The sequence below is a fragment of the Pelecanus crispus genome, chromosome 2 (genome assembly GCF_030463565.1).
Source record: "Pelecanus crispus isolate bPelCri1 chromosome 2, bPelCri1.pri, whole genome shotgun sequence".
Classification (NCBI taxonomy): domain Eukaryota; kingdom Metazoa; phylum Chordata; class Aves; order Pelecaniformes; family Pelecanidae; genus Pelecanus; species Pelecanus crispus.
The window spans coordinates 70,218,098-70,347,177 of record NC_134644.1 but is presented as its reverse complement, the minus strand read 5'-3'; the positions used below and the strand labels follow the sequence as shown (position 1 = coordinate 70,347,177).

At 39.7% G+C, this 129,080-nt stretch overlaps 2 protein-coding genes across 4 annotated transcripts in view; one reads left to right on the top strand and one right to left on the bottom strand.

Annotated features, from left to right (window-relative positions):
- Positions 1 to 24,358: 24,358 nt before the first annotated feature.
- Positions 24,359 to 97,741, top strand: RECK (reversion inducing cysteine rich protein with kazal motifs). The gene is given in 24 exon segments (XM_075705544.1): positions 24,359 to 24,437; positions 28,433 to 28,491; positions 36,751 to 36,825; positions 40,692 to 40,728; positions 48,959 to 49,044; positions 51,382 to 51,429; positions 52,455 to 52,496; positions 54,123 to 54,137; positions 54,140 to 54,202; positions 62,351 to 62,384; positions 63,282 to 63,479; positions 63,853 to 64,120; positions 66,152 to 66,331; positions 67,289 to 67,501; positions 67,828 to 67,964; positions 70,158 to 70,298; positions 76,087 to 76,275; positions 84,052 to 84,174; positions 84,691 to 84,862; positions 86,929 to 87,121; positions 89,464 to 89,674; positions 90,993 to 91,066; positions 95,038 to 95,193; positions 97,521 to 97,741. Coding segments are annotated over 24 exon segments (3,009 nt in total). The 3' UTR covers positions 97,737 to 97,741.
- A 19,578-nt stretch (positions 97,742 to 117,319) lies between these two features.
- ADNP2 (ADNP homeobox 2) overlaps positions 117,320 to 129,080 on the bottom strand; it is a 25,483-nt gene continuing 13,722 nt past the window's right edge. For all 3 annotated transcript variants that reach the window (XM_075705830.1, XM_075705831.1, XM_075705832.1), the window contains 2 exons: positions 125,341 to 125,430; positions 117,320 to 120,822 (listed from right to left, as the gene is read on the bottom strand). In XM_075705830.1, coding sequence (XP_075561945.1) covers positions 117,775 to 120,822; positions 125,341 to 125,430 — 3,138 coding nt within the window. In that variant the 3' untranslated portion in view covers positions 117,320 to 117,774. The remainder of the gene's footprint in view (positions 120,823 to 125,340; positions 125,431 to 129,080) is intronic.

Sequence of the window (129,080 nt, the reverse complement as noted above, 5' to 3'; positions counted from 1 at the left end):
AATGATAAAGTGCCTGATCTTCCTTGTGTCCTGCAGTAGTGTTTGAATGAGTACCTTGCTGGTGTCTCTGATCTCTTGGACAAAATACCTAATGACAAAGTATTCCTTCTCTCTGTTCATATTTACATAGAAGTAACAGAGCTGCTGAGGATTTGAAACTACTTAAACAGCTGACCTCAGTGCATCACAGAACAGCAAGTAAAATCAGCTTGTGTTGGAGTGAATTGTTTCTGCAAAACTTGTTTTTAGACTGGTGTTACATTTCTGAAGGAAGGTGAAGAGGTAGACACAACAAAAAATGACATCTTGCCCTTCCATAACATTAATTTTGCCTCAGAAATGACCAGGCAGAATTACCAAAAAGCACTTCTTCCAGCACACTCTCCAAAATGGGAAGCCATAAGATATCCAGAGAAAGCCAAAAGCTATGTCAAAATGCTGTGTTCCTGTTTAAATTCTTTCATGGGATGTATGATAATTTGGCTGAGAACATGCGTCTCCCATGAGTGGCTAAAGGAAGGCCTGTCCTACCTGTGCAAGCAACCAGAATTCAGTAAAATCCTGAGTGCCTCTCGTACTACCTCCTAACAGAGCAAATGTATGGCCTGGAAATAGCATAGTAATGTTGCTGTCTACCAAGCTTAGGTTTTATTAAATAGTCTTCTATGTTTCATGCTTTGAGGGACTGAACCTAACAACTGAAAATCTGTGAACAGCAAACAATTACTGTAGTAACTCAGATATGAGGATGTTTTAAGATCATTTTAGAGGAGATGCTGAATTCGGGAGGTCTGCATGCTAGCTTGGATTACAAGTCAGTGAGAAGAGTGACAGTTTTGATTTTTGACATTGATCATCTGCCCACAGGGACTAACATACTTAAAAAACATCTACTTTATTGTGGGTTTAAGTTAAATATCTAAAAAACAGAAGCAGACAAGGTAAAGGGAGAATTGGTGATAAATTCCAAGTTTACTCTGAGTTGTTACAGCTTACCTATTGCTCTGGACGTCCCCACTTTAAAATTTGCATTCATGCATTTTTCCATGAGTCATGCATTCCCATTCATTTCTACACTGTGGGCCTGGGAAACTCATGAGTATAGTCCCAGTGGCCAAATTCTTAATTGGTACAGGAACAGAGTAAGGAATGGCAACAACATAAGTCTTTGATACCACAGTTGCTGTCTAATACTTACATGTTTCCAAAGAGTGGAATCAGGCTGTGCGTTCTTCCACTAATGCCCTACTGTGGAATGGGGTTTCTGACCTACATCTGCTTCCTAAGAGAGAAGCTTTTTGAAACTATTATCTTAATCTATGAAGATAGTGTTTTGATACCATTACCGGAAGGGTCAGTGAGATTCAGTTCCTGAACCTCTCTGGACCATTCTTCATGAAAGTGAGTTACCTTTTTCTTACCTTTTTTCAGGAAACTGCTTTGCCAATGCTTGTTTTGCAAAGATGGTGCTTCCCATGCTAGATGTTAGAAGGCTTTATATTTTTGTATTGGCAGACCTGAGCCCTTACAGAAAACCTCATTTCCATCTATTCATGTCTGAAAGATCCATGGACTGTTAGTGTCTTCACTGCAATAATATTGTCAAACAGCTAATTTCATTTCTTACAAAGGCTCCTTCTGCTAAGGCTAACGTGATCACAGTGGCTTACAGCCTCTTCAGGGTTGCTGTGCACATCGTCACTGGTACCATAGGTTCTCCTCAGTTCTCAAAACACTCAGAATAGGATTGAACTTGAAGGAGGGAATATTGTGAAAAAGTTTTACAAAATTTGTTTTTTAACTTCAGGTTGTGTTGTCAGTATGTACAATATGCTCACAGCCCTCTCTTTAAGTCCCAATCTTCTGGCTTGTTGGTGAAGAGGATTCTCCAGAAGGGGAGGCGGGTGCTTGCTCCGTTTTTTGTTGCTGTAGTTGCATGCAGGAGGCTTGAAGTACAATACTGAGGAAACTCATGGTAAAATTTACCTGAGTGCTTGCTTACAGATAATCTCAGTGTAACTGTACAAACAGACAACACATTTTGAAGAAAAGTTCCAGGTAAGTAACCTGTCTTTGTTCATTGTCCTGCTAGTCTTTGAGTTCCAATGCAGAAGAAAAATTTATATAGTTTAGGCTCTTAATGATTTCTTCCTTTGTAATGTGTTGCTGCAGCCATTTTTCCAGTTTCCTGTAGCCAGATGTATGTTTTGTTGTTTCCTCTTCCAAAGATACTGCATTCTGCAGCTGAAAATACTTTCAAGTTGTTTTAAAAAGAAAGAATTTATGCTGAAGGCAGTGTATTCAATACACTTCTTTAAAACTAAAAACAGGCAGTTTCTTTAGACCATTTGAAACCTGGCTCACGTTAAAGCAGCTTCTTTAATATGTGTTTCAACTGATTAAGTACTACTATTTTTCATGCCATATCGCTCCTTTTTAGAAGGTGGATAGCAGCTTGGTTCTTTTTTCATCCAGTGGATCTTCTCTGCTGGGAATAATTACATTTGTATTTTTGTGTTGTATTTTGTGCATATTTAGTGTTGTAGTATGCAGAAAGACAATTCCAGCTCCCATCTTGCTTGCTTGCTTGCTTCCCCCCTCTTCTTTAGCTAATGCAAAATTCTGCTTGCTAGCATATGTGTTGAGTCAGTCATGCTCAGCTCGCTCCCTGTCGCCCCACAGAAGAGGCGGCACCAATTGCATTTCCTGCTCCATGTGAGAAATACACTCGGAAAGCTGCTGGGCAGTTGGTTTGGTTTAGTAGAAAAGGTAATCTTTCTCTGCAATTTATTGAGCAACTGTCTCACTTTTTTTCCAGCCTGGCTCCTGGAGACTTTCTTCATAAGCAACCTTTATTGAGAAATTCTGTCCCAGTAGTAGGTCTCCCTCTCCCTGCAGTCCTGCCTTTATTGTTGATCAGTTTCAGTTGGCATCAGCGGTTGTATTATAAAAGGACTTCGGGCCCTTAGCATTAAAAACAATGTTGGTTTTTTTTTTAAATAGAATGTAACTTTTAAAAGCAGATTCTCCTAGTCGCAGCTACTTTTCTCCAGGCCTTTTCAACCCAAAGGAAATGTCAGGCTGCACTTTCCAGCTGCCGTGAATCTAACTGCTGCTTGTGCTATTGGATATTTGGTTGAGAATAGGTAATGTAGACACTGGCCTGCATCTGCTTCAGGACCAAATCCGTCTTCATATATGACAGCCCTCTAGAAAATATGCTGTACTGCCTTGCTGATAGTGATAAACCATGAAGCAGGGTTGTTTGGCTGCTTGTAAGTGGGAGTGCCTGTCAGGCTAAAGAACTTTCCATCTGCTTGGATGCAGGGAGAAAGATTTTCACAGACCATTTGTGACGTGAGCTCCCTTACTTCTGCACCCATTCACACAGAACACTTCACAGGTGATTGTTTTTGCTTTGGCCCTTTACTGCTTGAAATTTACAGGATGAAACATCTTTTTAGCAAGGCCTGTTATGACAGGACAAGGAATAATGGATTTGAACTAAAGGAGGATAGATTTAGGTTGGACATAAGAAAGAAATTTTTTACAATGAGGGTGGTAAAGCCCTGGAACAGGTTGCCCAGAGAGGTAGTGGGGGCCCCATCCCTGGCAACATTCAAGGTCAGGTTGGATGGGGCTCTGAGCAACCTGATCCAGTTAAAGCTGTCCCTGCTCACTGCAGGGGGGGTGGGCTAGATGACCTCTAAAGGTCCCTTCCAACCCAAAGCATTCTATGATTCTGTTGTATGCTTGAAGTTTGCAGAATGAAGTGTCTCTGTGTGAACTGTGATTCCAGTATCCTTAATGTTCAAAATCTCTCCTAGATTTTTATGCATAAAGCAGTTCAAAAATATACACTAAAATAGAGTAAACTTTAATGCTTTATTTCTTCTGTATTAATTTTCTGGTTGAAGTAACTTGTAATTGCAAGATTTCAATGTGTGACCCACAGAAGTAGACGTCTGTAATGCTTTATGATATCATCCTGGGAAATATCTAAACACTAGCTAGATATAATTTCTTTAACGAAATTGCTTGGGAGAAGAAGGAAGGGGGGTCACAAGACTAGAGATTATTCAGTGGTATCTTGAGTGAAAGGATCATTATCCTGTCATCCCTATTTTAACCATAAAAAGATAGAAAGCTATTCTGGTTGGAATTCTTCAAATCTATGCTTTAAATACTTTGTTTACAACAGTCCTTAAGAATACCAAAAAGACACAAAAAGAATCAAATCAAAAGACCAGTGATGGCACTTTGAAGTACTAGCTCGTTAGCTTCAATATGTACCAACATCAGTTTCCTTCAGTGTCCATCTGTTAGACATGATTCAGAAGGCAGCTGCGCCCTGAGGTAAATATAAAACCTATGCGATACTGCAATCTTTATAGATCTAAATTAGAGTTTCTCATTTAGAGGTTGATACAGTCCTGGATTACATGAATAGTTACACATGGCAACTGAGCTCCTGCAGATTCCATGTTTGATCAAAAAGCCAAGAGATTTAGAAGAAATTTGGAGATTTTTTTTTTTCCCCCTGCACTCCTGAGCTTTAGTTGAGTCCACATGCCTTATCTAAGTGGTATTGCAAAACTAGCTGGTCTGTGCAAGGCATAGACAGACATGCACTTGTGAAGCAGCAGTAGTGTTTAAGGAGCTTCCAAGACTAGCTCTATATTACTGATTCCTTTCCCAAGACATAACTGCTCAGGCAGTGGTCTAGTCACTGAGGTTTTTGTGTGTTTTGGTGTGTTTGTTTTTCCTTTATAGTCTTAAGCACTATTGGAGGTGATTTATTTAGGCCAAAGTTCAGGAAGCTGTCATCTCAAAATGATCTGTTTACCATATCTAAGCTGGAGTACAGAAACTTTACAAATGATTACAGATGTTTTACATATAAGTGACTGATTAGGTTATGGATCAATCCCTCAAATACAGACTTGTGTGCTTTTTCAGGGTCCCTGGCAGCCTCTTTCAAACTGTCTCCCCAGGTGAATCCTGACTCTGAGGAAGTAGGAGCTACAAGTCCTAGCAGTGCATGTGACTGTGGGCCTGAAGGAGGTGGCCAGGCTGAAGGGACATTGGCTCATCCAGTTTTCACAAAGGAAATACTCTGAAGAATTGATGGAAGAAATCAAAGCTGATTCTCAAGCAAAGTTGTTCATGCCAGGCCCTACTCAAAGAAATGCATTAGAAAATTTCCATAAAAGCAAGGAAGGGGTACTTAAAATCAGAGATGATCACGGAGAGGAAAGGAGGTGAGATAGCTGGCCATCATTTGGTGTTGCTTAGGCACAATTTAGTATGGACTGATGGCTCTTTACCCAGGCAAGTATCCCCAGTACCCTATTCAAAACAGCACTGAGACAGTGAGACACAGACAGAGAAATGAACTCATCTTCCTTGAGGAAGGCTTGGGAGTCACCTGACAAGCTAAGAAAAATCGTAGAAACAAAAGGATCATACCAGGGAATATAATGCAGGTATCTTTTAATCTCTCAATAAAGAAATGGCTGTGCAAGACCATAAACATGATCTTATACAATGAAAATTCAAGAGACTTGAAAATGGTAAATTAAATCAAGGATGAAAAATCAAGGCTAAGAAAGTGAGAGAGAAATAAACCAAGCTGTATCACTAGCAGTTCTCATGCCATCTGTGTATATGAGTAGGTGCTAGACAGAATTTTGCTGATGCATCCTATTTTGAAGGCAATATTGAAGATAACACAAGTATTGCATTGTCTGTACTGTTATTTTTGTTCTTTCATACAGAAAATAATCCCAGTATCAGTTTGTATTCATATGGACTTTGAACAACAACAACAAAAATACCCCAAAACATGGACTGTTGTAATCTAGGCAGCTAGAACACTGAGATATGGAGAAAGTACAACTCTCCAGTACAGAAAACAGGAGTGAAATGATAACCACTGAAGGAAAACGCGCTCCTTATATAGGAGGAAAACTATTATTACTCTTTTTATCTATCAGCCATCTCCAGTATAGTGAAAGGACATAAAGCAAGCTGGAAAATACTGATGTAGTAGATTATGTTTCTGCTGTGAATGTAGGGGATAAGTTCATGGAATCATCATAGAATGCTTTAGGTTGGAAGGGGCCTTTAGAGGTCATCTAGCTCAACCCCCCTGCAGTGAGCAGGGACAGCTTTAACTGGATCAGGTTGCTCAGAGCCCCGTCCAACCTGACCTTGAATGTTTCTAGGGATGGGGCCTCCACTACCTCTCTGGGCAACCTGTTCCAGGGCTTGACCACCCTCATTGTAAAAAAATTCCTTCCTTAAGTTATGCCTGATTATTCTGTTCTGCAGAGGACATCTTGCTGATGGCTTAAGGGAGCCAGAAAATGCAGTGAGCTTTGGCATCCTAGTCTGTGATAAGGCTTCTTCCCTTGCTTTCACGGAAAAGCAACTGATAGCTTTACCTTGTAGCAAGTAGTATTGGGCAGCTCTAACCTTTCTGTTAGCAGACGCAGTCCATGTTTTAGTCTTCCACTACATGGTCTGATTCACCGTGCAGTCACTTAGAAAAGGACCATAGTTAATTCATGTGGTACAAAATGTATAGTGCAATCGTAGCCAAGCAGCGTATCAGGGAGTGTGAAGACTGTATCTGTAGGTAGGACAGAGATTCGCTGCAGTCAGGAAAATTCCAGCATTGCTAATGTTTCCAGACTGCCCACTGTAACAGTTGTATGTTCCTGACTGGAAAAAGTAGGTTTTCCATTCAGGTGTGTGTTTATGCATGTGCAGTCATGTCATGCTGCAGTTAGCCAAGCTACCCTTATTGGGTCTCTTCTAAGTCAAGATATTCTATGATTCTACTTGTGACACAGTTTTTGAAGCATGAGCACAAAAAGAGAGCAGTGAGGAGCAAGGTTAAAAGACCCTCTGTGCTCCTGTAGGTCACAGATATCTATAGTGTGTTAATTCAGTTTTCATTTTATAGAGCTAGGAAGGACTAAATTTTTAGTAGAATATGCAAGGTAAGACCCATTTGTAATTTATTCAGCATGTCCATACTCTGCTGGTATATAGGTAGATATTTCCTGCTGGTATAAAGGTAGGTATTTTTGCTTATAAAAGCTTGATAGGCATTTTTTCTACAGCTGAAGCTGTTGAATCCATGCTGTTTGAATGTATTTGTGAGATGAGTGGTTGTCAGAATCACTGCTTGGTTCAGCAATATTTTGCTTCAGTGATCCTGAATGGCACCACATATCTTTTCCAGGAAAGATGTTTTATCATTCTGGAATATAGAGAAATGACATTGCAGGACTGCATGCTCATTAAGTCAGGTTGTTGCATGGTGTTATGGAAATCTCCATAATTGGAAGATCAGTGAAAAGCAATTGCTTCCAAGGTATGGGCGTTTAATTTCTATTATTCTGGTTAATGTATTCGATAAACAGATTAGTAAATATGAAGCTACTTTTCATATGTTTCTTGTGTAATTACAAATCTATCTGGATATGGCAAACATTTTGACATGGTTACTATATGATTTATTGTTTTCATGCTGTTGAAGATTTTTGGTATTTGGATTCAGGTTTTGTTGCAACAGACTGTGCTATTTAGATCAAAATGGGACACTTCCTTGCCAAAAAAACTTATCTACAAAGACACAGAACTGTTCTGTGCAGGGGATAAAAAGCATTCAGTTCTCGTAAAGTATTTTTATTAGTCTCAGTCTAGTTCTTCATTGCACTATACAGGCTTGAAGTTTGGCATTTCCCGTGCTCAGTTTTGTATTTGTCTGATTTACTGATATATTAAAAAAAAAAAAAGTTAATAGAGAAGGATGACTCCCTTAACTGACCAAGAAATCAGGTTGTAGCTAAAACCCTTTTTCCTTTCTTTTCCTTTTTTTTTTTAATGCCTTTATTCTCCTCGCTGCAATACCTGAAATTTTGTTTTCTGTGGATGTACTTAGTAAAAAATGGGAACAACTTACGTTTTCTTCTTTGACTGCCATGTTCAGACAACCAGTATTTGTTGCCTCTGTTCTGTTTTTTCTGTTTCCTTAGTTTCAAAGGCATGAGCCTGACAGTCACATAGGTAGATTGATTTAGTACCTGGAAGGGACAAGACAGGCTGCTCTGCAATGATGTCTGCCTCTGGTTTATGTGGCTACTTCATGTTAAAGTGCAATTAAACAGAAGCACTTAATTTCTTTGCAATAAGTTCTAAACCTTCTACAAACTGTAATACATCTATGGACCTGCCAGAAAATTTGAGCTAGGTCAAGTAAAAGCAGGTATGCAAACTGGTCATATGCTTTCTTTTTTTCAGTATCTGATGTGATACAATCCAATCGTACTTGTCATAAGCCCTATTGTAATGCTGCTAATTCTGGGTTTTTTGGCTATCATGGCCTGTCATAAAATTAGTCAAACTCAAATGCATCAGTTATATGTGCATATTGAAGCTGGACATGTGAAATAAAATGCATTTCTAAATATTGCATTTAATACTCATTGCAAAATCTAGCTGACTTGGAAAATAAGTGTTTCTTAATACTGATGGGGGAGGAGGGGGCAATTTTAAGTGATACCAGTCAAGAATTCTGAAACTCTTTGTAAAAGCTACTCTTTATTTCAATGATTTCTTTGCTTTAACTGAAAAAAAAAAAATCTCCCCTATGTTTAGGAATTGCTGGATTATTTTTGTACCTCAGGAAGTGGCTCAGCACTGCTATTTTTACTGCAAAACACTAGTAGATGTAGGTAGGTCAAGAGTTAATCACGTCTTACAAAATGTAAAAGCACCAAATCAAAACACTTCATCAAAACTTACATTATACTTGCGAAGCGTTCACATCTGAATTTAAAAACTTTACAAGTCTTGTTACATAAGATTATTCTACCTTGAAATAATTTGATACACATTTTCTTCATTGGAAGGAAGGTCAGATGTGATAGTTACTCAGCTGGTTTTAGTGATCTGCCTATGTATTGTATCAAAACAACCATGCTAGTTCACATTTAAAGACAATGAATTATGAAGTTGTCATGATAATTATTCTTCTGCCTTCCATATCTTATACATATATACCACAGGTGAAGTAAAATTGTAACTTAGTATTAGAAACCATCTCCTTTTCTCAAGTCATCTTCTAATTATTAAAGTGTTAATTAATGTATTCAATAGTGTATTGCTGCAGATACACTGGAGAGGATTACTAAAATTGCAATGCATTGCATGATTGAGTTGCAATTAGTTCATTAAGGTAGAAGGTGGACCTGGTCAGGGTGATACTATGCTTTCAATATACCAATGAAAGAGTTTTTCTGTTGGGCTTTTGGCTTGGTTGGTTGGTTTTCTCAACAACAAATAATTCATGTCACTTTTTTTATTCTTGTAAGTCTGGTTAGGGAACCACTCAACTCTTTTAGCTTCCTGTTTGGTCCTATGAGAATAAGAATATATTTGCTGGAACCTCAATTAATTATTGTTCTGCTGCAATAGAATTAAAGATTTTGGGAAAGATCATCACTGTTGGAAGAGGGAGAATGAGAAAGAACAGTTGTCAGCTCTACTTCCCTACTGAAGATCAAAGACACAAGACAGCAATAAATCTTTTAACTGAGAGTGGAAATCTACTATCTTTATTCTTCCCCAAAACTGAACAATTTTGCTTTAGGCATCAGAGAGACATCATTTCTTAAGAACTGAATGGCAGGGAATTTGTTTACAAAAACCTATTGTAATGTTGCACCTAGATGGTCTACTACCCAGAAGACTCACTGCACCACTTTAAAATCCTGAGACTATCTCCCATCTTTAATCTTATTGTAAAAGCTAAAAAGCTGCAGAGAAAAACAACCAAAGTCTTTAATACATTAATAAATCTACTTAAACTGTGCCCAGCTCTGAAAAGAAATATGTATCATTACTCAACAATTTGATATCAGGGGTTTTTTTAAGAAAAGGCCACAATGGAGAAGTCTGGAAAGCTCAGTGGCAAGGAGACAGTATTGCTGTGAGAATCTTTTCATCAAGGGATAAAAATATCATGATTTAAAGACGCTGACATTTTTAGTGCTATACTATTTCAACATGAGTGTACACCAGTATTATTTCCAAGTAAAAAGGACTATTTTTCATATATTTATGTCTTAATGAGAAAATCTTAGTAATGTCCTTTTAGGATTCTTTTTTTTGGGGGGCGGGGGGGTGAGGAGGAGGAGGAGGAGTTATGTTGTACTTAATTTTTGTTCAAGTCTATGATTTACTTGAAATTTTTTATAGAGAAAAGAACTTTTGAAGTATCTGAATTATACAGCTTTGAAGTATTTTTTTCTTACAAGCCTGTAATTTTGCAGATAGTTATCTCTCTGGTTTTGTTTGCTGTTTCTTAAAGAGCATTTAGAAAAGAACATGATCTATATGATACAGAGGATTTTTATTTCCTATTTTCAAACTGAAGCAACAAACATTTAAGCTCCCTTACATGTTATGGGACTGGAGAAAAGTGTCCATTACGAATCTGTCTAAAATTATCATTTTCATAGTTTATTCATTTACTTAAATTGTAATCAAAAACAATTTTACTTAATAAGTTGGTGAAACAGAAAACTAGTCTTTAGAATAAGACCTATGAGGAATTGATCTCTTTTAATAGAATACAATTCTTACTGATCAGTGACTTCCTAGTCATTGGTATAAAAGAGATGGTTTGATAAGAAACAGGGATTGTGGTTTGGGGTTTTTTGTCATTAAAAAACAAACTGCTGGTGTTAATTAGTAGCTTTACTGATAGAATTACTGATCCACTCCTGCCATACCGAATTACTTTCAAATGCAAGCATAGTAACAGAAGTTAATGAGAAGAATTTCCTTTTTGTTTTGGGGTTCATTACATCAGACATGACATTAAGAAATTCCAGTAGAAATTCAGCCTTGCTACCACAAAAATGAGTCACTGTATAACTACCTGCAGTGATGTACAGTTGATAATTTATGGTTGTTTAAATTTGATCCTTTTTTGTTGCAAGTGGTCTTGTATATCTACATATTAAAATATTTAGGTCAGAAGGTAATCCAGCAACAGCACATAGGCATTAAAAAGTAAAAATATCTTCATTAAGAATTGTGCTGCTGCATTGCTGATCTCAGTAAGAAATTTTCATTGTTTGAAAAATAAACTCTTTTGTAACAAATTCTGGATTAAAAATAACCTGTTCTCCTTGTAGTTAGTAGATCTGCCATGTGTTTGAATGAGGAAAATGTAGCATTTATTGGACAACTCGTGTTGCATACAAGACACTATATGATATATAGTCTCAGGAATCAATGTGATCAGAAGTCCTACTCTATTAATCCTAATACCTCACAATTGATAACGCATGGTTCATGATTTGTTCACTTGTACACAGAAAATGCTAAACAGGATAGAAAGACTGTGACAAAAGTATATAATAGCTGTTTGGTTGTATTGTACTTCACAAAAGAATGTTACAACTTTTAATTACCAGTGCTGATAGTTGAAGTGTTTATAAAATCAGTGGTCCAGAAGCAAGGCAGAAACCTAGCAATGATAACTTATCCATAAATTATAAATATTGCTACAAAGGATTCTTAATCTAAACTGCCTTTATTCATAACATTTTTTCAAACCCTTCCTGATCTTTGCCACTTGACATTTAAGATTAAATGATAACTACTGCACACCTATTCATAAGTGTGCAAAACTAATTCTTTTATATCTTTCAAGATCTAGGTCATTTTATTTAGCTATGTATTTTCTGTACTGTGCTTTCTCAGATAGACCTATGCTATATATTCTTCTGAAGAACATAGTTCTATAAATATATTTAACTCAAAGCACAGATATTTTCAAGATTTATTGTTGTCAGTCATACACTCAAGCATCTGCAGTATACATAACTAATTTTCTTGGAATTAATTCTGCAGGGTTATTTCTCACTTCTTTTGTAGTATCTGTAATTCCTTTGGTTTTCATTACTAGAACAGACTAATTTTATTAGCTTTTCTTTTTTTTTTCAAAAAATCCTTTATATTATGGAGCAGAGAGTAGTGGTGTTAAGAGGTTGCTGCAGTGGTTGACTGTGAATACAGTAGAGTGCCTGTGCTAAGGCAAAAGACAGTCATGGGAACTGACTGTTGAATGAACTTTTTACAAAATTTAAGCTGACTTGGTAAGATCTAGCAATTAATTTCACAAGAGCAAACAGAACTTCTCCTGCAACTATATAATAAGTGAAATAAAAAACCCTCATTTTCTATTTATTTCCTTTGAAGCGTTTGAGGCCGCAACTCCTATGATACGTAATCCCAGTTTGTTTCTACTATATCTTAAAATATAGGAATGTGTCACAGAAAATGGATGGGACAGATATGCAACAAGGAGTTTGAACTTCATGCTAGAAAGAGATGAAACCCAGGAGGTTTTGAACATCGGAGATGAGTCTTGACATTTAGAAAATGTTCTTAAATGCAGAGTGTTTCCTAGAGATGAAACAGTTTTGTTTGTTGCTGTCTTTTGTGGTGATTAGGTCTTATTCTGAGGTTGAAAACGTAACTTTGGGGGTTTAATCCCCAGAAAGGCTGAAAAATTTCAACAGCTTCCTTTGCTAGGTTTTTCTTCCAGAGCACGCTTCCAGGCAGTCACTTACAAAGGTCCAGCCAGAACAAAGGTGCTTTAAGCTGCTTCAGGTTTATGAGCACTTTCAGGTCTGCCATTTACAGCCAAAAGTCCTTTACAGTAGCCTCTACCCTGCTAGTGAAGGACCCATTCATTTCTGAGACATAGCCTGGAGGTCTGTGTGAAGAATCAGAGAAAAATAGGCCTGAAAAAGACTCCAGAAATCATCAAACCTTTCACACTCCTCCGAAGTGAGAGAAACCATATCCATGTGCTTGGCAAGCATTTGCCTAGACTATTTCTGAAAGATTTGCCAGACTGTTTATGGTGGATATTCTACAGCTTCCCTAGGCTGTAGAATACGCATTTCATTAGAAATGCATGTAGAAGCATTTCATTGCTTCACTACCCTTATCTTTAGAAAGCTTTTTTTGATGTCCAACCTGAATTTTCCTTGCTTCCGTTGTTGTGAAGGGAAATAAGGTATGTTTGCCACAACTTGTTCCTGACAAAATGCATGTTGACTCTTCCTTGCTTTCGCAGTGGTACTCAAAAATAATGTTGGATGATTTATTCCAGGGCTTCCTTTATTCCAGGGCTACCCCCCCACCCCAACAATCAAAACAAAATTGACTGGTATATAATTTCTTATCTCTTTCCTTTGTCCTTCTTCAAAAGAATCACTGCCCACTATCCCAACCTTTTGGTACATTCCAAATCCTTCACAAACTGTCAAAATAACACCAAGTCCCAACTTTGCTTCAGCTGTTTCTTTAAACACCTATAATGAGAGAATCACCTTGAAATACTTTTGAAGACAATATTCTACCTGTTTTCACTTTTTCTCACTAAGGGATATAGTCAGCTAGCTAGCATCTTCCAGTAATTTCACGGTTTTATTAGCATAGATGAAATAATCTGCCACTTCCTGTTAGAGCATTTCTGCTTTGCTGTAGAACTTCAGCCTTTCTACATACCTGATTTGGTATCAAATAGATAATACTGATTTATTAAATGTGATAATGCTAACTTCAAATCTATATGAATTAAAATTTCATTTTGAAATATTTTTTATCTTAATTTTAGGCCTTGCAGTAACACATTCCTGGACAAAGAACTGATCAGATGTTGGAAACCATCTTGGCACAAAATGGTATGTGGCACTAGAACTTCTTGATTACTTGATTTTCGTTGATGGCTTTGCCCATAAGCATATTGACATGTGGGCATTTGTTCTTTTCCTATGGATAATAATAATAACATCATTCACTAGTGGTAAGTCCAAAAAAAAGAAAAGAAAAAATAAAATTTTAGTTTTTCTAAACCTATAAGTAGACTTAGGGATTCCTTGTCAATGAGTTTGTGTTTTAGTGACTAATTAGCAATATTAGAATTGCACTACTAATATAAAATCTGTTCTGCAGCAACAATAAACACAGAAAAAAATAACAAATGTTAACTTAGCCAGCCAGAAAATCAATATGCCAGAATGCTCTTTTCCCTTATCTGCATTGCATTTGGAAGCATGCCCTCGGTGCTTTCTAGAAAGAGTGAGTTTGCTCTGTTTGTTGCATACCACGTTTTTAGGAGCAGGATGGAGTCTTTAGGCATTTTGTAGAAATGGTACCTTCAAAAATGCACGCTGTTGTTTAAGATGGTGTGTTTTACTCATATGTAAGGTATTCAGAAGCTGCAGCATGATTTACAGGGATACATGAATGATAATAGGTTCCTCTGGGAAAAATTTGGGGAATGCAAGAGGAAGGGCAAGGAACACATGTAATTCCTGCAATAGTGTACTAGCTCTAGACATGTGGTCTTATGTTCAGCTGTTGTTTTTTCCATTCATTCTTTTTTTTCCAACTTGTTTTACTTCCATTGTTGCATATTTTCTTCAATTTATATTCTGAGTGACTTCTAATAGGTATCGTAATTTATTTTTTCCCCATTTTGGTTTTCTAGAATAACTGTAAAATCCTTCACATCCTTTTCAAAGGAGAGGATCTCAGGTTGGTTATCATACAGCCAGTTAGTGATCCAGAGACAGTTAGCTGATCACGTGTCCTGGTTTTCTTTGGCTTGCAGATAACACATTAAAAGATCTAGAAGTGGATTATATTATTTGGTTCAGTGTTGGTTTGTGTGATAAACAGCTCATCCCCACAAACACAAAGGAGTGCAGAGGCACAGGGGCAGGTGGGTGAACCCCTATAGCCCAATAAGAGGAATGGAGACCCTGACCCAGCCTGTCCCAAAGCTGTCCTGGGAGAGCCATCAGCCTTGCTGTTCAGGTGTGAGACCCAAACAATGAACCTGTGGAGAGGCTGTCTGAATCACCTTGAGGTAGGGTCACTGTCGGCAGGGCTACAGCATATGACATGAGATGCAGCTGAAGAGCGTGTTGGGGTTGTGCTAGACTTGCCATGGCATGTTTAGGGGAGGAACCAAAGGTGGGCAAAGGGAGGGATCAAGGTGGTTTGGGGAGGAACCAGCATGCAAAAAGCGAGGGAAAAGGGGATTAAAGGGGCTGGTTGTGTATAAACAGGTGGCTGGTCATTATATTTAAGGTTATTATGCTTTGGTCATTACATTAAGGCTGCACCCTGTGCTGTACCAGCACAGTCTGTCCTGTCATCTCATGAAACTCCATTCTAACTATTTTCTTGGGCAAGGGACAGCATATTCTGTGTGCACCGAGGTCCAAGTGCCAGCAAGTGCAGCTGGGCCACAGGTGATGGGGCCCATGCATCTGTGCTGCAGCAGCTGGAGCAAGAGAGGATACCTACGTGAGTGCGTGATCACTGCTGAAGGTCAGGCTGGGTTTGTTGGCAAGTAGTCAAGTGGCCTGAGAGCTGGGTATGTGCGTGCCTTTCTGCAGGTGGGACTCCTAGAGGAGCTGGCTGCCAGAGCCAACCCCAGCAGGTCCAGGCCAGCTGCTGGGAAGACCCGTAAGGTATGGGGTTGACTGGGAGACCAGTTGGTATGTGTGTCTATGCAGGAGGCAACTGGGGAGAGGGAGGATACAGGACCAGCTACTGAATGCTCTGTGTGTCTAAGCCCAGTTACTGGAGGGATCCATGTGTGCCTGCGTGCTGGTGAGCGTATGGAGCAGGAGGTCCTCTACCAGCAGCTGAGGTGGGGCTGCAGGCTGTGGGAAGTCGCACGCCCAGGCGCTAGTGGCTGGGCAGGTGTGAGGATCCAGGGGCAGCTGCTGGATAGACTGCCTGAGCCCGGCTGCTGGAGGGATCCGCGCTGTACGTACACGCAGCGGTTTTCCACAGACAGACCTCCATCCTCATCAGCCAGGGAGGGGAGCAGAATGCAGCCATTGGTGCCATTTGTGTGTGTGTGCCCAGTGCTTCTTGCTGCGTTGTTCTGTTTACCCCTGCCCATGCCTGCTGGGACAAGATGCTGCCGCATTCTGCAGATCCCAAACATGTTGTTCCCATGAGATTTTTTAAATTTTTTTTAATGTTTTCCTCGCTTTCAGCAAAATGACCATATTAGCATTTTGCAGGCTTCCCTTCTGTTATTAATGCTATAGCTATGATATTAATTTAATTTCAGTTGTTGGCGTAGCAATTTGTTGTTCTGACTATTGCTGGATAGGTGTAGTCATAGTTGTTGAATAAATAAGTAAATAAACTTTCATTTAAAAATAGCATTTTCTTTAGGAATTGCAGAAGAATTTAAAGTATCATTTTAGGATTGTGTTCCACTTTTTTTTTTTTTCATATCTTCAAAGCTAGGATGTACAGAACAGCAAAACCCACACCAGATGACCTTCAGACCCTATAAGTATTTTAAAAATAAAATTTTGGTTCTGTTTTTGAAAATACTCTTGCACCTCTAAACATGCAAAATGTGATGTATAATAAAATACAGCTTGATAAAGTACACTGACACTTTCCCCTTCCCCAGCTTTCATCTTTTGTCTCTTCCTTATTTGTTATTTACTGAGTTAAATATAATGTTAGTAGTGCATGTAAGGTATATATCTATGCATAAAGGGCATCACTTATTTAATTTGTGACATCACTAAAGTATTACTTGATTTACCTATTGGGCACTAGTAAGAACACTTTTAAACTAAGATACTTCTTCATTTTCTCCTTTTAAGACACTATGAGTAGGACTCCATTATATTTTGAAAGGTTAGTTATTCTAAGGCTTTCCCTGAGCAGAGTGTAGGCACCCAGAGAGGTGAGGGGCTCATAGCTTTTGTCTTGGATGTCGATACCCATGTTCTGCCTCTGTTTGACTGGAGGAGCTGAGATTTGGAGGATGGCCAACCCACCAGGGGAACTGAGGGTTTAGGAAGAAGCAGGTGCCGACAGAACCCAGGAAGCTGGAGCATGAAGTGTATACAATGTTTACATGTTTCCAAAGCAGTCAATATTTTTTTTTTCCAGTTTCAATTTTAGTTTTACGTATCTTCAGTCTCGATTTAAGTCACTAAATTTTACTTGGATCTTGTTGTGTTTTGTGTGTGTGTGTGTATATATATGCACACATAAAATCTGGATATCAGTTATGAGAGAGATCAGGTGCTTAGTGATTTTTAAGGTCTGTTTAAGTTTCACTACCCAAGAAAAGTAAGTATGAGCATTTTAAAGGGAAACAAATTTTTTTTTCAGTCTTAGTTATCAAAGACAGTAAGAATTTAGCTATGAATTTTTGAATATACGGTGGGGGAGCTTTAAGATTATTCTTTAGGATCTGAATCTGATCTATTGTATACGATTTCAAAATTAACAAATTATTTTGCTATAGTGTATATTATTTAAAGCTGGCTAACAGAACTTCCATGTGATCCTCATGTCCCTGTGCAGTGATGGTGAGGAGAGGACCACTGCGCATGGAGGACCCCATGACGCACATCACTGTGTCCCTGAGCAGGTGCAGGCTGTGCTGCGCTGTGCTGCGTGTGGCCCTTGGCTGCGGGATAAACTCAGCCAGCTCACTGCAAGCGAGGAGCCTGCGGGCAGCACCCGTTCTCGCTAGCCCCGCTGCCTTGTCCCAGTGCGCTACTCCTTGTTCTCATCAAAAACCGTGACTCCCTCCGTTCTTCTCAGACACGTGTGGCTTTTTCTTTCCTAGGAAAGACATCAGAGTTCTCCAAGAACTTCCTTCGATGTTAAACTTAATATGTAAGTTATGCATATATACTTTTATTACAAAAAGTTAAACATGTTAGAATAAATAAAACAACTTTTGACATTTTTATTAAGGTATTTTGAGAAGTGTTCAGGATTAATGCACACTAGCAAAGTTCTACCCTAATTCACACATCACTCAAGTGTAGGTACAAATGGGAATAGGCATTGATCTGTAATTCACATAATTATAATGTCATCTTGACAGAACTTGATAGCTAATGTACGGAATAGCAAGAATAAAATAATTTTATTTTAGCTAAAACTGATTAGTTTTACCTAGTTTAACTAAAACTGATTTAAATAGTGTGACACAAACTGGTTGCAAAAAATGGAATTTTACGCCTTCTCCTTTCATCTGCCAGTCTACAATGATTTTTTTTCTGTTTTAAACTAGAAGTGACTGCATAATTGTCAATTAGCAGCATAAATGATTTCATACCACCCACACCCATTTTTGCAAAGCTTGCAGACTGTGTTCATACAGAAATGTATGTATAGCAGTGAATGAATTGCACGCAGTTCTTCAAAGATTACTAATTGAGAGAGTATTATAATTGCTAAAACATGGAGGAAAATGTATAAAGCTTTTTGGGTGCTTTAAAATATCTCACTGTAGGTGCAGGTTATGATTTAATTTTTAACACAGTTCCATAGTACAGCAAAACATAAAAATAACCTTTGGAAAATATTCCAGCACCAATTTGGTTTTTAAACACCATATGGAGAGGTAACTAATCCTATACACAACTCAATGATTCAGTGGGATAATCCACAGAAGAATTTCCATATGGCGTTCTCAGTGTTCTTTAACACATCCTTTTCTACCTCCAACCCATGCTTATGATATGCTGGCAGAGGCACTGCTGATACTGAAGCCTGAGTTGAAAAGTAAAATGAATATCCATTTTATCTGTATTCAAAGACATAGATGTGTGCTCACTTGCTAAATGCTGTTATTTGTCCTCTTGGATGGTGAGCCAAGGCCAGAAAGAAGATAGGATTTCGACTGGCATGAGCATGGCCCATCTCTACTAAGGTACAGGTGTGGAAAACTTTGTTTAGGCACATGAGTTTAGATTCAGATTTTAATCATTAGGATGGTTGAAGGATTCAACTGGATTGAATATGAATTATTCCATTTGAGATACTCTTTTTCCACATTTTGAAGGGATCCATTTTCTACTCCCCGAACTCCAGAATCTTCCAGTATAGTTCCCCTCATTTCCAATTTCTCAAACTGAAGAAAACCTTTTTTCTTCTATCAATCCCTTAGTGTTATTCCAGAAATCAAATTGAAGTGATCTTCCATCCCATTAGAGAGCCTTTTACATAAAGGTACTCTACACACTTGCTAGCAACTCTGGCCTACATATAATAGTCTTGAAGGCAGCAAACTGATACAGTTACAGTACTACATAACTCTATTATAGACAGTATACAGTACAAAGACTATAGAGCATACAACACAGTATAGAGAGTAAAAAGCATCTGACCAAATAGCATAAATGTAAATGTATCTTGGTGAGGGATTTTTTTAGGCATTGTTTTTAGCATCACCTTCTTTAACATGGAAGGACATGGTAATTAGGCTTTACTGACACAGTTTTTCTATGTCAAAGAGAATGAATGGTCTTGATCAGTCCATAACCTGTTTTTAAATTATCCATTTCATAAGCTCCATTACCAAGAAGTTCACTCAGCATTCTCATTGGAAGAGAAGTAGACATGTCTCTAATCCCATAACTGGTTTCAGGAGTTTAAAATTTAGACTGACAGGTGGCTTTAGTTTCAGGTCTTTTGCTCTGTTGAGAAAAGTTACACAATGTAAAGCAGAGCCAGATTTTTTTTTATGGTACCTTTTATGAACATCAGAACTGCCTCTTTCAGTGAACATGAGATCTCTCTCAAATTCCTTTCCAAAACTATAGAACAGTTTCTTAACTTATGCTCACTGATGATGACAATCTTATTTACTTCTTTATTACCTTCATAGCAAATTGTAATTAATTATATACTCCACATTTATTTAATCACTTTCAGTTGGCTATCCTTCCAGACTTGATGTATGCAACATTATTTGCCTATAGCAAGATTTTATGAACTCTAATATGCACCACATGTTCAACTTGCTTGCAATTAATTGCAGACATGTATTTACCATTAATGTACATCTTTATTAGCTTTAATTCCACATCTGTGTTGCTTTACCTACAACTTTCTTATCAGTGTAACTGCACACTGCTTCTGATATGTGTAATAGCAGCCACCAAACCTTGCTTTTGTATTTCTGTTTTACCTTTTATTATAATTGTTATGGGAAAAAAAACTACATTCTGGTTTGCTGTTTTTAAAAAAAAAGTGAAGTAATTTGAAAATAAATTAATCTTTCTTATTCATTATTTGGAAAGTCAGCTGTAAAATGCTGCCTGAGATCTAATGGAGAAAAAATGTTTGCGTGAAAAAAAAAAAAAAAGGTTTGCCTCTTTAAGAACAAAATCTCTTTGAAAGAGGTTTTGTTGGGGCAATCCATCCTTAGCCTGAAGAAACAGGCAACAGCCTCACTTAGTAGCCAGCAGCTTGTTAGGGACAGTCCCATACCTGGTCCCACAATTCCCATCAGTTCGCACACAGATGCATTTGAGGTAGCTGTAAAAGCCCTACCTAGTTCCAACAGAGAGAGGAAATAGAACAAGCCTCAGCAGAGGAAAGTTATTCAACATGCGCTAAAAATCTGGCACTGGCTTATCATGCAGGTATCTAGTTGTCGCTACACAGATTAGACAAATTAATGCTAATTAGGGTAAGTCTACAAATGTTGTAGACTTTCCAATTGTAAGGTGTAGATATCCTAAGAATTACAGCAAAGCAATTCTTTTTCTTTTAAATATTCATAGCTAAAATACAGCAGGTTTAGAAATTACCAAGAAGGAAAACACTACTGGCTTCCAGTAATGAGATAAAAACAGAAACAAAAGTTATAAAAGGTAAAAACAACCTTTTGTCTGATAAAGTACTGTGTTGAGAGGGGTAGCTGTATATGTGCACATAATTTACGTACATCTCAAAACAGATACAATAGTATGTTAAATTCAAATATAGGACAGTATATTTTCAGTCCAGAGAGTACTCTGCTGAAATATGACAATATGGTTCCCTGGATTTAAGAAAAATGTGGCATCATTTTACTTTCTGAGGGAATCCTGATCAGGTCAGACCGCTTTCAGTAAAATGTACGTTTGGATCAGTAATTCAGACCATGACTACACCAGAATCTTCACCTATTGCTGACAGAGATTTCAACATAATATACAGAGTAACATTCAAGCCTTTTAGCTTTTCAGCAATTTTTAGGATAAGGAAGCAGGATCAAATGTTGCTCAGAACAAAATATAAGAACTAATTATTCAAGCTAATACAAAAAATGTAGCTGAATGAGCAGATTTTATTATATTCTAAGAAACGAGAAATACAGCATAAAGTACTGCTTTTTCCTTAGCAGTTGACAGGAGCAGCAAAAAACAAGAGACATTTGCAGAAGGGTTTGTCTTATCACCAGACTTAAAAAGTATGCTGTCAGTATATTTGCAGCAAACTGCTTTACACTGAGACATTTGATTATTTCAAGCTCCAAAATTCCACTACTTATTTTTAAACATTGGGTAGGAATCAATTGCAGATGGGTTCTATTTTTAAAAGACTGATATGCATTGTTTAACTGGAAAACAGCAGTCTGCAGATTCAACATCCAAACTCCCAAGGAACAAAAGTCTTTGCTTTCTAGAACAATTAGGTTAAAACTTATACTGCCCTTACTGAAAGCCAAATTTTAAAAGCTTGTCTTATTTCAAAGTTCAGTTTGGTTCTTCAAAGTGAAGGAAATACTTTCAGTGGTCTCAGTTATTTATTCTGGAACTGAAGCAGTGACTTGGAGTGGCAATGCAGAGCCTTTAAATTATTATATGAACATCTTTTCTCTACCTGTTTGTTTGTGGGGTAACTTATTATTGATAATGACTTAACACATAAATGGCATTCAGGGGAAGCAGACTGCACAGCAGTTCACCCTCATCCAAAATTGAGCCCAATTAAACCATTTAGCGTAAGTGGGGAAAAATGCATCTAATCTGTTCAGGCCCCTTGTGTTTTCAGAGAAAGTAAACCAGCCCGCAAATTTGGCCACCTGGCTAATTTTGCTTTTGGATCTGCTGCCACCTCGTGGGCCCACGGTGACAATTAAGACCTGAGATAGTAGACAGAAAATTAACAAAAGTTAACCTTGGGTTTTGGGGGAAAAGCCCAGCTATTTAACTGACATGTAAGCCCACTTACATATAAGCATCATTTCTGTCCTGCTAGGAAAAGTTGGGTTTGGGGGTTTTTTTTTGGGGGGGTGGGGGGTGGTTTTGGGGTTTGTGTTTTGGGTTGTTTTTTTTTTTTTATAATCAGGTTACATTTGCCACTTTTCAATTTCTTGAATTCACAATTACAGCAGCAACTTTAATTTATTAGACTTCAAATTAAAATGCAACTAAATGTACTGTTACTTCTTATGGCTTTGCTCCATGAAGAAGTAGTACAATTTAATCACTCTATACTGGTCTATAGGCAGATAGACAAGATACAAGACTTTTTCATCTCATTGGAGTGTTCTCCTGTATTGCCTTGGGTTTTTTTCTGGACCATTTATGAATTTGATACTGGACTTAAAGAGCACTGGGTTCCTACAGATTCTCTAGGCTGCAGAAGACCATGGAGTCATTGATAGCTTAGTAGCTTGTCAGACTGTCTTTGGAGAAGGAGTTAATTGGGATGGATTTCAGATTGGAAAAAGGATATAAGCAGTTTGCAGGACACTGAATTTTCTGGGTTCTTCAAAATTTTCCTGTTTCACTATTGCCAGAAAATCCGATAATGGGATGCTAAGGTGCTCATCCAAGAATTTTGGAGTTGTCAGAAGCTGATCCATTCACCTTCGAATGGTCAGACTTTGAGGCAAAACAGTCACTAGCTATGAATTGAGCAGTAACTTAAGTTTGCTTTGACTTTATTGCATAACTTATATTTAGTTTCTCTTGAATTCTTAAAAAAAAAAAAAAAAAAAAGGGGGAGGGTCATTTGATCTCTACAGGGAAAAGACCAGTAGTGGCCCTACTGTACAGAGGTTTCTTCAGTTACAGACTGTTTTTCTAACTGTTTACACTGTGGACTGACTCTCCATATGTTAGATTGCCTTCCTGCTGCCAGGGAGGATAGGAGCATCTTGCCCCGACCCAGGCTGCAGTGTAGACACAGAAAACTGACAAACACCACGCAACCTGAACAAAAGATTGAAGAAGAGCAAAAGTGGTAGCAGCCTGGCAGAGCATTCCCGGTTCCCTCCCCAAACTGAAGCCCGTCACAGGCAACACCATGAGCAGACGATGGGAACTGCACGCCTGCTGCATGGGCAAGCAAGAAGGTACCCTGTCACTGGGAAGCGGAGACAGCTTCCCTGCCTGCCACCTCCAGCCGGGAGCTGCACAGCGTGCTCAAACCGTGTTAATACCTGCCTGAGCGCTTCTGGTAGCCTGGCCCGGAGCAAGCGCTTGACATAGAGTCAAGTGGCAAGAGGTGATGATGAATCCACAAGCTGCAGCCATGACGGCCTCCCCGTCTCTGTGCTTGGGGGGATGTCCTCCCAGCCTCGGGTGTCATTCCCATTCGGTAACCTACGCTTTGTGCCGTTCAGTTCATTTCTCCCAGACGGTCACTGGATACATAAAGTAATTTCAAGCAGAAAACAGTGTTATACAGTAGGCTGACAATCAATACTCTAAAAGTAACGTGTAGAAATATATTATTAATGCAACTGTTAGATAAATAAACTAACTCAATGGAGGTCTCCGCCTCCTTCACAAAAACTTTCCCCTACATGTTGTCTCTTCTCTCCTTAGCTCTCGTTTAAGCCGTACTCCCCCCCCCTCCCGAACGCTCCCTCCGGGCACGCCCTTACCGCTCCATGGGCCGGGGGGACAGGAAGGCTGCAGGGTACCGGCGCGGGCGGCGGCCGCCGCAGGGACCACAGAACCGGGCCCGGGCCGAGGAGGGGCAGGGGCAGGGCCGGGGCATGGGGCGGGGCAGGGGCCGGGGCAGGGGCAGGGCCGGGGCAAGGCAGGGCCGGGCAGGGGCCGGGGCAGGGGCAGGGCCGGGGCAGGGCCGGGCAGGGGCCGGGGCAGGGGCAGGGCCGGGGCAGGGGCAGGGCCGGGGCAGGGCAGGGGCCGGGGCAGGGGCGGGGCAGGGGCGGGGCAGGGGCGGCTCTGTGCCGCAGGCCCCGCCCCTTTCTGCCCGCCGCCTCTCCCCGCCGGGCTCGCGCCCGCTGGAATGTCCGCGGCGGCCCGGCGGCGGGGGCGGGGCCTGGCGGGGGAGCGGCAGCCAATGGGGGTGGCGGGAGGCAGCGCGGGGCTGGCGGCGGGCGCGGGGGGAGGGGGCGTGGCCCGCGTCAGCGCCGTCCGTCTGGCGGGCGGGGGTCGCGGGGCGGAGCCGCGCGGCGGGCGCTTGGCGCGTCAGCGCGCTGCGGGCTCGCGAGCGGGCCATGGCGGTAACGGCCGCTCGGTGGCCCTGGGCCCTGCTGTGCCTGGCGGCGGCTCCGCTGCTCTTCCCCGCGGCGGCCGGTGAGTAGCGAGCCGCGGAGGGGGGAGGCGGCTCCGCGGGTCCTTCTTCGACAACATGGCGCAGGGGCGAGGCCGTCCGCGGGGTGCCAGAAGCCTCGGGGCGGTGGCGTCGCCCGCGGGAACGGGGCGCGGCCCGGCGCCGCGGGTCCCTCCTGTCTCGCCGCAGCCGGGGGCGGGCTGCCGGGAGCCGGGGGAGACGGGGGGCGGCACCCCGGCACCCGCTGCCGCCCGCACCTGCCCCGCGGGAGCGGCGGGCCGGTGGGCGCGGGGCGGCGGCAGGTGAGGGCCGGGGGTGGCCCCCTGGGTGCCCGCGGGGCTCTGGCGGGAAGGGGCAGCGTCGCCTTCCTGCTGTCCGTCCGCTTCCCCCTGCTGCCGTCTCGGTGTCCGCCGCCGCCCCACCTCCCCGTGGAAAGCCCCCGCCTGAAACCCTGGGCCGACCGCAGAGAGGGGGCTTAAATAGCTGAGGTAGCGAGGAGCGGGTTGCGGGGGTACGGCCGCCTTTCCTACATCCCGCCTGGCAGTGTGATGAGGATAGACCCCTTCGTTTACCCCGCCGGGTTACATGACTTGGGGCTGGATTTGTGTCCTCGGCTGTCATGCTGGCAATAGGTAAATTCCCAAGGTTGTGGTTTGAAATGGAGAAGATCTGGTGTCTTCTGCCAGATGGATAAAACCTGACTTCTGGATTGCCATTTGAAATGTCAGAACAGCCCTTGTATTCCAGGGCTTGTATTCCTTGTGGTTTTGCTAATGTTTTCAATAAGAAAAATGGTGTTGAACAAGGTATTGAGTTTTTTAAAAAGTGAAGGCAAGATGTTTAATAGAGAGAAAGATAGTGGTACAATAGTTTCCTGCATTGCAGTTCTGATAGCAGATAACTTCTTGACAGGACCAGAAAAGAGTAATGAAAAAAGAAGGCAGCACAAGCACAGATACTGGCAAATAGCTTTTAATAAATAGATCATGTTGGTAATGCTGTTACGGGAATGGAAAATACAAAATATGTAATACTTTAAAGCAGAAGCCTGCAATCACTGAGACGTTTATGGGCATTTCATTGTTGTTCTATAGCTCCGATTTCTAGTGAGGCACAGTTTTAGGAAGGAGACAGTAAAAAGCTAGTGGAACGAAATATGACATATTCTAGCCCAACTTTCTCTTGATAAACCTACTCATATTGCTGAGATACCAGATCATATCAAAGAAGGAAGTGTAGATATTCCATAGTTGGACATAAATAAAATTTTGAAATGAAATCCACTAGAGAAAGTGGGAATGAGAAAGTAAGGGACTGACTGAAAGAGATGTCATAAGGCATTTCAGAAGAGGTTAAGTGGAAAGAGAACTGAGGAATTGTGTTTGGAATGGATATCGTTAATAACTTCCATTTCTGACTTAAGCACTAAATATCACTCTGGGCCAGTTTAATTTGCTGCTAATTCAAAATACCACCAATTGATTAAGATTTTGTATAAAAGGAAACAACCATAAAGTTTAGTATATTTTTACTTCATTGTTACTCTTCGGTATAATTGGTGAGACTTGACACTCAGCAGTGGAAGTGATTGAGAAGGAGAACTATCCTGGATGTGTGTTAGTACATCATAGGACGGTTGGGAGCCACTGAAAACTAATGGATAAAAGGCCACAGAGTACTGAATAATCTATGTGAAGGAGTATTTAATAAAATGTTGCCCAAGATATTAATGAACTCAAATTGTAGTGACATATGCGGTTAAACATACGCGTTGTCACCTAAGCCAATGTAAATTCTCTTTATAAGTTGGGAACTCTGAATTCTTGGGTCTCTTAAATGTAGCAGTTACTCGCAATAAAAATTTATATAATGAAAAATTTCTGGGACTCACGGTGAAACAAAACAACAAAAACAAGATTGAGTAGCCAGTATTTCTGTTTGTAAGTAAAGCCTATGTTTAAGTACATTTGGTGTGGGTTTTTTTACTTATGACAATTAATCTGCTGGATGTCTTTTCATTGTGAACCTGAATGTTTTCTCCAGCACTGTGTTAATGCGCTTGCAGTCTGATTACATAGGCACTGAAATTCAGAAACGTTTCTGAAAATAAGTGCAACTCTTGCCTTAAGAAAAACTGTCTGTTCTTCAAAGTTAATGTTTTTCATTGTTGTTACATATTTCTAATACCATGGCTTTAGAACAGGACTAAGAAAGTGTAAAGAAAAGCTTTTCAATTAAGTGAAATAATAACTGAAGTTTGAACATGGTGGAGCCTGCTAATGATGAAGTTGATTCTTGGCACAGATGGGCTTACTGAACATAGTGCAGGAAAACCTGCAAGATCCTGTATGTAGCCCTCAAATTGGAAAGATTTTTAAGCCATCTGTGTCATATCTCAATCCTTTTCTGCAATGGTAGAAAATTGGCAACACCCATTAAAGTCAATTTTACAATTTCATTCTTTCATTTCATCATATTGTAAGCAGGGTTTTGGTGCTGTCCTCATTTATTACAGGCATTTTGCTTTGTTTCTAATTATTAATGAAAACATTCACCAGTTACAAGTCCTACTTTGGTTTCTCTTCTTTCTTCTTCAGGAGTGATAGATTTCTGCATTAAAATATAGCTAAATCCTGTAGCAGCCATTTTAAATTGAGTGTTTCAGACAACCTTTTCAGTGATTTCCCTCCCTGCCCCCCCCCCCCCCCCCCCCCGGGTTCCTCAACATTTTCAGGCTGTAATTTTCTTTTCTTTTTTAATGTCACTTCAATATTGGAGAATTTTGGTTTTGGTGGTGGTGGATTCTTTTTGTTTTTAAATTGGCTGTCTTCTTGTAACAGCTATAAGCTTTCAGAAGAACAGATGAAAACACTTGTAAGCTGTGACACTATCAAGGAAGTCATGCCCAAGATCCCTCTTATTGGTTTGGTCAGAATCTAGTTAGTAACTAGGTATTGTGAAATACAACTTCATATGTGTGGTATTATTGTCCTGTATTGCTCTTATCTTGTATTGGTGTGATATGTAGTTCAGATACAGTTGAGCAGAAGTCTGTAACCATTAAATGATCCTGTGTGTGAAGATGTGCGTGAAAGTAAAAGCTTTGAAGGAAACCTCTGTCTGTTTTCTAATACACTGTTTCAAACACTGGGCAGTGAGCATGAAAATGAGTATCAAGGAGTTGTGCAGTTAATTTTATATTGGCCAAGCTTAACTCTGAATGAAGGAAATATTTGGATGTTACAGGGAACAAAGCACAACAAAGTGTAATGTTAAAAATGCTGCTTTAAACCTTGGTCATGACTTCTCAGTGCTTCCGTTCTCATTTGGTTTTCTGTTGATGTGTTCATATCTGTGCTTGCTCTATGACTTCCATCTAGTCAGGCAAAACCACTCTTAATCATCCATCACTAGTGAAGCAATTTACAGTTTTGTTCCAAGTTTTTAAGAAGCCAGACTTAAATGAGCAGCTGTGTTCACCTCTGTGTGAAAAGGGGTTCCTGCTCTGATTTCCTTTTTCCACCTGTTCCTAACTGGGTTCTTGCACTTTTCAGATTCTGTGAGATTATTCCATTTACAAAGGCATGTAGTCTTTTTGGAGTTTTTTGGTGGGTTTTTTGTTCACTTTTTATTACTCTATTCTTTTTTTTTTATTATTATTTCCCATGAGTGAATAAATTGAATTGCCTTCTGAAGAAATTTGGCAGGTGCCAAGCTAGTGCAAGTTAAGCAGCAGAAATGTGGCTAGAAGCAGAAGGAAGGGGAGTGAGGTCTCCTTTTGGTGGGAGTGAGTGTTCAGAGGTAATTCTGTGAGGCTCGATGCATAGATCTGCGTCAACTTAGGAACAAAAATTTTTCACGTTCTTTTTTGCCTTCTGGGAATGAAAATTTCTCACGGTTGTCTGTGGACCAGACAAATCATCCTGATAGGCCATCAAATGGGCGCTTCTGTTCAGAGGTGATAGTTAAGTGTTTCAGGTCGTTTAAATACCTTTTTCCCTCCCCCGCTTTTCCATAGGTTTGTCCTGTTGTTACCATGCAAAGGACAACTTAATGTGCCGTGATGTCTGTGAACAGGTAAGCTTGTTTTAAATTTGGTTTATCCCTCGGAGTTAAAGTCATGCCTTTAGACAACGATGTAGCAAGATTAGGGTTATAAGCAAATGATTTTCTGTGTGAATACTATGTGTGAATTGTGAGATGTAATATTATTGTTATTTAAATTAGAACTTAAACTTTTAAAACTGTAGTCCTCTTTCATAGTGGAAAACAGGTTCTGCTGAGGTTGAAGAGAAATAGATATACAAATCTGAGGTCAGGATTTGGTCAAGAAGTGATAAGCATGTTAGGAAATGGGAGGGGTGAAGATATTTTACCCAATTTCTGGATCTTGTGTGTTTCCAAGCGTTGGGGAATTTAGAATGAAGAACAAGATGTCAGTACTGTTCTTTCTTCCTGCCGGTTCTTGTTTCTTAGCTAAGTGTCTGAGATACTTACTATGATATATGGCTTTGTGAATCCAGCAAAAATCTGCTTACTTACTCTGTTCGTAAGGTAATAACAAAGAGATGTTTGTGCTAAATTCAAGCTTGGAAAATACTTTTCTACAATTTACGTTTAGATTTGTACCTTTGGATAGTATGTTGTACAGCTTTGTGTGCGTGTATTTCTATAAATTTATATACATAAAAATTTTACATCAGTAAAGCATACATACACACAATTTTTATATTAAAATTTTGTCCTTACATCATACCTGCCCCTTTTCTTGTCTTCGTTACCTGCTTTGGGGCTATTCAAGCACTAAACCTGCTTATGATTAAGTTTATATTTATCTGTGATTGTACTAAGAAAACTTTTAGTTTAAATTGCGCTTATTCCTCCCTGATATATTTATAGAATGCAATCAAATCCCCTTTCAGCTTTACTGTTGTTAGGCCAAACAAGGAAAAGTCTGGCAGTCTCTTTGTGTAAGATATTCTCTCAATTCCTATAATTATTCTCACAGCCCTGCCAGCATAAGTTTATCTCTTTGAATACAGATAAGCAAAACTGTACATGGTATTATAAACAAAAGTATAGCACTCAGTCTTAAAAATCATGTTAAAACTTACATGTAAGAGAAAGATGTCCATTCCTGAATATAAACAAATTTAATCAGCAGGTTTAATAGCTGCATTGAGAGGGCGTTTGGAATAATCTGTCCAGTTCTTGCTTCTGTTGCATTGGTTTGAAGTTCCCAGTTTATCATGTGAATTCCTGTTAGCTCTTCATGAAAGGCCTTGAGCTTTTTGCTGTCAAATTCCATCCCATTTGTGTTATTCCGGTTCTAATTATTCTGTAGGGTTTTCTGTGGTTTTTGTAAGATACTTTGATTTTGCCTCCTCTGGATGATCTCTCTCTACTCAGATAATCAGCATATTCAGAGTCTTTGTGGTGAGAGGTCTAGAACAAGTCTCAAGCAAGACTGGCGCCCCTCAAATTGTCCTATAAGGAGCTGTCTTAGTTACATCAGGCTGGTAGCATCATTTGCTGAATGATTCTTTGATATAAGCCAACAAACTGGCTGAAGGGGCTGTCTACTATTTTTCTACTGCCTTTCATGTTCTGTAACAACCATTTTGTGCAGCACGATTCAAATGCTTTGTCTTTGTTGGATCCAATTTGGAATGTATTATTTGATACTCCCCCCCTTGTCTTAAACATAAAATTTGTAGGATGAAGGTTTACATACATGGGAGGTGACTGTAAGGGAACAGAATTGGCTGAATGACTTGCCTTTTTCTGTCTTTCCAAACACCTTTTCTAAAATATTTGCCATGCACTTGTTGCCTTGTCTGTACCACCACACTGTACCATCCTGACATGATAATTTATTTAATAATAATAATAAAAAAGTTTTCCTCCTAGACTTGGTAGTTTGAGCCCTAAAACATTGAAGTTGCTTGCCAGGGGCATCAGGGAAAGAGAGCAGGCTTGTCCCCCATATTTCTGTTTAACTAATGCTTACAGAATGCCAGCAGCCAGGGTGCACAGACAGGAATTTGGGTGTTAACACAGATGTTTCTTGTGGAGAGGGGCAGCAGGTGGTGCAGATGTGCTTCTTGAGACTGTGTGCACCTGTTACGTCCAGCAGGACAGGCTCTGGCAGTGGCTGGGCCAACCACTCATGACACGTTGGAGGTCTTGACCCAGAGGGAGCTCTTGAGGAAGAATGTGTCCATCCAAGTCTTGGGCTGCAGGGAAAGGATGGTGTCTCACCTTGAGTCAATGGCACTTAAACTGTGTTCATGGAGAACCTGCAGGGGCAATAGCCTGAACTATGCATTGCATGGAAAGAAGCATGACCAGAAGCTGTGCTTAGTGGAGACTGAAAGTTTGTGACTCCTGACAGCAGGAACAAGTCTCTTGGCTTGTCTTTGGATATGCACTTACAGAATAGATTTGGGGCCTTAGAACAGGTGAGGAGGAGCAAGCTCCATCAGGGAGCCATCTTGGCCTAATCAACTGGTTGTAAGCAGTGCCACCAGGAGAAGGACTCCCTTCTGCAGGGGATGGAGGCACTCATCTGCAGATGAGGCTTGCTGTCTAAGGTGGTTTGGTTTTTAGGGGCTTAGATCTAGGATGTTGCGGAAAGTACAAGGTTTTTTTGACCCTCAGACTATTACCCATTGGCTGCTCATCTACATGGACACCAGTGATACTATTGAGGGAGGCCTTGCATGGGTAAAAGGTAACTACAGCCCAGGGAATAGGGTGAAGGGCACAGGAAACCCAGTGGTGTTCTGCTTCATCCTGCCAGTTAAGGAAAAAGGCTTGATTAAGAGTAAGGAATTCTGCTAACTAGTAATTCAGCTACATTGTGAGTCCTTTGAATAAGAAAACTTGGATTACAGATTTGTTTGTCAACTAACATGATTCAAAGATGTAATTATTTTTGCATTTTTAGTAAGTATTATTCCAAGCTTAGTTTCAGTATCATCTCCTTTTGATGATTATTTGATTAAGTCTGTCAGATACTGTAGCAAGGAATAAGTGGGCCTGGCTTTCTTTAATTGACTTTTTTTTCCTAAGTTTATTTCTGGGAAGTTTCACAATGATAAGGTTCCTGGCAGCATTCATCTCTGTACCACTCCAGAGATTTCTATCCCGATCCTCCTCCAAGCATACGAACAGTCCATCACAGTCCTCGGGAAAACATTTTAATGTTTCAAGAGGCTGGCTTGGCTAAACGGAGAAGTCATGAACAAGCTTCAATGCAAGAAAAGCAGTACAGAGAAAGCAGAAGCAGGGAAAGGTTATAAAAGAGGAATTTAGACAGTTTGCCCAGGCACGTAAGGTTATATTGGGAAAGACAAAGCTCAACTGGAGTTGAGACTTGCAGAGGATATCAAGGGCAATAATGCTATGGCAGTAGTTAAAGGCTGAAGAAGGAAAAATGTGCGACTGTTGCTGAATGCAGCACATGATTTTGTGTCAGCAAACACAGGTAAGGCAGAGGTACTGAATGCCTTCTTTCCTGAGTCTTTGTTCACAAGGTCTTCAAGTCCTCTGTGCATAGAGACAGGGTTCAAGGAGGAGTACTACCAGTAATAGGTGATGGTTGAGTCGGAAATTGAGAAAATTTGACCCATACAAGTCCATGGGACTAGGTAGACTGCATCTAAGGGTGCTGAGAGTGCTGGCTGGTGTCACTGCAAGGTTACTTTCATTTTTGAAAGGTTGTGGAACTTGGGAGAGGTCTCCAATGACTGGAAAGGGACAAACAATGTACCCATCTTCAAAAAAAAAAAAAAAATCCCAACCAAAAAAAAACGCCAAAGGACTAAACTACAGACTACCCCAATCCACTGAACTACAGACTAATCATCTTCTCTTAAATCCCTGGGAAATTCATGGACAGAGTCCTCTCAGAACACATTTCTGAGCATGCAAGGGGTAAATCATGCCTGACAAGCCTGATTGCCTTCGATAATAAGGCTACATTTCTGGATGAGGGGAAAGGAGCAGATGTCATTTGTGTTCACTTTAGCAAGACTTTTGACGCTGCCTCCCTCAATATTTTTGTATCCATTTTAGGATAATATGTTTTTGATGGATGGACAAATAGATAAGTAAAAAAATTGGTTGGGTAATCAGGCTCAGAGATAGGGGTTAGTGGGTCCTAGTGTGCCTGCAGGCTAATAAGAGGTGGAATACCAAAGGCGTCTGTCCTGGGACCTGTCCTGTTTAACATGTTTATTACTGACCTGGAGGAGGCAACAGATTCCATTCTTGTTGAGTTTTCTGGCAATACCAAGCTAGAAGGAAAAGTTGGTAATCTTAATGGCAGGACTGTCATCCAGAGGGACCTAGACAGATGGAAGGAAACAGGAACTTTATGAAATTCAGCAAGGACAAAGGCAAAGTCTTGCACCTGGGAAGAAGGAATCGCTTGCAACAATATGAGTTGGAGATTGATTTGCTAGGGAGCAGATTTGCTGAAAAAGGACCCAGGGCTACTGGTATACAGACAGCAAGCTGAACATGAGCCAGCAGTGTGCCCCAACAATAAAGAAGGTGTCCTGGGCTATATTAACAGGACCACAGCCAGTAGGTCTGGAGAAATTATTCTCCCCATTTAGTCAGTGCTTGCTGACCACATCTAGAATACTGTGTCCAGTTTTGTCCTCTCTGTTACAAGAAAGACATCAGTTAACTGGAACAAGTTAGCAGAGTCACCAAGGTGATCAGGGGGCTGGATCACATGCCCTCTCTGGAGAGGCTGAGGGAACTGACTTCAGCCTGGGGAAGAAGGAGCACCTCAGAGCAGCCTTCTGATACCTGTAATAAGTTTGCTCAGAAGACACAGCCAGGCTCTTCACAGTGGTACATAGTAGGAGGACAAGTGAAAGCAGTCATAAATTGAAACTAGAGAGTTCCAGCTGGTTGCAAGGCAGAACTTTTCCACCATGAAAACACAGAGGCTGTGCATTCTCCATCCTCACAGGTTTTTACAACCTGACTGGATAAAACCCTGAGCAACATGGTCTGGCCTCATAGTTGACCCGGCTTTGAGCAGGAGGTTGAAATAAATTATCTTCTGAACTCCCTTCCAACCTGAACTGTTTTTATTATTCTATGACCTCAGAAGACCCCAAATACTAATGCAGTTCTTCTCTTGCTCTCCTTTCTGAAACCAGTACTATATTCTTGTTTTTCTTTCCATGAGTTTACCGTGTTGCAAATTTAGAATAGAACTGTAATGTATTTCTCCTCCTGAAAGATCTGACATGCATTCATGTTTCAGTTATTCATGTGATTTCCAGTTTCATATCCCACATTAATAGGTCTGTTTCCATCCCTTTTGTTGCCCAGTTTCTTGTTTTAATTTATAAGTGTTTTACTTCATTGGACTGCTAAAGGAACAAGAACTAAAAACATGACTAATGTGGGACCAGTAAACAATTTAAAATGTGCTGAGAGCTCAACTTATATTAACACTTCCATGAAATTTTAGAAAACAAAACCAACAGCAAAAAGATTGATGAAGTAAAGGCATCTTGTAATAAACTGTTAAAATATTGCTGCTGTTCTAAGGAAATGAGATGAGCAACACTACAAAATGGCCTGAAAGACACCTGGGAAAAAAAGATAAATTTACGTGATTCAGAATTGTGTATGAAAATCAATAAGGTAAGGTAAGATTTCTTCCCAAGTATAGCTATGCAAAATAATTTAAGTTGGAAGAGTCATTTTATCTAACCTCCTGCTCAGAGAGATGCTAGCTTCAAAATTAAATGAGGTTGCTGAGGATCTTGTTAGTCAAGGTTTGAATATCCTCAAGGGTGGGCTTTCCACAGCCAATCTGGGGAATCTGTTCTAGTACTTAACTACTCTCATGGTGAAGATCTTGGTTTTTTTCCTTTGCATCCAGTCAGAATTTCTCTTGCTGCAGCTTGTTACTTTTGCAGCTCATCCTTCCACTGTGCAACTCTGAGAACAGTCTGACTTGTCTTTTCTATAATCCAGCTTCAGGTACTGGAAGACAGGAATTTAGATCCCCCCTGCTCCCTCTTAACCCTTCTTCAGTTTGAACAGATTCTTTTATCTTGGCCTGTCTTGGTATGTCATGAAGTCCAGCACCCTTTGTGGCCTTTCTACTGGACTGTCTGCAGTTCATCAATAACATTCTTTGCACAGGGGTGGCACAAAACTGGGTTTGGTATTACAGATGGTGGCCCCATCAGTGCCTAATAGAAGTCATCTTCCTTTAACCTGCTGGCAGTGCTGTTGCTAATCAAGTGCAGTGAACTGTTAGCTTTCGGTAGTGCATCGGTGCACTGCTGACCCATGTTCAACCTGTCATCCACCAGGACCCAACACCCTTTTCTGCAAAGCTACTTTCTAGCCAGTGAGCAACCATCCTGTACTGTTGCATGGGGTTATTCCATTTCAGCTGCAAGATTCTCTGTTTGCCGTTGAACTGCTGGAGTTTCCTGTCAGCGCATTGCTACAGCCTGTTGAAACGCACCTGAGTGGCAGCTTCACCCTCCAGTATATTGATGACAGCTCCCAGTTTAGGCTCATCTGTGTACCTGCTGAGGACTTTTTCTGTCCCATTGTCCGGCTCGCTAGTAAAGCCATTAACAGTATTAGTTTGACTCCTATATTATACCACTTCTACGTGACCAACACTTGGACATTAAACTACTGACTGCTGATCTTTGAGCCCTGCTGTCCAGGCAGTTTGTCACCCACCTTGTAGCCCACCCATCTCATCCATGTTTCACCAGTTTGGCTCTAAAGATACAGTGGAACACCATGCAAAAACCTTTTTTAAGTCAAGGTAGACAGCATACATATACTGTTCTCCACTTTTTTAATAAACCACTCGTTATGGGAAGCTATCAGGCAAAATTTGCCCTTGGTATGCCTGTGTTGACTGTTCCCAGTCGCCTTCTTGTCCTTCATGTGCCCTGACATGGCTTCTGCGAGGACGTGTTCCACAGTCTTCCTGCGGGGTGAGGTTAGGCTGAACAGCCTGTAATTCCCTGGGTTATCCTTCCTGCCTTTCTAATGGATATGATGTTTGTCTTTTTTCAGTCATCAGGAACCTCATCCAATCACCATGATCTTTCAAAAGTGGTAGCAAAACTGCCTTGCAATGACAATGGCTCACTTCTCAACATCCTCAGTTGGCATCCCATCCAGACTCATGAACTTGTGGATGTTCAGTTTGCTTAGGTGGTGCTTAACTTGATCTTGCTCTGCCGTGGGTAGTATTCATTCCCCTGTTAGTTTTGATAGTCTCTTTAACTAATCCAGGTTTTGTTCATCTTTGTTCCACAAAAATTACTTGTTTCAGGTTTTTGTGGAAGGACTTTAGTTGCCTAAGGTCATATAACATGTAGCAGAAGATTAATTAAGTAAATAGAGTTGTATAATGTTTTGGTATGGGTGGCAGAAATCCTCTATGTTTTTCACACTGCCTATTCAATAGAAACTTTTTGATTGGAGTGTTGAGGAGCAAATTCTCATTCATTTATGTCATGGTTTAACCCCAGCCAACAACTAAGCACCACAGCCACTTGCTCACCCTCCCCGCCCCTGGTGGGATGGGGGAGAGGATCGGAAGGGTACAAGTAAGAAAACTCATGGGTTGAAATAAGAACAGTTTAATAATTGAAATAAAATAATAACAATAATAATAATAATAATCATTAAAAATGGTGAAAAGGAAAACAACAAGAAGAGGAACAAAACCGAGGGGAAAAAAAAACAAGTGATGCAACAAGTCACCATCCACCAAACGATGTCCAGCCAGTCCCCGAGCAGCAGTCGCTGCCCGCCGGCCAACTCCCCCAGTTTGCATACTGAGCATGACGTTATATGGTATGGAATATCCCTTTGGCCAGTTCGTATCAACTACCTTGGCTGTGCCCCTTCCCAGTTTGTTGTGTACCTGGCAGAGCATGGGAAGCTGAAGAAGTCCTTGACTAGCCTCAGTATTACTTAGCAACAACTACAACATCAGTGTGTTATCAACATTCTTCTCATCCTAAATCCAAAACACAGCACTATGCCAGCTACTAGGAAGAATATTAACTCTATCCCAGCTGAAACCAGGGCAACTTCTAAATGTAAAAATTCCTCCTTCATAAAAAGAGGAACATATTTGAAAGACTATAGATAGATAAAAGAAAATCTTAACTTTGCATTGTTTACATATTAACTGTTAGCCAAAGTTGTCTAAGGGTAGATAGTAGTAAAACTAAAAACGATGAAACCTATTTTAAAAGTATTCAATGTGTAGTTACATTCTGTATGTTTTAAGGTGTGTTTTGTTTCTAACAGATTTTGTCTTCTAAGAGTGATTCCCGTTTGAAGCACTTACTGCAGCGAGCACCTGAGTATTGTCCAGAATCAATGGTAAGGCTTGCTAGTTTTTAATTAAAGAAAACAAAACAACTATTCCTATATTAAGAAAGTTTTGCTTGCAAAACATAAGGTTTTAAAATTACTTGTATTTTATTTACTCACTGAATTTTGAGCTGGTAGAACATATGTGTATGTCTTCAAGATTTTGCTTCCTTGCTATGAGGACTAAAAGAAATCTTATAATGAGATTTGATCTTCAAGGTAGGGTGTTTTTTGTTTTCTTTTGTTTTTTTTTTTAAAGCCATTGTGTATTACGCTACTTGCAATAAGATGGGACTTGACAATTTTGCTAGGTGTCCTGGTTGTGTAAGCTGTGAAATGCAATGAAAATCTGACCTGTGTTGTAAAAAATTGTGCTGGGTGATTGTCACTTGGATGTTGATGGCAGTGACTTAAATTAGATCATGTGTTGCAGATTGTATATGGGACAAAGCTGTGAGGTCTCGGTTCGGCTGAGGCAAGGAGACCCTCATAGCTGCCCTGAATGGTTAGATAGATCCTTTCCTCCTGTGTGTCAAAAGTATGTATTTTCAATTTTTTGTTTCTGTGGATCATCAGCTCTAAGGTCTTGGAAAGTTATAGACAGCTGATGGTATGAGTAAAACCTGTGGCATGAAAACATATCAAAGTGGTGAATAACATTTGTTTTGCTACTGGTTTTCTTTATCTTTTATTCCCTGATAGGAAGAGTAGGATCTGTCTGTATAGTAGAGGAGCCTGTTTTTAGAAGACAGGATTGGAGAGTATCTGAAAGGGGGAAAATGATTGACACTGATTTTTTTTTTTAACTCCCATTTACCATCTTTATAAATGGAAAGTTTGCTGTCCAGTGTGTATCTTAAATTAATAGCACTGAACTGGTAATATCTATAAACTTTTTAAAACACACCTAGATATAAAATAGTAACCGTTCAACTTAGTACCATATTTGCTGTTTTCAGATACCACTTGTCTTTATTGGAGAGGTGTTCTAGTGACATTCCACAGATGAGCAGATAGATTATGAATTTAATCAGATGGTCTATTTTCTGGAGCACTGGTTACATTGTGTTGTCTATATTCCTTCAGGTAATATGATAGGAAGGTTATTGCCTGATATTAAGTAATACAGTAACTGCCAACACAAGAGGCGACTTTATCTTAGAATCATAGAATCATTTAGGTTGGAAAAGACCCTTAAGATCATCAAGTCCAACCGTTAACCTTCTCATGAAATAAAGGAAGTCAACTGAATCAATGAGGTGGAACTAGTAGAAGTAGCAGCTCTTTACCCTTTTCTTTTGAGCTGACTTTAACTCTTATCTAAATTAAAGAGGGAAACTCCTACAAATATGGCAGAGGACAGTTTTAGATCATTAGATGCAGATCCATGGCAACTTCAGAAAGTCATTAATTCCTGTGATGACAGAATCGTTGCATGACTGTATGGGTTGCTGTTTCAGTGTTACTGAATTGGACTTTTCATTTTTGTCTCAAAGAGCATGTTCAACACTTTCATTTAAAGCCCCTTGTGGTGAGTTGACCTTGGCTGCACACCAGGTGCCCACCAAAGCCGCTCTATCAGTCCCCTCCTCAACTGGACAGCGGAGAGAAAATATGACAACAGGCTCGTGGGTCGAGATAGGACAGGGAGAGATCACTGACCAATTACTGTCACGAGCAAAACAGACTCACCTTGTGGAAATTAATTTAATTTATTGCCAATCAAAAGGTCAGAGTAGGAGAATGAGAAATAAGAACAAATCTAAAACCACCTTCCCCCCACCCCTCCCTTCTTCCCAGGTTCAACTTCACTTTTCTCTACCTCCTCCCCCTGAGTGGTGCGGGGGGATGGGGAATGGGGGTTGTGGTCAGTTCATCACACGTTGTCTCTGCCACTCCTTCCTCCTCATGCTCTTCCACTGCTCCCAGCATGGGGTCCCACCCACAGCAGATGGTCCTCCATGAAATTCTCCAGTGTGGGTCCTTCCCTGGGGCTGCATTTCTTCATGAACTGCTCCAGTGTGGGGTCCCCCACAGGGTCACAAGTCCTGCCAGCAAACCTGCTCCAGTGTGGGCTGCTCTCCACAGGGCCACAGGTCCTGCCAGGAGCCTGCTCCAGTGTGGGCTCTTCATGGGCTGCAGCTTCCTTCAGGGCACATCCACCTGCTCCAGCATGGGGTCCTCCATGAGCTGCAGTGTGGATATCTGCTCCAACATGGTTCTCTGTGGGCTGCAGGGGGACAGCCTGCTTCACCATGGTCTTCACCACAGGCTGCAGGGGAATCATTGCTCTGGCACTTGGAGCACCTCTTCCCCCTCCTTCTTCACTGACCTTGGTGTCTGCAGGGTTGTGTCTCTCACATATTCTCACTCCTCTCTCCCAGCTGCTGTTGCATAGCAGTTTTTTCCCCTTTCTTAAATGTCATATCACGGAGGTGCTACTAAAATCGCTGATGAGCTCAGCCTTGGCCAGCAGCAGGTCCATCTTGGAGCCAGCTGGAACTGGCTCTGTCAGACATGGGAGAAGCTTCTGGTATCTTCTCACAGAAGCCACCCCTGCAGCCCCCCCGCTACAAAAACCTTGCCACGTAAACCCAGTACCCTTAAGTACCCTTAAGACTTGTCACTTGCCTTCTTACTCTGCAGAATTTTCCTCTGATTTCATCTAATTAAGGTTTTCCCGGTGCTTGCTTAAAAAATACTGAATGCAATGACAGTGTACTAAAATACTAAAATGTAATCCTTCAAGGCTTTTCTGTACTCTTGTCATTTTAAGTACTATACTGTGATCATATTGTCTAAGTGTTGTAAGACTCCTTTTGTAGGAAGTTTAAACATCTAGCATAGTGTATCACAACTCCCATAGCTTTGAATTCTTCAGGCTTCTAACACAGCGCACCCACTGTAACTGTGATATGTACTTGTTTCTGACAGTTGAACTAAAACTCTTACCTTAGATGGAACTCTTCCTCTGCTGCCTAAACATCCTTCTTCCAGGACATTTGTAACTTTTATTGCATGGGTAACCTAAGTACCTGTGGCAGACCAGTGTCTGACCTGAGATTTATTTTATACTAGCCCCAGTGTAAAGAATCCCTCATAGTCAGCTTGGCTAGTAGTCTTGGTAATAACAGTAATGAGAGAGATAGGGACAGCAACTCTTTGGTAAGCTCTTCACCTTCTTTTTTCTGCCAAAAAAAAAAAAAAAAGCCACAAAACATTTGCAGAATTATTTTCCCTAATACCATCAGCCACTTAGGTCATCTAACAAAACCTGAGCTTAGGACCAGACATGCTTTGCAGTTGGGGTGAATCCAACAGATCCCTATTGTAACTTTTCATGTTAGTAATATTTACTTATACATCCTTCTTCCATGTATCTATCTTTCCCTGAAGCTACATTTCTCTGGTCTCTGGGGTACCTTAAAACCTCTTTTTTTTGTGTGTGTGTGGTTATATGTGTTGTTTGGGTTTTTTTTTTAAGCTGGTGGAAAGGAAAGCTAGGGCAATAAGCTTCTCCACAGGTCTTCGTGCTAGATAAATCTTTTTCTTTGTCTAAATAGTTGCTACTTAGTTCTCTAAACACTGGTGGAGAAAGTTGACTAGCTAGCATATTCCAGGTAATCACAGCATGTCGTGCACCGACAAAAAGCTGCTATTGATAACATAGTCTGTTGATGGCAGCCTTCTCGTCAAAACAAGTGGTCCTCAACTTATATCACATAGTTGCTTCTTCAAATGATGTCTTGGACATAAGAATTCTTCCATTAGGATATTTAAAACCCAGGGCAAAAATGCTGAAAATGCTGTTTTGTGTCTGCTAGAAACTCTTATTCTGTAGACTTACTTTTGCTTAATTGCATTTTACTTTTCAGGGAGAAGTGTGGGGTTGTATAAATTCTTCTTTGCCAGGTAAGAAGTACTAGTTTACTATTGAATTGTGTTGCTTTTTCACCATATGTATGTTTTGATGTTGTGTCTACCACCTGCACCTATAGATTTTTGTGATAATTTAACTTTCATTATGCTTCCCTTATAAACTGTATTTGATGTCTAGTTTCCTTTCGTCTAAGTGGGGTTACCTGGGCTTTTTTTTATTTTAACACTTCTTTTCACAGAGTGCCTCTGTGAGGTGCCTGTACATTAGTGCACACAGCATGGAGAGCAGACAGGAGGAATTAGAAGTCTACGTGCAGTTACAGGGCTACGATTTTATTGGGGTCACAGAGACACAGCAGGAAGGCTCCCACAGCAGGAGTGCTGTGATGGACAGGTACAGGAAGGACAGGCCAGGAAGGTGAGGAGTGGTAGTTGCCCTTTATGTGAGAGTGTAACTGGTGTGCATGGAGCTCTGCCTGGGGATGGATGATGAGCCAGTTGAGAACAGCACATGAGCATATGAGTGGCATAGTATGGGTATATCAACATATTAGTGAGCATTCCAACATAGTTGATGGTGCGGGTGTCGCTACAGACTGCCTGATCAGGAAGAATTAGTAGATGAGGCCTTCATACAACTGGAAGAAGTCTCATGTTCACAGGCCCTGATGCTCATGGGCAAGTATAATCACTCTGGTACCTTTTGAAGAGACAACACAGGAGGGCACAGGCAGTCTGCTTGGAAGAATCCCGTGGGGTTTGGCCCTGGAAAGAAGAGAGGTCCAAGAGAGCTGGTTGATTTTCAAGGATCACCTTATCCAAGTTCCAGTTACGGGGTTAAAAAAGCCAGAGCCTACCTGGAGTTCATCCTGGTGAGATATGTGAAGGGCAGCCAGAAAGCTGCCCTGTTTCTTTAACTATATCAGCAGCAAAAGGAAGACCAGGAAAAATGAGGGCCTGCTGCTGAATGGGACAGGAAACCTGGTGACAAATTACATTAAAAAGCCAGGGCCACCTTTGCCTCAATCTTTACTGGTAAGATGAGCCTTCAGGAATGCAGATCCCTGAGATCAGTGGCAAAGTCCAGAGCAAGGAAGACTTGCACTTGATGGAGGAGGATCAGGTTAGGTAATATTTAAGCCAACCGAACACAAGTCTATGGGACCTGATGGATACCCTTACAAGTGCTGAGGGAGTTTGCTAATGTCATTGCAAGGTCACTCTCAATAATCTTTGAAAGGTCATGACTATTGAGAGAGGATGCTGAGGACTGGAAGAAGGCAAATGTCACTTCTGCCTGTAGAAAGGGCAAGGAGGACCTGGGGAACTACAGGCTGGTCAGTCTCACCTCAAACCCTGGGAAGGTAATGGAACAGATCTTCCTGCGAACCATGTCCAGACACATCAAGGACGAGAAGGTGATTGGTTATAATCAGTCAGCATGGGTTTATGAAGGGGAAATCATGCTTAACCAACCTGATAACCTTCTGTGATGAGATGACTGGCTTGTTAGATGAGGGGAGAGCAGTGGATGTTGTCTAGCTCAACTTTAGTAAGGCTTTCAGCACTGTTTTTTGTAATATCCTTATACACAAACTGATGAAGCGTGGGTTGGATAAGTGGACAGTGGAGGTGGATTGAAAACTGGCTGAACTGCTGGGCTCAAAGGTTTGTGATCCGTGGCACAGAGTCCAGCTGGAGGCCAGTATCCCAGGGGTTGATGTTGGGTCTAATCCCATTTAACATCTTCATTAATGATGGGACAGAGTGTACTCTCAGTGTATTTGTAGATGATACAAAACTGGGAGGAGAGGTTGCTAGACCAGATAGTTGTGCTGCCTTTCAGAGGGATGTTGACAAGATGGAGAAATAGGCAGACAGGAACCTCATGAAGTTTCAGAAAAGGAAATGCAAAGTCCTGCACCTGGTGAAGGCCCCATGCTCCACAGCAGACAGGAGGCTGACCAGCTGGAAAGCAGCTTTGTTAGAAATGTACCTGGGGATCCTGGTGGACAGCAAGTGGAACATGATCCAGCAGTGTGCCCTTGTAGGCAAAGAAGGCCAACAGCACCCAGGCTGCGTTAGGGAGTGTGTTGCCAGCAGATCAAGGGAGGTGATCCTTCCCCTCAACTCAGCATTGATGAGACCGCATCAGGGATACTGTGTCCTGTTCTGGGCATCTCCGTACAAGAAAGATATGAACACGCTGGAGCAAGTCCAGCAAAGAGCCACTTCAAGATGATTAAGGGACTGGAACATATATGAGGACAGACTGAGAGAGCTGGGATTGGTTACCATTTTCAAAGAAGAGAAAGCTGAGGGGGGTGGATCTTACCAATATGTATAATTATCTGATGGAAGTGTATAAAGAAGGTGGAGCCATGCTCTTCTCAGTGTTATCTAGTGGCAGGAGAAGAGGCAGTGAGCACAGATTGAACCATGGTAACTTCCATTTAAACATAAGAAAAAACTTTTTTACTGTAAGGATGATTGAACAGTGGAAGAGGTTGCTCAGAGAGGTTTTGGAGTCTCCATCTGTGCAGGTATTCAAAATCTTATTGGGCAGAGTCATAGAATCATAGAATGCTTTGGGTTGGAAGGGACCTCTAGGGATCACCTAGCCCAACCCCCCTGCAGTGAGCAGGGACAGCTTTGACTGGATCAGGTTGCTCAGAGCCCCATCCAACCTGACCTTGAATGTTTCGAGGGATGGGGCCTCCACTGCCTTTCTGGGCAACCTGTTCCAGTGCTTCACCACCCTCATTGTAAAAAAATTTCCTCCTTATGTCCAGTGTAAATCTATCTTACTTTAGTTTAAAACCATTGCTCCTTGTTCTGTCGCAACAGGCCTTGCTAAAAAGATTGTCCCCATCGTCCTTGTAGCCCCCCTCTAAGTACTGAAAGGCTGCAATAAGGTCTCCCTGCAGCCTTGTCTTCTCCAGGCTGAACAACCCCAACTCCCTCAAGCCTGTCCTTGTAGGAGAGGTGCTCCAGCCCTCAGATCATTTTTGTGGCCCTCCTCTGGACCCGCTCCAACAGTTCCATGTCCTTCTTGTGCTGAGAGCTCCAGAGCTGGATGCAGTACTCCAGGTGAGGTCTCACTAGAGCAGAGTAGAGGGGAAGAATCACCTCCCTTGACCTGCTGGCCACTCTTCTTTTGATGCAGCCCAGGATATGGTTGGCTTTCTGGGCTGCAAGTGCACATTGTTGGCTCATGTCCAGCTTTTCATCCCCCAGTACCCCCAAGTCCTTCTCCTCTGGGCTGCTCTCAATCCCTTCATCTCCCAGCCTGTATTGGTATCGGGGGTTGCCCCATCCCAGGTGCAGGACCTTGCACTTGGCCTTGTTGAACCTCATGAAGTTCACACAGGCCCACCTCTCCAGCTTGTCCAGGTCCCTTTGGATGCAATCTCATCCTTCTGGCGTGTCAGCTGCACCACTCAGCTTGGTGTCATCTGCAAACTTGCTGAGGGTGCACTCAGTGCCACTATCTGTGTCATTGACGAAGATGTTAAACAGCACTGGTCCCAGTACGGACCCCTGAGGGACACCACTTGTTCTGGGCAGTCTGCTCTAGCTGACCTTGCTTTGAGCAGGGAGATTGGACTAAACAATCTCCAGATGTTCCTTCCAGCCTCGGTGATTATGTGGTTTTCTTTCTGATTTTTCTCCCCTTTGACTATCCTCAGTACAGAAAGTATTTCATAACAGAGTTTAGAATGGGGCCACAAACTTGAGTTTTGACTGGATCAGCGTCTCTGGTTTTTCATAGTGCAGCATCCGCAAAGTGTTTTCACACACACATGCACACACACGCAGACACACGCACGCGCACGCAGACATATGATGAAATAGTGCACAGCCCTCCCAACATAGGTGTTATCATGGACAGTTGCAGAATATTGACTGGATAAACAGATGACTTAGTTATTTTCTTTCTTAACAGCTGTATGACATGCCTGGCAGTTTAGTTAAGAATGCAGGTGAAAACCTGTTTTGCTTATGGGTTTCAGTGGCATCCTGTTGTAACACAATATATATGCTAAATAATTTGGGACTCTGCCTTATAATTTGCTGCTATATATATCCTCTTTGTATTTTCATTATAGTTCGTGTTTCCTCCTCTTCCATTCCTTCCCCACACCAACTTGATATTACTGATCTGTGTTAAAATTTAGAAATTGTTTGATTTACCAGTAACTTCATCACAATAGTTACCTTAAAATATTAATATTCTCACAGCTACCACCTGAGCTACTACTCTTTTTCACATTTGTTTCCACTTCCTTAAACCCGTCATGATGGTCTTCTATTTCTTTTATGGCTCATCCTCACAAAACCACACTGTAAGTCATGCTTTGTTGTCCTTGCCAAGACAGTGTTGCAAGCCTTAAATACTTAACACTAGATATTCAGGAATGTAAGTATTCTCCTAAAGAAAATTGTTTTTCCATGTTTTCTGAAGGCAAGTATCATTAGTTTGTCAAAGTCTGTTTATTAAATCCAGTAGGCCTACAGAACATGTATTATTTTTTGGGACTTGTCTGGGAAATTGAAGTTTCTTTATGACCATGCACACACAGTAGTTCAAGAAGCTGCTTACAAAACATGATCGAGGGACCCTCAGCTGGGGATGGGGAGAGGGGAAGAGCAAACCCAGCAACCTGTAATTCTAGATGATAACTATGTTCTGATTTTAAACTTTTATCATTTTCTGTAAGCAGACTGTAGAAGACTTCAAAGAGACAACAAAATTCTCACTTGGGCTTTCTTGCACCCTTCTTGACACATGCAACTGTTGAACAAGAGAAGCCTAGTTGTTTTTCTCCTTTTTCCATCTACCTTTTTGTTTTCCTCCTCAGTTTCCTTGGGATCACAGTGATCCAGCATTTCTCAGATACTTTCAGAATGTAGAATGTTTCTCTCATCACAAAATAAGTGTATCAAAGGTGACATTATAATTTTTCATGTTTATGCAGCTTTTTATCTGTGCTTCTGACTTCAATACTCTTGTGGAGACTGCAGTAAAATGTTTATAATAAGGAAGAAAAGTGTGTGTGTGTGTTGTAAGTCATCTCACTAATGTGATGTGGCTTCTGGAAACCTTTTGGAGGAGATGTGGGACAAAAGCTTGTGTTACACAACTAGATGATCTTCTGTAGTTCAGGGATCTGTATTGTACTTCTGTCAGTTAATTTGGTAAATAATCAGAACTATGGACTCCAGTCAATTAATTGTGCACTGAAGGTGTATTTTCATCTAGAAATGCATGCATTTTAATTACCTTGACTATAAAATTAACTTATAAATTGCTGTATTAAAATTGCAGTTCCATGTTTTTTTAAGATGTGACATCAATTTTTTTCTCTGCAAGCTTGTCTGCTACTTGTAAATATCCAGGGGAGAGGGTCCTTGCCAAGAAAATACTAACAATGGCTGAAACTTATCACCGTTCTTAATTTGGCATGCATTTGTAGCTTGCTTCATTCTTTTAGTACAGTTTATTTCTGGTAAAAGTATTTCTGAAAACCACAGGCTCTGTATTGCACAAAATATGGATGCTTGATTATTCAGTGGTGATTCACTCGTGACTATTCAGTGGTGACATTGCCCCTAAAGCTGTACAGCTGTATTTATCACGTGTATCTCCTGGATATAGCTGGTTATTGCAGCAGAGATTTCTGGAAATCTTGTTTTCATATCGCACGTACTTCTTTTATGTTTTTTAGATTGCTTATACCTTACAATAACAATCTTACTAATAAATATTCTATCAAACATTACTGGTTTGATTGAAGGCAGTCCATGTATAACTCCACATATGAAAGTTATGCAGAACCAACTGCTACATTATTTTAGGTCTAAAATAGAATGTGGTGGGTAGTTGATTTGGCAATTAACTGTACATATGTAGTTAAACATGTGCATGACTTCCATGTAGACATGCATTATCTTTTGGAATTAGTTTAAAACAATGCATCAAATTCCGAATTTTTGAACATTGATTACAAACTACTGATGTGTGCACAACAGCCATCTCTAATACATTCAAAAAGATGCTCAATCTCTGAAGAACTAATTCCATACCCCAATTATGGAAGTCAGCTGAATTTGCAGTTGTTCGTGGCCTTCACAGCTGCTTTGAACTAGTTTGAATTGGAAAGGTGAGCCAATACTCTGAATAGATGTAAAGAGGATTTGGAAAGTCTCCAAAAAGATCAGTAAATCAGTGGCCTACAGTGCTTCCAGAAGGTCTGGACCATGTACAGATGGTACACGGCCATTTCAAACTGACAGAATGCAGGCTGCAGCCAAAAGCTGTTCTTCACCTTTGCCTCTCTGCTCCTTCCACCTGCTATCCAGTCCTGCTACCTTGCTTGTGTTGAGCATTAAGGTTTTAATTTGTATTTTAATAAATGTAATTAATATTTTAATGTGCTGGGAGAATATGTTAATTTAGCTAAAGATTTTTCTCCTCTTTCATAAATTTACTAGTGTGTTAATTTGCCCATCAGAATGTCATGAAAGATTGATGTTGGTAAGACTTCCTATGCCATGTGTGTTTGTAAGGCTGACAAAGTGTATTTTAAAGGCAGTTTTGTTCATGATAAATTCCTACTGGTGATGGTTTTCCATTGACTGCAATGATTTTTAATGACTTTTTTCCCAGTATTTTTTTTAGTATTTGAATTTAAGCTCACTGGTCTCACTCCTAGCTCTTTCACTTCCCTTTTCTAAAGCTGGACGTTCCATGTCACTATTCTGAATAGGCATTGCTGCTAGGCTTAATTTGTGCATGTCCTAAAATACTGCTTTATTTTTTAAATATTATAAGAAAAATGAGCTGTTCACTTGAGCTGAGTAATTCCACCCCCCGCCCTAAGAAAAAAGAGTGTCAAGAGATTTGCCACAGCTGCTGGGCAGCTGCATAGGTTAAACTTTCCCTTTAATTATTTCTGTCTTTAAAGTTATGTGAGAAATAGATACAGGAATGCATTCTTCTTTCATGTGATTTCTAATGTCTTGAAAACATCAGAAAATCTGTATTTGTGAATATATAAGAGGATGAAACAACTCAAGGCAGCAATTTGCTTTTCTATGTAACTTTATGGCAAGAAATGAGGATAATGGAAAAAGAGAGACAGGGAGATGGGAAACTTTTATTGAAGGTAATTCTGGCTATGAAACCATGTTATTGCAGGGGATAAACTACAGAGGAAGTGTTGTGGTTTAACCCCAGTAGGCAGCTAAGCACCACACAGCTGCTGACTCACTCCCCAGCCAATGGGACAGGAGGGAGAATCAGAAGGGTAAAAGTGAGAAAACTCGTGGGTTGAGATAAAGACAGTTTAATTAAAAAATGGAAGAAAAAAAAAAAAAACAACAAAAAGAAAGGAGAAAAACCCCAAAACCAAGAAAAACAAGTGATGCAAAAGAAAACAATTGTTCACCACCAACCAACCGACACCCAGCTAGTCCCCAAGCAATGGCAGCCCCTGCCAACCTCTACCCCCTAGTTTTATTGATGAGCACAATGTCATATGGTCTGGGATGTCCCTTTGGCCAGTTGGAATCAGCTGCCCCCGGTGTGTCCCCTCCCAACTCCTTGTGCACCCCAGCCTACTTGCTGGTGGGTCAGTATGAAAAGCAGAAAAGGCCTTGACACTGTGTAAGCACTGCTCAGCGGTAACTAAAACATCCCTGTGTTATTAACACTGTTTTCATCACAAATCCAAAATATAGCCCCATACCAGCTACTGTGAAGAAATTTAACTCCATCCCAACCAAAACCAGTACAGGAAGCTTGAAGAAAAAGTAAGAAACATATTCTGCATTGACAAAGTGGGTAGAAAAATATGCTGTTGAAACCAACAAGAGGATGTGTCTGTAGGAGATAATTTTAATGAGGTTGTGTTTCTGTTGGCTTATATTTCAGAGTAGATAAATCAAATTACCAAACTCTGATACTTCCAGTAAACATATAAAACAGTTTCTATAAACCATCTTTAAACTCAGTGTATAGAAGGTACTTCATAATTGCCAAGTTCAGCACTTATTAAAGCACAGACTTGCTCTTTTCTTGCTTAAAGTTGGTTTGCAATGACTTCATAAATTCCAACAAAAATGTAATCTATAAATAGGCTTCTTGAATGAGAACAGGATTATCAAACTTGAAAAGTAACTGACTCACGGGGAGGGAAGGGAAAATGATGGCGTAGTTTCTCTTTCTACTGTAATATGTACTGTCATCTTATTTTCAAAGGAGTTTTGAAGAAGTCTGACGGGTGGGTTGGTTTAGGTTGCTGTGAGCTAGCTATTGCTGTGGAGTGTCGGCAAGCGTGTAAACAGGTAAGGCTTTCTAATTGTTTTTCTGTGGTTAATGTCAAATGTCACCGTGTTGAATTCATTTATGTATTACTGTTTATGAACTTCAGGCCTAATGCATTTTTTTACATCAAAATTAAATTATCACATAAAATCTTTCTAAAATTGCAAAATACGACTAGATATTTCCCAGGAAGTGCTACTGGTGATAAATCCAGCAACCAATTCCAAAAACCAAAACAAAGTATTTAGGTTTTTAAAGTGAATTTTCAGTAAAAAAAGTAAAAGTTCAAGTCTACTGAAATGAAAACCTAGTTTAATAAAAGTGGTGGGGTTTGTGAGGGGCAGGTTTAATATGTATTTTCAACTGTGCTGTAGGATTAGGTTGCTTGCTATGACTTCATGAGCCTGAAGAAGAAATTTTAAGACCTTAATTAAGGTCTTAATTAAGGCACACCTTAAAAAAGCTGTGCCTTTTTTGTACATTCTGATGCCACATTTAATTGCTCAGTAATGAAGGTAGAGTTAAGATGAAATCTTACTGTGTTTATAACTTTGACAGCATAGAAGTTCCAGTATGAGAGCCGGCGAGCTGACTGCAGGTGTGTCCTAGCACCAGTGCACTTGGCAAATGGAGCGAATCCACTTTGCTTTGCTTTGCAAACAGTAGGCACGTGATTGTTGCTGATGTGCTCTAGTTTGCTAATTTGTAGTAATTTATTGACTGAATCCATGAAGATTCTGAAGCTCTCTGGTTATGCTAAACTTAATTTCTTGATTTTTTTTTTGTCACAAGCTCTACATGAAGGTTCTTATTTTAAAATAATGCTGAGTGGAAGGTGACATGTGGCTGTTTCTAAGCTCTCTTTTTTTTACAGTTTAATGTTTAGTGATGCAACATTGTGGTTACAGCCCCAAGTAGATTTTTGTGCCTCTTAAGAGGTTTTTGTTCACCAGATGGAAGATAGTTGGTTTTGGTGTTAGTGTCACTGTTTTTGTCAAGTGACAATTTTAAGCATAATACATAAATTTAGCAATGACCTTTTTATTAAAAACCCGTGAAGCATTTTGTAATTTCTTTTTCCCAAATACAAAACATCTTCAAAGTCAAAGAGCGTGTAATTATTTATCATCATCCTTGTAACTCAGTTCTGGAGCACAGATGTACTTCATATCACTGTAGTATCTTGCACGTTACCTGTGTAATCTTAATCTTGGACCAGCAACCTACTGCAAATTGTTGTCATACAAAAAAAAGATGCTACCTTCACGCAAAAGCATATAGTTTAAACTATTTGACATGAGATGAGCAGTGAGTACACAAACTGAGTGGTGTGGAAAAGAGATGAGTGAGTAAACAAACTGGGTACTTTTCATGTTCTGAAAAGAAAATACATGTATCTGTTCCCAAATGCATTTCTTAGCAAAGTTTTCAAATTTATCCTAATGTTTAAGTGTTTTCCAGACCTGATAAAAACAATTCTGTTTATTGCAGTGTCCTATGAAATTCTGTTAATTTAATCTTATGATTGTTATCTCATTTCTCATTATTCTCAGAATCAGATGCTGTATTGTGTGATTGCAGACTCTGCTGTCTCAGAATCTTGGCTATACATTCCATATGATTTTTGTTTAAACTAAAATATAGATACTTGCCAAACATTGGGGGTAATGGGAAATACTTGGATTTTAATTTTGGTTCTTGAAACTTGAGGGGGCTTTGGAGGCATTTTGAAGAAGGTGATATGATAGGTCCAGGGCCAGAATTCACGCTGGTATTTTAAATTACTGGAGGCGGAAATAACTAATATTAGTAGTAAAAATGATTTTGAATATCTGTCCTATGAAAAAGGAGCAAGAGGTACTCTACAGAAGAAACTGATCTGCAGTTTGAAGGGAGAATTTCTGCAACTCAGTTTGACAATAGGAACTGTAGGACTGTACGTACAAGAGGGAGGAGAAGGGAGAGAGGTGTGTAAGTGGTACTGAGCATGCAAAATGGGGAGATTTCTATGCTCAAGTTCTTCCATTTCCCAAGTGTTTCCTGTATTCTGCTTTATCTGGTAATCCTTTCACAAAAACAAAGTGGCTTTGTGTGCTTCTGGTATCAACTAACTTGGTGCAGAAATATGAGGGTTTGGTTTTTAATTAAATGTTGTATTGACAGTCATGGTTTCTGCTTTTTTTCTTAAAGCTTTACATGGTTTCTTTACATGGATTCTTTCTACTTCCTAAGAAGAAAGATTTAATAGATCATGAATCCGTGGTTATCACAGTTAATATAAAGGTAGAATCGTCTTTATTTTGCAACATGATTTTATTCTTTTCTGCTACAAATGGAGAAATTTTTCTGTCTTTCAGGCATCTGCAAAGAATGATGTTTTAAAGGTGTGCAGGAAGGAATACGAGGTATGTGTATATGTGTCTGGATATATCTTATTAAAAATCAACTGGTTTATAAATTCTGTAAAAAGTGTCCTGTAGAAGAGGGAAAGTCCAGTCTTCTTACAGTCTTGTTTCTGGATATACTCATTCTCACCCAAATGTAAATTACCTGTCTCTACAGTATTTATAAAAGTACAGTTGTTTTCTGTAAGAAGGGCTTGTCTTTTTTTTAGACTTGCATATATCTTAATTTGAATTAAAAAGATGCAACTTTCAAAATGGAGACATGGATTCCAAAAAAGTTTGTTTCATAGGAGTTCTAATGAAAGTCAGCATTCATTGTGAGCATTCATTGTGTCAGAAACATTTTGGCTTCTATAGTGGGAGAGTCAGCTTAAAAGTGACCTAGAGAAATGAACTCAGGAAAGAATAACTTTAAGTATCCTATCCTAATGTAAATAACTTCAAATGAATATTTTTTGTAAGATCAGCAAAACTATGAATGCTTGCAATTATTTTTACTGTCTGCTCTTAAAATTAATCATCAGTAATTTTCAGAAATCTGCCTTTACCTATACTCTTTTTAACACGGTTTGTAGAAATACTATTCTGCTAGGACTTCTTTTCTTTCAATCTGTTTCTTAATTAAAAGCCAGATTCCTCCTCCCACCTTTCATCTCATTTCCTCCTGCCCTGAATTAGGTAGTCCCGCATAAATTCTGCTCATAATCAACAGTTCAGGATATCAGACAATTCTCTGTTCTCTTGATTTGGGCAGAAGTGTAGCGAGTTTCCTGTTTTTCCAGAAAACACTAAATTCTTTTTTTTTCCCCCTTTGGTCCTTTTATCTAAACAGTCTACAGAGTATCTTCCTAGACTCTTCACTGTTGAAGTTACCATAGCTCGTTCTCTTAAAAACGAATTTTTCATTTTAAGTAGTTCTGTCTCCTCGCATGCTATGATATGCTATACTGTCAACATCTGTAAGCTTCTCCTCTATTATACTGGTCTGTTTCCTTCTTTTTTTCTGGATTTCTGCATTGTTGTAGGAGGTTGGCCAATATGGGTTGAAGGAGAACGGGAGAGGAAAGGTAAGAGATTAAAGAATGACTACAAAATGGTGGTAGTCATCTTATTTACTTTTCCTAGTTCTTCTTTTTCCAGTTTTTATCTGGAATTTTGGAAAGTGGGTCCCTCTCTTTCAAGAGTGATCTTACTGTTACTGTACAGAAAACCTTCACTCCCTCTATCTGTGCAACACTAAAAGAGAAGGAGAGGGAGAAAAATGATGGAAGAAGGAATCAGTCTTCTGGTTGGTGAAGAGAACTTTTTAAATGAGCGCTAGGAATAGTAGATACAGATACTGTGTTAGAGACCAAAATTAGGTATCTGATGTGGTGGATCTTTAGTTATTACAGAATTTTTATGACACTGGGTTTTCCTATGTGTCTAGGCTTAAAGGTACTCATGAAAAATGGTACTTACAGTGGTCTCAAGAGACCCATTGCTTATGTAAAATTCAAGGAAGTTCCACCTAAGATAGGAGATTCCAAAAAATACTTCTGGAGGGAACCTACACTTTTTCACACCCTAGTCATTCTTTATCATTTTCTTAAAAAAGTATTTTTCATGGTGCCTTGGTGAACGTGTTCTGCTCCCTCTGTAGCCTGTAAGTAGCTTCTGTGTCCGTGACCTGTACCATACTTTGTATTTAGCTGGGTTGGCTGGGGAAGAAACTGAAAACTGGGAAGGGAGTGGCTAGTTAAAACTGAAACAGGTGACATAAGATCAGAAACAGCCTGTGAATCACACAAATGCGATGTCATACATACTGTGTTGGCCTTTGCGTTTAAGAATTCATACCTCATTCACTAAAAATGAGGATCCAATCTGAGAATTAGTTTATGATATAAAATCATAGTGCTTGCTCATCAGCTCTCAAGTCTGTTGTTGAGGTATTGAATATATAAGTACATGACATGTAAGTAAAAACTAGCTGAATTAAGACTATAAAAGTATAATTCCCTTTTTGTAATCACTCTCATAGCTTACCAACTTTCATAGCTTACTTACATACTCACATAAGGATTTCCCAAGGATTTTCACAAGCTTCTTACAATAGTTGACTGAACTGTGCATGGTGCTTTTCTGTAATCTTCTGAGATTAGGGAAGCAACTGCATGAGTTACCCTTCAGCTTCCCACTAAGTGAGCATGAAGAATGAGGTAAGTCTAGGGCATAGCATTCAGAGCAGTGAAAAAAACCTAAACTCCAAGCAGGAGGTGTCACAAAGTTTGAAGTTGCTAAGTGGAGTCTCAGGTTGTACAGTAGCAGAATCACTTTCCCATTGATGTGCCAGCTTTTCACAAGATTAATTTGAAGATGCTTTTTCTGCTGATCATATGTTTCTGGATTACTTTTACTGTACATATTTATGAACCTTGTGATTCTTCTAATTTGGAGATTTTTACACATTTTAGAAATGAATCGTATTGTAATAAGCTATTCATTTTTGATCAGTGCATTGAAGAGTGCGTGTCCTGTTAAACATTTTTTATTTTCAAGTAGCACTGCATACAGAAATTCTTGCTGAGTATTTTTGAGTGTTGCTGAAAGGTACTTTATTGGCTTTCTTTTGAAAGATTTTATTGTGGTAGTCCTTTTTCCCATCTTCTGCTTCTCAGATACTCATTTTGTCATCTTCATTTTTTCTCTAGTTCTATGCGTCTCAACTCTTTTATCTTTCACTACTTCTTCCAGCTTTCTGTTATCCTGTTCGTCTTCCTCTAAAAAGAAGGTAGGTAGTAGTCAAAGTAGTCAAAGAAAACAGAAGTGGAGACTGTATGGATTACATGTAGGATTTTCTGATTTTTCCTATTTTTAAAAGTTTTGTGTAAAGTTGAGGTTCATTTTTTTAAAAGACTGCATGGAATACATGCCTGGAAGAGTAACTGAAAATAGGTTATAAAGCTTGAAAGAAGCTGTAAAGGCTTTATTATTGCATTTAAGATTGCTTTTCTTTCTTCTGTGCATGGAGAGAGAAGTAAAAATTTCCATTAGATTGCAGCTCTTGAGTCTCTACACTGCGTACTGTGAGTTCACCTCTCTGCACATTAAATACTCCAGTTCTTATTTCATGTGTACTAAAAAGACATTCAAACTTCTCTAGTTAATTGCCATTATGAGAGCTTTGCTGCAGCTGAGTGCTATTAACATCTGCCAGGCAGTGGAAATATAATTTGCAGGGTTGCCCATTGTTTAGCTTCGTGCTCTTAAAACTATTTTTGACACACACTAGTAAACACTTTTGATGTCCTTGGAGACTGTTTAAAGGTATTTTTGCTCTAACAGATTTGAGCACTGTTTAGCTTAATCTGTTTTCTTACAGTTTTTAAGTACAGAAACTTCAGATGCAGTGCCTGTAGCTTCAAGTGCTGTAGTAGGGATTCAGAAAAGTATTCACTGTGCAACAGTATTGGCTTGTTTTATCTTCTAGGGTCATATGATCCTGCTTTATGCTGAGGTTTTAGTGAATGCTGACTACTGATTACCCCTTCTGAAAAAGGCAGTCAGCAGTTTTTAGCTCTTCTGCGACACCCTCTCTCCCTAGGAACGCACAAAGCAACAAGAGTAGGAAGAAGCATTGGAACAGGCTGCCCAGAGAGGTGGTGGAGTCACCATCCCTGGAAGTGTTCAAAAACAGGTAGACATGGCACTTTGGACAAGGTTTAGTGGGCATGGTGGTGTTGGGTTGATGATTGGAATGATGATCTTAGAGGTCCTTTCCAATCTTAATGATTCCTACTTTTTACTTTCATTAAAAATAATCCAGCCACCAAGCCAGGAAACATGAAATTGCTACTCTACCCTTAACTGGTTTAGTGGTGGACTTTGGTAACGTTAGCTTAATGGTTGGACTGGATGATCTTAAAGGTCTTTTCTAACCTAAACGATTCTATGATTCTGTAACTGAAGGAGCTGTTTAGGACATCGTTTAGGAAAAGGTTCCAAAACAGTTTTAATGAACGCCTAAGGTACATGGCTGTGTGTGGCCTCTGGAAATACTACTTAACGAATTCAGGGTGGACTCTGACCATATATTGCACATTGTAGCTAATATTATTGTCATCTTACCTTCTGGTGCTTTTTGTCTCTACTGTTCAAAGAAGGTTGATAGAACATTCAATAATCTTGCCAAAATTTAAGTTCCAGTGATTTTGTTCTACCTTACTGTGCAAGTATTCTCACTTCTTTACTGGTTTACATAATTGAGGAAAATCTTGGCCTTGTTAATTACTGCAAGTTTTTAAAGTTCTTAACAGATATGCATCATCATTTGAAACTTCAGCTGACTCCACTAAACTTTAGTATGTTACCTTCTGACTTTAACTCCTGTTGATAATTTCTAAGATTAAAAGAAGTCAAGCAGAGGTTAACAGGACTTTCATTACTGTTCTCATCAAGTGAAGCATTTTGTTTCCTAGTGTATTTGTTAACTGTAGGAATACTTCTAAATTAAGATGGCCTTAATAGATCCTACCTTAATTGGGTAGGATCTATATTCAAATATTTAACATGGTTAGGTTGCCCAAGACAACAGTACTAAACTTACTTTTCTGCCAGAGTTAGTAGAATACAGATACCATGATAGTTTTTAGGGAGGAAAATAATCTTTGATTTTTAGCAAAATACTCTTAAATTCTGGTGTGAAAGAACAGTTTCGCTGTCACTTTTAATTCAAGACACAAGAAGCAGCCATTTAGAAAAAATGTGCTTATAATATACAAGCATGTGTTCTGCTCTATTTGTGTTCATGTGCATGCATTTTGGTTTTTGAGCCGTTACCTGCAGCTGATGAGCTCCAAAAAGAGCGAAACCAGTTAGGTCCTGCAGTACTGGCTAAAATCTTTCTTCAAGGAGCTTCTGGTGAGGAAGACTGGACAATGTTCTCTGCTGGATAAACTTAATTTGCCTTTTTCAATTTCCGTAACACCAAAAGATCTTTGAGACTGTTTTCTTTAAGGCTTACACACACGGTTGTGTTGCCTGTCTCTGCCTGCCACTTTCCATTCCTTCTGCTTATAGTCTCACTGGCTTTAATCACCAGTTTCTGCAACATTTGGTTTTTAAAAAAAAGAGAAGTCTGAAAGATGAGATTAATGCACAAGTAAAACAAATCATTATGTTTGTGTTTTATGAATTTCAATATTGCCATCTTTGTTCACTTAATATTTTATTCACAAGTTGAAAATGGAGTATCAGACTCTGTGCGTGTACACGGTATTGCCTTTTTTCTTCATTTTCCCAGATCTTGCTGACTTAGTTCTTCCTTTAAAGAGAGCATCCTTTTCTGCTTTTTTGGTTTTTGTGGGAGTATTTTTGTTTTGTTTTTCCTTACCTATATCTGTTTTATCCTTTGCATTGTTTGCTCTGTCCTTCTCTTCTGACAGTTCACTAGCAGATACAGAAGGAAGCTTGAATGGGCAGAAAAGCTGCTGATTTAAATATTTCTTTACTAGAGATGGGTGTTAACCCTGTGTTCTGTAACGAAGTTAGGGTTAGTAATTCAAATCAGACTGACTGTCTAATGCTGTTATCAGCTTTATTTATGAGCAGGTGTCTACACACTAATTTTTGTTTTGTTTTGGTTTAAGATTCTCTCATGTCTGTGTAGCTACACTCCCCACGTGTGTACCTGTACTTTCTGGGAAACTGAACAATTATCCAGACCTATCCAGCACCCTAACTAGTACTGTATTCTGTGGTGGCTACAGGCACTACAGTTTCATGAAATATGGTGAGCTGCTTTAACAACTCAGTGCAGCTGAAGTTCTTCCTGTTCTTTCCTGCAACTGCCCTTTTTCCGCACACATTCCCTCCCACAGCTAGCCATACAAATATACTTCTCCTTATCTTATTCTGCCTCTGGTATCTGGCAGATCCTTCTAAAAGATGGCATCTAAAAGATGATTCTATTCTAACAGTATTATACTTGTTGAAATCGCTAATTTAAATTCCTGGGAGATGAGAAAAAGGAGTTTTCAGCAGGGTTACTGAGAAAAATCAGGTCATGGCAAGATGATTAGTGCCAGAGCTGGTATAAAAGCATACACAAGACTATACAACTGGGAACAGGGAGAGAAGAGTTGAAAACAAGGTATGGAAAAGAGAAGTAAGATCACCTCCTCTTAACAGAAATACGAGCATTATTACAGTGATTCAGCAGTCTGTGGAACTATAGTTTCAAAGTACAGAAAGAAGATTTATTATCTGGTTAGGGCATCCTGCCTGTGTAAAATTGGTGTGAAAAAATTGATACAAGAAGATGATTCTGTCTCAGCTTGAGCCCTTCTTTAGAGGACGAGTGTTGGTAGACACCATAATCTTCTCAACATTGTTTTGTGTGTAGTTACAAAATGCAATCTGAGCTAACAGGGCCAGTGACACGATTATCCCTGAACTGCTTTTTAATACCTTTTTTGTAATATTCAACTTTTAAATAACATGACAATTTTTAGCTGAGTTTATAGCAGCATTACATCATGATTCTAAGTATTGTTTGTGCTAACAGTATGGTCAAGTACTTAGGTATAACCATGACAGACACTTCAGCCTTCTCAGGAGCCTCTACTGTCCCAGTGCATTAATTAATAAAGTTACAATGTTGCTTACTACCTGGCTGGTTAGTATGCCAGTTCCAGTGCTTGATATAAGGTGAGTGTGAAGTCTTATTTCAGCAGCTTCTGCAGACAGTCAATTTTGGGTCAGAGTGATGTTGTGTATGGGAATTCCTATCTGACAGTTGTTTCTTTTTTCATACACGGAAGGTCCCAAAGAAACCAGGTGGCCACATTGAAACAGTGACTTTCTGATAACTGTTGTCTGGCATCCATAGAGAAGGATGTGTGGTGCTATAAAAATGACATGAGCCTTTAAGCAACAGTATAAATCTGTTCTTTACAGATGTAGGATGATGACTTTGTCTACATGTTCTGTTTCCAGGAGTTCTCAATCATCTGTGTTACACAGATGAATGGGTGACAGGATTTGCTTTGTGGGTAGTAAAGAGAGAAAATGTGAAGTGAATGTTGTGGTTTAACCCAGCAGGCAGCTAAACACCACACAGCCATTTGCTCATTCCTCCGTCCCACCCCACCCCCCACACACACAGTGGGTGGGGGAGAGAATCGGAGAGAAAAAAAGTAAAATTCATGAGCTGAGATAAAGACAGTTTAATAGGACTGAAAAGGAAGGGATAATAATAATACACAAAATCAATGATGCGCAATGCAATTGCTCACCACCCACAGACCGATACCCAGCCCATCCCTGAGCAGCGGTTTCTCTGCCCCCCCCCCCCCAACCCCCCCCAGTTTCTAATCTGAGCATGACATCATATGGTATGGAATAGCCCTTTGGTCAGTTTGGATCAACTATTCTGGCTGTGCCCCCTCCCAGTTTGTTGTGCACCTGGCAGAGCATGGGAAGCTGAAAAGTCCTTGACTAGCATAAGCAGTACTTGGCAACAACTAAAACATCGGTGTGTTATCAACATTATTCTCATCCTAAATCCAAAACACAGCACTATGCCTGCTGCTAGGAAGAAAATTAACTCTATCCCAGCCAATACCAGGATGGTGAATCAGATGAAAACTTGCTGCTGGGATGATAATGTTGCTGCAAATTCATTCTCAGTCTCAGAGAAATTATACATTGTCTGTGCTCTTGGGAGAAAAGATCTAAAATTTTGTAGAGTATATTAGAAGAATGCAAATAAAGTGTCTGAATTGTTACTTTGAGGTTTTGGGCATTGTTTTATATAAGGCAGACTTTGGAATTTTTGTGTGAGGTGTTCTCAATAGACCTGTGCTTTTATTCATGATTGCTAAAGTTATAAGTAGCTGGTGTTCATGGAAATCTAACTTATATTTTCAAGTTAGATTTGTGTTTACTCTATGAGAGTCATCATTTCAGTGCCAAATCTGCCATGGTTTACCCATGGTTTACATTAATTTCTGACTGTAAATAGAGGAAAGTGATGCTGCTCACTAGAGTATTGGGACTGTCTTTTGGGACTCTTTAAAATCTTGCGTTTGACTGTTAACATATTTCACTATCCAAAAATACATTATCAAGAAGATGGTATATAAATATGAGACTGTAGAAAACAGGATTGTGGCACTATGATTTACATGGCATAAAGAGTAATTGGCAAGTTGGAACTTGTGATTTAAATTGCAGCATAAAATAAAATCATTAATGGCATGATGCAAACTGAAACATGAAGGCTTGAAGGTTTTCAAATCTAAGTTAAAATGTGAGTCTTCTGTCTTTTGGAACAGTAAATAATTCTTTTGGCTCTTCAGGTTTTCATCAGAACTGTCTGTGCAGGAATGCTAATTCACTTGAATGCTAATTCACGCATAGAGAGACAATCTGTGTTCTGAAGTGCTTTTTCTTGAATGAACAACAGAAAAGAGGATTAATATAGCTATGAAAATGAAGAACAACATTTTAAAAAGAATCATGTTTTTACTTGAGTACTTACAAAACTTTCATGAGGAAAAAAAATTTTTAAAAAGGGAAAGTAGGATTATAGAATTCTCCAGTTCTCTAGTGGAATACATGTGCTTAATGAGTAGCACTTCAATGGAATAAGAAGTTGGGACTCTATAATAGTTACTGATTCTGGTGTCAGGATTTAAGATGTCTCTGAAAGTGAGTAGGTAACAGAAAGGGTGCAGAAAGTGTGGGTTATATACTAAAGCTGTCTAGTAGAGATGAGACTGGCTGTTTGTGCCGCTCCTGTGAATATATTCTGTATTTAGCCTTCCCTGTTCAGCATAACTGAACGCGAGCAAGCTGCTTGAGGGGAAATCCTCAGCATTCAGGTGTTGTAGTTACTGGTATTTTTATGAGTTAGCCACTGGGAGATTTGATCACTTTGCTATTTAGTTTGCTTTTCTTTGTAATCCTACCTAGACTGTAGCGGGGGGAAATAAGGATGCTGCCAAACCAGATTAATTGACTCAAATGATCTCCGAGAAGAAAGCAAGAATATGAATTGAAAAACAAACTCCTGTACTCTAAGCAATGTCTAAGACAAAAAGAAAAACAAAAACATCAAGATGATTCCTAACGCGTTTGTATTTTCTTCACTTTAAAAATGTAGCACTTCTATCTGTTCGCAGCAGTACAAATTTTCACAAAAATACCCCAAAGATTATTTGCGATACCCACTTCTCTGCAATGCAGTAAATACTAGTAACTAACATAGATGAAGAATCTAGTGAACTACTGAGTTTTAAGTTAGGTCTGCATTTTGAGGTCTGTTGTTATGTACTTCTCTACTATGTAGAGGTAGTAGCACATGTGATATTTTGCTGTACTGAAGCAAGATTTTAATCCCACAGTATGTTTGTGGATAAATATGACGGTGTTTCTGTTTTCTCTAGATGCAGTGTAAAATACACATTTGTTTAATGATGGGGATAGGGGAAATAAAGGAGATCAGGAACTTCATATGAAGATGGGGATTGTGTTTTGTCACTCTGTTAATGTATTTGAGCACTTTTTATGATCTGGTATTCTGACAAATGTGGAGGTCAGGTGCGGAGGGGATTCAAATTTCTCTTCTTTTTCACAATCATATAATTTTAAAGTCTTTGATAATTGGCAACTACATTTTGGAATTTCAACCTCATGACTTCATCTTTTCATGGAGTTCCGAAAAGCTTACATGCGGTATCTTTTTTTCTTTTTTTTTTAAGAAGAAATGTGCCTTTTTTCAGTGTGGGGAAGACTGGTTGTTTTTGGCAAGAGTCAGTAGTCTTGAGGGAGGTGATTCTGCCCCTCTACTCCACTCTGGAGAGACCCCACCTGGAGTACTATATCCAGCTCTGGAGCCCTCAGCACAAGAAGGACATGAACCTGTTGGAACAGGTCCAGAGGAGGGCCGCAAAAATGATCCGAGGGATGGAACATCTCTCCTGTGAAGAAAGGCTGAGAGTGTTGGGGTTGTCCAGCCTGGAGAAGAGAAGGCTCCGGGGAGACCTCATTGCAGCCTTTCAGTACTTAAAGGGGGCTTGTAAGAAAGATGGGGACAGACTTTTTAGTAGGACCTGTAGCGATAGGACAAGGGGTACTGGCTTTAAACTAAAAGGGGGTAGATTCAGACCAGATATAAGGAAGGAGTTTTTTACAGTGAGGGTTCTGAAACACTGGAACAGGTTGCCCAGAGAGGTATTGGAGGCCCCATCCCTAGAAACCTTCAAGGCCGGGTTGGATGGGGCTCTGAGCAACCTGCTCTAGTTAAAGCTGTCCCTGCTCACTGCAGGGGGGTTGGACTAGATGACCTTTAAAGGTCCCTTCCAACCCAAACTATTCTATGATTCTGCGATTGCTCTGTGGATTAGAGTCTTCTGAAACAAAACATCAGGGTGTATGTGTTCCCTTTCTGTCATTTGGCATGTTGTGTATCCCCCAAGTGTACCTTTTGGCTGCAGTTTAAGGGAGTTGATAGCATACTTTAGCTTTTAAGGAATATTGTTGTTGAGTTAGTTTGAGATTTTCTATTTGCATGTTTACATCTGTGCAGAGTTATTTTTTTCACATAGATGAAATTATTGCCATAAAAAAAACCCCACCCAACATTTTGGGACACCCTATTATAGCACGCTGTTTCTAAGTTTGTCCAGGAAAGTCTTCCTGTTTACTTACTTGAATATTTATCTATTTTATTATGAGTGCACACAGAATCCAGGTGACCCCTGATCTTTTAATTTCCTACTTTCAGTGTTTTTATAGAGTGTTTTTCTTTTAATCCAATCTAATTGGAACAAATAATAGCAAAGTTAGATTTATTAGCTCATTGTAAGAGATGACTGGACACAAATATTTATTTGACGTTTTCTGGCTTGTAACACTATTTTTGTTTTGATTTCAGAATGCTCTCTTTAGTTGTATTAACAGAAATGAAAGTAAGTATGTAATTAATAGTTTGGGGGTTTTGTTTTTCTTTTATATTGTTCTATCCTTTTTTCTCTAAAATGTAAGAAATTCTGTGGGTGTACATATACACAATGATATGGATTCAGTTCTATAGAAGGACAAACCACATGCATAAATTTTCCTGCTCTAGTGATAAGGGGATTGGGCTGTTCATATAATTTATATCAGTTTTTAATTTGTGTATCTGTATTTGTTTTTTCTGTCCTATTTTGATGATTGCTTAGAAGCTCGTGTTTTCCTTCTGCTTTGTTCATTTGATGTAATGTAACATTTAAGTAAGAAAATTAAATTCGTTTAAGTAACAAAATTAAACGTGTAGATGAAATCTTGCACCATGCAAGTGTTCTGTGCCTGATGTCTGTCTATATAAAATGAAAAGAAATCAGGGTCTCAGAATTAATTCTAGTAAATGTATTTCTCTGTATATTTAATAACATATCAAAAATGGGTGAATCACAATACTATCTGTCTGCTTTTTTTAATGGGTTTTGGGATACTACTCATTTATTTTTTTACTATTAATATTTGTCTAATGATTTGATTATAGGACAAGGCTGTTTACCTTAAATAAGAACAAAACAGCTGAAGATAACATTCAGCTGGCTTGCTGGTGTCTTGAACTTGAGTTCAAGACGGCTTTAGGGACTTTTTTCTCCAGCCAAACAAACAAATCTAATTTGGCTAGTTACAGATAGTCCCAGTCATTCTGTAGACAGAGATTATTTTAATAGAGCATAGAAGAATTTCTTAATTTTTTTTAATGGTAATACCTTGAACGTCATTGTGTGTGGTGCAGACGTTCATTTCTTCATTTCTCTGTGTAGGAACCCATAGATTTTCTGTTGTTTGTTTGTTTGTTTCCCCAGTGGGGTCAGTCTGTTGCAGTTATGCAGGTCATCATACGAACTGTCGGGAATATTGTCAAGCAATTTTTCGGACAGACTCTTCTCCTGGTCCTTCACAAATTAAAGCAGTTGAAAATTACTGTGCATCTATTAGCCCTCAGCTTATACACTGTGTGAACAACTATACACAGTCATATCCAATGAGAAATCCTACAGATAGTAAGTATAAAAAAAATCCTTCTTTACTGAAGGTTGTAAAAATACTGAAAATGTTTGAGGATTGTATGCACTGTTATATAAAATGTGTTTTTCTGTAAGTCTATTGTATAAATTGTATTAATGTATTTCTATTTGTAATTATACGACTTTATATAATGATAACTTTTGTTTTAGGTGCATTATTTATTTTTTTAATTCTACATACTGGTGGTTTAGTTGATTCTGTTTCCATTTAAAAGAAGCAATACTATTTGAGATTACTGGGGGGAGGCGGGGGAGGCCTCCTTATAGCACTTTTTCTTTGAGGACTGTTAAGTCATGCATCTTGGTGGTTGTATGCTTGATGATTAACTATTTTTAATTTTTTTAACAGGTTTGTATTGCTGTGATAGAGCAGAAGACTATGCATGTCAGACTGCTTGTAAGAGAATTCTAATGTCAATGAAAACAGAGCTTGAAATTGTTGATGGACTTATAGAAGGCTGTAAAACAATGCCTCTCCCTCAGGATCCACTTTGGCAATGTTTTCTTGAGAGTTCAAGATCTGTTCACCCAGGAGTCACTGTGCACCCTCCACCTTCAACAGGCCTTGATGGAGCTAAGCTCCATTGCTGTTCTAAAGCAAATTCTTCCACATGTAGGTCAGTATGTCTCTACCCTCATTTCCAGTTGTGAAAATGTTTCAGAAGCTGTCTTATATCAGGCCTTTGCCCGAATCCTGCTATGTACATCAAATAAAGAGTTTTGTGAATTCTTAGGAAAAATACAGGTTTAGGTAATCAGATGGGTGTCACATTCTGTCCAGTGCTTACTTTGTATCTCAAAAAATACTGTTCCATAGGAGAAATCACACTTTCCTCGTTTTTAGCACTGGCTTATTATAGCAGACGCACTAAGTTAGTGAAACCTTTACCTTACTTGTGGCTGTGATAGCCAATATTGCAACAAGGTGAAGAGGCCTTAACCAGATGCTAAAGAGAGCCAAGGGGACAATGAACTGCACAAACTCTCAAGTACCTGTTTGCTGCCTGTTAAAACCTTAGCAGTATTCCTTACTAGATGCTATTCAGATTTTTGTCAATGAAAAACAATTTAGGTTATTTAATAATTAAATAACAGAACTAACTATTCCGATATTTAAAAAAAAAAAAAGGTTTTCAGCAAATAGTTGCACCCTTGCCAAATAAGTGTAATTGGAGCATTTCTAGTTTTAGAGTGGTTATCTGTCCACTTTAAAAATAGATCATTATTGCATTTTCAATGCATCAAGATGTCAAAATAAGTTGCAGACATTGATTTTTTTGAGCTGTTAACTTCCTTTTATATCAATGTTTTCAGTAACAAAACAACAGATCCTGAATGCAGCAGGATCTTATAATGAGTTTAGTAGTAGACCCCTGGAGTTACATTATTTCTTAGAACATTGTAGCATAGGGCAGTTGATATAATACCTTTTAGTTGCTTGTTTTGACAATGAATTCTAAAAATGATCCTTCCCTCACATATACAGTAGACTTTAATAGTACAGTGAAGTTCCATACCTTCAGTTGGGATGGGAACAGTTGTAGTTTGTAGGATATTGCTGCAAACAAAGTGGCTTGGGTATTGCTGACACCAGGAAACATCTCAAACACAAGCAACAAACAGTACACCTGTTTCCAACATCAGGGCAAAAAGAAATGTATTTTGCTTGCCAGTTGTTTCTATCGGAGGAGAAGGTGTGTTTTGAAGTTGAAGGGTGGGATTAAAAGTTGTTCATTATCATTTCAACCTTAGATTTATTACAAGTAAAATTAGCTGGGATAGTTCTCACCTCAAAGCCATTAGTTCAGGTTTCCAGCTATTGCATTTTTATTGGATACTGCAGTTTTATATTCTGAAGTCTTTCAGTCTTACCAGCTGTCATGTTTTAACCCAGCAGGCAGCTAAACACCACACAGCCATTTGCTCGCTCCCCCCTCAGTGGGATGGGGGAGAGAAGCAGAAAAAAGGTAAAACTCATCGGTTGAGATAAAGACAAATTAATAGGACAGAAAAGAAAGGGAAAATAATAATAATGATAAAAGAATATACAAAACAAGTGATGCACAATACAGTTGCTCACCACCTGCTGACCAATGCCTAGCCAGTTCCCAAGCAGCAGCTGCGTGCCCCTGGCCAACTCCTCCCCCCAGTATTTGGTTCAGCATGACGTCATATGGAATATCCCTTTGGCCAGTTTGGGTCAGCTGTCCTGGCTCCCAGCTTCTTGTGCATCTCCAGCCTTCTCAGTCAGTACAGCATGGGAAGCTGAAAAGTCCTTGATTTAGTCGAAGCACTGCTCAGCAACAACTAAAACATCGGTGTGTTATCAACATTATTCTTATCCGAAATCCAAAACACAGCACTATACCAGCTACTAGGAAGAAAATGAACTCTATCCCAGCTGAAACAAGGACACTAGCTTAAAGATTTGCTAGCATTCTTATGCAAAACTGGAAAACTTGGAAAATGGTGAAGTGGGGTTATTTGCTTTGAGCACAACATTCGGATGCTCTTGCAGGCATTGTGGGCACTAACAGAGTCTTCTGCAGTGAGTGCAGGCTGTTGTGATCAGCAAAGAAATGATAGGCTCTGCTATATCTGAACAACTGCTGTTCTTTTGTTTTCTTCATCTATATTTCTTTTTTCAGAGAGCTCTGCACTAAACTTTATAGCACAAGCTGGGGCAATTCACAGAGCTGGCAAGAATTTGATCGCTTTTGTGAGTATAATGCAGTTGAAGTTTCCATGTTGACCTGTTTAGCAGATGTACGAGAACCTTGTCAGCTGGGCTGTAGAAATCTTACTTACTGCACTAATTTTAATAACAGGTAGGAGAGACACACTGAATATTTTATAAAGGAATTCCTGTGCTTTGATTTAAAAACCAAAATGTTTTTCAGGCTTATTTTGAGATTGTATGTAGTTGTCTTTCTGCAAATGTTTTTTTAGATAATTTAAAAATAAATAGTTTTTCTTTAGAATGAACTTTTGGAAATGTATTTAACAGCATAACAAAACTTAACAAGAATAAAAGCTAACCCATGAACTTGTAAAATGTCACGATGTATTAGCAACGTATTCCTCTATCTTACTGTATAGACAAGTAAGCATGATTACTGGGATGTTGTGTTTATAAATAAGGTAAAAATTCTTGTTAAATTTACGTGTTACTCTTTTTTTCAAAATTCCTTTTCTTTCAGAGATATTTCTGTGGTTTTTTACTCTATAGGGCAAAATGCATGATTTAAAAGTGGTGTCTTAATTAGTAATTGCAAGGTTACAAGTTAAATAGTTTGAGCTTAAAAAAGCATTTAAAATTTTGCTAGCTATTAGAGATCTCTGGCTTTTCTTTGAAATAGTATACAGTGCAATGAGTGTTATATGAGTAGTAGAATCACATATGTGGTAGATGCAGCCTGGGCAAATATAAATGATAAATCAACTTGCATTAGTGATTCACCAGAAAACATTTGCACAGATATTCAGGATATCTAAGATATTTGCTTTTAAGTCAACTTTCTTCAGGTAAGAAAAATTTAAGTGATATTTGATCTAAGAGGTAGAGGTGAGAAGGGACTTTTAGCCTCAAGTCTTAAAGAGCTTATTTTCCTTAAAGACAGAATTCAAATTGATTTTGATCTTGCTTAACTGTGGAAGGGATTAATTTCTTTTGTATCACAAAAAGCAAGCCATATCAATGTTATACAATTCATATGGTGAAAGATAAAATGTGTGGTGTTTTCTTCTTCTTGTATACGTGCCATATCTTAATTTCTTCTTTTAAGACCAACAGAACTTTTTAGGAGCTGCAATACTCAGTCAGACCAGGGAGCCATGAATGACATGAAGCTATGGGAAAAAGGGAGTATTAAGATGCCATTTATAAATATTCCTGTGCTTGATATTAAAAAATGCCAGCCAGAAATGTGGAAGGCAATTGCCTGCTCGCTGCAGATTAAACCTTGCCACAGCAAATCTAGAGGAAGTATTATCTGCAAGTAAGTACTGTGGGGGAAAAAAAACAGTTAAGAGGTTCTGCTAAGGGTTTTAATGAGAACAAAAAAGCTGCTGTAGGACTGTGTTTGACTTAACGTTAGGAAAACATGGCAAGGCAAACACGGAAGGAATATGAGCTTGCATAGTTGCAAATGTAAAATGTAGCACATATATACATATATATATATGTAAAAAAACACTCTTGTGAGGCAGAAGGGGAAAGTTGTGGATTAGGGGAAGCGAAGGATGTGGAAAGAAATCTTTTTCATATAATACCTTTTTTCTTCAAGTAGTGTTCATTAAGTTCTGTTTCTTTATTTATCTGAAGATCAGATTGTGTGGAAATACTGAAGAAATGTGGAGATCATAATAAATTCCCTGAAGGCCACTCAGCTGAAAGTATTTGTGAGCTCTTATCTCCAACAGATGACTTGGAGAACTGTATCCCTTTGGATACGTACCTGAGTAAGTATCAACATACCTTTGCAACAAAATTAGAAACGAAAATACTTGGAATGCTTATCACTGCTTTTAATAACTTTCATTATTTCTTTTAAAGAAAATTGTATTGAATTTGAGACATTTTATTTAACATATTAGAGAAAACAGGATTTTTCAAATTGCCATAGCTCGTTACATTGATTGCTTCTTGTATTGGGTGTATACAGCAAGGTTGTTTTGGTAGTAGTGGAGGCCGCAGGGGCTGTATGGGAAGATGTCAGGCACTGCACTGTGCCAGACACAGCCAGCTTGGCAATGGGCCCACTATAGGCCAAAGCTGAGACACTTAACAAAGTTTGTGGTGCCTCTGTGAAAACATGTTTAAGAAAGGGCAAAAAGTGCCAGACACATGGAGGAGAAGGGAACAGGAAGAGTGAGAAACAACAGAGGTAGTATCAAGGCCAGAGGAGCAGGAGGAGAGGAGGTGCTCCATGGCAGAGCAGATATCCACAAGGCAGCCTTGTGGAGGACCCCATGCCACAGCAGGTGGGTATACCCTGAAGGAAGTTGCATGCCATGGAGAGCCCATGTTGGAGCAGAGGAAAGGTGTGACAAGGAATGAGTAGCAGAGAAACTGGTGTGTACTAACCATAGTCACCATCGTCCCCCACTTCCCAATCCCCACTGCATCACTTGGGGCAGGGGCAGAGAAATCTGGAGTGAAGGTGAGCCTGGGAAAGGGAGGAAGAAAGACGTTGCTTTAATGTTTGTCTTCTTGTTCCCCTTACCCGAATCTGTAATTAGATATTTATTTTAATTTGCAACAAATTTAGTTAATTTTCCCCAAGTCAAGTCAGTTTTGCCCACAGTGGTAATTCTTATGCAATCTCCCTGTCTTTATCTCAACCCATGAGCTTTTCTGTTCCTGTTCTACCTGTTTTCTACCACCATCCCATTTGGAGTGGGAGGACTGGGTGGGAGTTTGGATGTTAGCCAAGGCTAACCCACCACAATTCTCTTTTGGGGATTTCATATATTCAGTGCATGTTCACTAATCTGCATCATCTAATAATCTGGCTTGTTGAATTTCAATGATTTTTACCCACTTGAAAATAGACTAGTTAATCTTACTTTAAGAAAATGCTGTTCTTCAAGAAGTCATCTCACATGCCAAAAAAGTACTATAATAATAAAACCACTAGCACTATTTATTTACAGGACAAAAGTTGGATCATGCTTGAGAGGACTGATCTCAAATAAATGTTACTTAAGCAACAGTATGATTTAGACCACAACTTGATGTACAAAATTACACTTCTGCCTGATGCATAAACTCTGTTCTTTAACTGTGCAGTTAGAATAACCTAATCCCAAATTAACTCTTGGGGCAATAGAACATGAGTTTAGTAGGTATATGGAAGAACAAAGTTTTTGTGATTCTGTTTTCTTCTAGCGCGTCTTATCCCTCAGTATGGAACACAATTGTATTCGTAAAATTTTGTCTTGGTTCTAGATTTCATTTAAATGCATCTTTTTACATTACTTTCCAAATCTGCTCTACCCTATTACTACTTTCTGTTGCATATTTATCTCTGTAGGGTTTAGACCTTTTTAGCTTCATAGGATTTATCCATCTTAGACCTTCTTCCAAATTAAATTTTGATATTTCTTCCTCAGACTCCCAGGAACTTTGAAAGTAGTAAAATTTTTGTTTAGTAAGAGCTGCAACTAAAAGCATGCCTAAACAAATCCATTGTTCCCAGAGAGACAATGTGTTGAAGTTTTGCGTGGTTCTTTCCATCTATCTACTGCTTTTCGATGTTGTCTTCCCTTCCCTTAACTTGGTTAAACATCAAGCATACTTTAAACCTCCAGTTTGTTAATCTTTGACTATGGGAATTCTCTTGATTAAACTGCTGGTCATTGTTGTTGGTATTTTTGTCATATAGATACAATTACTGGGGAAACAAGATAGAGGAAATATATTTTGCTTGTGAAGAATCATCTGGGTCATTATTTTCAGGATTGAGGACTAAACTTTTGAAATAAGTTAACTGCCTTGTCATGTCAAGCTTCTACAAGTATAGTTAAAAAAAAAAAAAAATTTCACAGAATTGTCAAAAATATGATTTTACTGAATATAAGAAAAGTCGTGCTTTACTGAATAAAAACAAACCTCATTTAAATCAATATAGGTGCTGTATATTCTGTTTTCAGGCCCAAGTTCTTTAGGTAACATTGTAGAAGATGTTACACATCCATGTAATCCGAATCCATGTGCAGCTAATCAGTTATGTGAAGTAAATAGAAAAGGATGTCAATCTGGAGAACTGTGTCTTCCATATTTGTGTGTGCCAGGTAAGGGTTTTTGGACATCTGTTTACCTGAATTTTGCTGATAAACATATGTTACTGAAATTTTGTTGAAAGTTTTAAAGCAAATTGCTGATATCCCAAAAGAACTATTATCACAATTATCTTGTGTTTTCAAAAGGTGTAGCCTACCTTCTAGCTCTTTCCATTTCTCGATGTGTTTCTATTTTTATTGTCCACTGAAACATAACATCTTATTAGAAGGTATATTACTTATTTTGCCTAAGAAGAAATAAATGTCCATACATGGTCCCTAAGCAGCAGCAGCCTGCCTGCTATTTAAAATTGCAAGCATGAAATACTGCAAATACAGTGCAGCTCACTGCTTCTGCAGACACCATGACATGTATTGCCCTGTATTTCCATACATTATTAGCAGTATCCACAGTGCTCTCCTTACTGGTGAAATAAATGGACATTGTCTTGCCTTGAAATTAATGAAAATCAGGCTGTCAGTCTTGGTAGGACGTTTTGAGAGCTCTGAGAATCTGATCAATTGCAGGGTGCAGTTGGATGTACATTTCCATTGGCAGAAATTCTGGTGTTGTATTAAAGTTCAAGATGGTATCTTACATGGAATTCTCCCAAACCCTTTTTCATAGGCCAGGTCAACTTCTCAAAATATCTCCAGCAGCTCATGGGTAACTAGTTCCAGTCTGAGTAAATTAATACCCAAACTTTTTCTTAAGAGCTTCACTACCTTTGCTACCTACACTACCAAGTCCACACTAAACCAATCAAGGGTAGACTAGACTAAACCATGTCCCAAAGTGCTGCGTCTACCTGTTTTTTGAACACTTCCAGGGATGGTGACTCTACCACCTCTCTGGGCAGCCTGTTCCAATGCTTGACTACCCTTTCCGTAAGGAAATTTTTCCTAATATCCAATCGAAACCTCCCCTGGCGCAGCTTGAGCCCATTTCCTCTCGTCCTATCGCTTGTTACTTGGGAGAAGAGCCCAACACCCACCTCACTACAACCTCCTTTCAGGTAGTTGTAGAGAGCGATAAGGTCTCCCCTCAGCCTCCTCTTCTCTAAACAATCCCAGTTCCCTCAGCCATTCCTCGTAAGACCTGTGCTCCAGACCCTTCAACAGCTTCGTTGCCCTTCTCTGGATGTGCTCCAGCACGTCAATGTCTTTCTTGTAGTGAGGGGCCCAAAACTGGACACAATATTCCAGGTGCGGCCTCACCAGGGCCAAGTACAGGGGGACAGTCACCTCCCTGCTCCTGCTGGCCACACTATTCCTGATACAAGCCAGGGTTCTGTTGGCCTTCTTGGCCACCTGGGCACACTGCTGGCTCATGTTCAGCCGGCTGTCAACCAGCAGCCCCAGGTCCTTTTTGGCCAGGCAGCTTTCCAGCCACTCTTCCCCAGGCCTGTAGTGTTGCATGGGGTTCTTGTGACCCAAGTGCAGGACCTGGCACTTGGCCTTGTTGAACCTCATACAATTGGCCTCAGCCCATCAGTCCAGCCTGTCCAGGTCCCTCTGCAGGGCCATCCTACCCTCAAGCAGATCGACACTCCCACCCAACTTGGTGTCATCTGCAAACTTAGTGAGGGCACACTCGATCCCCTCATCCTGATCGTTGATAAAGACGTTAAACAAGGCTGGCCCCAAAACAGAGCCCTCGGGAACACCGCTTGTGACCAGTTGCCAACTGGACTTAACTCCATTTGCCACAACTCTCTGAGCTTGGCCACCTAGCCAGTTTTTTACCCAGCGAAGAGTACACCCGTCCAAGCCATGAGCCAGCATCTTCCTAAGGAGAATGCTATGGGAGATAGTGTCAAAGGCTTTGCTGAAGTCCAGGTAGATGACTGTTGTGGTTTAGCCCCAGGCAACAACTAAGCATCATGCAGCCGCTCGCTCACTCCCCGTACCCCAATGCGATAGGGGAGAGAATCGGAGGAGTAAGAGTGAGAAACACTCCTGGGTTGAGATAAGAACAGTTCAATAATTGAAATAAAGTAAAATAGTAATGATAATAATAAGAATAAAATAATGATGATGATAATAATAATACTAATATACAAAGCAAGTGATGCACAATGCAATTGCTCACCACCCACAGACCGATACCCAGACAGTTCCTGAGCACCGATCGCTGCCCCCCAGCCAACCCCCCCCAGTTTCTAATCTGAGCATGATGTCACATGGTATGGAATAGCCCTTTGGCCAGTTTGGATCAACTATCCTGGCTGTGCCCCCTCCCAGTTTGTTGTGCACCTGGCAGAGCATGGGAAGCTGAAAAGTCCTTGACTAGCATAAGCAGTACTTGGCAACAACTAAAACATCAGTGTGTTATCAGCATTCTTCTCCTACTAAATCCAAAACACAGCACTATACCTGCAACTAGGAAGAAAATTAACTCTATCCCAGCAGAAACCACGACAATGACATCCACGGCCTTTCCTTCATCCACCAGGCGGGTCACCAGGTCATAGAAGGAGATCAGGTTGGTCAAGCAGGACCTGCCTTTCATGAACCCATGCTGGCTGGGCCCGATCCCCTGGTTGACCTGCACATGCCTGTTGAGTGCACTCAAGATGAACCGCTCCATAATCTTTCCCGGCACCGAGGTCAGGCTGACAGGCCTGTAGTTCTCCAGATCCTACTTCCAGCCCTTCTTGTAAGATGGGTGTCACGTTGGCAAGCCTCCAGTCATCAGGGACTGCTGATAGATGATGGAAAGTGGCTTGGCAAGCTCCTGTGCCAGCTCCCTCAGTACTCTCAGGTGGATCCTATCTGGCCCCATAGACTTGTGAGTGTCCAGGTGGCGTAGCAGGTCATTAACTGCTTCTTCCTGGATTATGGGGGCTCCATTCTGCTGCCCGTCCCTGTCTTCCAGCTCAGGGGGCTGAGTACCCTGGGGATGACTGGTCTGGCTATTAAACACAGAGGCAAAGAAGGCGTTAAGTACCTCAGCCTTTTCCTTGTCCTTGGTGACAATGTTTCCCCCCACATCCAGCAAAGGATGGAGATTCTCCTTGGCTCTCTTTTTGTTGTTAATGTATTTGTAAAAACATTTTTTATTATCTCTTACAACAGTGGCCAGATTGAGTTCTAGCTGGGCTTTTGCCTTTCTAATTTCCTCTCTGCATGACCTAACAAGATCCCTGTACTCTTCCTGAGTTGCCTGCCCCTTCTTCCAAAGGTGGTAGACTCTCCTTTTTTCCCTGAGTCCCAGCAGAAGCTCCCTGTTCAGCCAAGGCCAGTCGTCTTCCCCGCTGGTTGGTCTTAAGGCACACGGGGACAGCCCGCTCCTGCGCCCTTAAGACTTCCTTCTTGAAGAACGCCCAGCCTTCCTGGACCATTTTGCCCATCAGGACTGCCTCCCAAGGGACTTTCCCAACCAGTGTCCTGAACAGGCCAGTCTGCCCTCTGGAAGTCCATGGTAACAGTTTTGCTGCCCCTCTTCTTTACATCACCAGGAATCGAAAACTCTTATCATATCATGGTTGCCAAGTCCAAGACGGCCTCCAACCACGACATCTCCCACGAGTCCTTCTGTGTTTGTAAACAGCAGGTCAAGTGAGGCACCTCCCCTGGTAGGGTCACTTACCAGTTGCGTCAGGAAGTTATCTTCCACACACTCTAGGAACCTCCGAGACTGTTGCCTCTCTGCTGTATTATATTTCCAGCAGATGTCCGGCAAGTTGAAGTCCCCCACGAGAACAAGGGCTAGCGATTGTGAGATTTCTGCCAGCCACTTATAGAATGCTTCATCTATCTACATCCTGGTTGGGTGGTCTATAGCAGACTCCCAACAGGACATCTGCCTTGTTGGCCTTCCCCCTCATCCTTACCCATAAGCACTCGACCTTATCATCACAATTGTTGAGCTCTAGACAATCAAAACACTCCCTAACATGCAGAGCCACCCCACTGCCTCTCCTTCCTTGCCTATCCCTTCTGAAGACCTTATAACCATCCAGTGCAGCACTCCAGTCATGAGAGTCATCCTACCAGGTTTCTGTGATGGTGACTAAGTCATAGCTATCCTGCTACACAAGGGAATGATGATGATGTCTGGAGATGCAGCAGTGCGCAGCTGACTGTACTTCTGCTGCTGCTTCAATGAGTGATACTTTTAATGTAGGTGAACCTCACTAGAAAGGCATTCATGGTCATGTGGGAACTACTTTTTTAGAACATAGGTGTTGTCTAACTTCTGCACCATGAGTAAATGTGAGCTGACTGGGGAGAGAGCCTCATGTAGAACGAGTTTCACCTATCTAACTTTGAAATGGCAGGCTTGGATGGTGTTGATAACAAGGGTCAAATCTACAAAAGGAGGTGGGAGACTGTATGATGTCCAACTTCTACAGCCCCTTCAGTGTTTGTTGGCACTACACCAGTAGTGCTTGCCACAATTTTTCCCCTTCCCTTAAAGCAAAAGGTATCATTCAGTGGCATGAGGGATCACCTATGGTTCTTGAAGCTTGCACGAGGGCCACACTGATTTTTAAACTGAATTGCATGAAGTAGCCTCCTTTCTAGAGGAAGTGAATACAGAACATTGCCATAACTGTCTCACATCAGTTCCCTGAGCCTCTTTTGTTCCAGTAGTTCTGTGGCTGATCAGCAGTTTCTCCAGTGATTTTTAGTTACAAAGAAGAAAACTGGGGTTTTCTTCGCTCATACATCTGCTACAATTGTGCTCTTCTAAAAGTGAGGATAGACTTCAGCTCATTCTTTTTGTGAGCCTAGGGATTTGGTTATGTTTCTATGACCCTTACAAAGTATTTTTGTTTTTCTGAAGAGCTGAGCATTATTACTATAGAGGTTGTATTGTCTTCGCTTGCTGCAAAAGTCATTCAAATTGATCTGAAAACATGCTTACCAGCACTTTTGAAGAGACAGTTTACTTCCTCTAAAGGTTGGAAGATGACTTTTATGTTTGAACTCAGTCTTTTTATTGGTTTAAAGTTTTGAGGGTTTTGTTGCAGTTTATAAGGAAGAAATTTTTTACAGTGAGGGTGGTGAAGCACTGGAACAGGTTGCCCAGAGAGGTAGTGGAGGCCCCATCCCTAGAAACATTCAAGGTCAGGTTGGACGGGGCTCTGAGCAACCTGATCCAGTTAAAGCTGTCCCTGCTCACTGCAGGGGGGTTGGGCTAGATGACCTCTAAAGGTCCCTTCCAACCCAAAGCATTCTGTGATTCTATAACTTCTAGGGTAATTTTAATCTACTATTTCTTTTATTATTGTTTCTGTGCAATTTTTAAAAACATTTTTCTTCTTTTCCATTCTTTTCCTTTTTTTAGATCCAGTTTTCCTGCTTTTTCTCCCTTTCTCCTCTCTTCATGTCTACTTATAAGTGTCCTTCAGTATTGACATAAGAGGTGCAAGTAGGGAAGGAAGACACAATGAAATATGTGAGAGAGGGGAAATGACTCAGCTTTGCTTGTACTTTAATTCAGTTTGTCTATTGGAGAGAGTGAAGCATATGTGGTATTTGTTATATCACATACGTTTCATAGTACTACAGAACTGTGGAAAATAAGATTACTTGAGAATTGTTGGCATTACCAGCCTTTTTCTCTGAAGTGACATTTCTACAGGTGCTTCAGAATATTGTCTCAAGCAAGTATCTTCTATTTCTGCTACTTGCTGCCTCTATGAAGGGAGTGAATTTGTCTAAAGGATGAGAACAAGGCTGCTTTAGGAACACCTTAGCTTTTTCACAAGTCAGAGTAGTAGTTATTTTTGGTAGTTGCACTTGCCAAAGTATTTACTAAATATGAGCTAAAATTTCTCCTTGTATATAGGTTGCAAACTGGGAGAAGCCTCAGATTTTATTGTCCGTCAAGGTACACTTATTCAGGTTCCATCCTCAGCTGGTGATGTTGGTTGTTACAAGATTTGTACCTGTGGACACAGTGGATTGCTAGAAAACTGCATGGAAATGCGTTGTGTTGACCTCCAAAAATCATGCATTGTTGGAGGACAAAGAAAAAGTAAGTATTACAACAGTAATTATATCTTTATACAGCACCTGTTCCTTAAGTAATGAATTTTGAGGTAGATATGAAGACCCAGAGGATCTGAATGCAGAGTTTATCAGAAAATAAAAAAGTTAATGTTTGCATCCATATATATAATACTTGCTTAGTTCTTATATATGCTGGAGGGTTACATTATTTAAATCAATACTGAACTGCGTCTGTCTCAACCAATTAAAGTCCTGTTTGAAGTGTGTTCTTAGTACACCGTTTTTCAACCAAAAGGTCACTGGCATGCCTCACATCCCCTGTATTTTATGGTACTTGAAAATAGGTGGCTTCCTTTCTGGTGCAAGAACTTGCTGGTGGGAGCTCTGAGGATTGAGGAGGGAAAAAGTTCTGAGAGGAGCCAGTAGGCAGCAGGGATGAAGCAACAACAGCAAAACAAATTGATCTGCTTTAAGCATGCTGTAGTTCTGAGGTTTAAACACAGTGTAACTGACTATAAACGGCTGCCTGTTTCCTGGATTCCAACTTCGCCTGTACTCTCAGTCTGCTTTTAACAGCATTGGATATCCAGTGACCAATAGAGGTGTCTGAGGAAGAGTATGAGAAAAAACAGAGGATTTAATTATGTTTTCCATTAATATTCTACCAGAATCTGTTCTGTGGTTCAAACCACAGACCCCTTGAGCAGGGGTTGGTTTCTTTACTAGCCCCAAATGGTTTGGGGGTTTTTGGTTTTTGTTGGGTTGGATTTTTTTTTCTTCCATGGATTTTAAATATGGGTTAAAAAAAGTCAGAAACTTTTATCATGAGCTGTAACCTCTGGCAAGAAGTTCCACATGTTAAGGTATGTGTGCCTAAAAACCCTCCCTTTTTTTTTTTTTTTTTTTTTTTTTTTTTGGTGGGGTTTGCAAGGGATTTCTTTTAGTTTGAGCCTTGATAGTTTGTTTCATCTGGTTCCTCTTAGACAATGAGATCATCCTAGTGCTTGTACTGAAAAAGCTGATGAATGATTGTTGCTGATTTGCCTCCTCTTTCAGACCTCTGTCATATTACCCTCAGCTGAGTTTTTCTCCAAGCCAATTCCTGTTCTATTTAATCATTCCTTATATGAAAAGAGTTGTATACTTTTTGATCATTTTTATTACCCTACTGTGTACCTTTTTCTAGTTTTACATTTTCTTTTGACATAGGAACTGGAACTTCATGCACCATTCACAATCAAGTGTATGTAATAGCAAAATTATGTTCCTTTCATAATTACTCTGAGCATTATCTTTTTCTGGCTGCTAATTCTATTGAGGCCATGCTTTCACAGAGCTGTCTATTGTAACACCATGGTCCAGTTCTTAAGTGGAAATGGTCAGCTCACAGCTCATTTTTGTGAATTGTAGAGAATCACTTTATGTTAAGTACAATGAATTTCCTCTGTTATATCCTTTCCTAGTTGCTCAGTGTGGTGAGATCTTCTTGCAGTTCTTCATTATTTGGTCCTTTGTACCTTAATGTTATTGATAGATATTGTCATGTAAATACTTGCATTTGTTTTTTGGATCACATATAAATATGTGAGCAGTACAGCCACTGCATAGATCATGGAGACTCCTCCAGTAACCTCCCTTCATTGTCCATGTATTCTGTTTCATTTATCCATGTGAGCACTTTTTTTCCCTATATCTACTTTTTTTTCTTACCTCTACTTTTTTTCTTGAAAGCTTACGTTAAAAGAGCTATTAAATGTCTGTTGAGTATTGAAGTGTATCAACCTGATTTTGTCTGTTGTCCACATGCTTATTGATTCCTTCGGATAATCCTAAAAGATTTGTTTTGTGACTTGCACAAAAACTGTGATTCCTTCCCCCAATGTATCATATTTAGGTATGTGTCTGCTGATGCAAACTTTTATACTTTTACCACATTTATGTTGCACAAAATTGTTTACCTATTTTTATTATCCCCAGAACCCTTTTAAAAAAATATATATATTTTAGCCACTTGCATTGGTATCCAAACCATGGGGAAGTTTAAAGCAAGAGGTTATAAATAAGTTCACTTACATTAGCAGGTTTTTCACACCTCAGTTCATTTGGAGTTTTTTGGTGAATGTTTCTGGTCTTGCAGAGTCATTAGCTCTTGGACAGACAAGTGCTGCTTCTGAGGTAGGTTAATACATTGCCTGTGAAGAAGGTACTCATCTTAGACTTTTAACCTCTCTGCAGGGAACAGGGATGCAAGACAATCTTTGTTGTTGTTGTTGTTGACTTATCTTCTGAGTGGTTCTTTTGTGTATTGATGGGGTGTTCACTGTATGGTCCTCCCTCCTACCACAAACCTAGCTGTGTGAGTAGAAGTCGCATGAAACTGGTTTTATCAAAATAGTTGTTGATGTCTGAATTAGCAGTGAACAAAACCAGTAATCGCTGGATGTATTCCCAATAGACACAGTCAGAGGCACACACACACACATACACACATGCTGCTAACAGGGCCAGCCACACTGATCAACACAGACAGAAATTAGTGCCGTTATTGGCACCCACATAAACACACATAGCATTGACACAAACACGAACAGCACATGTGGCCCAAACCTGTTCCTCTTCCGCCGCTGATCAGAAATGAAGCCTGCTAATGAAATATATGCACAGAGAATAGAGTTCTGTCAGGTAGCAGGCCCTAGATGCACAGTTTCTCTGCTAGCTGCCCCCTAGATGCCAGTCTTCCAGAGCTGGTGGCATCTGCACCCGTGAGCTCCCAAGGTTTATGTTTCCACTCCAGTGGCTGGCACGCAGACCTCTTATCCTACTTATTGATTCATCCAGCTTAAAATTTGTTGGCATTCATGCACGTACTCAGAGTAGGAAGCACACAAAGAGGGTAGAAATAGGATTGAACAAAAATACAGGATAGGTTGTGGTCATCAAGTGCAGGGTTCAGTCAGAGAAGTGTACTGACCAGCCACCTGTCTACACTCAACCATTCCTTTTTTCCACTTTTCCCTCTGCTTTCCCATACATCTTCCTGCTTAATCCATTTTAATTCCTCCTCATCTTTGGTCCTTCCACTAACCATCTCATAAGTCTTGCACAATCCCAAAATTCTCTTCCCTTGGCATCACATAATAAATCTGATATCCCTTTCAGCAATGATGGTGTTTTAGTTCACACAGCGTTCTGGAGAGGGAATTTCTTTTACTGAGTGGTGTTGGTAGGTTTCACACCAAGGACAATGTTTTAAAAAAAGTGTTTAAAAGACTGCTCTGCTAATGTGTACAAACATGTTAGAAATACATACCTGTCATAGACTGTCCTCTGCATTTGGATTTCTTTGAAACCTTCGTAGCTTCCAATTAAGTATCACAAGGCAGCCTATGCATTTCAGAAATTTTTTTAATTTTTTTAATTAAATTAATATTAAGTAAGAAATATAGTTTAACATATTAATCAATGGGGCTAATGTATGCTTAAAACTGAACATGTAAGCAGATACATTCTGATAACAAAGGCATATTGAACACTGTGGTTCTTTAAAGTCTTCCTTAGCATGGTGGGTCTAGACCTCATGCTGATTTACTTCTGCCAGGTAACTGTAAGATGAACAGGTTTTTATTTTAACAATAAAAGAATACTAACTATGTCTGTATTGGGTTTGCGTGGCAAGGTTTTGGTAGCAGGGGGGCTACAGGGGTGGCTTCTGTGAGAAGCTGCTAGAAGCTTCCCCTATGTCTGATAGAGCCAATGCCAGCTGGCTCCAAGTCGGACCTGCCGCTGGCCAAGGCTGAGCCAGTCAGCAACAGTGGTAGTGCCTCTGGGATAACATATTTAAGAAGGAGGGGGGGAAAAAAAAAACCAAACAATGGGACACAAACTGCACTGGGAGTGAGGAGAGAGAATATGTGAGAGGAACAACTCTGCAGACACCAAGGTCAGTGAAGAAGGAGGCGGGGGAGGAGGTGCTCCAGGCACTAGAACAGACATTCCCCTGCAGCCCGCGGTGGAGACCGTGGTGAGGCAGGCTGTGCCCCTGCAGCCCATGGAGGTCCACGGGGGAGCAGATATCCACCTGCAGCCTGGGGAGGACCCCACGCCAGAGCAGGTGGATGTGCCTGAAGGAGGCTGTCACCCTGTGGGGGACCCACACTGGAGCAGTCTGCTCCTGAAGGACTGCACCCCGTGGAAGGGACACACACTGGAGCAGTTCATGAAGAACTGTAGCCCGTGGGAAGGACCCGCGTTGGAGAGGTTCATGGAGGACTGTCTCCCGTGGGAGGGACCCCATGCTAGAGCAGGGGAGGACTGTGAGGAGTCCTCCCCTGAGGAGGAAGGAGCAGCAGAGACAATGCATGATGAACTGACTACAACCCCCATTCCCCATCCCCCTGCGCCGCTCAGGGGGAAGAGGTGGAGAAAATCAGGAGTGAAATTGAGCCTGGGAATAAGGGAGGGGTGGGGGGAAGATGTTTTAAGATTGGGTTTTATTTCTCATTACCCTACTCAGCTTTGACTGGCAACAAATTAAACTGATTTTTCCCAAGTCGAGTCTGTTTTGCCTGTGATGGTAATTGCTGTGTGAACTCCCTGTCCTTATGTCGACCCACAAACTTTTTCATTATATTTTCTCTCCCCTGTCCAGTTGAGGAGGGGAGTGATAGAGCGCCTGTGGTGGGCAGCTGGCATGCAGCCAGGGTCAACCCACCACAATCTCTTTCTTGACTTAGGTTTAAATTATTAATCTTCTGAAATAACTTTACTGTTACTGTTCACAGATTAAATTGGCATGGGTAATGAGCATTAATTGGGTTCTACCTAATCTGACAGTCAAAGTAGTTGAAAGAGACTTGACAAATGATGCTTCGTAAAAGACAATACTGATTTATTTTCAGATTTATTCATTGCTTGAGACCTTTAAAGGTGTATTTTTGTCATGCAAACTGGCACTGTGCTCTTTGAAAAAGAAAACAAAACAAAAAGTTACTGCTTACGATAGGGAAAATCTTACAAAATGTCTTGAATATAAAATGGATTTTGTGCTGAGCTGTAACCGGTCTGAAGCTGTTGTCTTTGAATCAGTCAGCAAGCAAGAACTTTTCTGCTAGTGAACAGTTACATATTTCAGCAATGGACATTGTTTAGTGTCTGTAAATCAGCCCTTAAAATACCATCAGACTGAAGTCCCAGCATAATTAAAGCAAGTCAAAGATACCTAATAAGTCCAAAATAACCGAGTCACTTTTTTTAACATGTAATAAGAAAGAATTATTTTCACATTAAGTAAATCTTAGGAAGCAAGGCACTTGTAGTAGTTACATTTGGCACAAACATAATTTTCTGATCGTGACCCATACCCTGAAATCATGAAAGAGCAGGAAAATGGGATATTTCTTTCTCTTAAAAGATACCAAGCAGATCTAAGTAATCAATTGTACAATTATTTTCATCATTCAGGAAAGTCTGCCTGTAATGTTCCATGCATTTACGGCTTGTAATGGGTTGTTGGTGTTTTGGTTTGGGGTTTTTTTTTTCATCCAAAGAGGATGAAAGTCAGCCAAACACACTTAAAACTTATTTTGTATTGCCAAATTGGTACTATTTGTTCATGGAAGCAGAACACCGAAAACATCTTAACCTTAATGATATATTTGATGGGCAGTTATAGAAAGTATCTGGTGAAACTAGATGCTTTTAAAATAGTCATTAGCAAATATATTATTTAAATGATGACTGAAACCTTTTATGAACCATTCTGTCCAAAGAAACTTGCACTTTTTCAGAGTATTGGTGAAAATAATCACAAAAATCTCTGAAGTCGTATTTGTGTTTTATGTTTGCATAGCGTACAGCTGTCACTTGTTGTGGTAACTGTAACAACAGTATCTATAGCTAGTAGATATTCAGTATTCAGTAAGTGCTGTCCCTCAAAAAAACCCCCAACCAAACAAACCACCACAAAACCAAATCCAGACAGCTTCCTCTCTTTTGCCATAATTACTCATTGTGTGTGGTGATTAAGACTCTAGCTATTACATAGTAGAAGATAAAAATTACTGAATTCCAAACTTGTTAGATGATGTATTGAAAACAAATAATTAAAAATTTACAGTCACCATATGAACTTTTTGTAGTTACTGTATTTAATTGGTTTATATGTCAGTTGCAACAAGCTAGGCTGTCGTCATAAAATCTGAACTGTGGTTTTTAAAACCATTCTCCATAAAGCAAACAACCCTAAATGCTTTATCTGGTGCTGGGGCTTTTTTGTGTTGTGAATTGACTCCTATTATGAAATGACTACTGATGAAGAGGACAGTTTGCTGTGTGCACTCTTTGATAGTGAAAGCCAATAGTCTTGCAAAGTTTTCAGGTGGCTCCTAAATCAGTTACTCTTTATTCTGAAGAATCACCTAAGAGATCCTGTGTTTGGCATTACCTTCCAATCTTGGAAACTTGTCTTATTCCCTGCTGACAAATTGCTTCTTCCTTGGGTAGTACTGTGGTTTAAACAGAGCTTTTTGTGCTACAGAGGCTTTCTCTCCCCCTCTTGTTCTGCCGTCATTTGTCTAGGAGTACCTCTTCCAAATTGCTCAAATGCTGAGGATTTTCCTTGTGCCACGCAATAGTTTTCAAAAATTCTAATCCTTAATCTCAACCCTTCGAAAAGAGATTAGAGAGAATTGCCTTATTTTGTAAGGCACAGTTACTCTTATGTTTCCTTGAAGAGCTGTGTATTTGTTGGCAGTCTTTAATAATGGACCTGGTTATGGATAGATTGGCTGTCACCAACATGAATTGATTTTCCATAAAACATACAGCACAGTGAAGGGCAGTCGTACGGACAGTTCACAAAACCAAACTGGAATTGCTAAATTGAAGAAAAATTCCCAAAGTTTGCAGTTTGATTCTTAGATTCAGGTGTGAAGAATTTATGACATAGAAAATGCAAAAATTAGGCAGATTGCTCCATCCTCAGAAAGCAGCTATGATAGTGTCATTTGCATTATTAAGGGCACCTTTCTGAAAGCCAGTGGGCGAACATAGACCTCTGTATTTGCGTGTCTTGTGCTGAGTCTAGATTTGGGTTTCTGTTCAACTTTGCCACAGTCTGTCTTGTTCTGCTTTGGACGAAGCTGCACTCTAACTTGTACTGCTTGTTGAGGCTGAAATTACGAGTATAATGGATGTTGTAAAACAACAAAGACTGAAATGAAGTGTTGGTGCTTTTTACTTCTTGACAAAAAGTACACACAAAGGAAAGAAATGAGGACTACAGAGGAGTTTTGCATTGTGTATGAGACTATGGCTGAAAGTTTAGCAGTCTTACATAAAATTAATTTAGGAGAAGAATGTATCTTTACAAAAGCTTTACCTTTAAAAATACGGAGCTTGCTAGCCAGAATTTATAGAAGTGCTATGTGCTATACTACCACTTCTTCTGTTTTCTGAGTGTATTTCTTTTTGCAGCTTTAAATCGTTCTTAAAAAAAACCCAAAAAACCCAAAAAAAAAAACCCCCCAAGCCTAACTTATACAGGCTTTGAAAGGATAAAGTACTTGCTTCCTTGTTTAACTAATTAATCAAAAACACAAGTGAACAGACATTTTCTTTAAATGAGTAAAGCAAAACTTGAAATCTAACAAAAGAGAAATTTCAATGGGAAAAGAAACTGAATGAGAGAAATTACAGGAACAATTAATATTAAACATGTACTATCTATGTAATACATTGCGTTATAGTTGTCTGGTATATTTGCATTAATTGTATGCATTTACTTGATTTCTTTTATTTTAAGGTCATGGAACATCCTTTAATATAGATTGTAATGTCTGTTCATGTTTTGCTGGAAACTTGATATGTTCTACACGTCAGTGTCTCACTGAGCATAGTTCAGAAGATGAACGTCGGAAGTTTACAGGTAACTTTCCAATCTATGAAAACTGTAAGCTTAATATTCTTAGAGCAAGGATTAGCTTCTAAATTCTTTTTACACAATTAATGAAAAATACCCGATAATTTGTTATTAATATGTTCTTTTAACTATTTATTTTTCTCATGTCCAACCTGTGCTTCAGAAAAAAACACATACCTTTTAAAAAAAAAAAAAGTACTGAAAAATAAAACCTCAGGTAATATGTAAAAATAGGTAGACACAGGGTAATGCCACTGGGGACATGAGATACGGAGTTTGGGGAAAAAATTGAGAAAGATGAGTAGAATTAGCAAGGAGGCAGGGCACAAACTTCCCTTCCTACTACTTATAAGTGCACATGTGCTACAGCATTGCTAAATTACTGGAGGGAGGAAGTGGCTGAAGATAGGGCACATCTTTGCATTTGCTGGAAGGCAAAGATATCGTAGTGACCCCTTGTGTATCTTCTGCCATAGAAAATAAGTATGCACCAAATTCCTGTTGTGTGTGTTGCTTTTACAGGTTTACCATGTAACTGTGTAGATCAGTTTGTACCAGTATGTGGTCAAAATGGACGCACATATCCAAGTGCATGTATAGCTCGGTGTGTTGGGCTCCAGGACAATCAATTTGAATTTGGATCATGCCTTTCCAAGGATCCTTGTAACCCCAACCCTTGTAATAAAAATCAGAGGTAAAAGCAGAGTATGTTTTTAAGCTTTTATTTGGCATCAACTACTTGTGAAGCAGATTTACTTTTTCTTTGAATGTGTTGTATATTGTGGTAACATTCTAATTTTGGGGTATTCCAATAAAAATAACAGTTTGAAGTAGCTACTTTTTATTTATCATAGTAACGGACTGTAATAACTGCCAATTGTTGGTTCTGTTGATGTAGTGCTGTATCATTTAAATTCATTATGCAGATCTCAGTTTTAGCAATAAAAGAGGACTGATGTATACTTTCAAAAATGAGAAAATCAAATTTTGTTGAAATGGCAATTAGCGTCACTTTACTACTTTGTTTCACACCTTCTTCCGGTAGTTAAAAAAAAACCCACACATGAATTCAAGACTTGGATTCAGTCTTGCTTATTCAGTCAATAATCTGTGCTTTTTATCTCTAAAATAGGAAAATGTCGATCACTGTAAGACTTGAGATTCTCTTAATTAGATTGAATCTTGTGAAAACCATGTCTGTACAATCTCTGGTTTTTGTGCCAGAAAAAAACAAAATCTGTATAGACAAACGTGTTAAAACTAAAATATGCTTTGTACTAGTGTCAGGAGAAAAGAAAATCTGACCTTTCTTACAGAAATCAAAGTCTGTGGCTCATAATATTGGTCTCTGTCTTCAATTTTCTCAGCATTGTGCAATACTGCAGTCCTTTGAATTTGTACATTTTTCTGTTTTGAAAGAAAGCCACCATAAGAAGTTGTGTAATACTGTGCTTTCATTAAAACTGATTATAGCAATTTTTTTTTCCTTTTTTTTCTGCACTTTAAATGCCTTGATGCAGAAGACTACAGAGAAAACACTGTAGTTTTGTAGCTGTAATAGCCATTACGACATTGAAAACTAGAATTTCAAAGCTGCATTGTGGATATACACTTTTTACCTTTTATATTTTTAATTTGGAAAGTATAGAGAGGTTTTTCAGTTTTACAGAATAACCATTATGCTTAGAACCTCAACTTGTAGTTTCAGTAAAGGACTGTACACAATACATTTTTCTGGGTCAGTTTGATAATGTGGCGTAAATTAAACATGCTCATTTTAAAATATCTCTGAAGTGCTTAGAATCTATTTAAGATCTTACATTCCACTTGTATGGAATCTCAGAATTTCTGAGTCTTCCCTAATATAAAAGGAAAATGTGTAATGCATAGGACAGCAGCACTCGGAGAGAATAAGGATGTATTGTTCATAATCCAGCAGTAGCATTGTTGTCATTTATAGAAGGAGGAGATTGTTAAAAAAGCCATTTGACCTTTCATCTGTCTATTCATCAAACTCTGTTGGCTGGCATTTCTCTAGCAGAGGGATGTCTTGCAGGGCATATGGCAAATGTTCTGTGGATAAGACCAGTTAAGGTACATATTTAATATAAAGGAGCAAGAATTTCTGCTGTTTATTGCTCTTTACTTCTTATCTGTGAAGGCTTGAGAGGGATGACATGCCAAAAAAGGAAATGGTGTTAATACCAGATTTTTCCATTTGTTTGCAGTCATCCCCAAGATTGGATGTGATATAGTATACTGAACCTTACAAAGCTAGAATCCAATTAGATACTTGTAATTGAAACCATATAAACTTGTAAGTCTTCTTTTCACTAGCTTCTCAAGGAAGGGTGAGGCTAGACCTCTGCAATATAATCTTCTTCTGTTGGAGTTCATTGTTTTCATGTTTTCTCTGGTTTTCCTTAAATATGCATTTACAAAATGAAGCTTGGGAATAGGTAAGAAGCCTTTTTTGAAAATCCATTGAAAAATGTTTGGTAAAAGATTAATTTTAGTGGAAACTGTAGTTGTGTTCACATACATTGACTAAACTTGGTGTGAACCAGTTTCAGGTTTGTCATGACATCTGACATTGGCTATTCAGAATGTTTTATTACATGTATTTCCTGCAGCTCTGCTGAACCATAGTTAGCTCTAAACCACTGGAGAAGATTTCACTGAAAATATTTTCCCCAAGTATTTTGAGACTTAAAAAAAAAATCCTATGACGTGATAAGAAATTATTATTACTTTATGCAGGTGCATACCAAAGAAACAAGTTTGCTTGACTAGTTTTGGAAAGTTTGAATGTAGCCAGCATGAATGTGTGCCAAGGCAGTTAAATTGTGACCAGACACGGGATCCTGTTTGTGACACAGACAATGTGGAATACAGTAACTTGTGTACTTTGTACCAAAAAGGAAAAACTTTAGCATACCGAGGACCATGCCAGGTAGGAAGTGGTTCTAGCAGTAAATATCAAATCATCTTTGTTCTTTAATGTTCAACTTTGCAATATTCTGGTTTTTATACCTTATAAAATGTTGTCATTGAAAGTAATCCTTTAAAAATGTAATTTTCAGTAGCATAAAAAATACTCTCACAAAATTATATTCAGAATTTTGTCAAGTGTCTCTCTGCTTTAGTTAACAGTTATCTCAAAACCAATCAAAAGCTTTACTTATGCTTTCTTGGGGATAATACTCTGATCTTTATATTGAATCTTCCTATACTTTTCACTATTAAAGCTTGCACTGAGGTATGTTTGCAGTAATTAGTGCATTTCCTTGGTTAGTTAAATGCTAGTTTTCATCAATTTGAACTTGTTTTAAATAAAAATTAATGCCTGGTCATAGAAAGTCTTTAGCATTTTCTGTGATTGTGGCCCAGGTTTACCAAGTTCATTGTTCAGGATCTATTTACACCTAAGTTTAGCTGGAGATTAGGCAGTCTGTAATATTTTCTTCAGTTAGTCTGGAATTGGATTAGTCTTTTAGTCTCTATTAATCCCTGAGAGGGTTTAGGGTCAGGTTTAGTTCTTCTGTCCCACTGCTCCCTACAGTTTTGGTAGACAAGCTATTTCTATCGCTTTACAAGAAAAGTTAGGGGGCTACTCTTTTCAAAGTTGCTGGCTTTACCATTGATAGGCTGTTCATCTCCAGGTTTTTCTCAAATGATGAAGATTAATTTGAGACCTTCTCTTTGTCTCAACTGATGCATATTCTTAGAAGTACAGAACATTTTTTCATGTTTTTTCTGTATTATAAATGCTGTTGCTCTTTTAACCCACTTTTAGTTTCTGCCTTTCTGTCTTTATACCTTCTTTTTCTTACCCTTTTTCAGCAACCTCGTTAAGTACAGATAATTCTTCTCATTGCACATCAGATATCTCATGAGGTACTCAGAGAATGTTCAGCCCTTGAACAGTAAGAATCAAAGGAATATTGCATGGCTGGTTTTTTTCTCCAGCAGTTGTATGTCTAGTTGTATCCATGTTCGTGAAGTCTTTGACACTGGTAGCTTTAAGTTTTCACTCTTCCTTTTATAGAGAAGATGACTGCAAGATATGAAACTATTTGGGGTGCTCACATTTACTCGTCCTCTATCTGTTTTGTTGTTAGCTTAGGTGTGTAACATAGAAACTGTAATTGTCTTGCTATTGTAGAGGATATACAGTGATCATATAGCTATGGTGACTGACTTGAAATATTAGTTAGTTTAATAAAATATTTAGACCTTAGCAAGAAATTATGGAATGAGTTGTGTCATTTCACAAGACTTTGGACAAAAGTATTAGTCATACCTTGTCTGCAAAGAGTCAGCAATTCTATTTGTTTCTGTCCATGTTCAGAAGCTTAAGTTTATTGGCATTTGACCTCTTGAATGTGTTGGACTAATAGATGTGCACAGGCGGGATAGGAAGAAGCTATCTTACAATTTGCTTTGATTTTTACATGTGTTTGAATCAAATGACACATTAGGTCTGTTTTTCTGAGAGAAAATGGGCACAATGAATGTATTTTTATAGATGTAAAGGTCTCAACAATAAATATATTTTTGACAGAGGTATCTAGTAATGGATTTTATTCTTCTGAAGTAAATGTATACATTTAGCTTCTCAAATAATCTGTTAGAAATATATAGAATCATAGAATCATTTAGGTTGGAAAAGACCTTTAAGATCATTGAGTCCAGCCGTAAACCTAACACTGCCAAGTCCACCACTAAGCCATGTCCCTAAGTGCCACATCTACACATCTTTTAAATCCCTCCAGGGATGGGGACTCAACATGCGCACACACACTAAAATTTTAAGAACACAAAAACACACTGAGATGAATGAATAAATAAATTATTAATAAGTCATTCAAATAATAATCAATAAATACTACAATATGAAATATTAATAAATTAATTTTATTAATAAAACAATACTTTATTGTATAATACAATTATAATAATCTTGATTAAATAAGTTAATTTAAATTACATGTTCCTTTTATTTAAGCATTAGCACAGAACAAAAATTGTTGCTTCCCAAAACATGTGTTATTGTACGTTTCTCAGATTCCAACTCACATTTTTCTGTCACCTTCTTTAAGTACTTAGTCTTTGCATTTATTACCCATTCATAAACTGGCAGGTTATTTACTCTAGATTTCCTACTTTTTTGAATGTTTGACAATCTTAGCAGCAAATTCCCATTAACTTTGGTTTTCGTAATGTTAAAACTACTCTGAAGTTTTGTCTGTAGCATGGATAAATTGATCTTTGAAACATTTCTATGTGTTTCAGCCATTTTGCAAATCAGTGGAACCTGTATGTGGACATAACGGGGAAACCTACAGCAGCGTCTGTGCTGCCTATTCCGATCGTGTGGCTGTTGACTATTACGGACACTGTCAGGCTGTAGGTGTTCTCTCAGACTACAGTTTTCATACAGAGTGTGCCTTTGTTAAATGTCCCCAGCTTTCTGCTACTGGCTGCAAACCGGTTATTGCACCAGGTATGTTAATTCATTGTTGAAGTTTACTGCAGATAGGAGTCTCCAGGCTATGTGTATAAATAGGTGTATATTTGGAGCAAAACTTACGCTTTGAAATATTGTCTTCCATAATGTCTTTGAGACATCTAAGAGAAAGGACAAAGTACAGATCTTTACTAAGGGCTAGAACAAGCCAGTGTCAGGACTCAGATGGGTAATTCTGAAGTGGAAAGGCCTTGGCTTTAGGAGTCACGCTCCTTCAGTCTTTAGAAACTTGCAGCTGTTTTGGGGGAGACGAATGAGGTCTGTGGTGTCGAGGGTAGAATGTCACTGGGAATCAGACGAGTAATTTTTCGGAAGTGGCAGCACAGATACCACGCTGGAATGCCAAACTATCATCAAAGTAGAGTTCCCAGAAGAACAAAGATTATATTTAATTAGAAGAGAAAGATACCATATGTATTTACAGTACTGTGAAAGAGGAAGACAGTAGAAATAGTTTTGCAGTTGGGCTGGTTTGAACTGCTTTTTTATTGTTTTCACAAATACCTCCTTTATGAAATAGTAACTAATACCAGATAATACACAGAGCAAGGAAAGCTCAGTTTTTAAAAACAAACAGTTTTATGCATTTTGCTTATTCACTGATTTGAAAAAGGGTCTTTGTGCTTTGGTATTACATTTAATATGGTAAAAGTCACTCTGAATTATACATAATAAGTTGAGGGGTGAATTAAATATACAATCATGGGTAGAAAGTTGAAATATTAGCCCTTTGGTTTCTGAGACTTTGAGGAAAAACAGTAGGAGAAATATGACATGCTTCTGTGTTAAACACAAATCTGTCAGACAAGTCCTTTTCCCCCCATTATTATATAAAGATTCTAAGCTCCAACATGGTATAACTGCATAAATTAATGTTTGCAGTGTGCATAATTTCCTCTGTTATGTCCTAGCTGTTTCAGCTCTTGAAATTCATCATTTCTGTAGTTGCATGTGCTTGCATCCATACAAAACCTTGGCTTGTAGTACACAAAGTGCCTATGGTTTTTAGCTTACAATAATGTACCATCTTGAAACAAATGAAAATTCATCTTGCTGCTTCATGTTGATAGTAGTAAATGTGTGTTGAAAGGTGACTGCTTTTGCATTATAAATGTTTTCAACATTAAAAAAATCTTAGCAATTGTGCAATTCTGGTATCAAATTGAAAGATTTACTTTGCTTCGGTAGTTTTGCTATTTTCATTCTCAGTTAATGTTCAACTTTTGACCTCTGCTTACTTAAAAGTGAAAAGACTACTTGCTTTTATTTCTGAGATTTTTTTTTGTTCACATAGGAGCCTGCTGTCCATTATGTGCTGGAATGCTGAGAATCTTATATGACAAAGACAAGCTGGATACTTTTGCAAGGGTAAACAGTTTAATCATGCCTTATGTTAAATGGTACATGGAAAAGTCAAGTTACTGTATACTCTCTCCTGTAAAGTTAACACATTATAAAAACAATTATTTTTCAGTAGATAGTGTGTGCTTTCATTTTTTTCTTTATACTGTTTATACTTCCCTTTATTTCTTAATATCAGGTATAGAAATTTAATTACAGTGCAAAGCAAAACAGAATTAGGGTAGTCACAAACAAGCACATTCAGGTTTGCAGTTTAAATGACTTGTAATAGTAAAGACAAATAATACAGGAACTGCATCTATCTCATGATAGCAATACAATGCATATTTGTTATTTATGGCCTTTTTGTTAAGACTATTCTTCTAGCTCACTATTTCCTAACGTAGGTAACTTAGTTCTGATACTGTCTTATGCTTGAATTGGATTGTTTTACACTCTTTGGGTTATCTAGATAGTTGTCACTGATTTTGTGCTCATCAGCTACAATGCTGGGTTTTAATTTAACATCTCTGTAAGATGTAAGATCACCAGCATCCTTCACTGCTCCTCTTTGAGAACCTCCAGTGTAAGATGGATCTTCTGATGTTCATTGTCTATCACTGAACACAATATACTAGGCCCAGACTCCCCGTGTGGTGTATAAAAAGATTGCACTTTATTGACCCCTGCTTTTATGCTTCAGTGTATGGAAGAGAGCAGAATGCTTGATTTTTGGCACGACATCACAACAAAATAGAGTAATATGATGATCATGCCTAGCAAAGCAAAACAATTAATGTTTGCATCTGCACATGGTTTTTATTTTTTTAAATATCAAGAAGAAAGAGAATTTCCCCAAAACAGTATAAAATTACATTAACCTATTTATAAGTTTAGAAGTAGAGAGAATTAGCTATTACTGTAAAAACACAGAAAAATTTAGCTTGAACAGGACCCCTGGAGAGGTCTAGTCCAACCCCGTGCTCAAAGCAAGGTTAACTCCGGTTAGATCAGCTTGGCCAGCTGAGTTTTTAAAACCTCCAGGAGTGAAGATTCCACAAGCTGAACACCACTGGACTCTCCAGTTCGTCAGTGTGGCCTGGAGGCAGGGGGCACGTAAATAAAGGGGGACAGTGACTTCTGCTGGCTCTGTTCTTGCTGTTGCAGCCCAGTGTGTGGTTGGCCTTCATCTCAAGGGTGTGCTGCTGATTGATGTTCTACTGATTTCCTCTCAGACATTTTGTGTTTGGGGGGGGGTGCGTTGACCAGTTTTGCTGAGTAACAGTGTCTGTTAGGTCATGACTGCATCCTGGAATGTCTTAACAGTTGTCATCTCTAGTGGTACCAGGGACAGAGTGACCACTGCAGCTTCTCAGTTCACACATTACAACATGTGGCTGTGAAGAAGAATTTTTAGTTTTAGTTAGAAGAAGGCTTTCTAGTTAAAGAAATTTATTGGACTTATTCAAGTTGGTGATAACTGAACTACTCTCACCAACTAACCACCCTACTACCTGGATTAGGGTACTTAGGAGTTGCTTTATTTCTTCTTTTTTTTTCTCCTCTCTTTTTTCTTCCATTTGTCACCACAGTCTTGCTGACTTTCTTTTCTCTTGCTCACCTAACACCACAATACACAGTCGTCAAGTTTTCAGAACTCACATATATATAGATATCTCTTTCTCTCTTTACATTTAAAATATGTGATCTCAATCATTCAAGGCAGGAGTCTCTTAACACATACTAGAAATTACAGAAGTTTGACTGAAGCTCTCTCCTTTGAAACTTCAATTGGGTAATCCAGTAAGCCCCCAGAGATGATCTCTAACTGATCATAGCCACCTGGAGACTGTGCATGGTGTGACACCACCCTGAGCATAGAGAGTTAGAAGCTCTGTGCCTTTGTTACTCCAGTGTGAGTCAGAGGCCAGCGAGTATCTCCTAATAATACAATAGAAGATGCCCAACTGTATTTGAGTGGATTGGATATTTTTGTCATCTACATGAAATTAATGTTAATAACATTGATCTCCTCTGATTCCATCAATAGAACTATAGGACTGGTGTGCGGCTCTTGCTTTTGACAGTGTATGTATACATACAGTGTATACATCCGTTGTACTGGAGATGGTTAAGATATCCATCAAGATAGATGGAATCATTGCTAGAAATGTTAGCTTGTGCTTCAACCATCCCAAGAGGGCAAGGAGTAGTAATGTATGCCTATTTTAGTTCAGACAGGTGGTTCATATGAGAAAAAACTGCTTCAATTACTGAAGAGTTCTATAAATCTGACTTTTTTTTCCTCCCTCCCACCCCTCTGGCCTTTTTTGTAAAGATAGGAAACAGAAGTCAGCATCTAGGCAGAGCAAAGAAACATTAGTATCTGCTACGATTCTAATCTAATCTACTAGATTTCTAATCTAAGACATTTGACACTATCAGTCACCCTTAAAGTATCCGTGTGCTGCTGTTCTAAGACTGTTTGAACAGGGTTTGCTGATCGGTCAGCATGTCAACTACATTTTAATGGGGCTATGACAAGGAAATCCCTCAAAGATCTAGTAAAAGAAGCGTTGTGTGACACCTTGCAAATTTGATTCATGTAGTCTACTTGGATTTCCCAGATTTCCATTTGTTAAGGTCCTGTACCAGTGGTCTTAAAAGAAATGAAGCTACGGTAGGATAAGAAGGATGAATCTCTTGCAGCTAAAGCTAGAAAACGGAACATAACAAAATGACCAGAAGTCACAAGTGAAGTATTAATGTTGTTTTCTATACTGTTCGACACATCCAGAAGTGACCTGGAAAAAAGGTGAAAAACCTTTAAGGTGTGGCAGTCCTTAAATAGACTGAGCATCTACAATCAAATTATTGTTTGTCAGATAGAGACAGCAGAACAGATAACAGAATTTTAAGAGGCAAATATATTTACCTGGTAGTTACGTAGTCATCTTCAAATGTCACATGTTCCCATATATACAGACATATATCTGTCTTCACAAAGCCATAGCTCTTCATTTCTGGAGGCTCTTGAAACAGGTTCTGTGATGGTAAAGGAGTGCCAGGTAGGGCTGCTCTGCCTCTTGTTTCCCAGCATGGGAGTACAAGCCACTGAAACAGATAACCATTTACATTTGTCGTGGTTTAACCCCAGCCAGCAACTAAGCACCACGCAGCCGCTCGCTCACTCCCCCTACCCCGATGGGATGGGGGAGAGAATTGGAGGAGTAAGAGTGAGAAACACTCCTGGGTTGAGATAAGAACAGTTTAATAATTGAAATAAAGTAAAATAGTAATGATAATAACAATATAATAATGATAATAACAATAATAATATACAAAGCAAGTGATGCACAATGCAATTGCTCACCACATGCCGACCAATACCCAGACAGTTCCCGAGCAGCGATCGCTGCTCCCCGGCCAACTCCCCCCCAGTTTCTATACTGAGCATGACGTCACATGGTATGGAATAGCCCTTTGGCCAGTTTGGATCAACTATTCTGGCTGTGCCCCCTCCCAGTTTCTTGTGTGCCTGGCAGAGCATGGAAGCTGAAAAGTCCTTGACTAGCATAAGCAGCACTTAGCAACAACTAAAAACATCAGTGTGTTATCAGCATTCTTCTCCTACTAAATCCAAAACACAGCACTATGCCTGCTACTAGGAAGAAAATTAACTCTATCCCAGCCAAAAACAGGACAACATTATTTTGAGGTACATGATATATATACACACTAACCATGAAGGTGGAGAACAACACATATCAAAACCATGGTTAATCTGAGAAGTGAAACGTCTTTTCCTCTTCTTCCTTTCACTTTTTTATGGTTTTGGGGAGTTTGGTTTGGGTTTTTTTTTTGCTAGAGATTTGAACTGAGTAGTTTAATGGCTGAAACAAATTTTCTGGCATGACATGAAGTTATTAACAGTGAAGAGGAGAAATGTAATTTTGCATAATACCACATCATCCACGACATTCTTTGTTTTCTTCCAGGTAACAAACAAAAAGCCTATAACAGTACTTGACATACTTGAAAAAATCCGCCTGCATGTCTCAGTGCCACAGTGTGATGTGTTTGGATACTTAAGCATAGAATCTGAAATTGTGATTCTCATCATTCCTGTGGATCAGAACCCCAAACCATTGCAGGTAGACTATGTTATTATTTTGTTTACCCAGCATGGATTTACTTCATTTTTATATGTGTACACTTTACTACTTTCAATATAGCAGTTTTAAAATTGTGCATTTTCTTGTGTACTGAGTACATGGGGATTTCTCTAGTGACTCAATATGAGTAGCTAGTATTATGGATGGTAAAATGTGTCTTGAGAATCCTACTTTTCTGATAAGAGGCTTCTGAGTGTGGGTAATTAGAGGGGGGAGGTGAAGGAAGGCCAAGGAGAGAGTAGTATGATTTTTGTTTTAAAATTAATAACTGCAGAACCCTCAACTTTCTATGGCTAAAATAACAGAAAATATAAACTGATGAAAATAAAGAAATTACTGAATGACCTCTTAAATTAATATTAATTGTATATTAAACACATACCTATATATGAAATGGTACTCCTTTGTCTCTGGTGTAAACGGTTAACAGTAGATTGAAGTATATGTGATATTAGGCTGAAGCACGTCGTACATATTGATACCATATTAATACATTGTGTGTGTCTTGATGTTAAGCAGTAGTTCATACCAAAGAGGATCTGTTGATACTATTCTGAGACCATCCTGGTTTTGATATTCCTTTCCACCCTGTGGTAAAAAGTGCTGGGAGATCCCAAAATGCTATTACGACCTTAAAAAGGAAATAACATTCCAATAAGCTGCCCAGCTTGCTGTGTCATAGATAGTTCATGCTAGCAAGCAAGAACCTAACACTCACAGTACTAAACTCTAAAGGTAAACCAACAAATGCAGCTCCAAGTTCTTACAGTATTTTCTTAGGAGCAGTTCAGAGCAATAGAAGCAAGGCTTTGGCTATGTATTGCGTTATTATTGTCTTGGAGCTGTTGCTTCATTTTTACTTTCTGCTTGCTAACCTGTGCAAGACCAGTGAGGATATCTTCTTCCTATTAAAAGGAATATAATTCCTTGCCATTTTGTAGTTGTTTCTAATAGTCTTGCCTGGCCCTGCTGACAGCATTTTATAATGAAGTCCCTTTGGAGATAAGGTGCTTGACTGGTTCATTCTGTTACCTGACACACTGATGTGTACTACTGCAAAATGAAGTATTTAGCTTTGAAAAAGAAGGGGAGGGAAAACCTGCCCACAAACTCTCTCTTATCTTTTACAATACAAACAGAATTCAGGCAGATTCATTTTCTTGTTTTTTATTTTATATTGATAGCTGCTTCCCATTTCCATTTTATTTCTAGTCTAATTTTGCATGCTCGGTATTGCTTCTGGGATGGGCTAAAGTTATGGTATAGTGTGAGGGGATAGAATCACTGCCATAAACTTTGCAAGCTGCAGTACCTAATAGGGTAGTTGTTTCTCAGGCAGATATATTTTGTGTATTTTGCTTGCCCGTGCTACTGGAGCAACCCTGTTATGTCCAATTCAGCTCCAACTTACGTCTCCTTCTTTAGCAGAAATAGCCCAAAATGTTACCAGGACTTAGGAAATAAGGTCTTGAGCCTTGCCAGTCTGGTCAGCTCTCACTCCATCTGCACCAGGTGCTGTTCAGACTCCTGGGGAGAGGAGGACTCCCTGAAATTAGGGAGGCCACCTCTAAGCAGGGAGGAGCTGCTCATCTCACTGGTGACACCTGTTGCTGAGCTCGAAGTTCCTCAACTTTCAAAGCTTTGGGTATCCAGATATTAAGTTTGTCAAGTTAAAACTTCTCCAGAGGCAGCTTCCAAACCTGTTAAAGAGGCATAGTACTAAATTGACTCCTGGGCTGCAGTAGAAGGTAAGGTGGAAAAAATGGGTTTTCTAATATAAATTCATAATTATCATCATGTCAGTGGGGGAATGGAAACCTGGGTTTTCTCAGGTTTTCCTATTACTTCAATTCTTCTCTTCCCTTCCCATAAAAGAATCAGTTTTGCCTGATTTGGAAGAAAAAGCCCAGTAAGTAGAAAATCCTGATTTTTCCACTGTTGCAGACTTCAAGGCAGTATCGCGGTCAATCAGGAAGGAAATCCACCGGTTTAGTGGTACTTACTTTAGTTACAATTTACTGTGAGCTCTTTGGCATCAACATTCAAAACATCACCCACGATAACTTGTATGTAGCCTCCTTCCTTTTGCTACTACTGAGGGCTTCGACAGTAGTTTTCTTGTACCAAAGTCTTTGATAAGAGCTCCAATATGTTTTCTAAGCAATACTCCCCAAAATTATATAAACCTTATGTGCTGATGGGAATAACTCAGATTTTCTTTCCTGAATTTTGCTATCTAGCAACATTTTTGCATTGGCATTTTACATGGCAAGAAGAGAAATAATAACTTTTTTTTTTTTCCTTAGATTGAAGCCTGCAATAAAGAAGCAGAAAAGATAGAGTCACTGATAAATTCAGACAGTCCAACATTAGCATCACACGTACCGCTGTCAGCTCTAATTGCATCTCAAGTACAAGTTTCATTTAGCATTTCTTCTCCTTCTGTTAAAGTGGTGCCTGTTCTACACTCCCTGTTCATAAGCCTTTTATTCACCTTGTCAGGATTAATATATTATATATAACTGCTTAGAAAATGTGCATGAGTATTGCAGTGGTTTATATTGTGAAGAACATTCAGAACTGTTGATCACTGAACCAGAAAACAAAAATTGTAGAAGATGTGATGAACTAATATCTTTCAATGAAGAACTACAAGTATTGGGAATAATGTGAAAAGATTATTCTTGTATTCATTACTAGTCAGATGACTGTTTCAGCACAATTAGATTGTTTTCCATTGATCTTGGAAACATAAAAATACTCTGGAAGGTTCTGACATGGATTTATGATTTTTGTGAGAAGGGGTCTTACAGGGTTTTTTTCAGCAATGAACAAAATAGTGATTTGAGTTTACTGAGGAATGTTAATTTTATATTATTCAGATGCATATCAGTGACAAGAAGAAGCGTGCACCTATTTCAAACATCATTTTTGGAAGAAACAAATTGCTGCTACTTAATTACCTTACCAAAAATTTAAGAGTTTATTCTCATGTAAATATGCTTCCATATTTTATTATGAAGAAAACTAGCCCTGGGCCTATTTCAGTAGACGTCTTTACTTGGACTAGTGAAGATTTGCAGGACATGGGGCTCAATGCTTGTAAAATGACAATCAAGCTCTATACTAGTACCTGACTTCAGTGAAGAGATATGTTCTTTTTATAGTTTTGTACATTTCAGAATCTCATATTGGATGCAAAATTATAAAGAATCTCAGTATCTATATTTAAGTGCCATTTAAAATATTGCAGTATTTGCATGTTATCTAATGAAATTTATACTTTAAATGTTTATACAAACAGTATGTTTTATTACTTATTGTATTTTATGCACCTGACCCTAGTCTACATGAAGTATTTTATATCAGTATTATGATAGCCAACTTTTGAAGTATATACAGAAAAACTTATTTTTGCCAAAATGCTGAACTTCGAAAGCACTGAAAACTTTTTGAACATGTATGTTGTTGTAGCATGTTTGTAGCAATTATTTTCTGCTAAATCTTTTAAATGCGAAAGTATTAAAGCTTTTTATTTTAATAAAACACTTTGTCATGTGTCCTTGTATACAAATGCATGTAATTTTATAGAATTCTGCAATAGAGGATATATTTTTCTACCTCTCTCAAATCAACACCTAAAACTAACTGCAATTCCATACATTTGTGACTCACACAGTTTAATGTTTCCAAATAAAGTACATTTCAAGGGTGTTTGGGAGGTGTTTTGGTTTTTTTTTTTACCAAATCTGTCACATGCATGTAAATTCATGCTATGAGTGTCAGACTCTATTAACTATAGAAGAAGAATATAGATGTCTTTATGGGACCCTCTTGGGTAAGGCTGCATTCATCCTCAGTTTTGATTTGGAAGAGACTTTTCTCACCTACAGCTGGAAATCTGCACAAATGTTAAGGACAGAATTACTACCTTATGTGACCTTATTTGTACCTAAACTTTAAGGTTCCATAGCAAGCAGAGTGACCAGGTGTGTATACTTGCAAGCCAACAGAGTGAGTTTCTTTGAAACCTCCATCAGTTGCTTTTCTAAGCATATCTCTGTTGGTTGTTGTCTTAATGAGTGAAGAGCACTTTTATATTTTAAGTGCAGTTGTACTCTATATATAGTTTCTGAGTACTTTTGGTAGATGAGTACAAATACAGATAATCTTTGGCAGTGTTCTTGCCAAATAACTCGAGGAAGACTCATGCCCATAATCATCAAAGTCTGGATACAAAAAACTTGTTGAGTATGTTGATAATCCATCTGTTTCTGAAATTTCTTCTGTGGATTCTTTAGAAACTTGGACACAGGAGCATAATGAATGCATTTGAAAAGCTTTTTGAACTGAAATGGCTTAGATAATCTCCCCAGAAACTGCAAGTAATTCAGATGGTTTATTGAATTCCTTATTTTTTCCAAATCATTAGCAAGTATTTCTTCAACGTGTAGCCTGTTAGCTTGCTTAGCATTTAGCTGAAGCAATCCGATGCCTACTAAAATGAAAGGAATTATAAATGTCTTAAGAAAATATACACACACACATATATATGCACCACACTGGAAAAATTAGTTAAAAGAGCTTAAAAACATACCTTTTGTGGAACAGACTATATAGTGGGTTTTGGGGGTTTTTTTCACAGCTGTGAAGGTTTTCTTCAATGAAAGGCAATACCAAAAAAGTTGCCTCAATTTGTATGATGAATCTGGAAAAAGGAGAATTTAAGCCCAGAGATTTTTGAATTCACATGCGAGTGTCCAGTACTTCCTAGAAAAGAGTTAAGATTTTGAGTGCTTATGTTAAATATGTACAGAACTAATGAGATTTCATATAATCCTAAATTCTTGAGCTTAAGTCCAGCATTCAAAGTATACAGGGCTTAGGTTCTTTTTGCTGGATGAACAAAAGTACTTCTGTATTTTCTAGGTTTTCTCAAGACCTCGGTCTACCTGAAAGGAATGAAGAAACTACTTACAGGCTTAAATTCAAATGAACTAGGAGAAAAGATGGAAGAAACCAAGCCCAGTTTTACTTGCAAGTTATGAAATTTGAACCTAATGGGGACAAATTTGATACAGGTTTCAGATGAGTTTTCCATATAAGTGCTAATGATGTTCTGTCACCATCTGTGTGGAAATCTGGGTTTGCTTAAGAAGGAATGGAGACGGCACAAGGGCACGTCAAAGTAGCACAAGCCTGTTTGTTGCTTTTCTAACAGGACTCAGATGAAACATTTACAAAACATTATTTTCTTGTCTGCTGAAAACCAGAGTTAATGTCAATAATTGGCTCCGGAGAGATGCTTCAGTTCTGTCTCAGTTTAGTTTGGCTCTTCTCAACAGGGTGGCAGCGAAGCAGAGATGCCAGCCATGCCAGTTTGTGCACCCCTAGGAACGGATCAACCACAGAGGCAAATATCAGAGCAAGTAAGAGCAAGGGATTTCTGGCTTGCACTTTCTGCTGAGTTTTGAGTCCAGCAGGAGCTGGTATCTCTGAATTTCAGAGAAGGTAGTAGTTCTGTGAGAGGCCACAGTGAGAGGGCATGAAATCGGCACTTAGAACCACAGTGTCACTTCGTAGCCACACTTTTCTTTCGTGCTCTAGTTTATGCTACTTTACCCAATGGCATAACTTGGAGACTTGCGCATATGTATCTTGATTGAAAGGTAACGTGTTATTTAGACATCCTTACTGAATTTTATGACACTTTGCCAGGTCTTCCTTTCACACATAACAAGGTATGTTTCAAAACTTTTCAACACCACCACTATTTCTAGGACCCTGGGAGCATTTACATGAGCAAATATATATACGGGAGTGCTTTGTAAGATTGTGGCCTAGATGTTTCATATTTGAAGTCCAGACTGTAAGATGACCCTCTAGTCGAATCCCAAAACAAAAAATGTAGCACTGGGGAAAAAAAGATTTATCTGCCATGGTTGTGCTAGAGTTGCCTGCAGCTTCCGGCATATTCTTTGAACTGGTGCTCTTACACAGCGAGACCTGTAGCTCCAGCTGTTCCATGTGGAGTACAAATGAAGGTAACAACTTCACCTCCTAGCAGTGGCTGCACCTACCACATCTAAAGCAATCTGCCTTCCATGTAAATGGTTGTGCACTGCTTGTTTTGTGCTTTCTCCAACTCCTCTCTGGGCTACAAGTTTTTGCAGAGCCCATTGCATAAGCCAAAGAGCCTCTGGCTTAAAAATAAACAAAGACTCTCTTTGAGAAAAATGTTTCCAAGCCCTAGCAGGTTTGTTTGTCTCAGGTTATCACACTACAGTAAAAAGGATACACTTCTAGCATTAAGTAGTACATCAGCTTTTGCTAATTTAGATCATGAAGCTGAAGGTTTTGGTTATTATATTTGAAGCTGATCAATTCTATACAAATTCAATGCTATCAACATTTGCATATTTGAGGCTGATTGGTATTTAAAGCAAAGGTGATTACTTTGAAAATTGAGGAAACATCAATTGTCCAAAACCTTTCTTAATTTTAATGGGCTTTGTACATACACTGCTAAATGGAAAACAAGTATGTGGATTTCATCTCAATATACAAACGAAATTTTTTACAGTGAGAACAACCAATCACAGGAACAACCTCCCCAGGGACATGGTGGAGTCCCCACAACTGGAGGTTTTCAGGATGCAACTGGACACGGTGATAGATAAAGCACCAAAATGTTGGACCAGATGATCTTCTGAGGTCCCTTCCAACCTGGGCTGTTGTATGGTTCTGTGATTAAAGACCCACTTTCAGTTGCAATACAAGGAAACTTTTGGCTTATTAAAATCACTTTCAGATCTTATGAACACTGTTAGGTTTCATTTATCACTGTTTTCAAAATGACATATAAAATAACCAGTATTTCCCACTTTAGACATCCTTTTTCACAATATATCTAGACAGCCGGCTGAACATGAGCCAGCAGTCTGCCCAGGTGGCCAAGAAGGCCAACAGCATCTTGGCTTGTATCAGGAATGCTGTGGCCAGCAGAAGCAGGGAGGTGATTGTTCCCCTGTACTCGGCACTGGTGAGACCGCACCTGGAATACTGTGTCCAGTTTTGGGCCCCTCAATACAAGAAAGACATTGAGGTGCTGGAGCGTGTTCAGAGAAGGGCAACGAAGCTGGTGAAGGGTCTGGAGCACAGGCCTTATGAGGAGCGGCTGAGGGAACTGGGGTTGTTTAGCCTGGAGAAGAGGAGGCTGAGGGGAGACCTTATCGCTCTCTGCAACTACCTGAAAGGAGGTTGTAGCGAGGTGGGTGTTGGTCTCTTCTCCCAAGTAGCTAGCGATAGGACGAGAGGAAATGGGCTTAAGCTGCGCCAGGGGAGGTTTAGGCTGGAAATTAGGAAAAATTTCTTTACGGAAAGGGTGGTCAAGCATTGGAACAGGCTGCCCAGAGAGGTGGTGGAGTCACCATCCCTGGAAATGTTCCAAAAATGGGTAGACATGGCACTTTGGGACATGGTTTGGTTTAGTCTAGTCTACCCTTGATTGGTTTAGTGTGGACTTGGTAGTGTAGGTTAATGGTTGGACTGGATGATCTTAAAGGTCTTTTCCAACCTAAACGATTCTATGATTCTATGATTCTATGAAAAGCCTTCTATGAAAAGCCTTTAGAATATATTTAAATACTTTACACTGATATAAGTTTTATTTAAATTATGAACAATAAAATAGACTTCTGCAAGTATAACATAGCAACAGCTTTTATGATCAATAAACTCTTTATCTTCTACTTGGACTCTGCAGTAGTGGGGAGGAAAAAAAAATCAAACCTTTACATTAGTCCGTTAGTCTCAAACTACTGGCTACTGTTACATAGAAATAGATCCACGTATCTTAAGCACATCTAGTTTTAGCACATCACTGCTACAAAATCGTATGTACTGACACACACACACCCCCCCCCCCCCAACCCTCTTCCTGCATTCTTCAACATGAACAACGTTATGGTCAAAAACACACTCATTCCAGACATTTTGAAGGAGACTTACCCAAAGGGCAACAGTAAATGTTTAAAAAGTAAAAGCTCTTGTAAAAGAGTGGGTTTTTTCCTTGCGGTTCCTAGAACATAGAGAACAAAAAATAAAGGTTAGCCTTTCCTGAGGAGGCAAGAGCTCATGAAATAATGCAGCAACCTTATCATCAGTTATATAAAGAAAAGATGTTAATCTTAAATTTTTCATTAGATAATCAGAACTGTGCTCTTCAACATATATATAAGAGTGCAGTTCTGATTATTATATATAGGTGTATATATAACATAGCTATGAACCTATTTGCTTTCCCCAAAGCTGATTTCTGCTTCATTTGGCCAGGTCCCGTAAGGAGAGTAACCTGAGCCAAAGGGTGACGGTTGATGGTTCTGTAACTCTGACAGTACTTAATAATCCTATAGATTCTTCCTGTAAAGAGCCACCCTTGTGTTTTGGCAAACACTTTCTGTTATATTTGGCAAGATTTCTCCATTTACTTCTTTGGGCTTGGATCTCAGCATCAGCTGCAGGTTTTTCAATCTGTTTTTTTCAGTTCTGAGTCTCCAAAGCTAGCATTCTTCTAAAGCACTTCTGAATAATCCTAGAGGGTTGAATGATTTAATTAGCAGGTTATGATACACAACAGTAGAGGAGCTTTTTTGCAAAGCCTTCTCACAAGCACTAGTGTGGCAGGTTTCAAATTAAAGCCTGCTCTTCAACTGGGTGATCTACAGTTCTGCACTGTTTGCTGACAGTGGAATGAGTGGAGGAGTCATTACTACTGTTTGGTGTATAAATTACTTTTTAATCAAATTTTGAACTCCTGCACCCGCAGGAGTAACATCAGTAAATGTATATAAAGATATATTCACATGCACGTTTATCCATACATACGCATATATACATATATATGTGTATAAATATATTTATCTCGCAGTGCCCTGTATCAGGCTCTGTATCAGCCTCTTCAGGAAGAGGGAAGAGCACATTTGGCCACTGTAGAGAATTTAGCAATTTATTTTAGCAACAAATCCAAATTTTGGGAGTTAATACTTTTAAGTTTGGATTTCAAGTACAAATGGCCATCAAAGATGCAGGATCAAACTGTTTGATTTGTTATGTGATTTATACACAGTGTCGTCTAGCTGTAAGTGTGGAAAAAGGTTAAACAGATGTCTCGGGATTGTTGCATTCTAAAATGCACCCATCAGCAGCAGTTCATTTTCCTCTGAGTTAGCAACACTCTGGTCCCTCCTGGTCACGGCAATAAGAGCAGCTTCCGAATACCAGTGCAAGTGCTGACTTTAGTCAGGAGCAGCTATCAACTGCCAACCACCAGCAGAAGTTCAGTTCCTCTGGCATAAGAAAGCAAGTTTAAATATTTGCAGCCATTAATTCCTTGCAGAAACTGAGCTGTTGCCAGCGAGGCTGTGGTTGTATTGTCATTAGCAATGGCTGGGTGCGCTACCAGCTCAGCTGAGCGCTAACTTCATCCAGATCAGAAGTAGGCACGTGACTACATGCTCCCGACTTGGCCAGAACACAAGATCCAGCGAGCAGCCTGTCTGGTTTTGTGCCGGAAAACAAATGCTGTCATAAACACATTCTCAGTGCATGTGTTAAATCTGTCAGGTTGTGCGTTTTGCTTTTTTAACAGATTTGAAGTGGCAACGTAAACTCTGGATCAGCAGCTCGTGGCTGTAGTGTTTTCTTAAGTGCTGCTCAGACCTGCAACACTGGACTTACTGTGTCCCTGAACCACAGCTTTAAAAGCTCACTAAAGACCCACAGGAGCCAAAGAAGATGTGAGAAATACAAATAGACATTTCAAAACTAGAAAAAAATAAAGCTATGGTATTTTTAACTCAGTTTAGCTAAGTCAGGTTAGAACAGTCATGAAGACAAAGTAACTTAGGTTTTAACTTTCCCAAGCAATACAGAGAGGATGTGGGTCTTTGATTTCTGAACGCTTCTAGTATGGTCTAAGACAACATGGATCCTTAATTCCAGAGGTGTGCTACACAGGTTTTATCAATAGTAGCACCCTCTGCAGTTCTCAGCATGGAAATTGTCAGTGTCTGGTCAAGTAACTATAGTGTTGGATAGAATAATGTATTAAAAAAATTATCAGATGTGGCCTTCTTTGTGCGATGGAAAACCAGTAGGTTTAGATTCCCTGTTTTCATAAATCTTGTTTGATTGAAACTTGATTTTCCTAAAGGAACAGGATGCCACCACAAAACCGTAAGGCATTTACAAAGTTTTTATAACTTAACTTTCTAGGGTTTAGTTTTTTTCTTTACTCCCCAAAAGAAAAATGTTATTTGGAATTTCTTATTATTTCTTCAGCTTATGGTTAACAGAAGGCACTACGTAAAAGTAAATTATATGCTATGTCCCGTAATCGCTCCTCCTTGTTGCTGTGTGCTTTGTTGCAGCACAGCAAAGACTATGGGCACAGCTGGAAAAATTTAGAGAGTTGCCCATAGGGTTCATCACAGTCATTTTAAGAATATGAAAATAGATAGATATCTCTTTTTCCATGTTCTTGGAATCTTTCCACGATTTCCATCGTCACATAGCTCCCCACCATCATTTCCAGCTTATTTTTCTTTTTTCCATTAGTTGCAAGTAGCTGTGACTTGAACATTTACTTGCCAGTACAAATGAACCTTTCTTAAATGGCACTTCCTTAAAAAATTATAAAAAACTTTGGCTAGGTGGGTTTTACAGCAATTTAGAAAAACCTGTTCTCTAAAATCAAGTAAGTTTTTTATCTCCTCTTCAGCAGAGTGCACTCCTCTGATGACAATACAACTGTATGTGCTCCATTACTTTGTCTTGCAAGAGTTAGCTAACCTGATGTTACAGCATAAATAATAGATATCCCCTATGTATCTGGCATTATATGAGCGCTACCTTTCAATTGGGTACACCCTAGAGCGTATTGAAATGTTTTATTACCACAGCAGCTCTTTTCCTGTGTCCCATTAAATTAATTTGAAAATTGAAGAATATTTAACTAAAAGTAAAATACCTATCTTACCTCCAAACTGCAATGTAAGCTTGCATGTTAATGTTGCTAGTGTATCTGGTTGCGTGGCACGGCATATTATTTTGCTGTTGAATCCCACATCGCAAGTCACAAATTAAGTTCTCCAAGTTTTTTTTTTTAGGTTGTTTTTTGTTTTTTTTCTCCAAATGAAACAACTGCCATGGTTTCACAACTTTCTGTTTGAATTCTGATGCCAGATGTATTCTTCCCCTGCTTATGATACACTGTAAAAAAAAAAGGAATTCAGTTAGCTATCCAAACTCTCTTCCAGTGTTTATCTCAACCCAGCTAGCAATTTGTATTTAAAATATGGTATCACAGTTACAGATACCTACTTCCTCTGTGTAGTACAAGGTTTGCTCTCATTTTACAACTACTGACCACAGCCATAACCCAGATGCCTCTACTTTGAACGTTTAACACCCAGATCACTTGTCTACCATTTAGGAAGTTCACTTTGTACTATGTGTGTTAAAGCTTTGGATTTATTTTTTTAAATTTGTTTTTAATGGCATTAACAGGGTATATAGAGTTGTGACTTTGTCTAAACACCCCAATCAATCACAATCTCACATATGTTTAGCTCTTCAGTCAAAGCCAGTGAAATTATGGTCTCTAATCATACCACAAAATGTATTAATTATGAAATATTGCCTTTCTGGCTTTAGAAGGTTGCAACAGGAGAAACTGTACAGGCAGAAAGAGCCCAAGGAATGAAACCATATAACTGAATGCTTATTACAAAGGCTAACAGAAAAGAGAGATGGGAACTATTTTCATCCATTCATGATGTAATGGGGATGCACCATCACCAGCAAGCTCAGGCATGGACTTCTCAGCCCTGCTCTGGGAAACGAAGGCAGCACTGATGGACAACAATGTCAGTCTGTAGCTGTAGTAACAGGGCAGGCAATTTGTGGCGTGCGATGGGGAGCTAAGTTACAAGTCTCCCAGGTTAGTTAGTTGTGATGTGCCAAAACAGCTAACACAGTCTTGATTGTAACAATACCGAATTATGTTACTCCATTATTTTGTCATTACTTTTCTTTCGTAACGGTTGCCATTTTGCAAGTCTGAGGTGAACTTCTCTTTTTAATCACCAAATGCTTTCTAGTAGCACAGCTGAAACCTGAAGTTGGGTTAACCTGCCTACCATTTAGATATTCAAACCATAGAGGTCTGTGGCTGAACTTGTCATCTATGGTTCCTATACTGCCCATGGAGAGAAATAAGCATTTTCAGGCTGAGTCATCTGATGTATTTTAAATATGGGTTGTAGGGTAAGAAAGATTGCACTCTAGGAACGCCTGTCTGGTCAGAGGAGAGCTGCTCTCACTGGCCTCAGGAACAGTGCATGGGGGGTATCTCCTCAACGGTGGTACACGTAACCAGGATGCATTTCATTATTCTTAGAATGATTTTTTAGTCACATTTAAGCATACTCAAAAATACGCAAGGGCCTGACTACAATCCAGTAATATGCATCTGTCATTTTCATGGAGAGAAGTGTTTTCTCTCGGCAAGTGTTTAAAAAACTTCAGACGCAAACAACATGGGTGTGGGCAAGGGCCAGAGACTCAGAAATTCTCTTTGAACTTTTCACATCATTGTTGTTGCATCAAGGATATGTGTAGTACAGAAGCACTGCTTGAAGCACAAAATGCTACCATTACTGTGAGCCTTCTTGCTCTGATGGTGTAACTCATGATCCATTATACCTCATATTCATTTTCTGTTACACAGTTAGAAGAAGCACACTCACACTTGCACTCAACAAGTAAATAAAACAGAAAATACCTACATTAATAAGCAGACTGAGATAACATCACCGGAACAAACTCTGGAAATGAACTCATTATTCATTGTTCTCAATGCCATAATGAATTTCCAAAACTGAATTGTTCACCTGAGTTTCCTTTGTACAGCACTGTTGTACGTCAGACATGAACTGATCCAGATGAAGATAAAGGCATTGGCAGCATGCCTGTAGCAACTGTGTCATCCCGTACTCTGATTTTTAACAGCAGAGTAGGTGTTTCATACCAGACCAAAGCAGGAACGTTTATTCTTAGTAAATGGATGTGCAGCTGCTGATGATCTTTGATAAAGCTTTACTGCATAATGCCATAGACTTTTAATTACCTTATTATTGATAGATGCCAGTTTTCCAAGGACACATTCATAATCTAGCAAGGGATGTGAAGGGCAGCCAAAAAGGTTTCGACAAGTACATAAAGAGCAAAAGGTAGACTAGGGAAAATGTGGCCCCTCTGCTAAATGCAGCAGGGGGGCTGGTGACACAGGACACAGACAAGGCCAAGGCACTCAAGGCCTTCTTCACCTCAGATTTACTGGTAAGACTGGGCTTCAGAAATCCTAGGTGCCTGAGACCAGAGGGCAGGTCTGTAGCAGGGAAGTCGTACTCCTCCTTGGTGGAGGAAGACCCAGTTAGGGTGCATTTAAACACAGTGGACATACATAACCCTTAATTGGTTTAGTGGTGGACTTGGCAATGCTAGGTTAATGGTTGGACTGGATTATCTTAAAGGTCTTTTCCAACCTAAACAATTCTATGATTCTATGATAAGACCATGGGCCTGGAACGGTTGCATGCACGAGCATGGAGGGAGCAGGCAGATGTCGGTGTGATGAAGGGGCTGGAGCATCTCCCATATGAGGAAAGGCTGAGAGAGCGGGGACTGTTCAGCCTGGAGAAGAGAAGGCCCGGGGGGGGATCACATCAGCGTGTATCGATACCTGAAAGGAGGGAATGGAGAAGCGGGAGCCAGGCTCATCTCAGCAGAGCCTGCTGATAGCACAAGGGGCTATGGGCACAAATGAGAAACCTCAGATTCCATCTGAATACAAGAAAACATGAGATTGGTCAAACACTGGCACAGGTTGCCCAGAGAGGCTGAATGTATCTTCCATCCTTGAAGATACTCAACACATGACGGGACACAGTCCTGGGCTCTAGGTGGCCCTGCTGTCAGCAGGGGGTTGGATTAGATGATCTGAAGAGGCCTCCTCCCGCCTCAACCATTCTGTGATTCTGTAATAAAGTTTTGAGTAGCTGAAAAGTAGCAGTATACATGCTAACCATTTTGGTGGTCTCCTCACTTACTTTGCATTTTAAAATGTGGCTATTTCCAGTATTTGAAGATCTAACCCATACTGTATTTTCTCTTTGCAAGTTAATTCCATCTCAACAATTCCATTGCAGCAACACATATCACGCAACAAATAGAAAGTATCTTTGAAATGTTTTACTTTGTGCATCCCACCCACCTGTAGCCATCCCACAGCACTGTGCTGCATCCATCAGGCAGGTACTTGACACCTTAGGAAAAAAATGGCACTGACTCAGCAAGAAGGTTGAATTTGTCCATCCCTACCTGTCAATAAAAGCAGCTAAACATCCAGCAGCCCTCTTGACTTGAACAAAAACTCTGTGTATTACTTGGGGAATTCAAGCCACAATTTATTAACCATAGTTCTGTGGTTGAAAAGAGTCAAGTGAGTTGAAAATGTATTATATACATATTACATATTTCTCAAAGCTACACATTTTTCCTCATATATTATGGCCTTTCCTGCACTGTGAAATGAAAGGTCTTGCCCCAGATTCACAGGTTAGTGAAAGACTCACAGCCATAACCCAGATGTCTCCCTCTACTTTGAACATTTAACACTCAGATCACTTGTCTAGGGTTTAGGATGTTCACTTTGGACTATGTGTGTTAAAGCTTTGGATTTATCTTTTAAGATTTGTATGGCTTGAAAATGCTAATCTTTTAATACAGAAATCCGCTACTCCCCAAAACATGTATCAATTTCACAGGTTCAAAATCACTGCTGTTGTGTCTTCAGTAACTCAAAAGATTTTTTGTAGATTGTATTACTTGGATTATTTTTTTACAAGACAGATCTAGTATGCGCTAAGGGTTTTTTTTAGAAATGCTTCTGTGGACCATAACAGGAACTGAAAGCAGTTCCTAAGTTGTATGAGGTGTTTGGCTCAGATTTGTATTTGCTGAAGGCAATATACCAAAGTTTCTGAGAAGGAATATAACTTTCCTTGAATTAAATACAGAAATAGCTAGGTACAGTGTGGGAAACATTTATTTTGATAGACTCAGGGGGACATCATGCTCTTGTGGTTTTACAAGAAAACTTCAACCCTAAGATTAAGAAGATAAACACTGTGGCCAGGGTTGTGTTCCCCACAGAAATCCCATAGGTGGCGTCACAGCATAAGTTTAATTACACTTCAGCTGCTTCTAATTTAGAAGGAATGCAACTGGTTTGGGATTTTTTCCCATTTTTTTTTAAAAAGCTAGTGTTTTTCTACAGCTTCAGCTCTATCTTCTCTGCCACTTCATTCTCAAAATCAAATCTGCACAGGCCTGATAAGCCTCTCTTACTTTACATAGATTTACTTTCTCCTGCAGATGCCCAACAGGAAGCATTCAGGACTAACCCAAGAATGTAATTCTCCAGTACATAAAGTGGCATGTTGCTTTTGAACAGTTTTTGAGAAGCAAAAGAACATCAAGCACATGTATGGATGTATTAAATTATTGGCGTGGAAATGAGGCAAATCCATAACGGTAATTTTTGTCAGTAGCAATCTACAAAGTTCATTTAACTGGGTATTTCAAGAGGCTAATCAGACACAGACATAGATATATAAACACACACACACACTCTCAAGGTTTCAATCCTCGTGTGCAAAGAGGTGAATGTTTTTGAAATTCTTGGAAAACCCTGGTTGTTCAAGGAACTAGTGTGCAGAGATGAAAATATCACCAATGACAGTGAATTCAGCATTATTGCCTTAATTCAGAAGAGGGAAAACCAGCAAATGAGGAAACCAAGTTACAGCTGGAGATGTCACCTGAGAAGACCAGAAAGGACAAGAGAAGCTAAACCTTCCACAGCACGTGTGGCGATGTTGCAAGCTGCTGGACCATTTGTCTATCATTCAAAAAGGACATTATGTATTACTAGTACATTAACATCTGAATAATAACCAGTAGATGTTGGCACCGTTTTTGTCTCTGATAGCAGGGGCCTCTGCAAGGGGAGGACTGGTGAGGAGCCAAGGCGCACGCGGATCCAGCCCCAGTTCACGAAGTGAACATCCCGCCCCCGCTGATGACCATCCGGGCACAGTGCCCCTCCCTCCAATTACCGCAATGTGGAATTGTTTGATGTGCAACCACCTGGGCACAATGTATATAATCGGCTGCTGAAAAGAAAAAGGATGCAAGCTGTGGCAGGGATGTCCTTGGGCTGAGCCTCAACTACATGCCTGACCCAACCCGCTGCTTCTCCCTTGCAGCCAGCCCTCTGTGTGATTTCTGGGGCTCCCTGCACTGGTTGCAGCGTCAAGTGGATCATTCTGTTGTGCTGGCTCTGAAACCCCTCCAGCCACATTGAGTCTCGGATTAAAACAGCACCCAGTTTTGCTCCCACTCATTCTTCAAGCACATTCTCCAGAGGTCTCTCCTCTCAGGGACCTCTGAAGCTGGGGCTTCTGGAGGCCTCGGACTGCACACCCCCAGTGTTACAGACTGCAGCTCAGACCCCTCATGGACACGGGATAGGTGAGGGGAAGCTGACTTGTCACACAAGCACAAATAGTATATTTTTATCTAGCAGTATGGGGGGGAGGGGGGGAAGGGAAAAAAAAAATCACCCTTGCAGGGTTTATCACCTTGCTCAGGGCTTGTCACCAACACAGTATTTCCAGCACAGCTCACCCCTCCTATCTCAGCTGGGTCTGCTTATAGAGTTTGTGAATTCCTCTGTCTAAAACCGCCTGTGTAAATCTTTGCCCTTCTAATTTCTTTAAAATCCACCTCCTTCCAACCGCAGAGAGGGAACAGGGCTGGCCCCAGCAGCTAAACATGGTCTAATAGTAACGTCACTGTAATCAAAAGTTTTATGGCTGCAGATTTCCCCAAGAGAAATCTGTACCTCTCAGCATGATGCAAATACTCCATCTACAGCATGAAAATCTGGCCAGCAAAAATAAGATCTAGCAACATTCGGTCACAAAGTAGCATAAAGAGAAAGTTATGCAAATAACAGAGATCTCGTGTACAGTTACCACTTCTCTTTCACCTACTCCAAAACCAGACAGAAAAGTAGATAGAAAATGTGAAACCCACACCAATACTTTCAGTTATTCCTATGAGAAGTTGACCTTATTGCCCCAGAGGTACATGTGGCTTTGGGCAACAGAAACAGTAGGAGGTACACAGAAGCATCTGTTCTGAGAAAAGGTCTTTTTTTTTTTTTTAAATACATCTTTTTGCTAAGTTCTGTTCCCCCAGGAGCCTTGAACTAGTAAGAGGCTTTTATTGCTGCTGTTGTTGTTCTGGGTCATCCCCTCCTCCCCCATTCAGAATTGCATGTGCAATTTTTAAAATAATTTTTATTACAGTATTTTAAATTTTTATGTAAGTATTTCATAAGTATTCTTCATAAGTATTCTTAAAAGAATAATATTTTGGAATAATTTTTATTAGAAAGCCTCTGGTCCAAACTAATATACCAGATAAAGAACAGAAGTGGTATCAGAAGAATCTGGTGACAGAGGTCTTGCTTGCAAGAACTTCTGCTCTGCCCGAGGAGATGTGGTCCCCTGGCAGTCCCAAGCCCCCTCAGCGCAGGGGCACCAGCCAGCTCGGCCTCATGCCTCAGAGGGGCCCTGGAGAGGCTCCCCTGCGGCACTGCCTGCTCCCGCAGTCCCCCGGCATCCAGGGACCCCAGCTCCCCCTCACACTCCTCACTTCTGCAGGGGCCTGCTCAAACCTGCCTCTGGTCAAGGTTCAGCAAAATCCAGGCCCTTCCAAACGCATCCCAGAAAGAGAAAGCAAGTGCGAGGCGCAGCCCCCTGCCCTCACAGACACATATTCCGGAAATCTGCCCGCAGTAGCCATCCCTCACGCAGTTTTTAACGGGGAGCTCCCGCTCCCCTTCAAAACACCACTCCAGCTGAGGTGAAACGCGCCTGCATGTCCTGACCACGGCAAGCTCCCTGCCCTCCTTAGCTGGACTTCCAGGCTGTCACCAGGCTAGATCTTTTGCAGGAATTGGTGGCTAATCATTCCCACGGAGACTGCCCAGCATCGCGCTACACTTGCTACGGGCTCATTTCTCTTGTTACTTTTCTGGCGTTTGGTCTCAGACATCCTCTGCAGATTCCCAGAGGTGCTCACCAGCACCCGAAACGCCCGGAGTGAGGCCTCGCAGCGGGTGGCACCGCTGCTCAGCCCGGTGGCAACCCTCCGAAGAGGAGCTCAGTCGCGGGGGGAGGCCCTCACCTCCGAAGAGAGGCCCTCACCGGGAGGAAGGGCTCGCGCCCCTGCCCGTGCTGCTGCCGGGAACCCTCGCCCACCAAAACGCAGGAAGCCAGGTCCTGACCCTGGGTGGCCACCCCGCTTTCTACCAGGTACAGCCACCACACGCACCTCCCCTCAGCTAAAGTGCTTGTGTTCATCCCAAAGCCGTCTTTCTGCCCAAACCGCACTCACTGCTTCTGAATCGCATGGCCCTGACCCAAGCGCTGGTTTTGTATGGACCCAAGCGCTGGTTTTGTATGATCCCATGCTGAATGCACGGGCGGGCGCATTTCAGCCTCTGTTTGTGCCAAGGTTACCGCTGGCCTTCAGCAGCAGCAGCCAAGCAGGTGAATCTCTGCTGGCTAACCTTTATGCATGGGTGTTTATAAATCATGACGTTGTTTTAAGTCCCAGCCCTCAAGTTCTTCAAATACAATAGTGGCTCTTCTCTACACCAATGCCGCCTGACAGCTTTTCTTCCATTAACAAGTTTGGTTAATAGATTTGCACTTTTCACAGCATTAATAACATTAATAAGATCAGTCCCAACAGCTACCTTAAAATGAGCTCTTACTCCAAAATAAGCAAGCCAAGGCAGAGTAGATTCAGCTGTACTGCTCACGCTCTGCCTTCCATCTCTGCTAACACATGGTGCTACATGTAGGATCCTTGCTGACCAGCCCACCTTGCACTTTTAGCTCCGCTGAGGATCACATGCAGCCACTGTAGCATTAATCAGACAGCACTTGACCACGTGCATGGTCACACATACAGCAGACTGCCAATGCTTTTAAAGGTAACTCCTGTTTTGGGGTAAGTAATGCCCTTGCCAACCCTAATTCTCTGCCCAGATCAGAAGAGGAGACTGTTCTGAGAGCGCTGAAAAGCTTGTAATTGAGTCCTTGGTCTCTAGCATAGCATGTGATGCCAGTCCTGTGGCAGATGGATGATGTTGCGTGTATTTGCTATGCAAGATGACTTAATAAATGAAGTTGTTAAGGACGCTTGTCCTTCCTGACCTAGAAATGATTTCACAATGCATGTTCCAGAACTAGGTCCTTATGTGCCAAAGACAGTATCTCACGGAGGCTCCAACAGCATCCTTTCTGCATCACCTTTTCTAAAGGGCGATGCTGCTGGCATACCATGTGCCTGACAGTACAGCTAACAAGCCCAGTCCACAAGAGCCTTCCACATCTCTCAGCAGACTGCAAACTGCCAGGGGAACTTCTCACCCCTCTTTCACCATTTTTCTGCTCTTTACAACTAGAAATCTACAGTGCTTCTCTGTTTCTGCTATTCATTTATTAATACTACTTGACTGCGCTTGAGTTAGTGTCTTGGCATTTTTCCATCCATCATCTCCTTCAGTTATTCATGCAAAGCTGCTCTAACACCCGTTAGATGTAGGCCAGACGAGAACCACTGAGCAGCAAAGACTACAGCAATCACACCAGGAAGACTGCCACACCCCAAATCTCACTGTAGCCCTTTCATTTACCACAATCAATGCACTACACCATGCTGAGTACAGCTGAGTTACCTAAAGCCACGGATGTCTTCCTTTGCAAGTCTCTGTCTCATACCCATGCAGCAAATGGAAAGCAATACAATAAAAAAAGGTATTACTACAATGCACTAAGGTCTACCTAAAGCATCTGGATCCAAGTTCCAGGTCCTGCTTTCCTTTTGTGTCTTTTAACAGCTATTCTGCACCAAAAGAAACTTTCACATCAAGATCCCTGAATATATTAAAACGGAGGGAGGAAGGAGGTAATCACTTGCACACACACCTAAGAGAAAGTTAGAAAGCTGGTTTATTTGAAACTGTGAAATCAAAGTCCAATAAATAAAATGCTTAACATCACCACTGGACACTATGTAGGAAAACTCTGGTAAGACTGGACTGCTCCCTTGGTGCCCCAAGCATGGATGAACCCTGAAATGACTTCCCAGCTCCCCACTCCAAGCCACACTGTTATCTCAAGAACAACCTTTATCCGTTCACGGCAAGCCTTCCCCAGATGCACGCTGCCAAATTCCTCCCTGCTCGAGTTTCACCGATACCAGCAGAACTACCCAAAGACAACAGGGCTCACAGTATGAGTGAAAACGAGTGCCTAGATTTCAGAACCTCTACAGAGCATCCCTCTTCCTCACTCAGAGCCCCTCAAACTGGTTCATCAACTGTGCTATGCCCAAATATATTTTTTTTATTTTTAATGAGTTATTATTAAGCTGTAAGAACACACTGCTTCTTACTCACTGTCACTCTTTGGGGTGGGGTGTGCAAACGATCCCATAAATGGTGCTTATGTTTGTTCAACACTGCTATTAAATGACTAGGTTTTTCCAAATAGCAGATTCTCTCAGTTTAAGTTAACTGTATGTTACATATACATTAAAATTCTTTGAAGTTATCAATATGAAAGTATCAAGATTGTATCCAAAATAGAATTTCAAACAGCTTATAGAACCTCAGGTGAACAGTCACCATATTCTGCTAACATTGTGCCCTTTTAGAAACGGCACAAAACACAGTTCTGTATCTGCTTTAAAAACTATTGCACAGGGAAAAAGTATGCTTACTACTTAAAATAAATAGAAATAAGCTTGGGCACATCACCCTTTTCCTCCTAACACTAGCACTAGTGAACTGAAAGAAGAGCCTGCCCTTTTTTTTCTTCTGGGAAAGAAGGGTGGGGAGAGGGGGATGAAGAGAAGGAACTAAAAATAATGCATATTATAGGTTATTTATTATATAACTGGCTATTAATGAATATTGGAGGCACTGTTTGATAAGCCAGATGAAACCAAGCATATCCAGAAAGGACAGTACTAAAGAAGGCCGCAATGTGGCCACCAGTACTACAGTTTGTTCTTCAACTCATGTGAACCTTCCCAACAGCTTTTCTGTGATCGGTAATAGGGATGCTAGTTCATATAAAACAAGATAGTCTATTTGGGTTTTATACTATTCTTATGCTCTCTATAGGACAATAAAACCCAATCACTACATGAGTATCATTGGTTCAGGTACTCAACAGTTTAAAGTCTTGATGCTACCAATTCATCCAGTTTCAGTTTGTGCAATTGCTGACTCAAAGGACTTCAAGCCATGTATCTAATTTGCTGGGGAGGAGGCACTGCTCAGTTACTACCCTCACACAACAGCAATTTAAAATAAAAATCAGATTTTTCACCAAACTTTGGTGATATTTGGATAGGGCTTCTACAGGTAAGTGATGTGCACAGAAGTCATATATTCCATATATCAAAACAATCTGACACTCTCCAAAGCAGTTTTGCTTTTTGAAAAAGAAAAGAAACCAAATGCTGCTACCAAGCTTTGAACAATAGGTATTTAAACAACCAGGCTTCAATACCAACAAAAAAAGTAAACACTTCTGGTTAGCAAGATCTATTTAACAGATAACAACACAACCATTTCAAGTCAGTTAATTTTAACACTTCAATAGGCACCCCCAAGCCCCTCAATATACCCACCACGTTAATACTAGTTAGATACTAGAAGTCACCAGACTTAACTGGCACAGGTATTTTGACTGAGGAAAAAAAAATTGCCATGTATTTTATTGCTACCAGTGCATAGGTAATTTGAAGGGGCAATGGATGTAAAGGCTACAATCACTTCTTCAGTAGATAAAACAAAAATAGGCAAAAAAGATTAGGAGGACACAAATAATCAAATAGAGGTTTTTCATGTAATTTACCTCAGTATTTTAACCAACATTATACCTTTTATTGTTTAGAAAAGATGACAACTTTGCAGAAAAATAAAATAAAATTTGTTTTTAACAGGACAAATGTTTTACATGGTGGTATAAAAAGTGTAATGGGAGCCTGGAGGGGAAGAAAGGGAAACAGAACAAAAAAAAAACCAAACCAAACCAAAAAACACTAGTCCAGAAAAAGTAAAAAGCTAAAACAAATTCCAGATGTGTAAGTCTGAAGGTTTTAGCTTTTTCAAATACACAACTACGTGTGCCTTTCACAATAACAGTCACAACTGAACGAGACTTTTTGTACTACTGCACCCTTCAACAGGCCAGTCTGCAAGTTAAAACAAGTAATACAATAAACTGCTAAACTGGTAAGTATGCAATTATGGATTGCTTTTAGCTGTTATAAAAAGCTCATTTACATATCTAATGGTTCATCTTTTATATTCAAACTGTGCTTAATATTTTTTAGTTCAGACATACTGAAACCCAGCAGCACAGATGATCTGTGATTATTTATCGCCTTTAAGCATATATTCCTCCTTTTTCCAAAGAATGATGCAACATCAATTTTCCACGCATATAGCAGCAAGGAAAGTAATTCTATCTCTTTTTTAGAAGGATATGGTCTCTCATTAAAGTAGTCTGTCAAAAACTGTTTTTGAGCCTCATAAGAATTGTGATCATAATGATTAGGATCTACTGCTAGAAAGCGAAGATCCTCACTAGAAGGAAGCTTCTTCGTCTCAGTCCTAGTATTAAACTTTTGTCGCTTGAAAGGCACTACCCCTGAATTCACTTCTTTTTCTGGAGATAGAGCTATGCCAGTACTTAAGCTCAGAGGCTGCTGTTCCTTATTCCTTTGGTCTTCTGCAACAAAGCAGGAATCTAACTGCTTTCTTTTCAGTATCACAGAATCATGTTTTTCACCATTCACAAACAGTAGCTCTTTCTTCTCAGTACGCTCAAGCTGCATCTTCACGCTTGAGTTGCTGTCTTTGGGAGCACTTCTACAACGGAGCAAATGTACAGCAATAGCTGTCAGAGTCATATTTCCAGTGTACACACCACAACAGTGGATGCACTTGAAAGCAGGAGACTTTAAAATTGTATGTACAGTTGGCATTATATGATGCCGCTCTTTCAAATGCATTTCATAGGTTTCTTTACTAACAAACGTACCAAAGCAAAAGGGACAGGTTAACACTCTTTTGTTGCATCTGTTGTTCACTTCTGCTGTCTGAGGTTTCACTTTGATGTAAACAGGGACAAGTGTTCTTGAATTTAGACCAGCAAGCACTGCCAAATGTACTTCTCTTTCACCAATGTCTTCTTTTGGTAACACTGTACTGAAATCAAAGTGTGGAAATACAAGGTCACCCTGAGCATCATTACCTAGTTGAAATCCTCTGTTGCTGTAATCTGCATGTAACTGCTTTTTCCCATTGTGTGTAGCTTTATTGTGCTCCACAAGGCTTTTTAAGTCATGGAAAGTAACTGTGCAAAACAAGCAAGCTAAGCCATGCATCAAGAGATGTTTCATGAGCTCTTCCTCACAGAGAAAACATTTACAAGAGAAACACCGGACTGTCTTTTCTGTCATCCACCTTAGAAATGGTGCGCAAGCTGCCAGTTTGTCAGGTTCCAGGGTTTCCTCCATTTTCACATCACCATGTTTGTGCGCCACCTCCATGTGCACCTGGTAGACATTTGATGGGAAAAGCTCATTGCAAACAGGGCAAGTCTTCCACTGCTTAGCCTGTCTGATAGCCTGACTTGTTTCAGGACCAGGTGGGGAGGCTTGTAACGATGTATTCTGAGACATTAAAACCATCGGAGGAGAGGGTGCACTAGCTGGTGACTGGGACAACTGAGTTACTGTCCCAGACTGCATTAGTTGGTTGGGCACTTGTGGTGGCGTAACAGTTGCTACTCCACCACCAGGAGGTACAGGCAAAGTAACTGAAACTGGGGCAAGCGTGTACGTAGGTATCCCATTAACCTGCTTACCAGTTGGAATCAACTGCCTAAGTATAGAACCTGCAGTCAAAAAAGCTGCATTTTGAGAAGCTGCAGGTTGAACTGGCTGATTTACTAGGATAACTGCTGGGGCAACAGGTTGATTAAGCTGAAGAAACCCAGGTCTGACAGGCTGTCTGACGGGAACAACCCCAGAGGCAACAGGCTGGTTAAGCTGAAGAACCCCTGGTGCAACTGGCTGCGCCACAGGAAGGACCCTGGGACCAATGGGTCTATTCACATTCCCAAGCGACTGGTTGACAGAGAGAACTCCTGGTACAACCGGTTGATTCACAGGGAGGACTCCTGGTGCAACCGGTTGATTCACAGGGAGGACTCCTGGTGCAACCGGCTGATTCACAGGGCTGACAGGTTGAGTAACAGGTAGTGCTCCAGCTGCAACTGGACCATTTATAGTACCAATGGGTTGATTAATAGGAAAGAGCCCAGGCCTGACAGGTTGATTAAGAGGAAGAACTGTGGGGGCCACAGTTCTATTTACAGTCCCAACAGAGTGATTCAGAGGAATAGCTCCAGCCCTCACAGGCTGATTAAGTGGGAGCCTATGGGAAACAATGATAGGCTGGGAAGGTGATGGCTGAATATTAACATTATTCTGACCTACAGGGAGATTATTAGATACAAGAGTAACATGTGACGGGGTAACAACCGGAGCAGAAGTTGTATGTGGAAGGCTACCAGAGGCACTTGAAACAGTCAGTGGTCTGACTGTGTTTTGAACTGCTTTCGGCTGCACCACACTCTGGTTTTGATTGTTCTGTGGAAATGCAAGCTGGATGCAAGCTGGAGCTGTGACGGAACCTGCCGGGGCAGCAGCAGGCCCTGCAGACGGAGCAGCCACTGCCACACCTTGGGGAGGCTTTGGAGCAATATGCATTTGTTTCACGAGTCCTGGTTTCTTAATATGTTCTGAAATCACAGACCGAAGTTTGTTCTCCAGGTCTCGGTGTGTTTCAGCTGTCAAGACATGATACATTAAAGAGTCTTGGCTGTTTGCAGAAGCATTACATTTTTTACAATAGTGCTCAACAGAATTCTCTTTACTTTCATCAGGTTTCTGGCCAAAATATGTACTTATTAAGTTTTGAAAATGGTTCATCAGCACATGTTTCTTCATATTGTAATACAATGTGTCTGTAAAGTGACATTTTAGACATGTGAAGTTTATGATGTCACTCCTGAATTGTTTCATGCCATCCAAAATGCTGACTGTATAGTTCTGTACTCTTTTATTAGATGAATGAAACATCCGGATATGTTTTCCCACTATTTTGGGATCAGAAGCAAATGCACATTTTGGGCAAGGAACCACCAGCTCTTGGTCCATTTCATCCTCATGGTAACGGTGCAAGTGATTCTTGAATGAAGTAAGCAATTTTGACGAGAACTTGCATAAGCTACAGCAGTACGGCTTTGTTCTGTATCTCTGCAAACAAAACAAAAACATCCACTTAGAAACTGCCAGTTCCTAAATCCCTGTTACCTGTTTCAAAGTAAGTCTGCACTATCACCTGTCAAAAATGCCTTCATTGGATGTATAGCATGTATCTTCTCAGTTTCATGGCGATCTGTTTTTGAAAAGCAGACTTAAAGATTACATACTTATAGGGAAAAACATTTGTGCCCTTTTTGTTTCTTTATGATTTATTAAGAAGGCTTAAGTGAGTTCATTTCTACTCCAGATCACAAGTAGTAATTCTGAAGCCCCTTTTTAAAGATGGGAATCACAGAACAAGGTAAGAAGAATTTGTATGCCATTGTACATAGGAGATGAAGCCTTAGCAATTAGGAATAGCAGCCCTTTTAATACGACACTTTTAAAGTTTTGTTTAGTTCAGGGGCATCTCCTATGTACTGGAGAAAAAGAGTAGAGAGAGAAGGGGGGGAGCTGAGGGGGTGTATTTCAATACCCTACCCTTCATTGAAAGCTCTCCAAAAGTACCTCTCCCAGCAAAGCCACAAAAGACTGATTTTTTAAGAACATTCTTTTGGAGCCAGATTAATAATAGAAAGAGAAAGGAATAAAAGCCCTTTTTATGATAAAGCAGTGATGACCTCTTTGTATTTCCTCAACACACTGGACATCCCATCACAGTAATTTAAGAAATTTCCTCTAGCACACTCATTATAGAGCATATAGAAAATATTTTAACTGTATAAACCTAAATACCTTCCACTAAACAGTGGTTTGCTCCCTTAATTACATGTTACTTGACAGCATTACTTTTCGTATCCATATGAACATTATCTCCTTTTTCTGAAAAACTGGTAGCCCTATCAACCATTTTTTCTTATCAACTTCCTAGGAAGTTAACTGTGGCTCCTGCCAAAAACTACAGAATCACTCACAGCAACATCCAGGTGACAAACCTGCACTCTCAAACATCTAGTGGAACTTGTCTGTTCCCTCAGATGTGTTTTTCACCTTACTGACTTCTGCCCCTTATGAAACACCATCCAAAGGGAGCAGGCTGTTCCACCACTACAGCATCCAGCCTAGCAAGATCACCCATATATGTCATATATACATTACTAAGAACTGTAGCAAAAATTTGTGCGGGGGGGGGGGGGGGGGGGGGGTGTGTCATTTTATACAGCCATGAAGGTATCATCTATTAGCAATACTAGAATAGTCTCCTGACGATAACCAAAATCTAACCTCCAAATTCAAAAGAGTAGGTCAGATAAAGCCACTGGCTGGCTGCTGTGAAGGTATACACCGTGAAGGTATCGGTGAATTATCCTTTACTTAATACTCTTTAGATGTCTGGTCTCAGCTGCTAGTAAACAGCACCACAGCAAATCAGAAGAAGCTTCAATCTTACTTTTAAAGTACACTGAGTAGAGAAAGGACACTAACACTACTGAATTAATGAAGTATACAGAGCATTATTAAAAGCTGTACCTCACTAGCCTTACTTCTTCAGAAGTCAGGTGACAGAGAGGTAACTGCTTATTTTAATTGGTTGTCTGAGGCTTAGAAAAGTTTATATGCTTTTAAATACTGGACCCATACACTCTTTACTTCCCCTCCCACCCCATTTCTGGTCTGGGTCCTCCTGTCCCCATAAACTTATACCATAGTGTAATACACTCAGTATTTCCATGCTGCAAAGTCTGAACAATTTTTGTTGGGTGCAGTGAGAACACTCTGCAAGTGGTTCAAGTGCTGAATTAATTTACTATTCCATAGTAATGATGTTTTTTACTTCTTACACAAACAAGCATTGTAGTATACCACTAAGAAACCACCCCAGTACCTGCATACTGGTAAGTCTAAGGGAAATAATGTTCCATGCCTTCTTAGATAATTTATTTTTTGATGGAGGTAAAAATTATGAGACTTCAGCAAAAGAAAAGTTCTGTACCTCAAGTCCTACCAAATTAGGATGAATCCTGAAGTCCCACTACTTAACTCAAAAAAACCCCAGCAACAACAACAAATCCCAAAAAATTCTGTTTCAGCAGAAGTATGTGGAAGTCTGCTACTTTGATGTTTTCTGTATGAAACAGAGCTCTTCCACACAGACATCTTACAAAACCATTTTGTCAGCATGTTCTCCTTGCATACACATCTGAACTGCTTTTTATGTTTGCAAGTGCTACTACAGTCTAATAACGGCATCTCAGTTTTATAGAAAATTTGACAAAATAAGAATTCTAAGCCACTTAGGAAAAATGAAGTGTCTTTGAGATTGACCAATACAACCCTAAACTGTACAAATGGAATTCAAAAAGGCTTATCAGAGGCATTTAGAAAAACTCAATTAGTCCTACTCCAAAGAATACACCCCAGAACGCAGTAACACTTCCCATTGTGTAGTCTCACATTCCCCACAGCCTAGAGACAAGCAGAAAGACATGACAGCCTCCAAAAACCAAAGTTCTTCCAGAATTATTATTGTCTTCCTAAAAATACTACTAATGGTAGAAACCACCAACTCATCTAAACAGACATCTTGTCCAGCCTACCGAGTTTCTAATGTAGCTTAAACTACTTATTTTCCCCTTATGGCAACAACTCTGGAATAGAATACCCTGAAGGACCAACTTGTTTTCTCCCAAATCTAGGCAGCATGATGCCAATATATGTGAATTATATAAATCAAATAACCATGGTTGTTTAAAGAAAATGGATAAGAACAAGTTTAGTATCCGAAAGACATAGGTTGGCAAATCTGTTCCACAGCAACACATTACAAGCTCTACACTGAAGTTTATCAGATCAGATTCCAATCTTGGTTTTTGGACACATACAGACTGGTCATGCTGATGACCTGAGTCAGGATCTATATTTCTCCCTTCTGGTAAGGGATCAGGTCTCTCTGCCTGTTCACTCTCCAGACAATAGGGATGAAAGAAGATTCCCTCTCTAGTGCATGATTTTTAGTTCTTTTCCATTTTCACTGAAATGGATAATCATTTTCCTGAAGGACTGTGGAAGGAAGACAGAAAAAAACCCCTTCATCTTAAGTTTTAGACAGGAAGCTTCACTCACTCTGTCTTCATCCTCCTCTTCCCTTTTTCATGTCTGGGGAAGAGGGGGAACCTCCCCTGCTCATCTAACACAGAAGATCTCCCAACACTGAATTTCTTTCTTTAGTCAGAAGGTGGAGGAAAAGGCAAAAAAGACAAAATCAGCAAGGCTAAAGCTCAGATAACATGCTGAATGGAGCCAGGAGACCTGATAAAAGAAGTCTCCATGTACATAAAGAAGAAAGGAGAAGGGCAAGGCAGGGAGACACCATCATAACCATTAACAGGTTTCACTCCATTCATCTAAGGTAGTCTTGACTCAAGATAACTGTAAGCCTTATCTGAAGTTGCACTAAGAGGCTAGATGCAATCTGTCTCTATGGACCTAGTCAAACAACAAGTCACATTTGACTCTCTTACCCACAAATCCATGTGAACAGATGAACCTCCAGTCTTAAATGTGTGAACCGAACTTCAGGAAAGGAGAACTAGGAGACAAAGCAGACAAAGGTCCTGAAGGGTGGAGGGGTCACCTTCTTCTAAATGACAGTTTGGCAAAGACTGAGTGGCTTTGTTTGGTCAGCCTGTATGTTGAGGGCTTTGTTAAAAAAATGCAACTATTGCACTTGGCAGCCTCAGTTTGTATTAAAGATGGTAAGGGCAGGTAAAAAAAATCCTGGAAAACCACAACCACACTATTCTAAACCATTACCTATTGATTCAGGATGAAAAAGAGCAGACCCACCACTGTTTACACGCTGTTGACAGGCCTTCCTCATGGAAGCAATCAGGAGCCCGAAGACTTTTCAGCAAGACTGAGAAAAGACTATTTTTACTTCTGGATATACTCCTATGCTCTACATAGTATCTTAGAAACTTGCTAGAATACAAAATTATGGAAATCCTTTGGTTTGTTCATCTCAACCCTGCCTTTCTTGTAGATTCTAGCTTCGCACAAGATTCCAGCTGCATCACATACACATATACTAAAAGCTGTTTCACATACACAAATCTAACTGGAATATGTTTTTCACTGCAACCCTATCCCAAGCTGCTAATGATAATTTCAGCTTAATCCACTCACATCTATGCAATCACATTTTCACCCTTCCAATGAAACAAGAAGCATGTTGTATACAAGACCATGTGAAGACTACACATCAGAAAAAAGGCCGAACATAGTGTGACATCTCAAATACTGATGCTCAAGTTTGCATCCTTAAAGACAGTAAACAACATATATAGATAGCCCTTATAACCAGCTGCATTACAGGGAAGAACACAGAGGAAATGAAAGATTATTCCCTGACTAATAGTACTTAGAAAACAGATGTTAAACAGATGTTAAAGGTATTTTGTTTTTACCATGGAAAGGTGTATTTTAACTTTTGCAGGACTTCTGAAAGTGATAAAATTCAGCGACTCCATATGCACATCTACCCAGAATTTCTAACACAAATATACATACCTTCCTTTTGCCCACAGACTCCCAAGGAGAGACATCACTCCATGAAGTGTTACAAAAGTGTTTTTCACCTGGGTCAAAATTTTTAAGATTCTAAAACAAAAAAGAAAACAAGAAATAATCTGCTTTTGCAGTCTGTTATGAATACAAAAAACAGTTTCAATACAGAGCAAGGAAAAAGAAAAAAGGAAAAAACCACACAGAGAGATGAATGGGAAGTCCATACAGTATTCAGATACAGGTCTCAAAACTCAGTACAAAGAAATTACTACTTTGACCCCTCTTTGATTTATTTTACCTCAAATACTTGTTCATATGACTGCCTTGTTCATATGACTGCCTTGTAATATAGTAGGAATTCTGAACACTTCATAGTTACTGAAAATAATATAGGAGTGAAAGTATTCACACTTTAATTCCACTGCTTCTAGCCAAGTTCACAGTGAACACTGAAAGATATTTTCTCCCGCTACCTTCCTCCTCCTAAATCTGTAATATTTCACTACTTCCGTTTATTAAGTTACCACCGTGGTTTACTTTGCAGCAGGTTTTAGTATTAAATCTTCATAGCATTGCTATGCTTTTAACTTGGAAAAACAAAGACATTCCCAGAAGCTTATTTCAAAGAGCAGCAGTATTTTTCCCCAAGCTGTAAAAGCAACAGTAATACTGCATCTGGAACAACTGTGTCAGGGTAAACAACTTTCCTTATAGCATTCTTCTAATCAACCCCATCAGAACAGTTTATGTTCCTCAAGCCAAAGCCAGCTACTACTCTAAAAATCTTAAGTTCCTCTCCAATTTTTTAAGGCCCACACATATTCAAACACAAACTTAATGAAAAAAATAACTAGATTCCTGATTGCTAGGCATTTCTGAAGACCCTAGGCTAGCTTCAGCAGCACAACAGAGCGTCTTAGATGAAACACAGGCTATGAATCCAGGCTTAACTCACAGAAAACTAGCATTGCTTCTCTCCTCACATTCTCCTTCCCTTTCACAAACCCCTCTTTGCTTAAAATTCTGCAAGATGCTTAGAGAGAGCGAGACATTTTCACCTCTGCACCAAACCCCACTGGAACAGTAGAAGCAGGTAATAAAGACCATGTAAGATTAACCAACTTCAAGAGAAGTGGAATTCATAAATCTAAGTTTGTGGTCAAAAAAACAATGCAATATTTATGTGAAATTTACAAGCAACACAGGATATACTGAGCAACAAAAAGAAACAAAGCCTCTAGCAGTCAGATACGCAACCCTAGTTAATGCAGGCTCTGTCTGCACCAGGCTCCTGTCCACACCATGCAAATGTGAGCATCCCTGTGCATATAACAGATTATAGCGAGCCAGAAGGTCATGCCAGTGATAATTTGATTTAAATTAAATTCTTCAAGAATTTAGAAAGATGTAGCTAAGTTTGCAATAAGCTTTCTAGCTTTTTCAACCTTCAGATTTCCCCAAGGAGAATTCTGAAGAGCTCAGGGCAACAATAAACAAACCCCTTCCATTCTAATCAACATCTAGGCACTGAATGATTCATCTATTTGCCCTTCAGCCAAACCTCCTCAAAAAAAAAAAAAAAAAAAAAAACACCCACACCTTAGAAAGAAGCCTCCCATGGAACAAGAGAAATCCCACAGCCTTGGAGAACACAATGCTTTACTTACATATGTTTGATAGAGAAGACAAAGAGACTCAAGATTTACTAACAATTCTTCAGCCAAACACACTGGAGTGAATTACACAGTTAAAAATTTTTCTTGACATTTATGGCCTACCCCAAACATGTTCTGATTTTGGTTTGAGTGCTCTCCACCAAAAGAGGTTCCTAGACTTGAACACCAGATTCCCACAAGCCAAATGTGTGTGATAAGTCTAGATCATTTTGCTAAAACAGCTGTTTCCTACAGAGAAAGTCACTGATAAAGGAAGATAACCATTCTTATCACTACAAGTAGTCAGTGCTGTGAACGGCTATTCTGAACTCTTGCTTTAAAGAGAGATCCATTTTGACGTCCCAGAAGCAAGCTTTGATCGGCTAACTTATTATGTCCTTCACACATTTCTCACTTCAGGGAGGGAAGGAACACGGCAAAGGGAAAGGCAACAAGAAGAGAATAAAACCCTCTGAGAAGCCTGATTAATCCTGATGCATAGCGGGTATTTCTAAGTTTAAGACAAAAGCATTTTAAAACTAAGAACTTTTCTCCCCTCTGTATTAAAACCATCACTGTTTTCCAGAACAAAATCATAAAATGCTTAGAGTTTAAATGAAGACTTAAGGACCACAGTATGTTAAAGAAGCTAAAACAGTTTACTAAAGGAACGCCTCTGACATTACAGTGTACTTAAAAGTACTACTTTGGGAATCCAACTAGTAACCCAACACAAAAGGCTCATGTTTTCTTCCTAGCAGAACTTTTAGCCTAAAAACTAATCCATTTGGTCTCCAAGCTACAAAGAGATACTAGCTGTATGTGAAATTCCTTTACCTTCCTCACAAACTACTCTCCATTATTATGCCTTATTAGAAAAGTTTAAGACCAATTTTAAGACCAGATGGCAGGTCAAATTTGTATCATATCATTTCATACTGTTTCGTAAATTGTCCAGCCTTCTCACAAGGACAATGTCCAGAAATCAATCTTAATATTTAAAGGAGTGGAGGGGAAAAAAACCCACAAAACAAAAAACCCAAAAACCACCACCCAAAACCTTGACCTACTTCTCACCTATTAAGACATCACACACCCTATTCTACCAAAAAACTTCCATCATCATATGGGCAAAGTACAAATCAAGTTATAAAAACCATTCTTCTTGCTGCTGAAGTTATACCAAAGCCAGCCCCAGATTACCTGGAAAAAACAAACTGAAGTTATGAACTTGCTTAAGGGACAATTATTTGCAAAAAACGAAAATGGTATTTTTTGGCCCACATTTCATAGAGCTTTTTCCAGAATGGAAACGCTCACCAGGTTCCCCACAACCACGATTTATTAAAAATGAAACAAAACCAACAAAACCCACACCACCACCACTCCCAAAAAACCAACCACACACACACCTTATTCCAATCAATTTCATAGCAAAAAAAAAAAAACCTAGCATCAAAACATTTCTACTTCAAAGAGTCAAGACAGAATACCTCCTGACTTAGAGCTTTAATTATAAAACAATATACAACACAAGAAAAACATTAAGAAAATGTAAATTACTAGACAAATACACTTTTCCCTGAACTCTTATAACATTTAGATATATCAAGCACTGTTCAACTGCAACAACCAAGAATGTTCCAGAATTAGATATGCATGCAGATCTTAAGCATTTTGTTTCCCAGTTGTTTACTTATACAGTTTCAGAAAAAACACCACAAAAGAAACAATAGCACCCCTACACAGTTAACTTTGATACCATCAAACAGAACTAACCCAAACTCTTAACTACAGTCAATGTGAAGTCATGAACATACTGAACAACCAAAAAAGCCTGTGTATTAGCTGGCTGAAATAAACTTCTGTTTAGTCACTGAGTTGCATTACTGTGTGTTGTGTTTTAACCCAGCACACAATTAAGCACCACACAGCTGTTTGCTCGCTCCCCCTCAATGCGATGGGGGAGAGAATCGGGGGGGGGGGGGGGGGGTTTGAGATAAAGACAATTTAATGGGACAGAAAAGGAAGGGAAAATAATAATAATGATAAAAGAATATACAAAACAAGTGACACACAATGCAATGG